General features: G+C 40.7%; 2 protein-coding genes and 1 pseudogene across 3 annotated transcripts; all 3 read right to left on the bottom strand.

Annotated features, from left to right (window-relative positions):
• Nucleotides 1-3,164: 3,164 nt before the first annotated feature.
• On the bottom strand, nucleotides 3,165-87,355 carry LOC108587844 (uncharacterized). Its single transcript, XM_078346864.1, has 18 exons — nucleotides 87,320-87,355; nucleotides 87,123-87,208; nucleotides 86,712-87,006; nucleotides 52,444-52,503; nucleotides 52,003-52,066; nucleotides 51,546-51,605; nucleotides 51,095-51,154; nucleotides 50,644-50,703; nucleotides 49,738-49,797; nucleotides 49,296-49,343; nucleotides 47,682-47,716; nucleotides 41,052-41,152; nucleotides 37,923-37,958; nucleotides 35,052-35,103; nucleotides 34,171-34,284; nucleotides 33,119-33,285; nucleotides 24,537-24,699; nucleotides 3,165-3,932 (listed from the first exon to the last, which is right to left on the bottom strand). The coding sequence occupies exons 1-18, from the start codon at nucleotides 87,353-87,355 to the stop codon at nucleotides 3,738-3,740; spliced, it is 1,692 nt and encodes a 563-aa protein (XP_078202990.1). The 3' UTR covers nucleotides 3,165-3,737.
• Nucleotides 60,785-63,648, bottom strand: LOC100394395 (serine-rich coiled-coil domain-containing protein 2-like; annotated as a pseudogene). The gene is made up of 2 exons (XR_013525154.1): nucleotides 62,208-63,648; nucleotides 60,785-61,021 (listed from the first exon to the last, which is right to left on the bottom strand). The product of XR_013525154.1 is annotated as a serine-rich coiled-coil domain-containing protein 2-like (transcript).
• Nucleotides 87,356-87,837: 482 nt separating the features above from the next.
• Nucleotides 87,838-90,278, bottom strand: LOC108587771 (thioredoxin-like). The gene is made up of 2 exons (XM_017963210.4): nucleotides 88,240-90,278; nucleotides 87,838-87,946 (listed from the first exon to the last, which is right to left on the bottom strand). The coding sequence occupies exons 1-2, from the start codon at nucleotides 88,470-88,472 to the stop codon at nucleotides 87,838-87,840; spliced, it is 342 nt and encodes a 113-aa protein (XP_017818699.2). The 5' UTR covers nucleotides 88,473-90,278.
• Nucleotides 90,279-144,179: the final 53,901 nt, after the last annotated feature.

Raw genomic sequence — 144,179 nt, forward strand, 5'->3', positions numbered from 1 at the left:
ACACAGTCCATTGTGTGAATAATATCTAAGACTATTTCTGGTTTTATGCTATGATGAATAGTGTTGCTGTGAACATTCAATAAAGTATTTATTTTTCCTGAAAATCCTTTGTTATCACGATTGTCTACAGGATAAATCTCAGTGTGACTTATTTGGCTGCATCCTATAGATTGCTAAATATTATTCCATTGTTTAGATAATGTACCACAGTCATTTATTGTTTTCGTTTTTTTGAGACAGGGCCTCGTTCTGTCTCCCAGGCTAGAGTGTGGTGGCGTGATATGGTTCATTGCAGTTTCAACTTCTCCAGCTCAAATGATCCTCCCACTTCAGACTCCTGAGTAACTGGGACCCCAGGCAAGTGCCAACATGCTTGGCTGATTTTTTTTTTTTTCTTTTTCTATAGACACAGGAAAGGGAAGGACCACTTACTAGAACCTGGTGAGCTGTATGGTGATGGCTACGGGGGTTGTGACTTGGGTGCCCTGCCAGCCCACCGTGGCTACCCAGCAGCCAGGAAGCTGGGGGAATACTATCCTCTCTTTTCCCTCCTTCTTGCCAGTACTAGGATTGCCAGATTACATAGAAAATACTTAGGCTAAAAAAAAAAAATGCTTGTTGTTTTTCCAAAATTCAAATTTAACTGGGAGTCCTGTATTTTATCTGGCAAGCTTAGCCAGTTCTCCTCATTGGCTGGACCCAGACAAAAGCCACAGCATGAGAGAACCTATAGGTGCAGCCAAATAAGTCACACTGAGTTTTATTCTACAGGCAATAGGGATAATCAAAGCTTTTCAGGAAAGGGATTAATAAACACTTGATTATATATACTTAATATAACTAACACTCAGGCAACATTATTCATAACAGTATAAAACTGGAAATGGCCAGGTGTGGTGGCTCATGCCTGTAATTCCAGCATTTTGGGAGGCCAAGGCAGGCGGTACATGAGGTGAGGAGTTCAAGAGCAGCCTGACCAATATGGTGAAACTCTGTCTTTACTGAAAATATGAAAATTAGCTGGGCATGGTGGTGTGCACTTGCAGTCCTGGGACTCCCTACTCGGGAGGCCGAGGCAGGAGAATCAACTGAACCTAGAGGCAAAGGTTGTAGTGAGCCAGGATCACACCACAGCACTCCAACCTGGGTGACAGAGTGAGACTCCACCTCAAAAAAACAAAACAAAACAAACAAAAAATTGGAAATAATCCAATGTATTTAGAACCACAGCCAAATGCAGTAACATGTTTTATTTATTTATTTTTATTATTAATCAAGAAGGAAGATACTTTTTTTTTTTTAAAGATGGGATCTTGCTTTGTTGCCTGGTGACATGGCTTGGCTGTTTCCCCACCTAAAATCTCATCTTGAACTGTAATCACATAATCCCCATGTGTCAAGGGTGGGACCAGGCGGAGGTAATGGGGGTGGTTTCCCTCATGCTGTTCTCATGATAGGGAGTGAGTCTTACAAGATCTGAAGGTTTTAGAAGTGTTTCCCATTTCCTTGCTGATTCTTATTCTCTCTGCTGCCACCCTGGGAAGAGGTGCCTTCCACCATGATTGTACGCTTCCCGAGGTCTCCCCAGCCATGCGGAACTGTGAGTCAATTAAACCTCTTTTCTTTATAAATTACAGAGTCTTGGGTATTTCCATATAGCAATGTGAGAATGGACTAATACACCTAGCTAATTTTTAAATTTTTATTTACTTATTTATTTATTTTTGTGATGGAGTCTTGCTCTGTAGTCTCCAGAGCAAGACTACTACTCTGTAGTCTGCAGGCTGAAGTGCAGTAGTGTGATCTTGGCTCACTGCAACATCCACCTCCTAAGTTCAAGTGATTCTTCTGCCTCAGCCTCCCAAGTAGCTGGGATTATAGGCACGTGCCACCACACCTGGCTAATTTTGTATTTTTAGTAGAGACAGTGTTTCACCATGTTGGCCAGGCTGATCTTGAACTCTTGACCTCAGGTGATCTGCCTGCCTTGGCCTCCAAAAGTGCTGGGATTACAAGTGTGAACCACCATGCCCAGCCAAATTTTTAATTTTTTTTTTTTTTTTTTAGAGATGGGGTCTTGCTATGTTGTCCAGGCTGATCTCAAACTTTGGGCCTCAAGTGACCCTCCTGCTTCAGCCTTCCAGTGCTTTGGGATTATAGGCATGAACCTCTATGACTGGCCTTTTTTGTTTTCAATAAGTCTCAGTTTATTGGATTCTTTTAGTATACATTTCTTTTTCTTTTTTTGGAAGGGAGGAAGGCAGGAAGGGAGGAAAGGAGGAAAGGAGAGAGGAAGGAAGGGAGGGAGGGAGGGAGAGAAGGGAAGGAAGAAAATCAGGCAGTGAGAGAGACATTGCCCACCTGGATCTAGAGGTCTATAAGTTGATTTCTTTCTTTCTTTTTTGTTGAGAGAAGGAAAGAAAAAAAGGAGTGAAGGAGAGGAAGAAAGATGAAGAAAAAGAGGGAGAGAGAATGGAAATGTTGCTTTATTCTAAAAAAAATGGGTATTAATGGCCAATCAATATTTCATTTAAACCTATGAGTAGGTGTGATGTGGTATTGACAAGAATGTATATTTTGTGTATTTAAAGTGGAGAGCTCTATAAATATTTATTAAGTTTACTTGTTCCAGATCTGAGTTCGAGTCCTTGATATCCTTATTAATTTTCTGTCTCATTGAGTCTAAGACTCTATGTATCTGGGTGTTAGGATCGTTAGCTCTTATTGTTGCATTTGTCCTTCTACCACTATATCTTTGTTGCTTTAAAATTTATTTTATCAGATACAAGAATTGCAACTCCTGCTTTTTATTTATTTATTTATTTTTGCTCTCCATTTGGTTGGTAAATCTTTCTCCATCCCCTTTGTTTTGAGTCTTTGTGTATCCTTGCATGTGAAACGGGTCTGGATGTAGCATGCCAGTTGGGTTTTGGCTGTATCTTTTGATTGGCGGATTTAGTCGTTTTAAATTTAGGATTACTGCCATTTGATGTTAACTGGCTGTTTTATCCATTCATTGATGTAAATTCTTCTTTATGTTGATGCTCTTTACTTTTTGGTATATTTTTAGAAAGGCTAATACTGGTTGTTTCTTTCTATGTGTAATGCCTCTTTCAGAAGCTCTTGTAAAGCAGGCCTGGTGGTAATAAAATCTCTGAGTACTTGCTTGTTCATAAAACATTTTATTTTTCCTTCAGTTGTGAAACTTAGTTTGGTTGGATATGAAATTCTGGGCTGAAAGTTCTGTTCTTTAAGAATGTTGAATATCGGCCCCCACTCTTTTCTGGCTTGTAGAGTTTCTGCTGAGAGATCTGCTGAAAGTCTGATAGGCTTCCCTTTGTGGGTAACCTGGCCTTTCTCTCTGGCTGCCCTTAGTATTTTCTCCTTTGTTTCAACCTGGTGAATCTAACGATTATGTGCCTTGGGGTTGCTCTTCTTGAGGAATATCTCTGTGGTGTTCTCTGTATTACCTGGGGTTGAATATTGTCCTGCTTTGCTAGTTTAGGAAAATTTTCCTGAAGAATATTTTCCAGCTTGGATTCATTCTCTCCGTTGCATTCAGGTACATCTATCAAACGTAAATTTGGTCTTTTCACATAGTCCCACATTTCTTGGAGACTTTGCTCATTCCTTTTTATCCTTTTTTCTCTAATCTTGTCTTCTTGTTTTATTTCAGTGTGGCTTCCTTCTTGAGTCTGTAATAGGCGACTCTGCCTTCCTGGAGCTCCAAACGTCGGTCAGAAGGGGAACCCGTCCCGTTTACTCTGCACCAAGAGCTGCCACGCCGAGGTGCTGGCAAAACCGCTGCACCGGCCACAAGAGTCACACTGGCGACCTGTGCGGCTCCTCCACTGGGAATCTTCTGCTCCATGAGTGACAAAAATTTGTCTGAAAGTGTGGCGTCCTCTCGTTCTCTGCGCTTTCACTGGGAGCTGCAATCCCAAGATGTTAGCGATCAGCCATTTTGGATCGTTCCTCCTCTTTTTTTTTTGAGACAGTCTTGCTCTGTCTCCAGGCTGGAGTGCTGGAATGCAGTGGTGTGATCTCGGCTCACTGCAACCTCCAGCTGTCGGGTTCAAGCAATTCTCCTGCCTCAGCCTCCTGAGTAGCTGGGACTATAGGCATGCAACACCACGCCCAGCTAGTTTTTGTCTTTTTAGTAGAGACAAGGTTTCACCATGTTGGCCAGGACGGTCTCGAACTCTTGACCTTGTGATCTGACTGCCTCGTCTTCCCTAAGTGCTGGGATTACAGGTGTGAGCCACCGTGCCTGGCCAGCATAAATTTCCTAAGGATTTAAAATTTAAAAATCGGGCCAGGTATAGTAGCTCATGTCTGTAATTCCAGCACTTTGGGAGGCCAAGGTGGTCAGATCATGAGGTCAAGAGATCGAGACTATTCTGGCCAACATGGTGAAACCCTGTCTCTACTAAAAATACAAAAATTAGCTGGGCATGGTGGTGCATGCCTGTAGTACCAGCTACTCAGGAGGCTGAGGCAGAATAATCGCTTGAACCCTGGAGATGGAGGTTGCAGTGAGCTGGGATCACACGGCTGCACTCCAGCCTGGTGACATAGCAAGACTCCATCTCAAAAAAAAATTTTTTTAAAAAAAATCAAATCATATTTCATCTACATAGAGTACATATCCTACAATTCACTGTAAATAACAATTTTAAAGGTAGTTACTATGTTACAGAATTACTCTCAATCTCTATGTATAGATGTATACATGTGTATATATAACATATTTAAGTAGTCAGTTATACTGCTGACTTTTGCGTTTCTTTTCAAATAATCACATAAAATAATCTTCTTTACCTGACTGCATCCTATTCATTTTATAAATGTTTTTCTACACTTTTTAGTACATTCTTATGAAGATGATATACACATACAGTCATATAACCATCACCAAACCAAACTATAGGAGAGTTCAATCACACCTCCAAATCTCCCTAGACCCCTTTGTATTTTATCTTCTCCCCCAGCCCGCAGCCCCTGGCAACCACTGATCCGTTTTCCAACCCTATAGGTTTTCCTTTTTCAGAAAGGAAATGGAATCATAAATATTTATATAAATAGAATCATACAGTAACATAGCCCTTTAATTCTGGCTTCTTGGCATAATTCATTTCAGTCATCCCTGTTGTTGCATGTATCCATATTTCATTTATTTTCATTGCTAAGTATTATTCAGTCGTTCAGATGATGTACCACAGTTGTTTTTCATTTGTTTGTTTGAGACAGAGTCTCAGTCTGTCTCCCAGACTGGAGTGCAGATCATGGCTAATCACAGCCTTAACCTCCTGGGCTCCAGTGATCCTCTTGTCTCAACTTCCTGAGTAGCTGAGACTACAGGCATGCACCACTAGACCTGGCTAATTTGTTGGCAGGGAAGTAGATAGAGACAGGGTCTCACTATGTTGCCCAGGCTGGACTCCCAATTCCTGGGCTCAAGCAACCCTCCTGCCTGGGCCTTCCAAAGTGCTAGGATTACATAGTGTGAGCCACTGCCCCTGGACCACAGTTTGTTTATCCATACAGAAGGTTAAGGGCACTTGGGGTATGTATCAGTCAGGGTTCTCAAGAGACTCTATCTATCCATCTAGAATGAATAAATGAAAGTTTATTTTAAGAAATTGGCTCCTGTAATTGTGGCAGCTAGTAAGTTCACAATTTATAGGGCTGCAGGGCAGGCCAGCAAGCTGGGAATGCAGGGAGGGTTTCTGAGTTCCAGTTTTGAGGCAAATTCCTTCTTTTCTGGGAAACCTGTTTTTGCTCTTAAGACCTGCACCAGCCAGGTGAGGTGGCTCATGCCTGTAATCCTGGCACTTTGGGAGGCTGAAGCAGGAAGATAACTTGAGGTCTGGAGTTCAAGACCAGCCTGGCCAACATGGCAAAACCCTGTCTTTACTAAAAATACACCTTAGCCTACCAAAATGCTGGGAGTATAGGTGTGAGCCACCATGCCAACAGAGATCAGACAGAGCAGTAAGGACCCAATGTGTAAGGAATAAACATGCCTGCCTTTCTTTTGTTCATTGCACTCTCATGGTAAGATAGCTGGTGAGTAGTACTTTCTGCAGAAAGTAAAATTGATTTGCTGAGAAAACTTTTTGTCTAAATGCTGATTTCCTTGCAGTACCTAAGAACATGTATTCTGTCTCTAACACCAGCCTTACACTTTTTATAGCTACAGAAATGAAGAGTAAACAATATATATACACACATATATGCATTAAATTCTATTTTACAAAATAAAAGGATAAGCTAAAAACTCAGAATCTGGGTCTTGGTGGACAGCTGGTAGACAAACAGAAAATAGAAGAAACCTTAAGTAAATGATGATCAATATACTAGTTCCTAAGTTAGATGGTGAGATCATGATTACTGTGGAGACAGAAGTGACTCCATCTATGACGCTAATCCATTATATTGACTTCTGATTAGCCCCAGTTCTGTGAATGCCTTCTGATTCCTATCTATTGTTCTTAGTGTAAGAACATGTCAACCTTGATGTTAGCACACAATTATAGGCTATGATGCCTACAGCATTCTTGCAGATTCTGGAGGTTTGCCTTCAATTGTCTTGCTGGAACACATAGACCCTTTCCCTAGATATTATGAGCCCTGGATTTGGAGGGTAACAGTATGAAGATCTACCTGCCTTGCTGCCACTCAAGACCAGGGTGCTGGCTGGGTGCAGTAGCTCATGCCTGTAATCCCAGTGCTTTGGGAGGCCAGGGCGGGTGGATCACTTGAGGTCAGGAGTTCAAGACCAGCCTGGCCAACATGGTGAAACCCCATCTCCACTAGAAATACAAAAAAAAAAAATTAGCCAGGCAAGGTGGCAGGCACCTGTAATCCCAGCTACTCCAGAGGCTGAGGCAGGAGAATTGCTTGATCTGTGGAGGCAGAGGTTGCAGTGAGCCAAGATCACGCCACTGCACTCATCTGGACAACAGAGTGAGACTCTGTCTCAGAACAAAAAGGCCAGCTGGGTGCGTGGTTCATGCCTGTGATCCCAGCACTTTGGGAGGCCAAGGGGGTGGATCACAAGGGCAGGAGTTCAAGACCAGCCTGGCCAACATGGTGAAACCTCGGCCTCTAGTAAAAATACAAAAATTAGCCAGGCGTGGTAGCGGGTGCCTGTAATTCAAATTATTTGGGAGGCTGAGGCAGGAGAATTGCTTTTGCCCAGCAGGCAGAGGTTGCAGTGAGCTGAGATCATGGCACTGCACTCCAGCCTGGCAACAGAGCAAGACTCCATCTTGGGGGAAAAAAACCAAAAACCAGGGCTCCATCCATAAGTTACACAAACAAATCAACTTTCACTCACAAACTGGATTTGTCTGCCTTATTCTTTGGTTTCTCTGCTCCTTCTGTGTTTGGCTGTCACTTTGAATATACAGTCACTTTCATGGAACAGTTGTTTGTTATTTCATTAAAATATGAAGTTAAAAAAGGGCCATGCATGGACTAATGACAGTATGTTGCAATCCAAGGATTGTAGTAAAACCAATTTTGTGCACTTGCAGTCCATTTTTTTAAAAGAGAAAAATTAGTGGCAATATGGATACTATTTTGGAATGGGAAGAGAATAATGGCATGGCCAAGCATGGTGGCTCATGACTGTAATACCAGCACTTTGGGAGGCTGAGGCTGGTGGATCAGTTGAGGTCAGGAGTTAAAGACCAATTTGACCAACACGGTGAAACTCCATCTCTACTAAAAATACAAAAACTAGCTGGGCATGGCGGCATGTGCCTGTAGTCCTAGCTACTTGGAGGCTGAGGCAGGAGAATCACTTGAACCCAGGAAATGGAGGTTGCAGTCAGCTGAGATCATGCCACTGCACTCCAGCCTGGGCAACAGAGTAAGACCCTGTGTCAAGGAAAAAAAAAATAATAGCATGAAGATCCAGGAAAGAAAGGCATTCCAATAATCAGTGAAAATTATAGACCAGCAGACCAGGGCGGTAAAAGTAAAGATAGAGAATAGACAGATTTAAATGACAAACAAGAGGGGGCATGGGCAGGACTTTGTGATGATATGAATGTAGGGAAGAAGGCAGGTGGTGGAGATGGCTGATATTTCTAGTTTGTGAAAATGATGTCTCATTCATCAATATAGGGAATGCCTGGGCAGAATTTTGAGGGGTCTAAAGACCCTGGGGGACTATTCAAAATTCAAGTATGGAGCTCAAGACATGGAGAGATAAAAACTAGAGAACAATTTGTGTATAATACTGATACCCACTGTCCCTGTGCCAGACCCTGGACCAAGCGTGTTATTTTGCTGAATTTTTACAACAATCACATGATGCCATTATGAGGAGAGGAGAAAACTGATGGACTAAAGAAATGCTGAACAGGGTTTCTTCAACTGAAGCATCCAAGTGAGATGAGAAACTCTTAGGTTTGTAATAGTGACCACTGGTAAGGTTATCCAATTTTTCTCTGTCAGTTCTTGACAGCCAGTGCAAAGAAGTAAAACACACAGACACACAGACACACAAAACCTAAGGTTAGGGATTTGTGGTAAAGGATAAGGAGGTGAGAAACCAAAAACCAAGGTAGCCAGTGAGAGTTTCTTTTTTCTTTTTCTTTTATTTTTTGGGACAGAGTTTTGCTCTGTCGCCCAGGCTGGAGTGCAGTGGCATGATTTTGGCTCAATACAACCTCTGCCTCCCGGGTTCAAGCGATTCTCCTGCCTCAGCTTCCCAAGTAGCTGGGATTACATGTGCAGGCCACCATGCCTGGCTAATTTTTGTATTTTTAGTAGAGACAGGGATTCACCATGTTGGCCAGGCTGGTCTTGAACTCTTGACCTCAGGTGATCCACCCACTTCGGCCTCTCAAAGTGCTGGGATTACAGGCACGAACCACCACGCCCAGCCCAGTGAGAGTTTTTTTAACTGATGATGCTGTTAGGGTCCTGGTCTAATAGACTGAGATCAGGGGGCAGTGGAAGGACCTTAGGAAGGAGCCCATTAAGACCTTCGAAGGATTTAGCAGACTTCCAATCCCCAATCAAAACAGACCACAGATGTGGGGACTCTACTTGTCATGTAGATCATAAACTTGTGATTTTTCTAAACCATTCAAAATGACTTGAATACAACAACCTCTGATAACAGTAGAACCTGAGCTTGCTATGGGCTGTGCTTCTGACATGTCTATGTCCCTCACTTGTCTTATTTCAAATTTAGTCCTGCCTTTTGCCATTTGTTTTTAGTTGCCTGATTTTTTGAAAGGGGGGCCAGGATGAAGCGCAGCACAAGGGGAGGAGATACAGCCATGTCCATACTTTTCCTTTTTTTAGAAATTAATTTTATCAGGTATATGTATATAGAGAATTAAATAGATCTATAGGACTTCGGGGTATAGGGCTTTGTTAGGAAAAACAGAAGTTCCTCTCCTGAAACCTCTTCCATTTCCTGTTCCCTAGAGTTATCTACTCTCAAGTATTTTCTTTTTTTTTTTTTTGAGACGGGGTTCTCACTATGTTGCCCAGACTGGAGTACGGTGGCACAATCACGGCTGCAGCCTAAACCTCTTGGGCTCAAGTGATCCTCTCACCTCAGCCTCCTGAGTAGCTGGGACTACAGGCACATGCCATTGTGCCCAGCTAATTTTTTTTATTTTTCATTATCATCTGGAGAGACAGGGTCTCACTATGTTGCTTAGGCTGGTCTTGAATTCCTGGGCTCATGTAATACTCCTGCCTTCACCTCCCAAAGTGTTGTGGTTACAGGTGTGAGCCATGGTGCCTAGCTACTACTCTCAACTCTAAACTGGATTTTTAGGATACACCTCCCTATATTTAAATAGTTTGACTATATTGCCACAACTTGATTTCTCAACCTTAGGTATTATTGACTTCCCATCATAAAATATAAGAATTTCTCTCTCTCTTATTCCTCATCTACCACATAAAGTCACACTTCCTAATTTTTTATTTTTTGTAGAGATGGGATCTCACTATGTTGCTCTGGCAGATCTCAAACTTCTAACTCAAACAATCCTCCCGCCTCAGCCTCCCGCAGTTCTAGGATTATAGGGGTGAACCACTATGCTGGGCTTTGGGGTCTTTTTAATAAAAGCACTAATCCCATTCGTGAAGGCTCTACCCCCATGACTTAATTACCTCCCAAAGTTCCCACCTTCTAATATCATCACCTTGGTGATTAGGTTTTAATTTAGGAATTTTGGGAGGATACACTCAGATGATAGCAACAAAGGCACAAATGTCTCTTTGAGACCCTGCTCTCTCTCTTTTTTTTTAGATGGGGTTTTGCTCTTGTTGCCCAGGTTGGAGTGCAATGGCAAAATCTTGGCTCGTCGTAATCTCCACCTCCTGAGTTCAAGCGATTCTTCTATCTCAGTCTCCAGAGTAGCTGGGATTACAGGCATGTGCTACCATGCCCAGCTAATTTTGCATTTTCAGTAGAGATGGGGTTTCTCCATATTGGTCAGGCTGGTCCACCTGCCTCCCAAAGTGTTGGGATTACAGGCATGAGCCACCGCGCCTGGCCCCTTTGGTTGTTTCTTATCAAGTTTTTAGATAGTTCCTCTTTTGACTTCTTGTATATTGGCATCCTCCAAGGTTCTCAGTCTACTCCTCTTCTATGCCTTCCTGGGAGAATATTTTCTCTAACACTAAGATTAAACTACGCCTGCAGATTTATGACTCCCCCAAAGCCAGTCTGAGTGAGCTCCGGACTGCTATATCCATTTATACACTGAATGGCTTAAAATATATACCCAACCAGCAAGTACAAAACAAAATAACTTTCCCTATAACCTGTTTCTTCTCCCATATTCCTTAACTCAGTAAAAGGCCCCAGTCTGGGCAGCCATCCAAGCCATTAACATGGGAGTTGGCCTGGAGCAGTAGCTCACGATTGTAATCCCAGCACTTTGGGAGACTGAGGCAGGTGGAGCACTGGAGGTCAGGAGTTTGAGACCAGCCTGGCCAACATGGTGAAACCCCATCTCTACTAAAAAAAAAAAAAAAAAATTAGCTGGCTATGGTGGCTCGTGCCTGTAATCCCAGCTACCTGGGAGGCTGAGGCAGGAGAATTGCTGGAACCTGGGAGGCGGAGGCTGCAGTGAGCTAAGACTGAATTCCAGCCTGGGTGACAGAGCGAGACTCCATCTCAAAAACAAACATGGGAATTATCTCAGTTTCCCCTTTCTCTTCTCTTTCTGCCCTATCCTATTATGTCTATAACCTTCAGTCTCTTCTCACTACTACCGCCCAAATCCACTCAATATATACCTCCTTTTCTCTTGGACTGTTGAAATAATCTCCCAGAAGTTTTTTCAGCCTGCTTTCATTCCTATAATACTGCACACTAATGCTTCAGTTATCCTGCTACTATATAGATGTCATGTTACTCTTCTGCCTAAAACCGCTGAATATATGTGGAAGAGTGAGGGACCAAGAATAGCCAGGATACTTTTAAAGAAGAGCAAGAAGGAGACACACCCTACCAGGATGAGAACTTTTTATGAAGATATAGTTTGGTATTGGCACAGGCATAGATAAGTTGACCAATGGAGTAGAACAGAAAGTCCATAATGATAATAAACTCAGTATATATGAAACTCCCGTATCCTGGTGGCCATGAAGCTGTGCTGTTCAGACCTCCCTCCAAGAGAATCTGCTGCAAGGAGTGTAGCTAGCGGACAGCCTCCAAGTGCTGTGTTTTCCCCTCTATGGCAGTATTCACGTGAATACTCTCCCAAAGCCGACTCCCCCAGAGCTGCTTTCAGCCAGTGAATGAGACGGTGGAGGCACTGGAGCTGGAATCTGTGGGACTCCTCTAGGGGGCAGTCTTTGTTATGGGGCTCCCCACGGGGCTAATCCAGGGCTTTCTCAAAGCTGCAAGTCTGAGATAATCCCCAGCCAGCTCTTCTTCCTTCCTTCTCTTTTCACAGGTGTCCAACCTGAATTGTGGGTATCCTTGACTATTCCATTTCCCTTCTCCCTTCATCCTTTACAAGATTTTCCTTCAGTCCACCTCTTGCACATCTAATTTCCTGACATATTCTTCTTAAAGAACTCAAATTGCACAATAACACAGGGAGCATGTTAGATCAACTTGGCGGAGGGTGTTCAACAGAGATTGAAAATAATGATTATCTGTACAAAAAAATTAAAAATTGGATCCCTAAACATATGTAAAATTTAACTGCAGGAAGATTAATGACTCAAAAGATCAAAGTTTTATTTTTTGAGACAGGGTCTTGTTCTGTCACCCAGGCTGGAGTACAGTGGTGATCTAGGCTCACTGAAACCTCTGCCTCCCAGGTTCAAGCGATTCTTGTGTCTCAGTCCCCTGGGTAGCTGGGATTACAGGCATGCACCACCATGCCTAATATATTTAAATTTATTTATTTTGAGATGGAGTCCCACTCTTGTTGTCCAGGCTGGAGTGTAATGGTGCAATTTTGGCTCACCACAACCGACTCCTGGGTTCAAGCAATTCTCCTGCCTCAGCCTCCCAAGTAGCTGAGATTACAGGCATGTGCCACCATGCCCAGCTAATTTTGTATTTTTTCATTAGAGATGGGGTTTCACCATGTTTGTCATGATGGTCTTGAACTCCTTTGTGATCCACCCGCCTCAGCCTCCCTAAGTGCTAGAATTACAGGCGTAAGCCAATGAACCCACTAATTTTTATATTTTTAATAGAGATGGGGTTTCACCATGCTGGCCAGGCTGGTCTCAAACTCCTGCTCTCAAGTGATCCACCTGTCTCTGCCTCCCAAAGTGCTGGGATTACAGGCATGTGCCACCATGCCCAGCTAATTTTTTGTATTTTTAGTAGAGACGGGGTTTCACCATGTTGACCAGGATGGTCTCAATCTCTTGACTTCATGATCCACCCGCCTTGGCCTCCCAAAGTGCTGGGATTACAGGCGTGAGCCACCGCGCCCAGCCTGCACCATCCGTCTTAACGCCGCTGTTTTGGCCGGTGCAGTGGGTTGCTCATATTTTGGCCCTGGGAATTAACAACTTGGATGTCCACTCAGAGACCTAATTTGAAAGTTGGTAATTACAAAGACGACAGGTGGATAAATTTACAATGATGGGAAGAAACCAGTGTAAAAAGGCTGAGAATACTCAAAATCAGAATGCCTCTCCCTCTAAAGAGGATCACAGTTCCTCATCAACAAGGGAACAAGACTTGATGGAGAACAAGTGCATCCCATTAACAGAATCAGGTTTCAGAAGATGGATAATAAGAAACTTCTGTGAGTTAAAAGAACATGTTGTAGCCCAATGTAAAGAAACTAAGAACTTTGAAAAAAGGTTTGACGAAATCCTAATGAGAATAGACAATTTAGAGAGGAATATAAGTGAATTAATGGAACTGAAGAATACAATGCAGGAACTCCGAGAAGTATGCACAGCTTTAAACATTTGAATTGTTCAAGCAGAAGAAAGGATATCAGAGGTCGAAGTCCAACTTAATGAAATAAAACGAGAAGACAAGATTAGAGAAAAAAGGATAAAAAGGAATGAGCAAAGTCTCCAAGAAATGTGGGACTATGTGAAAAGACCAAATTTATATTTGATAGGTGTACCTGAATGCAACGGAGAGAATGAATCCAAGCTGGAAAATATTCTTCAGGAAAATTTTCCTAAACTAGCAAAGCAGGACAATATTCAACCCCAGGTAATACAGAGAACACCACAGAGATATTCCTCAAGAAGAGCAACCCCAAGGCACATAATCGTTAGATTCACCAGGTTGAAATGAAGGAGAAAATACTAAGGGCAGCCAGAGAGAAAGGCCAGGTTACCCACAAAGGGAAGCCTATCAGACTTTCAGCAGATCTCTCAGTGGAAACTCTACAAGCCAGAAGAGAGTGGGGGCCGATATTCTTAAAGAATATCTGTTCTTTAACATTCTTAAAGAACAGAACTTTCAGCCCAGAATTTCATATCCAGCCAAACTAAGCTTCACAACTAAAGGAAAAATAAAATCTTTTATGAACAAGCAAGTACTCAGAGATTTTATTACCACCAGGCCTGCTTTACAAGAGCTTCTGAAAGAGGCATTACACATAGAAAGAAACAACCAGTATTAGCCTTTCTAAAAATATACCAAAAAGTAAAGAGCATCAACATAAAGAAGAATTTACATCAATGAATGGATAAAACAGCCAGTTAACATCAAATGGCAGTAATCCTAAATTTAAAACGACTAAATCCGCCAATCAAAAGATACAGCCAAAACCCAACTGGCATGCTACATCCAGACCCGTTTCACATGCAAGGATACACAAAGACTCAAAACAAAGGGGATGGAGAAAGATTTACCAACCAAATGGAGAGCAAAAATAAATAAATAAATAAAAAGCAGGAGTTGCAATTCTTGTATCTGATAAAATAGATTTTAAAGCAACAAAGATATAGTGGTAGAAGGATCAATGCAACAATAAGAGCTAACGATCCTAACACCCAGATACATAGAGTCTTAGACTCAATGAGACAGAAAATTAATAAGGATATCAAGGACTCGAACGCAGAACTGGAACAAGTAAACTTAATATTTATAGAGCTCTCAACTTTAAATACACAAAATATACATTCTTGTCAATACCACATCACACCTACTCATAGGTTTAAATGAAATATTGATTGGCCATTATTAATACCCATTTTTTTAAGAATAAAGCAACATTTCTGTTCTCTCTCCTTCTTTTTCTTCCTCTTTCTTCCTCTCCTTTACTCCTTTGTTTTCTTTCCTTCTCTCAAAAAAAGAAAAAAAAGCGATCAACTTGTAGACCTCTAGATCCAGGTTGGCAATGTCTCTCTCATTGCTTGATTTCCTTCCTTCCCTTCTCTCCCTCCCTCCCTCCCTCCCTCCCTCCCTTTCTCCCTTCCTTCCTCCTTTTCTCCCTTCCTGCCTTCCTCCCTTCCTAAAAAAAATAAATAAATTAGAAAAAAACCTCTTAGCTTCTATGAATGAATATCTTTTAGAATCTATAATTTAGACCCTGAGGTAGGGAAATATTCCTTAAACAAAGACACATATACACTGAAGATAAAGAGATTTAACCATTTTAAAATTAAAAGCTTTTGTTTATCAAAACCATTTTAAAAATTTTGTTTATTTTGAGATGGAGTCTTGCTCTGTTACACAGCCTGGAGTACAGTGGTGAGATCTGGGCTCACCACAACCTCTGTCTCTCAGGTTCAAGCATTCTCCCATCTCAGCCCCCCAAGTAGCTATTACAGGCACATGCCACCACTCCTGGCTAATTTTTGTATTTTTGCAGATTCAGGGTTTCACCATATTGGCCAGGCTAGATCAGGACCATTCTGGTCAACATGGTGAAACCCCATCTCTACTAAAAAAAAAACAAAAAACAAAAAACAAGCAAACAAAAAAACTAGCTGGGTGTGACTGTATGCACTACTATCCCAACCACTTGGGAGGCTGAGGCATGAGAATTGCTTGAACCCAGGAGGCAGAGGTTGCAGTGAGCCAAGATTGTGCCACTGCATTCCACACTGGTGACAGAGGAAGACTCCATCTCAACAACAACAACAACAACAACAAAAAAAAAAACAGAGGAGGGACAAGTTATAAAGTAGGAGAAGATATTTGTAATATACATATATAGGCAGGGCGCAATGTTTCCCAGCACTTTGGGAGGTCAAGGCAGGTGGATCACAAGGTCAGGAGTTTGAGACCAGCCTGACCAACATGGTAAAACCCTGTCTCTACTAAAAATACAAAAATTAGCTGGGCATGGTGGCATGCACCTGTAATCTCAGCTACTCGGGAAGCTGAGGCAAGAGAATCGTTTGAACCGGGGAAGCAGAGGTTGCGGTGAGCCAAGATCAAGCCACTGCACTCCAGACTGGGTGACAGAGCAAGACCCTGTCTTTAAAAAATTTTAAAAAATATATACATATATAACAAAGAATTATCATCAAAAATTCCTAAAAATCAAGAAAAGTACATGTAAACTAATGAAAAATAGGCAAAATATATCAGCAAGCATTTTTCAGAAGAGAAAACATGTATAGTTAACAGAATATGAAGAGATGTTCGACTTTATTAGGCAAGTGCAAATTAAGACCACATTGAGCTAATACCTCGACTGTCAGACTACAAAACTAAGTATTGAAGAAAATGTGGATCTGCTCAGAGAGTCTCCTAAACAATGCTGATGCAAGTACATATTCGTGTATTCACTTTGGGAAAAACGTTTGACATTATCCACCAAAATTGAGTGTTCATATATCCTGTTACCTGACAATTTCACTTTTAGGTATAGATTCAAATAGATCAAAGAAAAGCTTTTGTTCTCCCTGGTGGTCTAATGGTTGAGGGGTTGAAAGGCTCTTCTACATTTATCACAGGAGACATGGACAAGAATGTTCATAGCAGCATTATTCACAGTAGTAAAAACCTGGAAGCAACCCAAATATCCATTATGAGAAACCAGACAAATGTAGTATATTTACACACTGGAATATCATATAATAGTCTAAATGAATGAATGACAGCTATAAAATATCGTTGAATACTATGTGTGTTACACTAAGTCTCAAAAGATTACAAGGACATAATTTTTTCCTTTGTAATAGCCTTTACTTTTTTTTTTCTCCCCACAGCCAAGTGTACACTTGAGAGTTGTTTTATTTTTTTTTTTTTTGAGACCGAGTTTTGCTCTGTTGTCCAGGCTGAAGTGCCACTGCAATTTCCTCCTCCTGGGTTCAAGCAGTTCTCCTGCCTCAGCCTCCAGAGTAGCGGATTACAGGTGCTCATCTGTAATGCCATGCCTGGCTAATTTTTGCATTTTTAGTAGAGAAGGGGTTTTGCTATGTTGGTCAGGCTGGTCTTGAACTCCTGACCTTAGGAGAACAGCCCACCTCGGCCTCTCAAAGTGCTGGAAGGCATGAGCCACCATGTCCAGCCAATAGACTTTACTTATTAGAGCAGTTTTAGGTTTATAGAAAAATTGTGCATAAAATACAGAGTTTTCACATACCTCTCCCCCACTACAAACCTAGCTTCCCCTGTTATATTAATATTTTATATTAGTGTTAATAAGTGTATCAATAATTGATACATGGACTTCAATTAATTATAATGTATCAATATTGCTCATCAATTCCAACAAATACACAACTGATGAATTAATATTGATATATTATGATTAACTGAATTCCATAGTTTACATTAGACTCACTTTATGTGGCACAGTTCTATGGCTTTTGGCAAATGCATATCACATATCCACCATTAGCATATCATACTGAATAATTTCACTACCAGTAAAAATGCCCTGTGCTCCACCTATTCATCCCTCTCTCCTTCCCATGAACCTCTGGCAACAACTGAGTTTTGCCTTTCCCCAAATGTCATATAAAGTTGTAGTGTATGCAGCCTTTTCCAAATGGGTTTATTTCACTTAGCGATATACATTTAAGATTCCTACATGTCTTTTTGTAGCTTGATAGCTGTATTAGTCCATTTTCACAATGCTGATAAAGACATACCCGAGACTGGGAAGAAAATGAGGTTTAATTGGACTTACAGTTCTACATGGCTGGGGAGGCCTCATAATAAACCTAATAATAAATTATTAAATTACATAACTTTTATCTCTAGTGACTTCAAAAGAAGCAATTCAGTAAAAATGTTTCAAAAAATCATTTTAAAAATACAATGAAGACATGAAACTTGAAACTTCTATGTTTAAAAAAATGTTCAAGACAACTTTCTTCAGACCAGAATATATACTCGTTTAGTTTTATTTTTATTCTCTCACAATCATGGAGAATCAGGCCAAAAATAGAGTTAGAAATTATTCAAGAATGTCAGATCTGCTTCAAGTTACTTTTATAAGATAGATAGAAACAAATAAAATCTTTGTTTTTGTAAAGGAGTTTACACAGGTTTTCTTTAGACTATAAGAAAACGGGAACCATTTTTTACATATGTTCTAAGTAATAAGTCCTATTAAGTACTCAATCAGTATTTCTTCAATAACAAGCCAGCACTAGTATCAAGTGTTAGAAATAAAAAACATTAAAATTATTTCAATTATTCATCTTGAAATAAAATGTAAAGAACTATCTTTTCTGTCATGGTGATTCTTCATCGGGTAGGGATGAATGATGAGGCATGAATGACCAATGGAAAACATTCCAGAATAAAGACAGGGTCCTTGTCACACCATCATGAAATACTAGGCTCACAGACACTTTGAAAGGTGAGAAAAATAAAATTTATTAAGGAAAAGGATAAAGAGGAACCAGGGACCCTCAGCAGAGTGAGAGCTAGCCTAGGCTTCCCACTTCACAGATTGAATTCCAGGTTCCATACAGGAAGGGAAGAGGCCAGGCTCTCCACACAGAAAATAGTGCGAACTTCCCAAGGCTCCACTCCAGTGCCCACTCCTCCCAATGTGCAGGCCTGTTGGAGGTTCTCTGATGACCCCTTTATACTCAGCCACCTTATTCCTCTCTAAATGAGTACATCCAACTGCTGTTAGAATAAGGATGCTGCTTCCTACTATGAGGAAGTTTTGGGAAAACAGCACTCAGAGTCCCCTCAGAGGCCTAAGGGTTTTTGGCAGAAGGGGTCATTGTCCAAGGCTCCAGCTGCTTGACCATTCAACCTTTGATGGCTGAAGGTGAGACAACACACACCAGATTATTAGAAAACATGTATCAAAACAAATTGAGCCAGGTGCGCTGGCTCATGCCTGTAATCCCAGCACTTTTTAAAGGCTGAGGCAGGTGGGTCACCTGAGGTCAGGAGTTTGAGACCAGCCTGGCCAACAGAGTGAAACCCTGTCTCTACTAAAAATACAAAAAATACAAAACACTACATGGGCATGGTGGCAGGTGCCTAAATCCCAGCTACTAGGGAGCCTGAGACAAGATAATCTCCCAAACGTGGGAAGTGGAGGTTGGTAAGCCAAGATTCACCACTGAACTTCAGCTTGGGCCACAAGAGAGAAATTCTCAAACAAAACAAAACAAATCAAAGTGAATCAAAATAAGGGGAGGGGTAAAGACAGCTTTCAAGGCCTTTTACCAAAGCCTTGGTAAAAGTCCCAAGGCCTTTTACCAGTTTGCACAGGAGAGGGAGGCCACTGGTAAAAAGAAACTTGGCCCTTTGGCCAGCAAGTTGACCTTCTGGGTTCCCTTCCCCTGAGCCCAATCCTAAGCCAACCAGTTTAAGGTTTGAAAATTAACTTTTCTCAGTTTGGAGGATACATCTGAGGAAAGTGTTCCATAGTATAGAGACAAAATTACCTCTCTGTAAGACAGGACAGAAGAGGAGAAAGAAAAAGATGTTTTTTCAAAGGAGTCCCAGGGGTTCAGGATGGATTTCAAAGGGGTACAGATGGAAGATGGATGGGCAGGGGAGCAGGCACACCTGGTTTCCTTCTCTTCCTAGCAGATATATCCTGGGTATGTGAGGAAGAGGTATTCCCTCTTCTGTCCTTGCATCCCTGAGTCCCAGCAACCTTGGCAGGTGCCACCCAGAGGTGCCAAAGCAGCTTGCATTCATAAAGCAGGGAGGGCCTAGAGAATAGCAATTATCCACTCTCACCCATGTCTCTAGCGCACCTACTCTCAGCAGCCTTGGAGTTAACTAGACCTCATTTATGCCACGGATACTACTCACCCATGAAAAGGAACAATATAATGGATGCAACTGGAGACCATTATTCTAAGTGAAGTAACTGAGGAGTAGAAAACCAAACATCTTAGGTTCTCACTCCTAAGTGGGAACTAAGCTATGAGGGTACAAAGGCATAAGAATGATACAATGGGTTCTGGGGCCTTGGGGGAAAGGGCAGGAGGTGGATGACGGATAAAACACTAAACATTGGGTAGTGTACACTGCTCAGGTGATGAGTGCACCAAAATCTCAAAAGTCACCACTGAAAAATGAGAAAGCAGAAACTGTTTTCTACATATGTTCCAAATCATATTAAATGTTCAATTTTTCTTCAAAAACAAGCCAGCACTAGTACCAAGTGTTAGAAATAAAAAACATTAAAATTTCAATTATTCATTTTGAAATAAAGAACTATATATTTTTTTGTGGTGGTGAGTTTGTTGTGGTGTAACCAAACACGTGTTACCCCAAAAACTACTTAAATAAAAAAATATAAAAAAATTTAAAAGTCTACGATAGAGAAAGGTCTCATGAATCTCATGAATCTGTAAGTCATACTTCTGACAGCATGCCAAATAGATTTGTGTATTTGCATGTTGTGTATACAATATTTCTCTACTATAAAGAGCTCTAATTCATGGGCTTAAAGAAAAATACAAGTACATATGTCAACCATTTTATCAATAAAAAGACTAGCCAAATGCTTTTTCACATTTATGTGACTTAAGTAAAACCTTTTATAAATAAGCTGGTTTTCGAATTATTGAGAAAGTGTTAGAAATGCTGTGAAAATTCCTAGCATTGCTCTTTGCATTTGTCGATCACGTGATTTCATGCTTATTCCTGCAGAATACGATGAAGATTTGTTATAAGGGTTATAAAACTATACAACCCGGCCCAAGACAGAATGGTCTTTGCTTGTGTAATTTTTCATAAAAAAGACATAAAATAATTTGGCTTAATGAAAACATCTACATTCTGAGTTATTGGTAAAATACTCTTATATTTAACCTTAAGAAAAGTACTTAAATGGGGTGGGAACAGTGGCTCATGCCTCTAATTTGGGAGTACATCAGGAGGCCAAGGGGGGTCGATCACTTGAAGAGAGAAGTTCAAGACCAGCCTGGCCAACATGGTGAAACCCTGTCTCTCCTAAAAATACAGAAAAAATTAGCCTGTGTGGTGAGCACCTGTAGTCCCAGCTACTTGGGAAGCTGAGGCAAGAGAATTACTTGAACCCAGGAGGTGGAGGTGGCAGTGAACCCAGGTTGCACCACTGCACTCCAGCCTGGGCAATAAAAGCAAAACTGTCTCAAACAAACAGAAAAGAAAATTACTTAAACACCTGAAATTCACAGCTATAAAAATGGTTAACAGGGAATTTACTTTAAATAATGACTATCACAGTTTTCATCAACTAGATAAAACATTAATCTAATAAATGGTTATAAACAGACTTGTCATATGATTTGGTATCTAAGGTTATTAACAGATATAAAGTAGCTGGGTAATTTCCAACTCAAAAAATGTAGAAAAACGTTTTTAAAATGTTCTTATTAGGAGGTCAATATCTTTGTCTAATTCAAAGTTTCATAAAAGTTATGTATAAAATGATGTAATAGGAACCAGGAAATAAGAGAAGAAACTTAAAGATATAAAAAAGTATTTTTGATAAAGGTGAAAAAAAGCAATTTTATATAAGAAGGAATCTTGTGTGGTAAATTTTTTGTTCTAAAATAAAATGACCAGGTTGTTCAAGAAAGAAAATATTTAGGCAAAACAGAAAGTCTAAGCATGTTGTGAATCATCTATGTAAATTGATAATAAGATTAGTTAATGGAAACTTCACTTTTTTTTTTTTTTTTTAGAAAACAGGGTGGTATAATTTAGTTGAATATGAGTAAGAAGAAAATCCTAATAGTCTTTCCAGAGGTGGGTCTTTTATATTAACAAAATTACACAAATACAAACTATAATTCATTAAAACAAGACTTTATTTAAAATATTTAGTTATTTACTAATGAGACAGAGTTTCACTCTGTCACCCTGAACTGCACTGGTGCAATCCTGGTTCACTGCAACCTTTGCCTCCTGGGTTCCAGGAATTCCATCACAACTTTGCTTAAGTTTCTCTCCTTTCCCCAGCTCCCGGACTCTGCTCTGCCTTCAGTCTGAGCCAACATACAGACCCCATTTATGCCCCTCCTAAGAACAGGCTGACTTCTGGCTGAAACATTCCCTCAGCTTGAATCTGATTTTGCCATTCTCCACTCTTCCTCCCACCTTCCTTCTAATCTTGCTTGCTCCTCCATAAAAAACACAGCCCTTTTATGCCTTTTATGAGATGCTTGCAGATCTGATGCCTGGCGATTTCCCCATTGTAATACTCCTTTAGAATAAAATCACGTCTTACCTACATCAGAATTTATTTGACAATATCTGGAAACAGCCTCGGGACAATAACAATTATTCCCTCAAAGAGGACATCACAACCCATCTATTCTCAACTCTGATCATGTCTGCCTGTGCATTCCCAGCTTTCAAGAGCTCTGTAGCTTCTCTCAGTATAAAGACCCCGTCTATGGCTGCTGCAAGCAGGCTGGGACACCCGAAGGGGAGGACCCTCAGGAAGAAGACTGTGCTATTCATGAACTCCTTTGACATATCTGAATACTAATACTGCAATTTGGGAAAAAAAATATTTTTAAAAAACAAAAAAGTTATCTTTTAAAATCTAAAAAATTTAAATCATTGTTTTAAAAGCCTTACACAAGCCGGGTGCCCCTGTAATCCCAGCTACTTAAAACACTTAATTAAGGAGGGAGGCTGAGGCAGGAGAATGGCTTGGACCCAGGAGGTGGAAATTGCATTGAACTGAGATCACACCACTGCCCCCTAGCCTGGCAACAGAGACTCATCTGAAAACAAAACAAAAAAAGCCTGACACCATTCACAGCTATCAGCCGACACACTAAGCAAGCATCTGTGAGTGGGCAGAAGGAGCCTACACTTTGGAGTGATTTCTATAACTCTGTTTACATTAAAAGAAACAGAAGGGTGAAGACTGTGTTGTTGCCCTGACAAGGTCCCATTCTTTATTATAAAGGGCAATCTTAGTTGTCTTTGAGTTAACTTAAATTGAGGTATTTCTTCTTTTGAAAATACAAACATCTCTAGTTATTTAGCAGGAGAGGTGGTATTTTCCTGTCTTTTTTGGTGAGGGATTCAGATGTTACATGACCCCTCATTTCTTCCTTCAGGAGAGGATGGCCTTAGCGCGCTGAAGACTAGTTAAGTCATCAACGCTCAAAGACCCGGTCTTGCGAGCAGTATAGAACACTTTGTCTTGTTCCATCCTTGATAAAGCCTAAGAATGTCAAATAGAAAAGAGGTACAATTTTAAAAAGGGTTCTATCCTTTTAACAATCACCACTGATGGGAAGCCACACATGCAGATCCTTTAGCTAGTTCAGCTACAGCTACTTTGGCTGAGGTTTACACGCCCCCTTCTGGCAGCTTACTTAGGCCATCTCCTTTCAGGGCTAGAATTAGATTGCGGGAGCAAAGGGGAGCTTGCTTTATTAAGTTACTTAAAAATTGGGCTCCCCAGAATGTCACCGTATTGTGACAGGCTTCTAACAGTATTATCTGTTACCTGTGCACTTGTGCCTTAAAAATAATGAAAGCACAGTTTTGCAAAAAGTTAGTTTATTAATCTATTCACATTCTACCCAATCTACAAGTTATTATATACTCACAGAAAATTGTAACCGGGCAGGCATGTACTGGATTGTATTGAAATGTCATCAAAGTCTAATGATTAGGTGTCAAAAGGCACTACTTTTATGCTTATGGTAGAAAATTGTATTATTTTAAAATATTTCCATGATGCCACACACGCCTATTTTAAATGTTCCTCCTTGTCAGTTGTAATTTTGCTGTGTACTTACCAAAAGTCACAAACCATAAATATTACTTTGTTCCATAAAAGTGATCATTTCCAGTAAAATCCCATGTACTTCCTGCAGCCAGTACTTGAGACACGCATGCCTCATACTGTCTAAGTGCATGTCTCTTGGCTTAGGCACTAATGGTTTCTCTAACACGCCCATAGGACTGACTGCACTGTGGAATACACAGTAGAAAATGATAGAAATTTGCAAACCGAGTAACAAAAAGTAGTCAAGAGTGGTAAGTGCATTACGTATGTAGACATCATTAGAAATACAATGGCAGGTCGGGCGCAGTGGCTCAAGCCTGTAATCCGAGCACTTTGGGAGGCTGAGGCGGGTGGATCACGAGGTCAAAAGATCGAGACCATCCTAGTCAACATGGTGAAACCCCGTCTCTACTAAAAATACAAAAAATTAGCCGGGCGTGGGGGTGCATGCCTGTAATCCCAGCTACTCAGGAGGCTGAGGCAGGAGAATTGCCTGAACCCAGGAGGCGGAGGTTGTGGTGAGCCGAGATCGCGCCATTGCACTCCAGCCTGGGTAACAAGAGCGAAACTCCGTCTCAAAAAAAAAAAAAAAAAAAAGAAGTACAATGGCAAGAAATCATTTCTGTATATTATTTACAAGGGCAAAGGTTCAAAGTGTTCAAATTCATTAAGAATAAATTTAATTTGATTAAAACATTCTGAATTATGGCCACAAAAGAGACAACATCTATAATTTTCCAAAAATGTGAATCCTTAGAAAAACCATAAGAGATACAGGAAATAGAATGCCAAAAGGTTAATAAGCTCTTCAGTATGTTAATTTTGAAGCTTTTTCTAATCACTACTTCATATGACATAGTCATAAATGTTGGCACTGGTGTTTGACTCAAAACCCACTTAGTTACTTCATAGCCTTACCTGCAGATCCCATGCTCTTTGTGTGTCAAGAAGGCAAATAGGCAAACCCAGGCCATACATGTATACAAGGTCACGAAGACGGAAGTAGTATACGGTATAAATGCTTTTAGAAACGTTAGTATCATAATTAATTAGCTCCAAGAAGTTCATTTCCAACTTATTCCTGGGGAAGGAGAAACACAACAGAACAAACACAGGACCATGTTAGTTCACTGGGCTATCTTCAAAAACATTATTCTCATGTAAGAAATGTGGTAAGGCCATCATGTGCTCTAGTTTATTAGAATTCATAAAATAACTCACTGGACAGAACCCGATCTAGTGAAGAAATACAAGAAGGAGTGCAACTTTCCCAATTCCCTTTGAAAACTCAGAAAAAAACTTGTACCCGAAATGAAACATGAATGTAAAAAATGTTAATAAACTTGATTTTCCCTATGTTCCTTTTCAAAGACATATTCACATTTAACATGGAGAAAGATGACATAAACTTAAGAAACATGGTAAAGGCTTCAGCTTTTTTACTTCTCTGAAAACATGAAAGGATTCAATGGGAAATTCCTTATAAATAGAAACATGTGGTAAGGTCTTCAGTTGTTCCAGTTCCATAAGAAGATAAGAACTCCTTTCTGAAAAAAACCCTATGAATGTATAGAATGTAGAAATGCCTTCATTTACATGATATTTGCTCCAAGACCCATGATAATACACACTGGAGACAGACCTTATAAACATAAGAAAGCACACTGGATTGGAACCCTGGTAGATTACCAAATACAGAAGTTTACAGTTTTAAGAATTTCTTCAACATTGATGTGAAAACTTTCCCTAGAGGGAAATCCTACTCATGTTCATAAATTGAAAAGCCTGATGCAAATTCATTCTTGTATAATCTTCAAAAAGATACATAAGTAAATGTTACCCTACTTCTATTTTGTTTCTCAGTGATTCTTCATTTGAAAGGTTCTCTGTATTACTTCCACTTCTTTTGCAAAAAATCACTTAAGTTACAATTTTGTAGATACTTTTTAAACAATACTATATGCATTTAATAGCAGTTGTTTTTATTAAGTCAGGTAAACAAACTTTTCTCTAGTTATTTAAAAATATCACACTGAGCTACTAGAATGGCTCCAAATTCTGTTTTGACACACTTGGAAGTGGGTTCCTATGCTAATGTCCAAACAGGGCACAGCTGCTTGCAGTGCATTCTGAATCCAGCACCCCAAGATTGGGATGAGGAGAAAGACCTCCTCTGTACTTGTGCAGCTGACTCGGGATCATTCTTGAGCGTTCTATTGCACAACTCAGACTTCCCGGTCACTCCCAAGACACAATAGTGATCAGATGACAGAAATGATGAATGCCATTTATTAGCTGTCACTATTATGGGGCAGGAATACTCTTTACACTTCCAATGGTAGAAAGATCAGAGAGAGACATCTTGGCTAAACTAAACTCATTTTATGAGATGCCTTCTGGTAGGGTGCCAGCCTTACACAGTTTCTCCTGAGTTGTTAGAAATGAAACCCCAAGGTGCTCAGCATCTGTCACCCCTGGCCACAACAGAATGTGGGGATGAGTTGAATGCACTGAGAGGGAAACAGGCTCGAAGCAGCCCTCTGCAGCATGATTAATCACCTGTCCTGACCAAAGGTTGTTTTTGTTTTTCTGACGGGGTCACCCAGGCTAAAGTGCAGTGACGTGATACTAGCTCACAGCAGACTCAACCTCCCAGGCTCTAGTAACCCACGCACCTAAGCCTTTCAAGGCTTGGAACTACAGGCTTGTGCCACTTAACTGGGCAATTTTTAAAAATTCCTTTTGTAGAGACAGGGTCTCACTTTTTGCCCAGACTGGTGTTAAACTCCTGTGATCAAGTGGATACTCCTACCTTGGCCTCCCAAAGTGCTGGTATTACAGACATGAACCACTGTATCCAGCACTTGGTCAAATGTTTAAATAAATACAAAACGACAGTAATCTTCCCACTCTCATAGTAATCACTGTGAAGACTTAATTGCATAAAACAATACCTCAACAGCACACTTGGTTTCTTGCTTTTAATGTTTCAATGTTTTATCCACTGGCTAAGTCAACAAATGCTTGAAGTTCTCCGGTATGGAAAGCAGTTAGGATATAAGCAGACATGAGGTTTTCTCACTGGTTTCACTGAAACCCAGCTGAAACTACTTCCAACATTAATTTCCTATTCAAATAACCACAAGGCTGTGATGGGAATGTCAGTCAGATACGAATAATCAGCTGACCAGGACTTAATTTACTATAGGAACATATGCACTTCATAATCTCTTTTGTGTATTTCCATAAACATATTTTAACTGTAAAATATGGTATTTCATAGAATGATCGTGTTTACTAATAGTGGTTATTAAAGACAACAATTATCCCTACAGAATATGTATCTCCTTAGTTTTTTTTTTTTTTTTTTGAGATGGAGTTTCGCTCTTGTTACCCAGGCTGGAGTGCAATGGCGCGATCTCGGCTCACCATAACCTCTGCCTCCTGGGTTCAGGCAATTCTCCTGCCTCAGCCTCCTGAGTAGCTGGAATTATAGGCACGTGCCACCATGCCCAGCTAATTTTTTGCATTTTTAGTAGAGACGGGGTTTCACCATGTTGACCAGGATAGTCTTGATCCTTTGACCTCATGATCCACCTGCATCGGCCTCCCATAGTGCTGGCATTACAGGCTTCAGCCAGCGCACCCAGCCCCAATATGCAATCTTTTATCCATCACCCCCCTCCCAACCTTCCCCCTCTAGTCCCCAAAGGCCACTGTATCATTTTATGACTTTGGATTCTCACAGAGAATACATATTTGGTTTTCCATTCCTGAGTTACTTCACTCAGAATAACAACCTCCAGCTCCAACCAGGTTGCTGTAAAGGCCATTATTTCATTGTTTTATGGCTCAGCATTATTCCATGGTATGTATATTTGACATTTTCTTTGCCGATTAATTGATGGGCATTGATGCTGGTTCCACATTTTTACAATTGTAAACTGTGCTGCTATAAACATGCATGTGCATTTGTCTTTTTCATGACTTCTTTTCCTTTGGGTAGATACCCAGTGTGAGATTGCTGGATTGATGGCACTACTGTTTCCACAGTGCTTGTACTAGTTTACATTCCCATCAGCAGTGTTAAGTGTTCCCTTTGACCAAATCCGTACCAGCATACATGATTTTTTGATTTTTTAATTCTTGCAGGAGTAAGGTGATATTACATTGTGGTTTTAATTTGAAATTCCCTGATAATTAGTGATGTTTCTGAAGAAAAATACATCCTAACAAGACTAACAGATGTTGAAAAGTTTGAAAAAAACCTGATAGACACTAATTTTTAAAAGGTTCAATTTACAGTCAAAAAAAGACCATTATAAACAATCAACAGTAGAGGGACAAGATAAATGTGCATTAAACATTTTGTTGTAATGTTTTTCAATCTCCAAAGATCATGAGCATAGCTCCTCTTCAGAGCATAGCTCCCGATGCTTCTGCGTTCACAAATGGCACTATGTAGAACTGGGGCTGGCCTCTGTCATCACTGTCTCTGGAGTGATGGACACCTGCACATTTCTCTGTGTATTCTCTGACCTTGGAACTAGAGCTAGAGCCCCACCAGATTAGCTGCAGGTCTTGAGATAAATTTAACTGCCACTATAGCGGAGCTAAGTGTTTCTCATTACAAATTTTGCTCCCTTCAAGAAACCAGTTTACAAGCTGGGCACAGTGGCTCATGCCTATAATCCCAGCACTCTGGGAGGCTAAGATGGGTGGATCACCTGAGACCAGGAGTTCGAGACCAGCGTGACCCATGGAGAAACAACATGGAGAAACCCGTGAAGAAAGAAATTAAATAATATTAGTAGTCTGTAATTGCTACATAATAAAAGTTTACTGGTTCCGTTCAATATAAGACCTAGCCCCCAGCTCTGCTTGAAATTAACTAACTCCCTATCAAATCTACCTTATCTACTCTCCCTACTTTTTCAGCAAAGTTCCCAGGCATCTCAGGACTCCCGTTTTTCTTGCAGACCAGCTGCAAGGTCATGGGGTAATATAACACCAAAGAATGTGCAATGTGTTTCTGAAAATGCGATTTTCAAACATAACATACATCACAAGACATGTCACAAGTTAACTGTTCCTTCTCTGGCTTCTGTAAACCTGTTAGTTGCTATGTCATCCTGGCTGTATAACAAATCAAGCCCTGTCTTTGTTAGGTTCTCAGCCTGGGGATGCAAATCCGCTGAGCTGGTGGCCACCTCAATAAAATCCTCCTGTTTCACCCATTGGTCTCTCCAGGCTCCTGAATATTATGTAACACCCCATCTCTACTAAAAATAGAAAATTTGCTGGGTGTGGTGGCACATGCCTGTAATCCCAGCTACTCAGGAGGCTGAGGCAGAACTGCTTGAACCCAGGAGGCGGAGGTTGCCATAAGCCAAGATCCCCCCATTGCACATTGTTGCCTAGGCAGCAAAAGCAAAACTCCATCTCTCTCTCTCTCTCACACACACACACACACACACTCACTCACACAAAGAAACCAGTTTACAAATTGATGACAGTAGTGATTAAGAACTTTAGCTTCTGCAACTTTCAAATGACGTTCATTTTCTGTTAAATCCTTTACTAAAATGGCTACTAGCAATATCACCATGACAACTCAGTTTATACTATTGGCAAAGTGGTAACTTAGCAGCCACTTGAACAGCAACCAGCCATCACTAGTCTCTTCTTGGTTACAAGAAGCCTCATTTCAACTGTAAATATACACTGGTAATTCTGAATGAAAGTCTTTAAAAATTTTCGGGGGTACATTGTAGGTGTACATATTTATGGGGTATATATAATTATTTGATACAGGCCTATAATGTGTCATAATCATAGCAGGGTAAATGAAAAATTAATCGCACCTCAAGCATGTGTTTATTTTATTTTTTTTTACAAATAATTCAATTATACTCTTTTAGTTACTCTAAAGTGTAAATTATTCTTGACTGTTGTCACCCTGTTGTGCTTTCAAATACTAGATATTTATTCTTTCCAACCAAATGTGTACACCTATTAACCATCACCCCTTACTCCTCTCATCCTCCATACTACTTTACCAGCAGCTGCAAACAATTCTCCTACTCTATATCTTCATGAGTTAAATTGTTTTAATTTTTAGTTCCCACAAATCAGTGAGAATAGGTGAATTTTGTCTTTTTGTGTCTGGCTTAGTTCACTTAACATTTCCATCCATGTTGTTGCAGATAACAGGATCTCATTCTCCTTTGTGGTTGAAGAGTGCTCCATTGTGTATATGAACCATTTTCTTTAGCCACTCATCTGCTGATGAATGCTCAGAATGCTTCCAAATCGTGGCTCCTGTGAATAATGCTGCAACATACATGAGAGTGCAGGTAACTCTCTGACATACTGATTTCCCTTCTTTTGGGTTTATACCCAGCAGTGAGATTCCTGGATTATATGGTGGCTCTATTTTTAGTTCTGAGGACCTCCAAACTGTTCTCCATAGTGGCTGTATTTAAATTACATTCCCACTTACAGTGTACAAGGGTTACCTTTGCTCTATATCCTCACCAGCATTTGTTATTGCCTTTTATGATAAGAGCCATTTTAAGTACGGTGAGATGATCTCTCATTGTAATTTTGATTCGCATTTCTCTGAACATCAATGATATTGATGTTGAGTATCTTTTCATATACCTGTTTGCCATTGGTATGCCTTTCTTAAGGAGTTTTCAAACACGTCTCACTTTCTCAATCAGGTTGGAGTGCAGTGGCAGAACCACAGCTCACTGCAGCCTTGACCTCCCAGGCTCAGATAATTTTCACACCTAAGTCTCCTAAAATTACAGGCACATGCCACCAAGCCTGCCTAAAGTGTCCTCTTTTCAGAAAGGTCTATTCAGGTATTTTGCCCATTTTAAAAATCAGATTATTTTTTTTCTATGGAGTTATTTGAGCTCCTTAAGTATTCTGGTAATTAATCCCTTGTCAGATAGTTTTCAAATACCTTCCCCCATTCTGTGGGTTGTCACTTCACTTTGTTCACTGTTTCCTTTGTTGCACAGAAGCTTTTTAACTTGATGTGACCTAATTTGCCCATTTTTCCTTTGGTTGCCTGTGTTTATAAAACATTATGCAAGAAGTATTTGCCCAGTCCTATATTGTGGAGAGTTTTCCCAATGTTTTATTTTAGTTTTGTATTTGAGGTCTTAGATTTAAATCTATTTTTAGTTTTCTAAAAGACAGAGATACTGCACTGCCCAGATAGTCTTGAACTCCTGAGCTCAAGCCATTCACCCATCTTGGTCTCCCAAAATGCTGGGATTACAAGTGTGAGCCACCACACCCAACTTAGATTTACATCTTTAATCCATTTTGATTTGATGTTTGTATAAGGTATGAAATAGAGGCCTGGTTTCATTCTTCTGCATGTGGATATCCAGTTTTCCCAGCACCCCTTACCAACAGACTGTCATTAACCCATTGCATGTGCTTGGCACCTTCATAGAGAATGAGGTCACTGCAGATGTATGAATGGGTGTCTGGGTTTCTATTCTGTTTCACTGGGCTACGTGCCTGTTTTTAATCACAGTGCCATGCTGTTCTGGTTACTACAGGTTTAGAGGGTAATTTGAAATTAGATAATGTAATTCCCTCAGGTTTGTCTGTTTATGCTCAGGGTTGACTTTGAATATTCTGAGTCTTTTGTAGTTGCCTGTATGTTTTAGGATTCATTTTTTTTACTTCTATTTCTGTGAAGAATGTCATTGGTTTTTGCAGAATTGTGGAGGTTCCACGTTGGTGGTCTGAGATCAGACCTGAAGGAATTCTCTAGATTAATGGACCCAGACTTGCTTCTTCACTTACTTTCCCACAAATGAAGTCTGTCTCTTTGTGCTAAGCTTCCTGGAGCTGGGAGAGGAGTGATACAAGCACCCCTGTGGCCATGACCTCTGGGACAGCATTAGGTCTGTCCAGATGGCACTAGGAGTTGCAGTTCTTGTGACCTAAACAGTCCTTCAGGTTTATTAAAAACCCCAGACTATTTTATCCCATGGCAGCCAGGCTTTCATCACTCAAGTTCCAACCATGGGGATGAATAACTCCCCTATCGTTGGGGCTAGTCTAAATGTTTTTCCTTTGGGTGCATTCAGCTTTGTTTTGCTTTCTGCTATGACAAGGCAGCACTGAGTTCAGGCAAAGTCCTGCAGCTGCTGTGCTCTCCCTTCCCCACGCATGTAGCCTCTCTCCTTGCCACAGGTTCACAGTGGTGGCATCAACAATTCAAGATGGTCTTTTCTACGCTGTTCAGTCACGTCATATGAACATTTAAATAATTTTCAGTTCTTATGGAGGTGCTTTTTAATTTAGATAGTTGCTAAAGTTGTTATTCCTGTGGGGAGCACAATTGGCAGAGACTTCTATTTGTGACTGCATACATCCTGAATCACAGTCTTATCTGGAGTAATAGGCAAACAAAAAAACAAACAAACAAAAAACCTGAAATACTAAAACCTCTTGCCACAGCCTGAGGATCTTCATCTTCATACGCTTCATATGCTTCCATGTCAAGAGGTGTTCCTTCAGATTTTCCTAAGTGTCACCCACAAAGCCATTTTCGCTGACTAGTGGACACTGTGAGAGCCTGTGCTGGAAATGCCTCCCTGGCGCACCCTACCAACCAGCTCCAAGACCCTTCCCTTTACAGCAGTCATGAGGCCAGACTGAAAGAAAGACCCATGAAGCTCCTGTTTCAGTGTCATGTTGCCATCTGTGAGCAACCCTCATGATTTAGAAAGATTTCTTGCATTCTCACAGATAACTTGGGGCCCTCCAAGTGCTGCTGTGGTTGCATTAATGCCCTGGGAACCTCCTGAGTGTGGTGAGCATTGGGTGATGCCCCAGCAATGTTTCTCAGACTGCCTGAGGGGAACACTGGAACTTCTAACTCATCAGCCCAGTGATGCAATGCTCCTAATGGGGAGAAAATAGGGGCACAGAGAACTGTGGCTATTCCATATCTCAAGGTTTCTATAAAACGGATCTTTAGAGAAAAGTGGGAGAACAACAGCAAACACAAATACACAATGTATGGCTCAGGGTGAAGCTATACTTCACAATGCAGAGGCCCCAGACCTGTCAATGGGCAAACAGTTATTTCAAAGACCAGATGTGCGCTCCTCACAAAGAGAATAGAACTTGCAGGCAGCTTGTAAAAGCCGTAAGAAAACTGACTGTACTATTATGTTTCTCATTGTACACTGGTAAGATATTTGCCAAAAACATTCACCAGAAAAATACTTTTTCATTTACGAGATTATTACAATGGCAATTTACCAAGACCCACCAATGAATAGTGAAAAATATGAACAATTCTTCTAAAACTGGGGAGAAAAAAAGAGTGGTGTTTATGCCCATTCTTATTATCTGCATAATGTAAACTTTAAAAGTATTTCTCAAAGTGTTGAAGTTTATGGGAGCAAATAAAGTATTCAAAAATGGTTAGAAAGTTCACAAAAACCATACAAACTTACAGATTGTCAACTGTAGTTTTCTCAAAGCGCCTGCACAAGTCCTTATTGCACACAGGTACATTGCTCCGAACCTTGATGGCAACAAGAATGGCTCCGAGGATAATCCTCCTCCAGGTGGCTGAACAAATATAGATACGAGAATACCATATAAGTCTTGGGATGTACACCTGCAAAACAGCATTGGCCTTTGATTTAACTCAGTTTAAGTGCTGTGATAAGAACCCTTATGAAAAAGCAGAATACTTCTGGTTTTGACCTTTTATTCTTATGTTCTACAAAGACTTTGTTTCATCAGGTTAAGTAAGGGGCCATATCACAATCATAGCCCAAATATTTCTGCTACCTACTCTGCCCACTGGGGTGGATTAACACATCCAAGGAACAATGAACTGAGGGCAGAAGCTCTCGATCACAACATACATGAGAATTGCCTGGGGATACACCCTGGGACTCAGCTTAGACCTACAATGGCACACATTCCTGCCCATGAACCAGATGGTCTTGTTACTGTTCTTCATTCCAAGCCCTCCACATGCCCTGGATGTGAGCACACTGCATGTGCATGTGTGCACTGAAGTGTGGGGGGAGAAATCAGAAATCCCTCCTGCTGCCTTTAATAGAAATTGTTCTGTAATCATAAATCCAAGGCAACATTTAAGCCATAATGATGATTCAACTCTAATGTGTGTATTTCCTGTCATAAGTTTCTCTTAAAGTTCTGAGATAATTTCAGAAACCTATTTTCACTTAAAATCAGGAACATACTACCCTGTTTACAAGATCAATTTCTTTTTTTTTTTTTTTTTGGAAACAGAGTCCTGCTCTGTTGCCTAGGCTGAAGTACACTGGCTTAATCTCGGGTCACTGCACTCTGCCTCCTGAGTTCAAGCAATTCTCCTGCCTCAGTCTCCGAAGTGGCTGGGACTACAGGGGCATGTCACCATGAGTGGCTAATTTTTGTATTTTTGGGTGAGACAGAGTTTAACCTTGTTGGCCAGGCCGCTCTACAAGACCAATTTCTAAAGATGCTTTATAAATAGAAAATATCTTACCATAATTATGATGGCGACAGCAACCTTTAGACTTTTTACATAAAACAGGGTATGTATAAATTTGTAAATCATTGTCTCTGAAGGATCATACATAATGTATTCTTCTGTTCTGTGCTGAAAGAAAGGATGCAATGTAAGTATCCACTGAAGAGAAAACCTGAAGTGCTCTTAAGACAGCAGTGTTCACATTTGTGCCCATGTACCATTTACAATGATTTTGATGGGTGAGACGTCTTTCAGTTTTTACAATATGAACAGTGGGATCTTAAAATACCATAATTTAATACTCATCAACATTCACTTAAAAATCATGAGCTAAAGGGCAGAAAATTTTTTTTCTTTTTTACCCTTTGCACCACATAATTCTATCCAAATGTAAGCTACCCTTAGGCTTTAATGCCTTACTGATGGCATGTCATTCTCTGCAATAAACTTTGAGAAAATACAGTTTCCTGTAACCATGAGGCTCTAAGCCTATGCTGTTAAATACAATAGTCACTAGCCACATGTGGCTATTATGTACTTGAGGAAGTGCATTTTTAAATTTTTATAACATGTAGGTTGATTTAAACTTAAATTATTTTTAACTCTTCATAAATGTCATGCTTCTGTGTTAAAAGTATTTACATATACTCATATTGCTTGATGCTACTAATAACTGTCTTTTAAAAGATACATTTTGTTATTTTGATAGATTTACTCATACTAGTTCACTCACTAAACAGCTGCAGATCAGTTCTTATTCTAACACATTCTTTTTACAACACCTAAGAGGACTAAATGCAACACGAAATGGGAAAATTTAAAGACAGCTTTGACATCAGCATGAAAGAAATACAAGTCTATGATAAAAATACAACCTCAATAAAAGTGCCACTTACTTTCAATGGGTATACATGTTCATCAAATATTCTGTAAGACAGATATCCTTCTCTATAAAATAAGAATGTGCATTACTTCAGAAACTGTTAATATCTTAGCATAATACCTGTTTGGTATAACAATGCCTCCTATGTGCTTTGGTGTTTACTTCACCAAAGCAAAGTTTTTACAAATTCTTCTCCTGGATCCCGCCCTGCAGAATGTTTCCTGACCTCTTCCTCAGCACATCATATCCTGCACTGTGAAGCCTTTTCCACAATAACCAGTCAGAACTGCCTATAGGTATCGACCCTCCCTAACAGGCAATGGCAATACACCAAACATATTTTCTCTCTTCTTCACCACCTGAAACACAAGAATGTTTTACAAAGTAGTAATGGGCAATAAAGTCTTTAGGACTTTCATAAATGTAAACGTGATTCCGATTTCCTAGCCTCCTTTCTTTTTAGTCCTCTGTAGTATACTTTCATGATCAATTTATTTATTTTCTGTTGTTTGGATTAAAAACTCATCTGCCCTTTTATTTTAAAAGAGGCTAGTCTTTAACTTTAAACTTTGTAAAACTAATGCATTGTGCCTGTGTGATAAACCAGTGGTTCCCCAAATGTACTCTGTGGGCCTCTGGGGATCCTGAAGACCCTTTCTGAGAAGGCCTAAGAGGTCAACACTGTTTTTTGTTTGTTTGTTTTTGTTTTTCTGAGATGGAGTTTCACTCTTGTTGCCCAGGCTGAAGTGCAATGGTGGGATCTTGGCTCACTGCGACCTCCGTCTCCCAGGTTCAGGTTATTCTCCTGCCTCAGCCTCCTGAGTAGCTGGGATTATGGGTGCCTACCACCATGCTCAGCTAACTTTTGTATTTTTAGTAGAAATGGGGTTTCACCATGCTGGCAAGGCTGGTCTTGAACTCCAGACCACAGATGATCCATCTGCTTGGCCTCTCAAAGTGCTGGGATTATAGGCCTAAGCCACCGTGTCTGCTGGACACTTCTGATAATCATACTAATTCAATCTCAGAAAGTTGATACAATTTTTTTTTTACTTGAGAAAGTAATACAAAGACACTGGCTACTTTTTCATAAACACCCGCCATAACTGTATAAAAGCAAAAATGGATAAAACTGCTGGTTTCTCAGCCCAAATCAAGGCAGTGGTACCAATTACATTGATGGTAATTCTGTTCTTTATTGTCCCTTACAGTTAAAAAGCAGTCTAAAGTACTTAAGAATGTCTTTGTTGAGGTGGTAAAAATTAATGGTGTTACTAAATCTTGACATGTCTCTTCAATATTCTGAATCAGTAGAAAGCTAAGAAGAAGCGCTTCTGCTGACTGCAGTATGGTTGTGTTTAAGAAAAATTTATGATTTAATTGTCAGCAGAACAATCACTTTTTTCACAGATCATCATTTTTATTTAAAAGTACCACTGTGCCGGTGCAATGGTTCACACCTCTAAAATCCAAACCCTTTGGGAGACCAAAGCAGGTAGATGGCTTGAGCTCCAACAGAAGTTCGAGAGTAGCCTAGAAAGCATGGTAAAACTCTGTCTCTACCAAAAATACGCAAAAATTAGCCAGATGTGGTGCCACACCTCTGTGGTCCCAGCTACACAGGAGTCTGAGGTGAGAGAATTGCTTGAGCTGAGATCATGCCAATGTACTACAGCCACGTGACAAAGTGAGACTCAGTCTAAAAAAAAAAGGACAATTACCATTATCAAAAATAAATGAACATGTGTTCCCAATGATAAATTAAGCTTTCCTGAGGACTTTGAAAATCTCGCTCCTTCTACTGTAGGCTTGACAGCTTTTCAACACTTAAAGACTTTTAAAAGAATATCGGTGGTTAAAAGTGATTTTTGACACAATAAAACATAAACCAATATATTCCAAATAACTAATGCATGATAGTATAAATGCAAGTATGGAGGAAAAGATCCATTTACCATGCAAGACAGATTAGTGAGAACTGATTTTAAAAAGTAGCACTTGTCAAGTTTTCACTTATTAAACACCCACAGCTGTCTCAAAGCTTTAAAAATGAACCTTTTACCAACTACATATTTGCACGAGATTAGGTCATGTCATTGCTTCCCTTTTTTGACTACAGGCATGCACTATCAAGCCCAGCTGTTTTTTGTATTTTTAGTAGAGATGGGTTTCACCATGGTGGTCAGGCTGGTCTCAACCTTCTGACCTCAAATAAATCTGCCTGCCTTGGCCTCCCCAAAGTGCTGAAATTGCAGGTGCCTCCCACCACCCCTGGCCATCTTATTGCTTCTTAAAGCAAATTGCAAAGAAAGACCTAGAGAATCCAGCTGTCTTCTACTAAGTGTGACATTCGGGGTTTTCAATAATATAAATACATGACACACTTTTTACTCTACTTTTTGTTGTAGAAAATCTATTTTCTCATTTAAAAATCTATGTTAACAATATTGTTCTCAAGGAGTATTTTCTGTTGTCACAACCTGGGTCATGGGTTACTACTGACATCTACTTGGTATAGGCCACCAGTGCCGCTAAACTTTCTGCAACGCACAGAACAGTCCTTGTGACAAAGCGTTATCTAGATCGAGATATTAACAGTGGTAAGGCTGTGAAATCTAAACTAAAAATAGATTTTGAAATAAAATCTCAATTTTATAGTTCTATGACAGTAAATATCAATATCATCAATATAAATACATACTCTTTGAGATTCCCAATCATTTAAGAATTAAAAGTGTTACGGACCAAAGAAAACACAAATAATTTGCTTGGATATTTTAGTAGGCCCGATACAGCTCTCGATGTCCAGAGCTGTGACCTAAAGGGCTTCATAGCTTGCAAAGTAATTAGCCAGAATAACAAGACAGTTTTTTAAAAAGCTCACCTTTCCTTGATAAGAAAATAGAAGTCCAAGGCGACACTGTGGAAGGAAAAACATTCAATATAACAATAGATATTATCAATTGTTAGGTCTGAAGACATTTTTTTTACAAGGGTGTGGTGGAAACTCTCCTAGAGGCCCTGAAATTAAAACCTTGTAGTTCAGAAAAGTATCATAAGGGCACTTTGTTTTCATTTCTTGGGTTTTAGCAAAAATATGAGGATAAAAATGCAAGGCAATACAATACCCTGTTAGAAAACATGTTTCTGTTGATGATTATAATTTATAAATAATAACATATTTCCCTGTTATATGTTCTTCTACCCACAAAACCTTTCATCACATGCAAATTATTTTATGTATTTACTTATTGTGTGACCCAGAGTCTTGCTCTGTTGCCCAGAGCAACCTTGGCTCACCACAAACTCCACCTGCCGAGTTCAAGCAATTATCATGCCTCAGCCTCCCAATTAGCTGAGACTACAGCTTGGTGCCATTATGCCCGGCTAATTTTTGTATTTTTAGTAGGGATGGGGTTTTGCCATGATGGTCAGGTTGATCTCAAACTCCTGGCCTCAAGTGATCTGCCTGCCTCAGCCAAGTTCTGGGATTACAGCTTGAGCCACCACACCCTGACTCATGCAATTTATATCTATGGCTTTTGCATAATTATTAGAAAATATATCAGTAAACATAAGCTCACATGACATCAATAATAGGTACAGCAATCCTAAAATAAGCAGTGCTAACAAGGTAGTGTAGCATGATACAGTGTAATATCAATGGCAGGTATCTTCAGTTAGTTTAACGAAATATTTATGAACACACAAAACTCTTCAGATATATGTAACTGTATTCCTAAGTTACCCACTGATGCTCTGTTTCAGAAAACAAGAGGTTCTCTTACATAAGTTATGTGCTTCCATTTGCCCTCAGTGTCTACAATGAGGGTCAAAATAACTGAGGGAAGGCAAATCTCAATTTTAATAATAGGTCAATACAATATCAGCACTTTTTAGAAAGCCTGTAACATTAGCACTTCAGAGGGATACTTCTATAGTGCATTAAGTAGTTTTCATCACTGAAAAAATTTTAAAATCACAGAATTTGAAGTTATATGCTGGAAAGGACCAATGACCTTACAAGACATTTAATGCAACACTAATTTTACAGGTCAGGGAAACAAATCTTAAAACTGACTTGCCCAAGGTCCAAATAGGAGCAGTTTCTTGCCCTAAACTTAAATTAGGCAGTGGCTCTAAACTTTGCTGCACATTAAAATCACCTGAGAAGCCTTAATAACTGCCTCATTTTCAATTATTAGCATCAGATATAACTTTGGCCATCAGGGTTGCTGCTAAAAGTTTCCCAGGTGATTTCAATGTGCAGCAAAATTTGAAATGATTGAGTTGGGATGAAAATCAGAACCTTCTGGGATGCTTTTCTTCACATAAAGATGCTATGTTTTCCTAAAAGGCTTCTCAGTGCCTGAAGGAAGAGGGAAAGTGGAGATTAGAGAATACATGTATTTACAGACATGTATTTTGAAGACAAATTTTGCAAAAGTGATCCCAATGAGTTCCACCTATCCCACTGATAACAGTGCACTACTAATTTGTGATGAACATTTTTCAAAATCTTCTCCTGAAGCCAATTTGCCCTATTAATTTGCTCAACAAACCTCTATTTCACCAAGAGTGAATACATCAAATGATCATTTCTCAAACTTGCTGATGGCAAATTAAAACTTACTTTGTTTTGAAAGTAGACTTCTAAAAATTAGGAGAATGAGGAAAAAAGCATGAAATTTGTTTGAACAAGACTATCTTCAAAGCTACTTTGGCATGCTATGCTAACACATAAAAATCGCTTGCATTCAAAAGCAGCCAGGGACTTTAGCCAAAGTAGTCTGTTTGTTTTTATGCTCAAAGATTTAAGAGACAGCCAGGTGTGGTGGCTCACGCCTGTAATCCCAGCACTTTTGGAGGCAGAGGTGGGCAGATCACCTAAGATTGAGAGTTCAAGACCAGCCTAACACGAAGAAACCTCAACTCTCCAAAAAAAACAACAAAAAAAACCAAAATCAGCTGGCTGCGGTGGTGCATGACTGTAATCTTAGCTACTTGGGAGGCTGAGGCAGAATTGCTTGAACCTGGGAGGTGGAGGTTGTGGTGAGTCAAGACGGTGCCATTGAACTCCAGTCTGGGCAATAAGACAAGAGGAAAACTCCATATCAAAAAGAAAAAAAAGAAAAGAAAAGAAGAAAAAGAAAAAAATTGAAGAAACTTGGCTGACTACAGACATTTAGTGATTACTCAATAGGTCCCAAAACTGAGCACCTAAGATATAATTTGATTCCAATTTGTGCTGAAACAAAATTTCATCTCAACTATTGTTATAAGGGAAGGAGGAAAGTGACATTATTATGAGTGTAAACCTGCCATTTTTACAGTTATTGAAAACTGAATTTGCTAAAAAGGCTAGTGCATTCAAAACAAAATTGTTTATAAGATAGCTAGTTATATTTCTAGAATGAAAAGAAAATTTAAATATAAGGACATTAATATTCTAAATTAGCACTTTGCAAACTGTGCTCTAAAAATCAACACTCATAACCAAGGAGATGATAATGTACCACGGACAGACCCTGTCCATGATGGTGTTGGTGGTTGTTCCTTTTAAAAAATAAACTTCATCCAGAGTGCTCTCAAAGTGCATCTTTGTGGCCCATGAGGTGCTCATGCACGATGGGAGAAATTCAAATGCAGATACACTGTGGTGCCAGAGGAGAGAAAACTGTTCCTTCTTCTAAGACTAATGTCCAAAGTAGTACACATTGACTGAGGCCTGCAACGCATTGAAAAACTAATTTTTCATAAAAAACATTCAATAAAGACAACCTATTCTTCTCACTGCATTCAATATTCTTTTAAGGCATAAAGAAAAGCAACACTTTTTCTGAAATTGCTTATTTGCTAAGAGATTTTTCCTTCCACCATGATGTAGAAGATGAAAAGAGAAATTGATACTTAATATTTAGAATATGGTATCAACATAGAGTTGACTCCAATTTCTTAAACTGATTGAAGAGGACAATCAAATGGCTGAAATAATTTTAATAGTTGTACTCACGATTTTAGTGTCGTTTCAAAATGAGGGCAGCTGGTTGTGCTGTCTTCAAGGAAAATTGTCGAGCATGAACTGAATTTCAAAGAAAAATGATCCATACATATCTAAAGAAGAAGGGAAGGATAAGGTAAACTTATCAAAGTGTGTTTCTTTTTTCTCAGTTAAAATGTCCAATGACAAAGCATTAAGATATTTCTTACACTCCATGAACTGCCTGAGTGTGATATCATGTGCACTGTATAGAAAAACCAGAGGAGGCTCTTAACTTCCAGAGGTGATATTGAGATATGGGTTAGAAAATGCTGCTCTTAATATGCTACCTGTCATCAAACCTAACAAGGATTTTATGAATTCTCTTTATAGATAATGACAAGAGTTTAAAATACAATTTCATCGTTTTTTCTACCATGATATAAAGCAGCTGAGAATTTCTATTAATTTATTACAATAAAATGTATTGTATTAAATAATACTGGTACAAGAGAAATTTATTGCAATGAATACAAGACTAATGTATTTACAAACTTACTAATCCTACATGTATTATTTCAGGCAATACGGTGACAAAACAGGTGTTTCACATTCAGAGGTTCTGTGTGCCAGGGTTGCTAGGCCACTACCAAGTGAGGGAGCCATAGGTTTCTCTAGTCCTATTTTCTTATGTGGAGGATAAAAAAATTATCACTTAAATATTCTCTCACACCCTGAAAACAAATAACAACTTAAAAAATTTAACTTTCATTTCATGTTTAAATAAGACTGCCAAGACATGACTCAAATGAAACTCTCAGAGAATACTTGCCATTCATTTCAAAAGTTGATTGATTTCATTCTATAAATCATCTGACCTGCACCTAGGCATTTTCCTGCTATACCCTTGCTCTCTGCCTAGAAGACTGTTTTTCTCTCTCCTTGTTTCAGGAAGCTTGATTCCATCTACCTTCTTGGATCTTTCTGCCAGCAACCACACACACAAAAAGTTTTGTTTTTGTTTTTTTATACACTAATTGATCAATTTCACCACTGGTTACAAGATACTAATTCTTGCTGAGTATTTCCCTCATGAGAAAGTATGCCTCTCCATAAGAATAAGGGAGGGCTCTTACTCTTTCTATCTCCAGCTGCTGAGCACAGAATTTTGAATAAATCAAAAACTTAAACAAGTATTTAATAAATTAATTCAGTTATAATTTGGAAAATAAGTCTTACTAAACTTAATTACACCAAAAACACTCCTAATGGTTTACTGTTTATAGGTATTATTTAAGGTAGTGAACCAAAAAAAAAAAAAAAAAAAAAACAACAACAACAACAAATCATCTAACTGCAGTCAGCATGAATAAAGAGTGTGAAATTTTATGATCTTTAACAAGAAGTGTAAGGGGTTACATAGTAGGTTAACAACAAAAACTAGAAAATAATTACACCTAGTAATTTAGTAAGTCAAAACCAAAGGCTTACCATCAAAGGTCCATGTAGAGGTCTTTCACTTCCTTGGTTAAGTCTATTCCTAAGTATGTTATTTTATTTTTTCAACTATTATAAAAAAGGCTGAGTTTTTTATAACTCTGTTATACCCTCAGCATTCGCGGTTAGGGTATAACAGAGTTACTGATTTGTGTACGCTAATTTTGTCTCCTGAAACCTTGCTAAATTCATTTATCAGTTTCTTGGAGTTTTCTCGGAGAGTCTTTAGGGATTTCTAAGTATAAAATCATATCAGCAGCAAACAGTGACAGTTTGAATTCCTATTTACTGATCTGGATGCCCTTTATTTCTTTCTCTTGTGTGATTGCTCTGGCTAGGTCTTCCAGTACTATGCTGAATATAAGTGATGAGACTGGGGCATCCTTGTCTTGTTCCAGTTCTCAAGGGGAATGCTTTTAACTTTTCCCTCTTCAGAATTATGTTGGCTGTGGGTTTGTCATAGATGGCTTTTATTACATTGGGGTATGACCTTTGTATGCCAATTTTGCTGAGGGTTTTCATCATTAAAAAATGCTGGATTTTGTCAAATGCTTTTTCTGTGTCTATTGAGATGATCATGTGTTTTTTTTTCGAATTCTGTTTATGTGGTGTGTCACATTTATTGACCTGTGTTATGTTCAACTATCCCTGGATCCCTGGTATGAAACCCATTTCATCACGGTGATCTTTTTAATATGCAGTTGGGAAGGACAAAACATTGCTGAATGAAATGATGGACACAAACAAAAGGAAAGACATCTTTTGCTCATGAATGAATTGTATGAATATTGTAAAAATGAGCATATTCCCAAAAGCAATCTACAAATTCAATGAAATGTCCATCAAAATACCATAATCCTTCTTCACAGAAGTAGAAAAAAATACTAAAAGTGATATGGGACCAAACAAGACTTCACATAGCAAAATCAAAATTAAGCAAAAACAACAAATCTGGAGGCATCAATCACATTCCCTAATTTCAAACTATACTATAAAGCCGTAGTTACTAAAACAGCACGAAACTGTTATAAACACAGGCACATACACCAATGGAACAGAAGAAAGAACCCAGAAATATACCCAAAAATTTATAGCCAAATGATCTTCAACAAAGCCAACTCAAATATAAAGTGAAGAAAGCAAACCCTATTCAACAAATTATGCTGGGATAATTGGCAAGCCATATGCAGGAAAATGAAACTGGATCCTCAACTATCACCATACACAAAAATCAACTCAAGATAAATCAAGCACATAAATCTATGCCTGAAACCATAAAAATTCTAGAAGACAACCTTGTAAAAACCCTTCTAGACACTGGCTTAGGCAAAGACTTCACGACCAAGAACGCAAAAGCAAATGCAACAAAAACAAACAGGTAAGACTTAACTGAAGAGCTTCTGCACAGGGAAAGGAACGATCGGCAGAGTAAACAGACAACCCACAGAGTGGGAGAAAGTCTTCACACTCTTATATATCTGACAAAGGGCTATTATCCAGAATATACAAGGAACTCAAACAAATTACAATTTACAAATTTCAATTACAGAAATACGCAACAAGCCCAAATGCCCAAAAGTCAATGAAGGGATAAAAAAATGTGACATAAGTGCATATATTTTATATACGTATTATATATATGATAGAATACCACTCAGTTACAATAAGGAATAAATTAATGGCATTCCCAGGAACCTCAATGGAATTGGAGATTATTATTCTAAGTGAAGTAACTCAGGCATGGAAAACTAAACATTGTATATTCTCTTTCATACATGGGAGCTAAGCTACGAAAATGCAAAGGCATAAGAATAATACAACAAACTCTGGAAACTCAGGGGAAAGTGTGAGAAAAGGGTGAGGAATAAAAGACTACAAATCAGGTTTAGTGGACACTGATCAGGTGATGGGTGCACCAAAATCTCACATATCATCACTAAAGAACTTACTCATGTAACCAAATACCACCTGTTCCCCCCAAAACTAACCGAAATAAAAAATAAATAAACTACAGCAATCTTCTCAGCAAACATAAATAAAATAAAATAAAATAAAAACTAAAGTTTATGCTTTTCTCTCTCCTTTTTCGCAGGACAAATTTTAGGCATGTCTTTAAACTATTAATAACTTTTTTCCTTTTTCTGAGACAAGGTCTGACTTTGTCACTCAGGCTGGAGGGCAGTGGTGCAATGATGGTTAACTGCAGCCTCAAACTCCTGTGCTCAAGCAATCCTCTGCCTCAGCTGCCTGAGTAGGTAAAACTAAAGGCATATGCCACTATGCCTGGCTAATTTGTTAGTTCACCATTTTGTAGAGATGAGGTCTTGCTTTGTTGACCAGGCTAAAAATAAATGTATCTTAATTAACTTAAATATTTGTAACACTGTGAGCATTCATGAAAAGAGCTCCATCTATGTTATGAAGTAATAAGATAATATGACAGCATATGAAGTTTGAATGAAAATAACAAACAAGGCCTTAGAAGACAACTGTAACAAGCTTATTATAGATACATCACTAAAAAATTGGGTTAATATCATTAATGATATTAAAATTAAACTTTGATTTGCGCTTTAATATAGGTCCTAAATTTGGATTAAATATAATAGATTGATCACAAACTTATTTCTTCTCCCTCTAGACATCTCATTAGTCACAAGATAAAGGTGAAGAGAGAAGGTTGAAAAGAGATAATTTTTAATAAATGCTGAGACATAAAAAGTAGATAAAAGAGTGGTAAATAACACAGAAGCACAACTATGATGCCTCAAGAAAGTAACTGGAGGCCGGGCAAGGAGGTTCACACCTATAATCCTACCACTTTGGGAGGCCATGGAATTCAAGAACAGCCAGGCCAAGATGGTGAAACCCCATCTCTACTAAAAATACAAAAATCAGCTGGCTGTGATGGCAGTTGCCTACAATCCCAGCTACTCAGGAGGCTGAGCAGAGAATTGCTTGAACCAAGGAGGCAAAGGTTGCAGTGAGCTGAGATGTCACCACTGCACTCCAGCCCAGGTGACAAACCAAGACTGTCTCAAAAAAAAAAAAAAAAAAGAGAAAGTGACTGCAACAGAAGCAAGCAGTCTGTCTTGTAGAACTAAAGGTGGGCTGTGAACTTAGAGGCAAACAGCACTTTAAAAAGTAGTGCAAAATGTAAAACAAAGCCACCAAGGTCAGTTGAAAATCTGTGGTTAGAGACTCACATCCACCTGTTCTCCCATCTGATAAGAAACTTAGATGTGTGCTCCCTGGATATACCAAACCTGAGAATTTCTGGCTCCCAACTACCAAAGATTAAACCTGAGATATAAAGAAAACTATAAACCAAAAATGGAACTCCAACTTGCTTCCCTAACTCTGCTTTTGGAAAGCAAGTAGTCAGGCAGAAACTTAAAAAAATATTCCCAAGAAACTAAACTGTCTTGAATAAAGATCCCCAGGTAATACACTGAGGTCTCCCAAATGAAAAGCTAGTTGCTTCCACAACCTCACACTGAGTGCCATCAGTTAACAGAAGTCCTGCTTCCAAATCAAGTAAGCAAGCCAGAAACCACCACACATTGGAGTAAAGCCTCCAACAAGAGAGACTGAAACAACACACAAAATTCATGGGACCAGTCAAAATCAGAAGAAAAACTTTTTAAAAAATGTTAAAACTCTCCAAAAATATATATATAAAAAATTGAAGGGAAAAAATTGGAAACGAAAGCAGGTCTACTGGTCTAAGCAGTGTAGCGCCTGAGTAACATGACTATCAGAAAAAAGGAACAGAGCAAATAAAAAACATTCTCAAAAACAGAGACTCTGCAGACTTAGTAGCCTCAGTAAAATGAAAAGATCCCCCGCCACGCTGTTATTATGAAATTTCAGAATCTCAGAGATAGAAAAGCTCCAAAAAAGCTTCCAAAAACACATAAAAACGTGGTTATAAATAACGTGTTACACAATGGCAATAGATTCAAGAAAACAGGGTGATAAGAGCACAATTGCAGAATATCTTCAGAACCATAAAATTTAGATTCAACCTAGAAGTTTACTCTCTATCAAGGAAGAAGAATTTTAAGACTGGTCAGATTTCTAAACATCTCTGCCCAGGAACGTGTGCTTAAGTACAACTAGAGAGGATAACAAGACAGAAAAAAAACACAGAATCTAGGACTCACGTGATCCCACACAAAAAGGCAGTTATGTGAGATTCCCAAAAGACTTTAAAAAGATAACACAGATAGACTAAAACATCAAGTATATCTAGGTAAAGCCACTCTATACTAAACTAGGATGACAAAAGGCCAAAGAAAGGTTGCCCACCACCCACCAAAAACAAAGAGGAACAGATATGTTTTAGCAGATGGAAAATATCTTTGAAAGGCATGTGATAAATGCTACAACACTTGAATGTGTGTGAGGGGAATCAGCTGTTAGAAAACAGGCAAATGAATATAGTCAGAAAATCAGCTTCATGCTAAAAAATAAAGGATGTAAAATGTAAATTATATGTAAAATATAATTTAACAATTATTATTTTTCAATAAAGTGACAGACCATCCAGAGGCTACGTATTGCATTTGGCTGGATAAACCAGCAGAGGTCAGGAAAAAAAGATGATCCAGAAGAAGTGCAGAAGTGCTCAGATTTCAGAACTGTTTCAGAGAAAGGATGAAGGAATATGTAATGAAGAGACACAGTGAAAACAACATATAACTCAGCAGTGAATATTTGGATAGTCATAATCATGTCAATATTACTGATTGAATTAAAAAGTGTGCTACAATAGAAAGAAACAGAGGGAGAAAAATAAGGTCATGGTTAGCAAAAAAGATAAGCTTTCACCTGCTGTGACAGAGGGTCAATACACCATACTGACAATTAACTTAGCTCTTTTTGTTGTTTCATTAAAAATAAGATTAAATATTTAAAGCAGATTTGTATACCACAACCAAGTATTGAAATTTAAGTTAAGTGTTAGAAATCCTTAAAAGGTGGGTACACTAAGCTGAAGACTTTTTGGGATAAATTTGATAGGAATGTAGAAGAGATTCAGAAAATCCATGAAACGAGGTCCACTCTATCACCACTGGGTCCCCATTATAATAAAAAGTAATCAAAACAGACATACTTTTACATCAAACTATCAATTCCTCAACTTTTTGACTGTTTACTTACATGGTTTCTACAGCTGTTTTCTCCTATTTCTTGTGCTAAGAATAAAAAAAAAAGGTCACTTCTGACACAAATAATATAAAATAAAAGTAGTTGTGAAAATCTTACTGACTACTCCTATGTACAATCAGAGAAAATTCCATTTAAAAAAATTAATTTCAACAATTTATCATTTAAATTTTCTGGCATGATAAATCTCATAAAGTAAAATACAAAAACTCAGATTTATGTTTTGACCTGGTTTACTTTCTGTTTTGTTACATATGAGTGAAATAATGCTCATGTAAAAAAAGGCACAAAAATTAGGCCAGATAAAAAATTTAGCTAACTAAAAAATTTAATTGTTGCATATATGAGCCATGATCCATTAGTATTCTCCCATTCTGGATTTACATATAGCTTAATTACCAGAATCTAAGAGCTAAAAGCTCTAAGAACTACTTGCTGGCCAGGCACCTATCTCTAGATGCATCAGAATCCCTGTAAGCCTCTCCAACCACAATTAGTGGTCATCTACTAATATGTCGCTACAAAAACAAACAAACGAACAGACAAAAACGGGGTCTTTATACAACTGAAAAGTAACCAATCTTAAATTTAATCTTTTGTTCGTTGTTTTTTTTTTTTGATATAAAGGAGTCTCCCTCTGTCACCCAGGCTAGAGTAAAATGGTATGACCTTGGCTTACTGAAACCTCCGCCTTCAGGGTACAAACGATTCTCCTGCCTCAGCCTCTGAGTAACTGGGATTAGAGGCGCACAATACCATGCCCAGCTAGTTTTTGTTTTAGTAGAAACAAGGTTTCAGCATTTTTGTCAGGCTGGTATTGAACTCCTGACCACATGATCCATCCACCTCCACCTGCCAAAGTGCTGGGATTACAGGCATGAGCCACGACACCCTGCCAAATTTAAATGTTAAAAAAAGTAAACAAATTTGGATATGGTGTCTGCAGCAAAAAAAAAAAAAAAAAAAAAAAAAGGCAGAATCATAAGAGCTTCAAGAGGGATTTGGGCCTTGCTTTGTTTCTTATACTGCCTCCACCTTAAATGCTGGAAGGGCCTTGTAGGAAAACATTCCCATCACTGAAGTGTGAGGGACATGGAATAGCTTTTCTTTTTTCTGCTTTCATGCTCTCCAGGTGTGATAAGCCCATGCCTCTGAAAGTAAGTGGAAAATACACCTCTGATATGGTTTGGATATGTCTCCCTCTCCAAATCTCATGTTAAAATGGGACCCTTAATGCTGAGGACAAGGCCTAGTGAGAAGTGTTTGGATAACAGTGGAGCATTCCTAATAAATGGCTTGGTGCCATTCCCATGGTAAAAAGCAAATTCTCATTTTGGTATTAAACCAAAATGAGTTTTTCTTTTTGTTTATTTAAACAAAATGTTTTATTGAGAGAGAGAGACAGAGAGAGAGAGAAACAGAGAAGAGAGAAAGCTTCCACGAGAGAGTGTGTGAAAGTAAGACCCCAGAGGGAAAATCCAGGAAGGAGAAAAGACCTCCGATTATGTCGGATAATATGAGTTTTTCTAAAAAGTTTTTATAATACATCTGATCAAACAGGATTTTTCACTATTTGTCTTGGCAGAAAAAACAATGTTGTCTCACTACCTGTTTGGGATTTCCTTGTTTCAGAAGGGTTGGACTCCAAAGCCCTATCTGTAAAGAAAAAAAAAGAAAAAATAAATAATCACTTATAATAATTTATCACCTCATTTATTCAAAAAGGAAGCCATCTCACTACCTCTACTTTTATTCTTATCCATTGGGAAAAGGGACAAAGAATTAAACATAAAGATAAATCCAAGACTCCTCCACTACATGACAAATTGTGTCGATAAAAAGATGGAAAAATCAATGAACAAGAAGTTGACATGTTTTCACTAACATGGTAACAAGCAAAGTATATCACATGTTACAAAAAACAAGTGAATATGTAAAAATTTTAGAAATTTAAACAAATATGAGTTTTCCTAAACACTTTCTATTATACACCTCATCAAACAAGAGTTCTCACTCTTTTTCCTAGTGGAAAAAAACAATGCTGTCTCACCATCTGCTGGATATTTCTTTCCTTCTGGATCATCAGAAGGGTCGGACTCCAAAGCTCTATCTATACATACACAGAGAGAAAGGAAAAAGTATGTAATCACTTATAACAATTTATCAACTCACTTATTCGACAAGGAAGCCATTTCTACACGTACTTTTATTTTTATCCACTGAAAAAAGGGACAAAGAATAAAACATAAAGATAAATCTAAGACTCCTCCACTTCATGAAAAATTGTGTTGATAAAAAGATGGGAAAATCTATGAACAATAAGTTGACATGGTTTCACTAACATAACAAGTAAAGTATATCACGTTAAAATAACACAAGTGATTATGTGAAAAACTTTTTAAATTTAAACTTTAAATATATGAGTTCTGCTAAACACCTTCTATTATACACCTCATCAAACAAGAGTTTTCACTCTTCTTCCTGGTAGAAAAAAACAATGTTGTCTCACCATCTGCTGGATATTTCCTTCTGGATCATCAGAAGGGTCAAACTCAAAAGCTCTATCTATACATGTATGGGGAGAGAGGAATAAGTATCTAATCACTTATAACAATTTATCAACTCACTTATTCGACAAGGAAGCCATTTCTACACCTACTTTTATTCTTATCCATTGGGAAAAGGGACAAAGAATTAAACATAAAGATAAATCTAAGACTCCTCCACTACATGACAAATTGTGTTGATAAAAAGATGGGAAAATCTATGAACAATAAGCTGACATGGTTTCACTAACATAACAAGTAAAGTATATCACATTAAAATAACACAAGTGAATATGTGAAAAATTTTAAAAATTTAAACCAATATGAGTTCTGCTAAACACCTTCTATTATACATCTCATCTAACAAAAGTTTTCACTCTTCTTGGTAGAAAAAAACAATGTTGTCTCACCATCTGCTGGATATTTCTTTCCTTCTGGATCATCAGAAGAATCGGACTCCAAAGCTCTATCTATACATGTATGGAGACAAAGAAAAAAGTATGTAATCACTTATAACAATTTATCAACTCACTTATTCGACAAGGAAGCCATTTCTACACCTACTTTTATTCTTATCCATTTGGAAAAGGGACAAAGAAACATAAAGATAAATCTAAGACTCCTCCACTACATGACAAATTGTGTTGATAAAAAGATGGGAAAATCTATGAACAATAAGTTGACATGGTTTCACTAACATAACAAGTAAGGTATATCAGGTTAAAATAACACAAGTGAATTATGTGAAAAATTTTAAAAATTTAAATCAATATGAGTTCTGCTAAACACCTTCTATTATACACCTCATCAAACAAGAGTTTTCACTCTTCTTCTTGGTAGAAAAAAACAATGTTGTCTCACCATCTGCTGGATATTTCTTTCCTTCTGGATCATCAGAAGGGTCGGACTCCAAAGCTCTATCTATACATGTACAAAGAGAAAGGAAAAAGTATGTAATCACTTATAACAATTTATCAACTCACTTATTCGACAAGGAAGCCATTTCTACACCTACTTTATTCTTATCTATTGGGAAAAAAGACAAAGAATTAAACATAAAGATAAATCTAAGACTCCTCCACTACATGACAAATTGTGTTGATAAAAAGATGGGAAAATGTATAAACAAAAAGTGGACATGTTTTCACTAACATAAGTAAAGTATATCACATGTTAACATAACACAAGTGAATATGTGAAAAATTTAAAAATTTAAACCAATATGAGTTCTGCTAAACTCTTTCTATTATACACCTCATCAAACAAGAGTTTTCACTGTTTTTCTTGGTGGAAAAAAACACTGTTGGCTCACCAACTGCTTGAGATTTCTTTGTGTCTGGATGATCAGAAGGGTCAAACACCAAAGCCCCATCTATACAGAGAGAAAAGAAAAAATATGTAAGCATTTATAACAATTGATCAACTCATTTATTGGACATGGAAGCCATCTCACTACCTCTACTTTTATTCTTATCCATTGGGAAAAGGGACAAAGAATTAAACATAAAGATAAATCTAAAACTCTTCCATTACATGACAAATTGTGTTGATAAAAAGATGGGAAAATGTATAAACAAAAAGTGGACATATTTTCACTAACATAAAAACTAAAAAAAAGTATATCACATGTTAAAATAACACAAGTGAGTATGTCAAAATTTTAAAAATTTACACCAATATGAGTTCTGCTAAACACTTTCTATTATACACCTCATCAAACAAGAGTTTTTCACTCTTCTTCTTGGTAGAAAAAAACAATGTTGTCTCACCATCTGCTGGATATTTCTTTGATTCTGGATGATCAGAAGGGTTGGACTCCAAAGCCCTATCTATCTATACAGAGAGAAAAGAAAAATATGTAATGACTTCTAACAATTTATCAACTCATTTATTCAACAAGGAAGCCATCTCACTATCTCTACTTTTATTCTTATCCATTGGGAAAAGGGACAAAGAATTAAACATAAAGATAAATCTAAGACTCCTCCACTACATGACAAATTGTGTTGATAAGAAGATGGAAAAATGTAAACAAAAAGTTGACATGTTTTCACTAACAAGTAAAGTATATTACATGTTAAAATAACACAAGTGAATAAGTGAAAATTTTAAAAATTTAAACCAATGAGTTCTGCTAAACACTTTCTATTATACACCTCATCAAACAAGAGTTTTCTTTCTCCTGGTGGAAAAAAACAATGTTGTCTCACCAACTGCTTGAGATTTCTTTGCTTCTCGATGATCAGAAGGATCGGATTCCAAAGCCCTACCTATACAGAGAGAAAAGAAAAAAGATGTGATCATTATAACAATTTATCAACTCATTTATTCTATAAGGAGGCCATTTTAATACCCCTACTTTTATTCTTATCCATTGAATGTATAGAAATAAGATGAGGGCAGATAAGGTGGCACACGCCTGTATTCCCAGATACTCAGGAGGATAAGAAAAGAAAATCCCTCAAACCCAAGTCTGGAATTTAGGCCAGAGTAACATAGTGAGACTCTTTTTTATTTAAAAAATAGAAAAAAGTAAATGTTCCCTTTGAGTTGTGTAAAATCAACTTTGCATAAAATAAATCAAGATGGCAATACATTTTAAAAGCAAGGCCTATTTTATAGACAAAGTATAAGATGTATTCTGGAGTTTAAAAATTTTTTAAAAAGTAAATTCAGCATATTTGTCACTTCCACGACATTCTGAAGACACAGAATATTAGCTCTGTTGAGCAGCTGTCTTCCATAGTCATGTGAGATCTCTGTCTTCATTTCTTCATTAGGAATAAAGAGGAAGAACATACACAAGTCTTCTTTGTATTGGAAGGGGCCAAGAGACATACATAAACTGTATTGTAATCCTAAAGAATAGCAATAAAGAGCCTTTTTTGTTCACTAATCCAACACCACCCATCTATAAACACCACTCACAGGCTTTCCTTACACCAGCAACCAGAGTATAAGTTTACACAAGTACTTACACATTTTGTGTATAAAGGTATAATCAATTCACATATTTGTTTATTCAAAATTCTTAAACATCTTGAAAGGTGAGTATGGTACTCCAAGTTACAATGTCACATTCATCATGAATGTTAATTATTCTACCTCTGGAAAAAACTAAGAGCCAAACCAATGTTGGTTTTTTGTTTTGTTGCATTTTTTTTTTTTTTTTTACTTTAAGTTCTGAGATACATGTGCAGAATGTGTAGCTTTGTTACATACGTACACATGTGCCCTGGTGGTTTGCTGCATCTATAAACGCATCATTGAGGTTTTAAACCCCACATGCATTAGGTATTTGTCCTGTTTGCCGTCCCCTTACACCCCACCCAACAACGAATGCCCCAGTGTGTGTTCTCCTCCCTGTGTCCATGTGTTCTCATTATTCAACTACCACTTACGAGAGAGAATATGTGAAGTTTAGTTTTTGTTCCTGTGTTAGTTTGCTGAGAAAGATGGCTTCCAGCTTCTTATGCTTTACTTTCTTATCTTTGAACAAGATTCTATTGTCAGGTGGAGGAAGGAGAAAGGGGGAGCCATGGCAGCAAACACTCTTCCAGTTTTAACCTTCAATCTTTATGTTACATGTTAAAAGTCTACATTGACGTTTCATGTCTTTTGAAAGTTTTGACCACGAACCATCCCTACCTCTCTTCTAGAACAAGAAGGTAAATAGTCTGTTAAATCACCAGAATAAATCTAGAGACACATTTTGTGTTAAAGTAAGAATTTTAACGTCATCAGAGCCTCATAGGTAAATTCCTTTGGAGGAAAACAAAAACCCATTTTTCTGCAGCCCTGGCCATGACTTTTCATACCTTTCACGATTATTTAAGCACCCTCCCATTTTCTTTCCTTTTGCATTCAAATTACAGTTAGAAAAAAATAAGCACCTATCAAGGTGACTTAAAGCAACCTATTAAGAATATCCTATCATCTCTCCCATGGCAAACTTCATTCTGATTTCAAAGAAGAAATCGCCAAATATTTCAGTATGAATTGTCCTAAGATTTAGCTACTTTAATGAAGGAAATAATTAGGCACTTACCTGGTTCCTTCACTTAGGTACCATCTGGATAGGTACAAAAAAGAATGAGATGGGTACTGGAAAGTTGGGGTATTTGAGTTTTTATTGACAAAACGAAGAGATATTAAAAAAAAAAAAAGCCTAAACAAAATCCCACAGAATAATAAACAGAGCTACAGACAAGCAGAGACATAAATGGTCCCAGGCCAGCCTGAGAAAATGAGATGAGGGGGCAAGAACTGGGTGTTTGGGAGGGGAGGAGAAAAGTTGACTGGACTCCGTGGAGAAAGACTAAGTGGTTGAAAAAGGAACACAAGGCAGAACCAGCCTTTGTTTCTGACCAGCCCTGGAAAAGCTGGCTACAGGCAAAAAGGAGCCTGGGGTAGGGAATGGCCCCCAGGGGACCTTGAAGACAAGAGCAGCCAGAGGGGTGGCCAGGGCAGATGGCACCATCACCTCCTTACCTTCAGACATCTCCCCATCACAGATGTCATGCACAGGAAGGTCCTCACCAGCTTCAACAGTCAACTCAGCAGGTTCTATGGCAGCAGCAGTGGGTGCTGCTGCTGTGTCCTCAGCTGTTGCTTCACAGATTTTACACTCTGGAGGACACCCTGACACCTCATCATTGTCTGACTTGGGGCACACACAGCAGCACAGTATGTTCCCCATGGGGAACCTCTACTCCTGTCTGCTGCCACCTATGCCTCCGCTCACAGTGTTGGCCAGGCACTCCTGCTGCCCTAGGCCGAGGCTATGCTGCACTTTCAGAGATGGTCTTGCCCGCTGCTCACCTGCCCACCCGGCAGCCCGGCCCCAGCCGGGGCTCAGGCCGAGGCCCGCACCCTGCTGCCTCTCCTAAGTTGACTTGTCTGGGAGGGTCAAAAACAGCTGGCTAATTTAATAGGTTGGGAACCCAACAAGCACTGAGTGATACAACTGCCTGAAGAGTACAAAAGGAGCTACTTACTACTCCTTCTGTAGTCAAATACAGACTGAAGCCCACTGGCCCAGGTGGAAGCCCAGGCATGTGACTCACAGTGCCCTGCCCCACACCTCACAATGCCTTACCCTGGCTACTACCCCTCCCTGTCTGCCCCACCTCACCCTGGCTGCCCCACCCAGGGCTCTCCTGGCCCCTCCTTCAGTGCCAGTGGAACTAAGGTTTTCATTCATCACCCACCAGCTTCCTGAGCTTTTTAGTCCTAAAAACAGGGTGGCTCAATACTGGAAGCCATTTTCCTCTAGGAATTCTATACAAAGTGGCAGTTAGCAGAGTGGGTCCCATTAGCAACCAGTTGAACTTTCATTTGTTGACTCAATGTAAATAAACCTGAAATATTCCTCTCCTGTCTTTCAATGAGTGGTAGTTTTTGTCTGAAACTTCACCAAAGCAATCCCTGGGGCCCTAGCTCTACCCTCACAAAGGAGTTATGACTGTGTGTTTTGAATGACAGCTTAGAACCCATCCTGCCTCCACCTCCTTCTCCAGAAAATAGAAACCTAACTTGTCCCCCCAAGCTCTAAAGTGCTGAAACTTACCAACTTCCTTTTCTCCTGTTTCTTCCTTCCATGGCAGGGACTTTTAGATTTTCTCTCTTTTACTAACAAACTTCTAAGTATGACTTTGTTATACAAAATCAAGAGCCATTAGGTGGGTTACCAACGTCCTAACTCAATAAAAATTAATACTGAACACCTAGCAAGCAGTATGTGCCTGATGGTGTTCCAAGTGGGCTACGCTCATTGAGCCCTCAGAAACAATCTCACCAGTTTTAGAGAAGACACTAAGATGGAGAAGGTAAGTTATCTCCCCAAGGTCACATGACTGCCCAGGCTGGGGCCATTATTTGATCTCAGATAGTATGAATTCCCCAATTCCTCAAGCGTGACTATCAGAAAGTGCATTATTCCATTTTCACCCTGCTATAAAGAAATACTTGAGGTTGGGTAATTTGCAAATGAAAGAAGTTTAATTGACTCACATTCCACATTGCTGTGGAGGCCTAAGGAAACTTAAAATCACAGCAGAAGGGGAAGCAGTTACAAGGCGGCAGGCCAAAGAGTGTAAGCATGTGGAGGAGGAACTGTCAAACACATATAAAACCATCAGATTCATGAAAACTCACTATCACAAGAACAGCATATGGGAAACTGCCCCCATGATCCACTTACCTCCCACTGAGTCCCTCCCTCAACATGCGGGGATTATAAAAATTACAATGCAAGATGAGATTTGGGTGGGGACATGACCAAAGCGTATCAGAAAGTACAGGTAGAAGTCAAGCTTGGAAGGGAAGTGACATTATAGACTGGCATATTTAAAAAATAATAATTTTTTAAATGTAAATTTTAAAATGCCTCCTCTTCACTCAACATTGATGAAGTCCCTTCTACATGCCAGACACCGTATGTGTGAAACAGTCCAAAATTTCAATGAGGGTAGGCAGATACACAAAGGCTTAAGAAGTTCAGTTTTCTGAGATCACACTATTGGACAGTGTAGGAATCTGAGATACAAACCCACCTCTATCTGACCCCAAATTTGACACTGCGGTGGTTTCAATTTTATTCTGAAAAATTGAGTCATTGAACCATACAAAGGTGAGGAGTCTCTGTCAGATGTGTGTGTAATGGTCTGTATAATAAGGAAAAACTGAAGGAAGCAACAGACCAATTAAGAGACTACCTAAAGGAAGACTGATGCAAAAGGCAGTGGCAGTGACAAAAGTGAGGGAAAAAATTTTGTGATTATTGGGGAGACAGAATAGGAAGTACTTAATCATGAGATGTGAAAGCAGAAAAGTAGAGGGAAAAACAGGGCTGCTCGGGCTCTGTTGGGGAAGACCGGGTACAGAGTTGTACCTTTCTCCTGGCAGAGAATGTAGGAAGAGAAATAGATAAGGAGGAAAAGACACTTTTTTACACTGTGTCACATTAAAATGGAACTCTCTGGTCAAAGTTGATTATAAATCTCTGTAGGCTAAGTCCATTTGTGACATCCCAACATATGTTTTAAAAAATAACACACATACTAAATCAAACCATTTAGAGTAATGGGAAATTTCCTAAAATTTACATGCTAAGTATATCACCATTTTTTCTTACTTTCATGGAGCAACTCTGAATCTATGGTTAGAGCAAATGAGGGATCTTACAAAAAATAAAACTAATATTTTAAATTTAAAATTCTATTGTCCTCAGCGAATAGAGAAAGCAACTGAAGCCATGGGTATGGAAGTGATTGCCCTGAGAGGTTGTGTATACTAAGAAGAACTAGAAAGAAAGAAGACCTGGAGAATAGGGGGATATACACATTAAGCAAAGCTCGCAAAAGTGAGCACTTGGAGTCAAGAGACTGGCCTTTGAATCAGGAATGGCTGCTTTTGTGAGACACTGGAAAAAAGATAATGTCTGATTTCATTTCTGTAACAGCAGCACCTAGCTTTTACATTTTTATAGTAAAACACTGAAACATATATTCATGATATTAAGGTGTGAAAAAGCTTCAGAGTTTAAAAAATTGGTAATAAAGGGAAAACCTATATAATTGGACCATATCAAAATTGGTAAGTTCTATCACCAATAGACACTATTAAAAGATTTCAAAAGCAACTCTCAGTAGAAAATATAATCTACATATATAATATGTAAATACACACATGTATACAAACATCTACATATTGACACAAAATATGATTTATATCCAAAAATATCAAGAATTTTTACAAATCATTAAGAAAAAATACAAATAACCAAACAGAAGACATATGGCCCAATAAACATGTCAAGGTGCTCTGCGAGAAGTTATCAAAAAATACAAGACAAAATCTCAATGCAATACCACTATACCCACTCCAGAATATCAAAAATGCAAAAAGGCAGAAAGCACTAAGTATAGAGAAGAAGGTGAAATTTCTGGAACATTCATTTACTGCCAATGAAGAGTGTAAACAGGCACAATCACTTTGAAAAACTGACAGCATCTTTATATATCAGCATAGCCTATAACCCTATAAAATGTGTAGGAATCTCTCTCCTACACATTTTTTCCAACAAAAATGAATAAATGTTCACCAATAAAAGCATACATCAAAATCTTCACAATAGTGCATACTCTAATAGCCAGAAACTGGAACCAACCTAAATGCCCATGAACAGTAAGATAAGTTGTAGAATTTTCACACAAAGGAATATGATACAACAAGCATAAAGAAACAATAACTCACAAATACATAATATTAATGAAAAGAAGCCAGACAAAAACTAGTACATGTTTATGGTTTCATTTATATAAAGTTCTTGCAGAGTAAGAGAATGACTGAAAGGAACAGGAAGGCACTGTTTCTTTTAATAAGGAAGACTTAATATAAAAACAATGTCAGCAGAAATAAATAGTGGATGGAACTAAGCTGTGTCAGAAGTGACACAGTTGATGTACATTCTATCTAGTGAAAGCTCCTTATCTTGACTTGGACTGGAAGAAGCAGTGTTGTAGAGACCAAGAAAAGTGAGAATATGCTAAAGGTCTTTGGGTTAAGTTAGAGATACTATTTTGAACTACTTTGGTGGGGGGGGCGGGAAAAACAATTTAAATAAAAATAATAAGATGGCAGAATAAAGTCCAAGTATATCAAGAAATGCAAAATTAAAAACTTAAACTCACTAGTTAAAAGAAAAAGACAAATTGAAAAGCTTAACAAAATAAACTATTTGCTATAAGTAAAAGGGTTGATAGTAAAAGAAGGGAAAAGTATAAATAAAACTGGTAAGGTTTATTAATATTTGGAAAAAAAGAAGTCTGAAAACAAAAAGCACAATTAGAGAAGATCACTAAATAATGATGGGAAGTCCAATTCACGCCCCCCCCAAAAAAAAAAACAAAACACAAAAATCCTGAACAGGTACACACCTAACAAAATAAGCCTAAAATTTATACAAAACAAAAAATTCACAGAACTTCAAAGCAAAAATGGTAACTCCAATATCACTGTAGGAGAATTCAACACACTGTTCTCAGCTTTTGCCATCAATTCTCTAACCGTTCTCAGACTTTGTCTTCTCTTTAGATCAGAAACACTGTCTTGCTCCAAAGCACAGAATGCATGTTTTTGTTGTTTCCCATACCATATACATAAACCTACTGAACAAGGAGAAAACTCATGGATCTTAAGGACTAAAGGTCAATCCAGAGGCATTCTGAACTCTTTTAGAGATAGCTATTTTGTGATTAAACAATAAACTCAAGATTGTTAGCCCCTAAAAACTGTCAGGTACTAAGTGGTACACTGCTGCCATCTGCTGGACACTGTTCATTTGCACGTCAATTATGTTTGCTTTAAAAGTCCTAGTAGGACGAAGGTCTAAAACTGTCACGTTTTCTGAGCCTCCTTTATCTACTGAGATGAAGATACTCTCTCTAGATTAAATGGTTGTATACAAGGTGTTGATAGAGGTTAAAGAAAGGTTTGTGCTATTTAAGCCTCTGGTAACAATGACTTTTTTAAATAAAACGATTATAGGAGTATAGAAAATTATACTGCCTGAAATCCACTTGGAATTTAACATATCCATAAAGACTACCAATTTGCCATACAACTATTAAAAAATCATATTTCATATACTGAATAATGGCAATGAGTCACTTTAAACATCAATTATACTTTACCTATATGGCATATTATCCACATTACTTGCTGTGTTTCTTAAAATATGCACATATAAATTCAAGGTAGGTCTTCTAACACTTGCCCATACCTGGTTCCCTTGCCTTTCAGGCACACAGGAAGTTTACACTTCCTGTCTTTAGTACTTAGGTGGGACCACATGATTAGTTCTGGTCAACAGATCATGACTGGAAGTGCCAAGCCTTGCTTGCAGGCCAATGCAAGTAATTATATTTGTGAGACCCTCTGGCACTCTCTTCCTCTGCCATAGTAATGAGACCTCAAAAGATGGTCAACCCCCAAAATCAAAGCAGCTTAGATCACTAAAGGCAGCTGCCCTAGAGAGCTGTCCAGACCCACAACAGACTTCCTAAGAGTAAAAAACAAACTTTTACTGTCTTATCCCACTGAGAGTTGGCACTTCAATGTTGCCCCAGTAGAGCACAGGCCAAGGTTTCTCAACAGCAGCACTACTGCCATCTTAGGCTAGATAAATAATTCATTGTGGTCTCTGTCCTATGCACTGTGGGATGTTAAACAACATCCCTGCCATCTACCCAATAGAAACCAAGAAGCCCTCATCAATATGACAATCAAAACCACCTCGTCATTGATCTTCTCCCAACTATCTTTGAGAACCACTGACATAAATTAACCTACTAATATAGTATGTACATATTTATGTATGAATGAATATATATGTAAACATGTTAAGTATATTTAAGTCAAATGTCATATATTCTCATGCTTTATTTCCTACTAGGGTCAGATATTTTATAGGCTCTTAAGAAATGCAAATTCCCATTTCTCAAAGTAGTAAACTCATAAATTTTAAAAAAATCAATTATAGCACAAGTCTCTAATAGGGTACACAAAACATCCCAAGAGTATATAAATCCATACATACTATGCTGTTCATTTCAGAGGACTCATAGCTCCCAACCGGATGGACATTTCCAATGGATTCCAAGCCTTCTTCATCCACATGTATATTCCATCAGAGTTAGCAGACACAGTTCAAATGAAGAACAAGCTCTGTAGTCTGTATCCAGTGAAACCAAATTATTCCCAGAAGTATATTTTGTACATTCACTCCTGTATTCATTTCATTTAAAGAGAGAAAAAAAGATTATTGATTCACAATAATATAATTGTTTTTCATGTCCTAAAAATCTAAGTGCGAATAATTTGATACAGCAGAAAAGATGGCTAAAAAAAAAGCACTAATAACTGTAGCATTTTCTATATCCTAAGCAATGAAGACATCAAGAGGCAAAATCTTAAAAATAACCTACTGAAATATTTTCTAATAGAAAAAAAGAAAATGTACTTAGTCATCACTTCTGTAATATTTCAAAAAATGTAAATAAAGTCTCATATTCCTATGTTTTCCAAGATATTTATTTTTAAACATTAACCAGGAAACTCCTTTTCCTCTGTGTACACCATTTAACTTCATAATGTAGGGTACTCATAATTGCCTCCCTATAAAGAAATAAAGTTGTTCTGGCAGTCACTTTTAGAAAACATACAGACAATCAAGGGTTTGTACATGCATCTCTATGCACTGATCTGATTATACCAGGGGACAAACTGAACAAACTGAAGGGATTGGACATACCACATGTCTATATCCAATCCCTTCAGTTTGTTCTATTTCCAAGCATATGGGCATACAAACACCAAATACATTTTCTCCAGCATTTAGTAACAAAATAATCAAACATAAGAGGAAATGTTTACCAGGTATTGTTTCACTTTCTTCAGTTTAAAAAATAAATAAAGCTCCCTCTGTATGTGTATCTACAAAAATTGTTAAACAAGAAAAATTTTTTAAGATTTAAAAAATCAATCAGATTAGACATAACCTTTATTATCTCATTTTGCCTTTTGGTACAGCTTTACTTGTAACAAATAGCAATGATATGCTACCCTAAAAGAAGAGATGGTTTGATGAATGTCATACCACTGGTTGAGGTAAATAGGGGAAAAGTCATTTAGAAGTACTGTCTATACTAAGCAGGAACAAGCCTGTGTATAACAGGCAAAGAACAACAAAGATTAGGAGTGGTTTTATCAACATTGTTTTAGATACGGTGAAAAATGGGGTATGGAGCAAAAGTCACAAGAAAAATGAATGTTACCCCACTCCAATTTTGTCTAGATCCATCCCTCCGTATAACTTATAGTACCTTGAAATCTATCTGAAGATAATCCTAAATGTAAGTTCAGTTATATTATCTAAAAGAAATCAAAGAGACTTAAGGTTCGTAATATTTACCAGAGACACTTATGTCTATCCATTCATCAGTTTTACTGAGGGCTTTTTCATTTTCCTTGGAAGAATCAAATATATCCTGTGGTGGCACATTTTCACATTTCTCTTCTTTGAGAGACATTTCATCTAAAGCTATTCTAGTTCTGTTAGTCTTCTATATCTATAAAATAATCACTAAAGTCTTCACTTAAATCATTCTTGTCAGAAGATGACAAGGAAGACAAGGGAATGTCATCCACATCATCACTCAGATATCTTGTTTTAACATCATGTTTCATACTCTGGTTGTTTTTCATTCTGTAACTTTCATTTTCAGTCAGTTCTTGGTCCTTATTAGTAGCTCTGTCCTCAGCCAAAACGATAGCATCTTTCTCTACGTATGTGTCAGCAGGTGAATTTTGATTTCCATCAACATTGATCATCCCAGAGAATGGAGATCGTCTAGATTTCAGTAGAGAGAGAGATGAACCATTCTATAGCCTAAAGTAGAAGTTACACCTGGACCATTTGGTAAAGCCAACTTCTTTCCACCAGCAGCACAAGGCCTATTAAACCCATACCCCAAATGTTCACTCCCATTGAGTACTTCTGATTGCCGGGAATTTCTTGTTAGCATACTTGACCGTAGAGGCACTCTAATGGATAGCTGTTGGTTTTGATAAGGCTTTGTAAGATCCACAGCTCTATTAAAGAAATGTGATCAGGTTATAGATGAAGGTGGAAGGAATGAATTCTGAATCAATGTGAAAAACTTTGTGACCTTACCATTTTTTCACAAATAATAGATTTACTACTGTCTAGGGACTGAGCTAAGCTTTCACCAGAACTGCTTCCGGTGGCACAGGAGTTTGCTCTAGGCCTTTGCATGCTACTAGCTGACCGGTTTCCATAAAATCCATTCAACTGTGATTTTGGAGTATTGACCGAAGAATATGAAGCCCTTCCTAATAATGTGCGTTTGGTAAATTTACCCAAATTAGATGGTCCAGAAAAAGACTTTTGGTTTAACTTCATAGATGACACTAACATAGTGGATGGCTTTGCTAACTTTGATGTGAACAAAGCACTTTTTAAAACCTCCCTTTACCCCATTTGTATCAAACATTCTTTGAGTAGTAACATGTTTTTCAGAATCAATTATTTTATCATGTGAATTTTGAGTATTGTTAGGCTCTTCGGCACCTGGTGCACAAAGTTGGCGCTTTTCTCCAATTAAATGAATGAGATGATGAACAATCAGAGCCATTATTTTTGATGTAACTTTGATGTTACTATTCTTGGAAGTTCCTAATAAGTTAGCAGGTGTCCCATTTGGAATTGGCTGCAATGTACTTCCTATAGAGTTTGTTCCATACTTTGGCAACTTGGAACTCAAAGATGTCTTGATTTGTGTTTTTTCTTCCATGAGCTATAAGGTACATTTGTTCTTAAAATTTGACAGAATCTGTGAAGAGAAAAAAGAAGTACATCAAACATTCCTAAAAAAGGATAGTTACTTAAATTATTATACAACATGATACTTATACTTTTGAAAAGCCCAAAAGCTACTCAGAATTTCTATAGAACTCCTAACAAATAATGAATGCACTAAATAAAAACTTTATGTTGGAAGAAAATAAAGAACTTTTTTTTTTAACTTTTACAAACATATGCTATGAAAAATGACTGCAAAATCCAGAAATAATAAAATTAAACTACCAAATTTGACTATGTCAAAAATAATACTCTCAGAGTACTTCTTCCAATTTCCAATCCAATTAATTTTTTCAATTTGGGTAATAGTCTCTCCTTTAAAAATAAGAACATATGGAAAGCCATAGCCAGCACACTCAGGAAAGAGAATGAAATAAAGGGCATTCGGATTGAAAAAGAGGAAGTGAAACTATCTGTTTGCCAATAATATAATTATATCTAGATAATCCTACAGACTCCTTCAAAAGATTCCTAGATTTCATAAATACATTCAGTGAAGTCACAGGTTGCAAAATCGAAGTACACAAATTGGTAGCACACCAACAATGACTAAAAATCAAGAACTCAATCCCTTTGACCATAGCTGAAAAAAAAAAAAATACCTAGGAATACACTTATCCAAGGAAGTAAAAGATCTCTACAAGGAGAAGTACAAAACACTTCTGAAAGAAATCACAGACAATGCAAACGAACGGAAATACATCCCACACTCATGCATTAGTGAAATCAATATCATAAAAACGACCATGCTGCCAAAAGCAGACTACAGATTCAATGCAATTCATATCAAAATACCAACATCATTCTTCACAGAATTAGACAAAACAATCCTAAAATTCACATGGAGCCAAAAAACAGTACAAATAGCCAAAGCAATCTTAAACAAAAAAACAAATCTGGAGCCATCACATTACTCAACTTCAAATTATACTACAAGGCTACTATAGTAACCAAAACAGCATGGTACTGGTATAAAAGTACATACATAGAGCAAAGAAACAGAGTAGAGAACCCAGAAATAAAACCAAATATAACCAACTGAACTTTGACAAACCAGACGTAACAAAAATTGGGAAAAGAACACCTTATTCAATAAATGGTGCCAGGAAAACTGGATAGTCACATGTAGAAGAATGAAATTGAATCTCTATCCCCTGCCATATACAAAAATCAACCCAAGATGAATTTAAGACTTAAATCTATGGCGTGAAACCATAAAAATGCTACAAGAAAACCTAGTGAAAACTCTTCTAAGTATTAGTCTAGGCGGAGAATTTATGACTAAGACACCAAAAGTAACTGCAACAAAAAATAAATGGAAAGTAATTAAACTAAAAAGCTTCTGCTCAGCAAAAAATAATCAGAGTAAACAGACAACCACCAGAATGAAGGAAAATATTTGCAAACTATGCATCTGACAAAAGACTGATATCCAGAATCTACAAGAAACTTCAACTAATCTGCAAGAAAGAAATAAAATAATCCAATTAAAAAGTGAGCAAATTACATCAATAAACATTTCTCAAAAGAAGGTATACGACGGTCAAGAAATATGAAAAAAAAAATGCTTGACATCGCTAATCATCAAGGACATGCAAATTAAAACCACAATGAGATTATTACCTTACCCCAGCCAGAATGGCTATTATTAAAACGTCCAAAAACAATAGATACTGGCATAGATGTGATGAAAAGAAAACATTTATATACTGCTGGTGGAAATATAAATCATTAACACCTCTTTGAGAAAAAGTATGGAGATTTTTAAAGAACTAAATCTACCATTTGGTCCAGCAATCTCACTACTGGTTATCTACCCAAAGGAAAATTGTATTTTTAAAAACTCCTGCATTATGTATGTTTATTGCAGCAAAATTCAAAATTGCCAGATGTAGAACCAACCTAATTACCCATCAACTGATGAGTGAATTAAGAAAATGTGGTGTATGTATACACACACACACACACACACCCACCACCAAGGAATATTACTCAGCCATAAAAAAGAATAAAATAATGTCTTTTGAAGCAGCATAGATAGATGGAGGTCATTATTCAAAGTAAAGTAATTCAGGAATGGAAAACCAAATACCATGTGCTCTTACTTATAGTTGGTAGCTAAGCTATGATTATGCAAAGGCATACAGAGATGTATAATGGACATTGGAGACAGAAGGGGGGTTGGTGGGAGGAGGATGAGAGATTTTTAAAAAACTACATAATGTAGAAAGGTACAATGTACACTATTTGGGTGGCATGTGCACTGAAATCTAACCTCACCACTATACAATTCATTCATGCAACCAAAAATCACCTGTTCCCTTAAAGTCAGTGAAATAAAAGTTAAAGAACATATATATATATATATATATATATATATATATATATTTTTTTTTTTTTTTTTTTTTGAGACGGAGTTTCGCTCTTGTTACCCAGGCTGGAGTGCAATGGCGCGATCTCGGCTCACCGCAACCTCCACCTCCTGGGTTCAGGCAATTCTCCTGCCTCAGCCTCCCGAGTAGCTGGGACTACAGGCACGCACCACCATGCCCAGCTAATTTTTTGTAATTTTAGTAGAGACGGGGTTTCACCATGCTGACCAGGATGGTCTCTATCTCTTGACCTCGTGATCCACCCACCTCGGCCTCCCAAAGTGCTGGGATTACAGGCTTGAGCCACCGCGCCAAACCCCTAGAACATATATTTTTTTAAATGTATATAATTTTATAAAAGCTAGAAGACATTTGAAAACCACTAATTACTAAAGCCATGGGAAGTATATAGCTGAATAATGTAACAGTACAAAAAAAATTCTTTTGGCATTAAGGGTTCAGTAATAAGCTGTCAATTTAGGCAACTATCTCAAAAGAATTTCAATCTAGTAACATAAATACACACTACAGTTAGTGCCAGGTTGAGAATTATAAAAATTTAATAAAGTTGATTTGTCCATTAATCTCAATCTTACACAGTTTATTTTATTTTATTTTTTGAGACAAGGTCTCACTCTGTCACCCAGGCTGAAGTGCAGTGGCATGATCATGGCTCACTGCAGCCTCCACCTCCCTGGCTCAAGTGATCTTCCCACCTTAGCCTCCCAGGTAACTGGGACTAAGGGCACACAGTATCACATCCAGCTAATATTAAAATTTTTTTTTTTGTAGAGACAGAGCTTCACTATATTATCTAGGCTTGTCTTGCACTCCTAACCTCAAGCGATCATCCCACCTTGGCCTCCCAAAGTGCTGGAATTAGAAACATGAGCCACCGCGCACAACATGTATTTATTTTAAATATAACACAAAACTACAAAAACAAAAGGATTCAATGCACACAAAAGAGCATAAACTAGAAACCACTAGTGTTCTCTATTTGAGTAACTTTTAAATAAATTATGATATATCATGTCATAAGATTATAAAGATGAGCTAGAAAAATAAAATGTTTGTCCTAATATTAACAAAAATATATGGTCACCATATGCTCACTGTACTTGTGTAAGAATTCTGTAAAAACACAAACAAGGGAAAAATGGAAATTTAACGATGCCCTAGGGTCACTGATGTTTTTAATGCAGTGTATGACATTGTGTTTAATTTTTTTCTTTTTCTTTTTTTTTTTTTAAGAGGCATAGTCCTCCTCTTTCACCCAGATAGAATGCAGTGGTGCAATCACAGATCACTGTAGTCTCAAACTCCTGGGTGCAAGTGATCTTCCTACCACAGCCTTCTGAGTAGCTAGGACTGACTACAGACACATGCCACCATGGCAAGCAAATTTATTTTTACTTTTTATAGAGGTGGGAGTCTTGCTATATTGTCCAGGCTGGGCTCAGATTCCTGGGTTCAAGCAATCCTCCCACTTTGGCTTCTCAAAGCGGTGGGATTGCAGGCATGAGCCACTGCACTGAGCTCAATTTAAAAAATTTTGTTGTTGTTAAGATGGAGTCTCACTGTGTCGCCTAGGCTGGAGTGCAGTTGCATGACCTCAGCTCACTGCAACCTCTGTCTAGTGGGTTCAAGTGATTCTCCTGCCTCAACCTGCTCAGTAGCTGGGATTACAGGTGCCCACCACCACCACACCCTGCTAATTTTTAATATTTTTTAGTAAAGAAAGGGTTTCACCATGTTGGCCAGGGTGGTCTCAAACTCCTGACCTCAGGTGATCCACCCACCTCAGCTTCACAGAGTGTTGACATTACAGGTGTAAGCCATCATACCTGGCCAAATTTTTTTTTTTCTGTTTCACTTCTTAAAAGATTTTCTTTTTTATTGCATTTTAGGTTTTGAAGTATATGTCAAAAACAGTTACATACATACACACATGGCAGTGTGGTGTGCTGCCTTCCTCCCCATCACCTATATCTGGCATTTCTCCCCATGTTGTTCCTCCCTAACTCCCCACCCACAGCTGTCTCTCCCCTATTTCCCCCCCAACTGACCCCAGTGTGAGATGCTTCCCCCCGCCGTGTCCATGTGTTCTCATTGTTCAACATCCACCTATGAGTGAGAACATGTGGTGTTTGATTTTCTGTTCTTGTGTCAGTTTGCTGAGAATGATGGTTTCCAGGTTCATCCATGTCCCTACAAAGGACACAAACTCACCGTTTTTTATGGCTGCATAGTATTCCATGGTGTATATGTGCCACATTTTCCCTGTCCAGTCTATCATCGATGAGCATTTGGATTGGTTCCAAGTCTTTGCTATTGTAAACACTGCTTCAATGAACATTCATGTGCATGTTTCCTTATAATAGGATGATTTATAATCCTTTGAATATATACCCAGTAATGGGATTGTTGGGTCAAATGGAATTTCTATTTCTAGGTTCTTGAGGAATCACCACACTGTCTTCCACAAAAATTGAACTAATTTACACTCCCACCAACAGTGTAAAAGTGTTCCTATTTCTCCATATCCTCACCAGCATCTGTTGTCTCCAGATTTTTTAATGATCGCCATTCTAACTGGCATGAGATGGTATCCCAATGTAGTTTTGATTTCCATTTCTCTAATGACCAGTGATTATGAGCATTTTTTCATATGTTTGTTAGCCTCATGTATGTCTTCTTTCGTAAAGTGTCTGTTCATAACCTTTGCCCACTTTTGAATGGGCTTGTTTTTTTCTTGTAAATCTGTTTTAATTCTTTGTAGATTCTGGATATCAGCCCTTTGTCACATGGTTAGATTCCAAAAATTTTTTCCCATTCTGTTGGTTGCCAATTCAATCTAATGACTGTTCAACCCTGGCCTAAGAAGTAGAATTCCTATAATACATAAGTGTTATTAGTTATGTCAAAAGTAAATATTTAGAAAATCACACAAATGTTCAAGTAAAGATAGTAGAGTGAAAAAAGACTAAAGAATGTCCTGTTACCCACTAATATGATATAAATGTATATAACTATGTGTACGTGATTTTTTTTTTACCAGAAACCCAACAGCTACATACAATAATACAAAAAGCTATTTAAGCTAAGAACCTACAAACTTTAAAAAAAAGTAGACAGAAAAAAAATTTGTATGGTACAGTATGACTAGTAGCCTGATTACCGCCTGCAAGCAGCAGTAAGAAAGAAAGGTGAACTCAAAAACTTGAAAATTTTAAGAAATACCTCTTGTTTGGACAGGAAAATTTGATTTGTCATGCCCTAGAGAAGTTGAGGAAAATATCTTGAGCACAGAGGCTTCAAAACCTAGGCAGAGGCGTCACCAGGATCTGCCAACTTCTAAGGCCCTATACTGAGTTGAGGGAAAAATCTGAAGAACATAGAAACATACTACACCCTCAGTAGTATAAACTGAGACTGGTATAGGACATTGAACACAATCTAAGGAGATGGGAAAGTGAAGGGCAAAACCAAAGTCTTGACTGAGGTATCCAAATTAAGCCTAAGCAAGACAAATAGAAATGGTCATACAACCATATAAACAGTTTCTTGTAACACAGAACAACCAAATAAGAACATGCATCTAATGAAAGAAAAGCCCAAAGATGAAAAGACAAAACAAGTAAATGAAAAAGAAAGGTTCTGGTTAAGAAAACCATTAAGCTAAGATCAGAGCTGAACTGAAGGAGATTGAGACACAAAAAACCCTCTAAAAAATCAATAAATCCAAGAGCTGGTTTTTTGAAAAGATTAACAAAATAGACAGACCACTAGCCAGACTGATTAAAAAGAAAAGAGAGAACAACCAAATAGATGCAATAAAAAATGATAAAGGGGAAATCACCACAGATTCCACAGAAATTCAAACCATCATCAGAGAATATTACAAACAACTCTACGCACATAAGCTAGCAAACCTGGAAGAAATGGATAAATTCCTGGACTCCTGTGTCCTCCCAAGCCTAAACCAGGAGGAAGCTGAAACTATGAATAGACCAATAACAAGGTCAGAAGTCGAGGCAGCAATTAAAAGCCTACCACTCAAAAAAAGCCCAGGTCCAGATGGGTTCACAGCCGAATTCTACCAGACACACAAAGAGGAGCTGGCACCATTCCTTCTGAAACTATTCCAAATAATCCAAAAAGAAGGAATCCTTCCCAAATCATCCTATGAGACCAATATCATCCTGATACCAAAACCCGGCAGAGACCCAACAAGAAAAGAAAACTTCAGGCCAATATCCATGATGAACATAGATGCAAAAATCTTCAATAAAATATTGGCAAGCCGATTGCAACAGCAAATCAAGAAACTTATTCATCATGATCAAGTAGGATTCATCCCGGGGATGCAAGGCTGGTTCAACATACGCAAGTCTATAAACGTAATTCACCACATAAACAGAACCATAAACAAAAACCACATGATTATCTCAATTGACGCAGAGAAGGCATTTGACAAAATTCAACAGCCCTTTATGCTAAAAACCCTCAATAAACTCGGTATCGATGGAATGTATCTCAAAGTAATAAAAGCTATTTATGACAAACCAACAGCCAATATCATACTGAATGGGCAAAAACTGGAAGCATTCCCTTTGAAATCCGGCACTAGACAAGGATGCCCTCTTTCACCACTTCTATTCAATATAGTACTGGAAGTTCTAGCCAGAGCAATCAGGCAAGAAAAAGAAATAAAGGGTATTCAAATAGGAAAGGAGGAAGCCAAATTGTCTCTATTTGCAGACGACATGATAGTATACCTAGAAGACCCCATCGCCTCAGCCCAAAAACTCCTGATAAGCAACTTCAGCAAAGTCTCAGGATATAAAATCAATGTGCAAAAATCACAAGCCTTCCTCTACACCAGTAACAGACTTAAAGAAAGCCAAATCAAGAACGAACTGCCATTCACAATTGCTACAAAAAGAATAAAATACCTTGGAATACAACTCACAAGGAATGTAAGGGACCTCTTCAAGGAAAACTACAAACCACTGCTCAACGAAATCAGAGAGGACACAAACAGATGGAGAAACATTCCATGTTCATGATTAGGAAGAATTAATATTGTAAAAATGGTTATACTGCCCAAAGTAATTTACAGAATCAATGCTATCCCCATCAAGCTACCATTGACTTTCTTCACAGAACTGGAGAAAACCACCAAGAACTTCATATGGAACCAAAAGAGAGCCCGCATAGCCAAGTCAATTCTAAGCAAAAAGAACACAGCGGGGGGGCATCACACTACCGGATTTCAAACTATACTACAAGGCTACAGTAATCAAAACAGCATGGTACTGGTACCAAAACAGAGATATAGACCAATGGAACAGAACAGAGGCAACAGAGGCAACACAACATATCTACAACCATACAATCTTTGATAAACCTGTCAAAAACAAGCAATGGGGAAAGGATTCCCTGTTCAACAAATGGTGTTGGGAAAACTGGCTAGCCATGTGCAGAAAGCAGAAACTGGACCCCTTCCTGACACCTTACACTAAAATTAACTCCAGATGGATTAAACACTTTTAAGTTTTTAATCCATAAGACCTGGCACAATAAAAACCCTAGAAGGAAATTTAGGCAAAGCTATCCAGGACATAGGAGTAGGCAAGGACTTCATGAACAAAACACCAAAAGCATTGGCAACAAAAGCCAAAATAGACAAATGGGACCTAATGAAACTCCACAGCTTCTGCACGGCAAAAGAAACAGTCAATAGAGTGAATCGGCAACCAACAGAATGGGAAAAAATTTTTGCAGTTTACCCATCTGACAAAGGGCTGATATCCAGAATTTACAAAGAACTCAAACAGATTTACAGGAAAAAAACAAACAAGCCCATTCAAAAGTGGGCAAAGGATATGAACAGACACTTTACGAAAGAAGACATATATGAGGCCAACAATCATATGAAAAAATGCTCATCGTCACTGGTCATCAGAGAGATGCAAATCAAAACCACACTGAGATACCATCTCACGCCAGTTAGAATGGCGATCATTAAAAAATCTGGAGACAACAGATGCTGGAGAGGATGTGGAGAAAAAGGAACACTTTTACACTGTTGGTGGGAGTGTAAATTAGTTCAACCATTGTGGAAGACAGTGTGGCGATTCCTCAAGGCCTTAGAAATAGAAATTCCATTTGACCCAGCAATCCCATTACTGGGTATATATCCAAAAGACTATAAGTTGTTCTACTATAAGGACACATGTACACGAATGTTCATTGCAGCACTGTTTACAATAGCAAAGACCTGGAATCAACCCAAATGCCCATCGATGATAGACTGGATTGGAAAAATGTGGCACATATACACCACATTTTATGCAGCAATCAGAAATGATGAGTTTGTGTCATTTGTAGAGACATGGATGAATCTGGAGAACATCATCCTCAGCAAACTGACAGAAGAACAGAAAACAAAACACTGCATATTCTCACTCATAGGTGGGTGATAAAAAATGAGAACACATGGACACAGAGAGAAGAGTACTAGTCACTGGGGTCTACTGGGGGGAAATGGGGAGGGCCAGTGGGAGGGGGAGGTGGGGAGGGATAGCCTGGGGAGAAATGCCAAATGTAGGTGAAGGGGAGAAAGGAAGCAAAACACACTGCCATGTGTGTACCTATGCAACTGTCTTGCATGTTCTGCACATGTACCCCCAAACCTAAAATGCAATAAAAAACTAAAAAAAAAAAAAAAGAAAACCATTAAGAAGAACAATGAATTGGGGGGGTGGGGACAAAGAAAAGAACTAAAGACTTAAACAAATGGCAAAGAGAAAAATCTCAACATAACAAGAATATTGAGGAGGCCAAATGGTGTATCACTTGAGTCCAAAAGTACAAGACCAGCCTGGACAACTTGGCAAAACCTCAACACAACAAAAAAATACAAGAATTAGCCAGGCATGGTGGCACACACCTGTTGTCCCAGCTACTCAGGAGGCTAAAGTGGGAAGACAGATTGAGCCCACGAGGTCAAGGCTGCAATGAGCCATGATCACACCACTGCTGCATTCCAGCCTGGGTGACAGAGCGAGACCCTGTATCAAAAAAGGAAGGAAGGAAGGAAGGAAAGAAGGAACAGAGGGAGGGAGAAGGGGAGGGAGGGAGAAAGGGAGGGAGGGAGGAATGGAGGGAGGGAAAAAAAAAGGAAGGAAACAAAAAGTTAAAAAAATGTATTGCAGAGAAAAAAATGACAAAGAAATCAAAAGAATAAAAAAAAAAATCTAGGACAAAGGCTGAACAGAAAGATAATTAGTATCCCTCAAGTAGAACAATTAATAAAATGGAAGAGAAAAGGCAGAAGAATATAATAGAAAATATCTCAAAAATAAAGATGAAAAAAACTATACCAGGAAAGAAAAAATATACCAAATCTCAGATGGAAATATATATTCTAGTTAATGAAATACCAAGAATAAAGATATAATTCTCCAAAAATACGAGCAGACAAAAAAAAAAAAACACCTTTAAAATTTTTTTTAACTTGCAATATACAAAGAAAGTTACTAGATATCCTCCCAGAGAAATGCTGGGAATTCTAGGGATAACTTAACCCTATAGGAATCACATTAATTTTACCTTTAAAATTTATTCTAAATTCACCATTTCCATTCCAGAATTTTAGTTCTTATGCTCATCATTTTTTCCTATACTATTACCAAGGATTCCTACATTTATGTCAAGATTCCAACCTTACTTCTATTCAAACTCAAGAGTTATCTTCTTAAAGCACAGATCTGAATCACATCATTCTACTGATTAAAAACCATGTGAGATCAGGAACAACAAAATAAAACCCAAAACCCATTGTACAGGGAGCAAGCTACTCTATTTGCTTCTACCTTACCTTTGTTATGTACTTAAGCCAAGATACAGTATTTGTCATTCCCCAAAATCCATCCTGCACTTTCTATCTTCTATGCCTTTGCTAAAGACCACTTTGAAGATTCTATTAGCCTCAAAGTCCAAAATCACCACATCCACCAATGTTTTCAGTAAAAATTAATCTTAGATCATTCTCTATTCTCTTCACAGCAATAATATAGCAGAGTCTGTCTTCTAATTATGTGCCTGTCTATTTGACCCACACAAATGTAAACCTGCTGAAAACATAAACTGAGTCCTATATACGGTACTTTGAGGCCAGCTACAGGACTACAAATTTAATAGATCCTCAACTTATAGGTAAATTAATAATGTCTTAATGCACATTATTTAAGTAAGTAATATAAGTAAGGAAAGACTAAAAAAGAACTTAGTTTTGTGAACCTGTGATTGACTGGTAATAGCTCCCTTGAGCAGTATATTGAAAAGGATTCTGAGGCCAGGCACAGTGGCTCACACCTGTAATCCCACCACTTTGAGAACCTGAGGTGAGAGGATCACTGGACCTCAGGAGATGAAGATCAGACTGAGCAACACAGTGAGACCTCATCGTGCCACTGCACTCCAGCCTGGATGTCAGAGCAAGACTCCATCACAAAAAACATAAATAAATAAAAATTAATTAATTAACATTAAAAATTTTTAAAAAAGGATTCTGAGGTCAAATCTAGCTTCTGAAGTAGTCACATAATCAAAAAGCAATGTTTGCCAGGAGCAGAACAAGGGACTGTGGCAATATCCATGCCACACAATGGTCTTCTTCATTTTTGATAATGGTCTTTTCTACAAAACATACTCCCATACCCAAAACCACTTTCTGTATAAACATAAGAAAACTGTTAACGACATTACATATTAGGGTCATTTTGCAAATCAATAAATAATACATGTTAAAGATTAAAGAGCCCGTGAGTCAGAAAGGCTTTAACGTTTCCCTGCCTGTCACAAGTAGACCATGGAAAGAAAATTCTATCCTTTCCCTTCTCTATACCTCTATTTTCCTGCCTAAGATGAGGGTAGTACATGTTATCTCCCAAGAGCACCTTAAGTCTTAATAACTTAGAGGCACAAGATGAGCTCAAAAAACAGATAAACTGTTACTAGTGTTTGTGGCTGTACCACTTTGTGGAGGAAAGAAATAATGTTAGAACCTGAATGCGCTATTCTCTAGGAAGAATATTTATTATTTCCAAATGTACAAATAATTTCAACACAAATGATATCAATCATCTTGAACTTTGGTCTTAAGATAAACTAGTCTGACAGCTCCACTATAAAGTTTACATTTATAGTAAAAGTAATACATATATTAAAGTTTACATTTATAGATATTATCGTATCATTTGATGAGGTACCTACTGTCTTAAAATGTTCATGAAACTTTCCCTTACATCTGCTTATACTTTTGAAGTAAAATAAACATTGTAAGTCTGCCTCATTTTGGTAGCCATGCTGTCTTTCATGCACTTTACCTAATTTGTAATCTGTTAGGTGTCTAAAAAATGCATTCATTAACAATTTGAAAAAAACATGTTGCCTATATCATCTAATGATATAATCTTCTATGAGATACTTTAATACCATCTGTGAGCTTTAATTTAATGGTGAACTAAGACTAATATTTGGTACAGTACTTGGAAATGTCTGAGTCTTTTTAGTTTCTGGAAAAATAATTTTTTAAAAGTATAGTACATTGATAGTATTGGTATTTCATATTTTAAAAATTTTTTTCAGGCCAAGCATGGTGTCTCACACCTGTAATCCCAACACTCTGGGAGGCCGAGGCAGTCAGATCACCTGAGGTCAGGAGTTCGAGACCAGCATGGCCAATATGGTGAAACCCCATCTCTATTAAAAATACAAAAATTAGTTAGGCATGGTGGTACACACCTGTAATCCCAGCTACTCAGGAGGCTGAGGCACAAGAATCGCTTGAACATGGAAGACAGAGGTTGCAGTGAGCCGAGATCACACCATTGCACTCCAGACTGGGCAAAAGAGCAATACTCCACATCAAAAAAAAAAAAAAAAAAAAAAAAAAAAAAAAAAAGAAAACTACTAATAAATGCCTTTTTTAAAAACTGTAAATCAGGTTTCTTGCTTTTAAAAAGAATCTACAACTTAATAAGGGAAAAGCAGAAGCAAATATTAAGCACTTACATGACAGGTACCATGCTTACCACTTCATCCTATTGTTCAATCTTCATAACATTATAAGGTAGCAGATTTCATCCCATATTAAATAGCTAAAACCAAGATTCAGAGAGGCTAATATACTTGTCTCAAGTCACAAACTCATACACTGTCAAAGAGAATTCAGGTTCAAGTTTACCTGATTCCAGGGCCAATGAAAACCACCTTCATGACAAAGGAATGAAATACAGTCAATGAGCCACATAATGATGTTACAGTCAATGATAGACTACATTTACAACAATGATCCCATGAGATTACAGTGGAGCTGAAAAATTCCTGTAACATAGTGACATGGTAGCCATTGTAACACTGTAATGCAATTACTTTATTTTTTACATATTTATTGTATCCTGTGTGTACAGTGTTTATAAAACCTACACTAGTGTGCAATGATGTCTTAGGCCTTCACATTCACTCACCACTCACTCACTGACTCACCCAGAGCAACTTTCAGTTCTGCAAACTCCATTCAAGTGCCCTATACAAGTATACCATGTTTTCTCTTTTATATAGTGTTTTTATTGTAACTTTTCTACATTTAGATAAACAATTCTGTATCATCGTGTCACAAGTGCTTGTAGTATTCAGTACAGTAACATGCTGTATAGGTTTACAGCCTATCAGCAAGAGAGTATACTATATAGCCTAGGTGTGTAGTAGGTTATACCATCTGGGTCTATGTAAGTATACTCTATGCTGTTCGCAGGACGACAATGGCCTAAGGAGGCATTTCTCAGAACAGATCCCGTTCATTAAGCAATGCATGCCTGTATTCTGAGAAGCTTACTGACAGCAAAAGACAAGAATGAAGGAAGGGACTGAATAACTAGTGTCAGAGAAGCATAAAGTCTGCAAAGGGCCTAAATATTAATTACAGACATTTTACAGAACAGTAAAAGCCATTACTTTTCACACTCCTTTCATATCCATTACCTCATCATCTGAGGAACCACCCACTCACTTTTCTTTTTTTAGTTTTTCAAATAATTTTTTACAAGGTATAAAGGGTTTGCATTTTAGGGATTTAAACAGACATAATTTTGTTACTAAGTACAAGAGAAATTAACTGAACAACAACACTGATGACTATACATGTATAAGCAGTTACTTCTGAAATCTGCTTTCACATTCAGATAACTAGATCAGAATTTAAAGTGTTTTTTTTTAACCTTATGGTACTCAATTACTTCTTTCTTATTCCCTTTCACATTTTTCCTGGCTGTCATCTGCGGCATAAGTTGATTCAAAGCCTTGATGATAGCAACCAAATAAGCAAAACTGATAACTTTAGCCAAAGTAAAGGTTTAAAACAGTGCACTTACTTCCAGATTCTTCAAGGCTTTAAAGAGGACATGCCATGCTCAACACAAAGCCTCATTATTATATCAATTTGGCCTTTCTGTTCTCCAGCTATGACTTCATTTTCACTCACTTAAATGGAATTCAAAGTAACTTGTAAAAGTTAGGCTCAAAAGGAATTTGTGGTTTAACAACATTAAATAAGGTTATTATACAGATCCAATGTATATTACTTCCTGAAATTTCAATTTAAAAAACAAAAATACTAAGAAATAAAGAGAAACCAGAAGTTCCCCTGACTAAACCATAAAAATCTGTCACTCTAAATTTTACCAGTTGGCACAGGAACACAAACTCAAATACCTGTAGGGCATGCAAATGTCATTAATATGCAGAGGGGGTTAGGAAAAGATGACACATGCCAAACTACATGAATACTAAGCCATATACTGCCTTTTAAAATAGTAGAGAGGTATAACAATTAAGTACAGCATTTTACAAACACTGGGTCAAATCAGAGCAAGCAAACATTTAACATTTCAGTCTATATAAGATCTGCTTGAGCAAAGTTCCCTAAATTAAATTCAATGGGCAGAAAGGACAGGGCTGTAGGAGCTCCAGCATCAGGGAGAAGAGTAACAGGAGTAATATTAACATAAATGGAAGGCCATAAATTCACTAGTGGCACATACTGGGTTTGATTCACCAGAACACATTACTCAACCCCAAGCTTGCTCAGTACATGACAAAATAAATACATAAACATGAAACATTTTGTAAAGAACTACATACATTAGAATTATAGTTTCATAGAAAGATATTAGCGGTAGTTTTTACATAATAGAATATAACATGGCAATGAAGACCTAATTATTGCTATATGTAACAATACAGATAAAACTAACAGGATCCTTTAAACAGGATCCAGAGACTTGAGAGGAAACTGGTGTGGTTCCATTTATATGAAGGTCAGATTTCCATTTTCAGTGTAAAAAGCTGCAATTAATATCACTCTTACCTAAAAACCTGGAAGAGCCAGATAATCTTCAAAATCATAACCTTTCATAAGCCCATCAGAAAGCTGGTATTATAAGGCAGCCAAGTTGATCAAATTCCAAAAGGAGACAAGCCCCTCCAAAAAGAGATGGGACATTTACGGTTTCACTTTTGGCTGAGCATAAGAGACAGAAATGACCACAATAAGGAGAAGTAATAAGCTAACATTTTAATGTCGGCTTAAAAGCCAAATGTGGACTAGCACAACCGCAAGCTGTTCCACATGGACCTCAACTTAGTGTTCAAGAGAAAAATATGGGAAAGCCCCCTCTTAATGGCATACACATGCAGGAGGTGATCAAAGGCTGCACCAGGAAAACATAAAGCCTCTCACTTTCCTGCCTCCTCATGTCCTCTGAAGCAAAAGCCTTATACTACTGGGGAAGAAGAAGCAAGACTTCTCACCCAAAAACAAAAGAAAAAGTCCACTGCATCTGGGGGAAACAGAATGGAATGTGAGATGTTCAGTTATTCATTTATGTGAGTGTAAGATCATAAACTGATTAATTATAATAATGTGTTAGAATAGAGCAGTGGTTCCACAGTGCTTGTGTGTATCAGAATCACCCCGAAGACTTCATTAAAACATGATCTCTGAACTCCACTCCCAGAGTTTCTGAACCAACGTATCTAAGGTAAAGCCTTAGAAATATGTATTTTTAACAAGTGTACAGGTGATGTTGATTCTGCCAATCTGGAGTTCATATGCTGAAAATCCCGGGGATAGAGATTAACTGCAGGGGGTGGCTAACTGAAAAGGTGTTGACTGAGAAGTTGGCAACGTGATCTGGATGGTGTAAAATTCACCAAGACTACATAATTTAAGATGTATGCATTTTATTGTATGTGAGTTATACCTCATTTATTAAAGTTTCCCTAAAATTACTTCATAACAATGTCATCTAATTGAAATATTCAGGAAATTGCCCTTTAAGGGATACAGAATAATTAGTCTGTGGTTTAAGCCCTATTCTAGGGTGGTCAACTCAAAACTATATTTTGTGTTTGGCATTCCTCCTGGCTATAACCAAAATGCATTTCCTGAATATGTGTTACATATAATACCCAGGACCAGGTGAGGACTTAACACTAAAGGAGCTTTTCATAGTTGTGTACTCTACATGTTAGATATAGCCCAAGGAAACAGCAAAGAGAATGAAGAGAGAGGAGATACCTCACCAAGACTTGACAACAAATGGAAAATGAAAGAGAAGTCTGGATTACTCCCAGCTTTATAATTTGGGCAGCTGAACGACTGGCAGTATCATTAAGTAAAATGGGAAAATGAGCTGAATAAATGAACAAGAGACAATAAAGACAGCTGGAAAATAAAAGGTATAAAAGAGAAACAGGGCCAGGCATGGTGGCTTACAGCCATAATGCCACCATTTTGGGAGGCCAAAGTGGGTGGGTCACTTAAGGTCAGGGAGACCAGCCTGGCCAACATGGTGAAACCCCGACTCTACTAAAAATACAGAAATGAGCTGAGTGTAGTGGCAGGGGCCTGTAATCCCAGCTACTTGGGAGGCTGAGGCAAGAGAATCGCTTGAGCCCAGGAGGAAGTTTGCAGTGAGTGGAGATTGCAACACTGCACTGGGTGACAGAGTGAGACTCCACAACAAAAAAGAAAAGAAGGGAAAGAAAGGGAGGAGGGAGAGGGAGAGAGAAAGGGAGGGTGAAGGGGAGGGAGAAAGGGAGAGAAGGAGAAAGAAACAGGAGAGTGATGCTTTGGAAGACAGTGTCAAGAACATGGGCATGATGGTCTAAGGTTTACAGTGGGTTTAACAATTAGGAACTATGTCAACAGATACAGTTTCAGTAATTAGAGGAAGCAAAAGTAAAATGTTGGGAAAGAATTAGTACAAAATCAAGGCAAATAAAGAATATGTGAAATGTGCTTGGAATGGAATACAGAAGAGTTTTGCTGAATGAAAGGTTCATGTAGCAGAAGATAAGAAAAGTCTAAATCAAGGGCTTTGAATTCTAGATTTTATTTTTGGAGTTCATTCTGTGAACAGAAGGAAAGGCATGTAACTTTTTTTCCTTTCTAAGACAATTTTCTGATGACAGGGTGCATGAGGAACTGGAATGACAAGAGTTAAAGTAGGACTAGCTACTAAAAGGTCTTACAATTACCTAGACATAGTAATAAGGACCTGAAAGAGATTGGCAGTAGCCAAAGTAAAAAATAAGGAATATTTGAAAGAGATATTCTTTATTCCCAGGCTGCCTTTGACACTGTGATATGATAATGTATTACATATATATTTGGTCCCTGCCCTGGTTCAGGACACACAGCTTCTAAAACCCGTGGAATCTCCGAAGTGATGAGTGTCTTTTGTATGCTAATGAGGACTGACCACAGGATGGAAGCTGGTCATCAGAAAGACCAGGTCATGAGTACAGGGTTGGCACTTTTCAGCCCCATTCCCCAACCTCCAGGGAGGGGAAGGGGACTGAAGGTTGAGTTCATCACCAATGGCCAGTTATGTAATCAATCATACCTATGTAATAAAAGCCTCCATAAAAGGCCAAAAGGACAGGGTTCAGAAAGCATATGGATGGAGATACCTGGAGAGTGGTACACCCAGAGAAGGCAGAGAATCTCCACGCCCCTTTTCATGCCTTACCCTTTTCATCTCTTCCATCTGGCTGTTCATCTATATTTTTTGGAATATGCTGTTTAATAAATAGGCAAACATAAGTCAAGTGTTTCCCTAAGTTCTATGAGCTGCTCTAGAAAATTAATTGAACCCAAGAAGGGGGTCATGGGAACCCCAATTTATGGCCAGTCACAGGCACAGGTCATCATCTGGAGCATGCATCTGAAGCGGGTAGGGGCAGTCTTGTGTTATCCTTATCCTAAAGGATTTAACACTACAGGAAGACAGTGTCAAATTGGGCTTAAATTATAGGACATCCAGTTGATCTTCACTGGAGACTCTGAGAATTGCTTAGTGTGTGGCAAAATAATCTCCAAACATTTAGTGTAAGTGGAGCTCTGTGACCAGGTGCTGTAGCTCACTCTTATAATCACAGCACTTTCAGAGGTCGAAGTAGGAGGATCATTTGGGGCTAGGTGTTTGAGACCAGCCTATGCAAGACAGCAAGACTCTGCCTCTTAAAAAAAAAAAAAAAAAAAAAAAGGAGTTACAAAGGCCAGGTGTTGTGGCTTATTCCTGTAATTCTAACACTTTGGGAGGCCAAGGTGGGAGGATCTTAGAGGCCAGGAGTTTGACACAAGTCTGGGCAACATGGCAAGACCTCATCTCTACATAAAAATGTTTTAAAAAAAATTAGCTGGGCATGGTGGCACACACTTGTGGACCCAGCTACTTGGGAGGGCACATCAATTAAGTCCAGGAGGTCAAGGCTGTGGTGACCCATAATCAAACCACTGCACCCCAGCCCGGGTGACAGAATAAGACATTGTCTCAAAAAAAAAAAAAAAAAAAAGTACTGAGTGTTATGAGAGAGTAGAAAAAACACTGGATTTTTTTTCCCCCATCTTTTTAAAAATTTATTTATTTTACTTTAGGTGCATACTATATCTGGCATTTCTCCCCATGTTGTCCCTCCCAACCCCCCACTGTCTCTCCCTTATCTCCCTCAACTGCCCTCAGTGTGTGATGCTCCTCTTCCTGAGTCCACGTGTTTTTGTTGTTCAACACCCACCTATGACTGAGAACATACGGTGTTTGGCTTTCTTTTCTTGTGTCAGTTTGCTGAGAATGACGGTTTCTGGATTCATCCAAGTCCCTACAAAGGACACTAACTCATCATTTTTTTATGGATGTGTAGTATTCCAATGTGTATATGTACCACATTTTCTCTGTCCAGTCTATCATTGATGGGCATTTGGGTTGGTTCCAGGTCTTTGCTATTGTACATAGGGCTGCAGTGAACATACGTGTGGATGTGTCTTTATAGTAGAATGAATTGTAGTTCTTTGGGTATATGTCAAAGAGGAAAAAAATAAAAACAGAGGAGAAAAAAAATTCAGACAAAAATTGAGATTTGGGTTAGAAAATAAATAATCAACAAGTCTTATTATTTGCTAATGAAAAGATATATTTAGTAAGTATAAATTTCCTAAGACACTTCAGGATACGACTGTCTTTAAGAACACTTTTTAAATTGCTCTTTGTATATTCTGTACAAACTGAATGATGTAAATTCCCAATCAAATGGGTCAATCAAAACTGGATCAACATTATATAATTATTTGCTTTCCTCATTCATTCAACAAAAAATTTATTGAGTGTCTATAAGTTGGGGGCAAGAGGAACCTGTCATGAAAGCAAACAGTAAAATACAGCAATGACTACAACAAAATAACTATAATGTTAACAGGAACACAGGTAACAGAATATAATGAAGGACAGATGGAAGAGGCATAATGAGCATATGTCTAGCAGCTTTCTAGGAAGAAAAGGCATCTATATTGGGCTTTTAAAAAAAGATAAAGTGATGGCTAGGTGCAGTGGCTTACGCCTCTAATCCCAAAATGTTGGGAGGCTGAGGCGGGTGAATCACCTGAGGTCAGGAGTTCAAGACCAGGCTGGTCAACTGGTCAACATGGTGAAACCCCATCTCTACTAAAAATGCAAAATAAATTAGCCAGGCATGGTGGCATGCACCTGTAATCCCAGCTACTCGGGAGGCTGGGGAGGCAGAGGTTGCAATGAGCCGAGATCTCGCCTTTGCACTACAGCCTGGGCAACAAGAGTGAAACTCCATCTTAAACAAACAAACAAACAAACAAACAAAAGATAAAAGTGATTTAATAAGAAGATGAATGGTATTCTATTAAAAAAAAAAAAAAAAAGGAATAGTGGCCGGGCATGATGGCTCACGCCTGTAATTCCAGCATTTTGGGAGGCCAAAGTGGGCAGATCACCTGAGGTTGGGAGCTCGAGACCAGCCTGACCAACATGGAGAAATACCATCTCTACTAAAAATACAAAATTAGCCGGGCATGGTGGTGCATACCTGTAATCCCAGCTATTCAGGGGGCTGAAGCAGAAGAATCACTTGAACCCGGGAGGCAAATATTGTGGTGAGCTGAGATCACACCATTGCACTCCAGTCTAGGCAACAAGAGCGAAACTCCATCTCAATAAAATAAAATAAAATAAATAATAATCAAGGAATAGCATGTACAAAAGCAGAGAGATGTCTAAGTATTTCTCATGGAACCTCCTCTTGGAGGACCACCTGTATGCTAACAAAAAATCTGGTCTTTATTCTATGGTCCTATGGTAAGAAACATCACGTGTGCATTAGATTCCCTTAGGGAGGCAGGGCCCGGTGGCTCACACCTGTAATCCCAGCACTTTTCCCAAGGTGGGAAAACTGCTTGACACTAGGAGTTCAAGACCAGCTTAGTCAACATAGCAAGATATCCTAGGGAGCATTCCAGATCCCCTGAAGCATGTGCAGACAAAAGGTGGGTAAAGAGGCAAAAAAACAAAACTAACTTCTGCAAAGAATAGGGAGCCACAGCTGATTTTTTTAGCAAAAATAGAACTGGACAGACCTGAGTTTCAGAAATCTAAAAGTCAGGAGCATGGATCACAGTCTAAGGTAAATCTGGAGAAAGAGCAATGAAGAGGGTTAAGAAGCAACTGCAATGATGCTCCAGCACTAAATACTGACTACTACTTACTCAAACATGAATGAACCACTAAAAGAGGCTTATAAAGTGCTATAAGTGTAATATGTGCTTTCTTTAAAAAAAATTTTGTTTTTTTTTTGAAGACGGGTTTCATCATGTTGGTCAGGCTGGTCTTGAACTCCCAATCTCAGGTGATCCGCCCACCTTGGCCTCCAAAGTGCTTGGATTACAGGCATGAGCCACCGCGCCGGGCCCCAATATGTGCTTTCAACATAGTTTCTGAACTCATCTCAAACATCAACTCAATATTCATAAACAATTATGGTAAAATTCAGTCAGGTATATTTAAAAAAAAAAGAAGGGTGGGGCCGGGCGCGGTGGCTCATGCCTGTAATCCCAGCACTTTGAGAGGCCGAGGCGGGTGGATCACAAGGTCAAGAGATTGAGACCATCCAGGTCAACATGGTGAAACCCCGTCTCTACTAAAAATACAAAAAATTAGCTGGGCATGGTGGCGTGTGCCTGTAATCTCAGCTACTCGGGAGGCTGAGGCAGGAGAATTGCCTGGGCCCAGGAGGCGGAGGTTGCGGTGAGCCGAGATTGCGCCATTGCACTCTAGCCTGGGTAACAAGAGCGAAACTCCCTCTAAAAAAAAAAAAAAAGAAGGGTGGTGAAGAAGGGAAGCCATCAAAATTTCCCTGGAAGGCCAGATGTGCTGGTTTAGGCCTGTAATCCCAGCACTTTGGGAGGCTGAGGTGGATTGATCATGAGGTCAGGAGTTCAAGACCAGCCTGGCCAAGATGGTCAAACCCCATCTCCACTAAAAATACAAAAATTAGCTAGATGAAGTGGAAAGCACCTGTAACCCCAGCTATTCAGGAGGCTCAGGCAGAGAATTGCTTGAACCCAGGAGGAGGAGGTTACAGTGACCCAAAATCACGCCACTGCACTGCACTCCAGCCTGGGCAACAGAGTAAGACTCCATCTCAAAAAAAAAAAAAAAAAAAATTCTGTAGAAAAGTTGCTCATTTGTTCTTCAATTTAATATTTATTTATTTGAGACGGAGTTTTGCTCTTGTTACCCAGGCTGGAGTGCAATGGCGCGATCTTGGCTCACCGCAACCTCTGCCTCCTGGGTTCAAGCAATTCTCCTGCCTCAGCCTCCCGAGTAGCTGGGACTACAGATGCGTGCCACGACGCCCAGCTAATTTTTGTATTTTTAGTAGACACGGGGTTTCATCATGTTGACCAAGATGGTCTCGATCTCTTGACCTTGTGAAACAGTAAAGAGTTTTCGTAAATTAAGAGAAGCGAACAGTAATGAAGTCCAAGAGAAAGAACACTGATTTCAGGCAAACACTCAGGAATATTTACATCGTTATCACATACTGATGACGGATAAGATGTTTTGCACCTATCTTTTGCAGGACAGCATCTTAAATTCCTTTTGGAATTGCCTGGGCCCAGGAGGCGGAGGTTGCGGTGAGCCGAGATTAGCTGCCATCTCTAAAGTCTCCAGTCTAAAAGAGGATGCTCTAAAAACACTAGTCAAATTTATAGGCTCTGCTATATTTTAATGCTCGGGGAAAAAAGGAATGCCTTTCTTTTTTTCTATTTTTTTTTTTTTTTTTAGACGGTGTTTCATCCTGTTGGTCAGGTTGGTCTTGAACTCCCGACCTCAGGTGATCCGCCGGCCTTGGCCTTCAAAGTGCCTGGATTACAGGCGTGAGCCACTACGCCCAGCCAAAGGAATGCCTTTCATATGGCCATTTTGAAAAGCTTAAAGCTCAATTTCTCATCTATAGGAGTGAGCAACCAACACTCTAATCTGAGACCACAGAGTCCTTGCATCAGTCATTTCCACCCCGCTAAGGCCTAGTCTGGGAGCAGCCAGCCTCATTGGCTGCGGAGCCCACACACATGAATATGCAATTATTGAAATGAAAACTAAAGCTTTGCCACCAAGGGCCACCACGAAGGAGTCCTTTCATTCCTCCTTTTACTTTCGCAAGAAAATAAAATATATACATAGAGAATACAATTCAGGAAATGCCAACTGGAAAAAATAAAAAAGTAAACTGTATGAAAATACGTGTCTAAAGAGAAGAGAGAAGATCTGAACCTACGCAACGGTGTGCCCCGCCAAAGTTGCACCTCGGGATGTGTTTTAGGGTGTGTCTTTGATTTAGCCCTGTAATTAAAAAAAAAAAAAAAAAATCCCACTCCTTCGGGGAGGCCCGGTACTTTCCTCATCCACCCTCACAAGCTACCAGGCTCTGAAATCACTGAGCACCTCAGTCTCACCCTGATTTCCACTGAAAGCGGCGCCCGCGGACCGAGGCCCCACGCAGTTACAGCCGCAGGGAGGACGTCCTCCGGCCTCCCTGGTCCGCGCCCTCCCCGCGTCCGAGGGGAGCTAGAGAGGCTCACCCTGGAGGTAGGGGGACAGGAGGGCGACACCACCTCGGCCCGGGAGTCCGGGCCTCCGCTCCGGCCGGACTGCGCGCCTGGTCCTGGCCTGCCCCCGGCCACCCCGGGCCCGACTCCGGCCCTGAGACCCGCTCTCACCGTGTAGAGGTCGCGCTGCCTCCTATGCCGAGGCCCGGCAGCAGGTCGCCGTGACCTGCGGGCCCGAAGACGGAAGGAGAAGCTAGGGCCGCCCGTGACACCTCCGCCGTCCCCGCCGCTGGAACCGCAGCTCCCAGCATCTCGTCCGCGGCCTGAGGGAGCGCCAGACTCCCAAAACCGCCGCGCCCCTCCCTCTAACGGCGGCGGCCTGGACTCCGCCCTCCAGGGTCCGCGAAACGCGCTAGCGCAGCCCCGCTCCGCCGCGGACCCGTACGCAGGCGCGAGCCTCTCGGGGCTACGGTGCCCGCCCCACCCCCTGAGCCGGCTTCACCCCGCCTCTGGCCCTGCCCCGCCCTTGCGCCGTGCTTTCCCAAGCTCCGCCCCATTTCGGGCCCCGCCCCCTCCACTGACCTTGCTTGGCTTCCTCCTGACTCAGGTTTTTGCTCGGCCCACGCAGTGACGCCAGTCTTGCGGTCGACCTCACCTCTAGCGGAGCCCTGTACTATATATATATTAAACACACACACATATCCCTACCACACAAGCACTGTATATGTATATTCTGTTTCTCAGGCGAATCTTGACTGATGCATTCTGTTCACACTCACCTGTTCTCCAGCTCCCTCCTCCCAGACCCCAATCATCCTTGGGTCTTTGTTTCTGGTACCCTCTTTATCTTTTTTTAAAGATAGAATTAATATGTTATTGTCATCCAGATGGCAGTTGGGTTTATAATCTCCATACTTTAGGTAAATAAAAAAATTATAAGTTTTATTTTATTTATTTATTTTGAGACGGAGTTTTGCTGTTGTTACCCAGACTGGAGTGCAATGGCACAATTTCAGCTCACCGCAACCTCCGCCTTCTGGGTTCAAGCAATTTTCCTGCCTCCGCCTCCCGAGTAGCTGGGACTACAGGCGTGCACCACCATGCCCACTATTTTTTGTATTTTTAGAAGAGATGGGGTTTCACCTCGTTGACCAGGAATGGTCTCGATCTCTTGACCTTGTGATCCACCTGCCTTGGCCTCCCAAAGTGCTGGGATTATAGGCGTGAGCCACCACGCCCGGCCGAAAATTATAAGTTTTAAATAGCCAATAGCTGGTTATGATTTCAAAAAACATGATTAGACTAATTCATTAATGCTGGCTTCAAGCTTTTCCTTATTAGCTCCAGAAAATTCACCCACCTTTTGTCCCTTCTTAAAAAACTGGAAGGTGGACCGGGCGCGGTGGCTCATGCCTGTAATCCCATCACTTTGGGAGGCCGAGGCAGGTGGATCATGAGGTCAAGAGATCGAGACCATCCTGGTCAACATAGTGAAACCCCGTCTCTACTAAAAATACAAAAAATTAGCTGGGCACGGTGGCGCGTGCCTGTAATCCCAGCTACTCAGGAGGCTGAGGCAGGAGAATTGCCTGAACCCAGGAGGCGGAGGTGGCAGTGAGCCGAGATTGTGCCATTGCACTCCAGCCTGGGTAACAAGAGCGAAAATTCCGTCTCAAAAAAAAAAAAAAAAAAAAAAAACTGGAAGGTTGGCATGCATTTGGCTTCACATTCTGAAGCCAGATCCTGACAGTCATCCACGTGTACTTCAAAGAATACCATGTGGGAATTCTTTTCAGAGAGGGAATGAGAGGAAGGCTTGATCTGTTTGCAAGGCCCATACCACATGGCTGAGAAGTTGACTACTACAAGTTTCTCACTTGCAGCCTCCAAGGCTTCCTGAAAAGCAACCTTACTCTCAATCTGCTTCACCATCTTGACTGCTTGGGTCTGAAGAGCAACTGTAAGAACCGGCTGGGCAACAGAGAGAGACTCCGTCTCAAAAAAAAAGTGTTTATGTCACTTTCCACTCAGGGAAATGAGTGCTTACTTGCCCTACATTTTCATAACTGAAAGAGTGCACACGAAGACTCTGAATGTGACTGTTCTCAACCAGTTCTGTCCACTCTCTGGCATAGAAGCAGCTGACACAATTTAAAAATGTCCCCCAAAAGGTTCCCAGTTTCATTAACATTTTTTGGAGATAATTTTGACTAATTATTGGGTCACAAATTTCTTTCAGACAAAAAAAGACAAAAAGGCTCATTATCTCAAATATATACATTTCAAACCCTTAAGATTTAAAAACACTAAAAACATGGTAACTTCTCCATTTTATTTTATTTTTTCCTTGTATTTCACCCTAATGATCAAGATATCGGAAGATACACAGAGGCAATGGATATCTCGGTTACCCTGATTTGATCCTACACATTGTGTACATATATCAGAATATCACAAGTACTCTCACGATAAGCACAACTATAATATGTCAATAGAAATTTAAAAATTAAAGAAATTAACAAAAGAGACTGGGCATGGCAGCTCACACCTGTAAGCCAAGGCAGGTCAGGAGTTCCAGACCAACCTGGCCAACATGGCAAAACCCTGTCTCTACTAAAAATAAAAATAAATTAGCCGGGCATCATGGCACATGCCTGTAATCGAGGGGACCGAGGCAAGAGAATAGTCTTAACCCAGGAAGCGGAGGTTGCAGTGAGCTCAGCTCACGCCACTGCACTCCAGCCTGGGCAACAGAGTGAGACTGTCTCAAAAAAAAAAAAAGAAAGAAATGAACAAAAGAAAATATATAGTTTAAAAATAAAATTACATTTTATAATCATTGTACAAGGAGATTTAAGGATAAAGTTTCAGGTTAGAATGAAAGAGAGACAGAAGGCATGTGGGTACAAACAAGCATTCGGCTCAAGAATAGCTTATTGATTAGTATAAAATGTTATTGATTAGTATAAAATGTAAACGGTTAATTTTGCACAAATGTGTGGTTTTTGTGTTTGCTTTCGCCATCCATGGGAATGTAAAACTCAAAATCTCTTTTTTTTTTTTTGAGACAGAGTCTTGCTCTGTTGCCTAGGCTGGAGTGCAGTGGCGCAATCTCAGCTCACTGTAACCTCTGCTTCCTGGGTTCAAACAGTTCTCTGCCTCAGCCTCCCAAGTAGCTGGGATTACAGCCACCGGACACCATACCGGGCTCATTTGTGTATTTTTAGTAGAGACAGAGTTTCACCAGCTTGGCCAGGTTTTCACCGTCTTGGCCAGGCTTGTCTTGAACTCCTGACCTTGTGATCCACCTGCCTCGGCCTCCCAAAGTGCTAGGATTATGGGCATGAGCCACTGCGCCCAGCCAGAAACTCAAAATCTTTCTTTAGAGCTAAGGCTGTTTTTTGTTTCTTTGCTTTGAGACAGAGTCTCACTCTGTTGCCCAGGCTGGAGTACAGTGATGCTATCTCGACTCATTGCAACCTCTGCCTCCTGGGTTCAAGCAGTTCTCTGCCTCAGCCTCCCAAGTAGCTGGGATTATAGGCACCCACCACCATGCCCAGCTAATTTTTTATATTTTTAGTGGAGACGGGGTTTTGCCATCTTGGCCAGGCTGGTCTTGAACTCCTGACCTTGTGAACCACCTGCTTTGGCCTCCAAAGTGCTGGAATTATAGGCATGAGCCACCGCGCCTGTCCCCCTGCCCCCTCCACCTTTTTTTTTTCAATCGACTTCCTTAGGTTGAAAGGAGCTAAGGCTTTATTTAGCAAAGCAATATGAAGGTTTGAAATCTCCAGGGAGATTGATTTATGAGTGCAGTACAAGTTAAGGCCACTCTGACCTTGGCAGATTCTGGCTGTTAAATTAGGCCCTGGAGTCCTGAGACAGGGGTTCTCATATCAGCCTCCTCAGTATCTCACTGTGTGTTAGCAGTTCTATGAATCCCAATGGAGTCATGAAATTTCATTGATGGAATTGAATTCCAACTCATGGAATTTAATGAAATTCCACTGGATTCATGGAATTCTGCTTCAGTTCTGTGATTCTAATTTTTTTTTTTTTTTTTTAGACAAGGTCTCTCTGTCACCCAGGCTGGCGTGTAGTGGCACGATTTAGGCTCACTGCAACCTCCGTCAGCCTCCCTGGTTCAAGCAATTCCCCTGCCTGAGACTCCCAAGTAGCTGGGCACCACGTCGCCCGGCTAATTTTTGTGTTATTTGGTAGAGAGAGGAGTTTCGCCATGTTGCCCAGGCTGGTCTCGAACTCCTGACCTCAAGTGAGCTGCCCACCTCAGCCTCCCAAGGTGCTGGGATTGATTACAGGCGTGAGCCACCGCACCGGATCAGTTCTGTGATTCTTCGGAGTGCAATGGCGCAATCTCCGCTCACAGCCGTCTCCACCTCCCAGGTTCAAGCAATTCTCCTGCCTCAGCCTCCTGAGTAGCCGGGATTACAGGTGTTCACCACCAGGCCCAGCTAATTTGTGTTATTTTACTAGAGACGGGGTTTCACCTTATAGGCCAGCTGGTCTCAAACTCCTGGCCTCAAGTGATCTACCCGCCTCGGCTTTCCAAAGTGCTGGGGCTACATGTGTGAGCCACCAGGTCCGGCCTGAGGTCTGAGGTTCATAGTCAAGGACATCCGCACTCATGGAAACCTGAGGTGGGGGATTTCTCCGCACTGACCAGTAGGGGGCGCGTCATGACTGCGCCTTCTGCTTTCATCCCCGCTCAGAGAAATCCTGTCCTGTTCTTTCAGGGAGCGGTTCCTGACTGTGGGCTCCGTTTTATAATAGAATGACTCACCCAAAGAATCACTTCTTTCATGATTTCGTATTCCTTACAATACCAGTGATACACAAAGGCCTCATTTGAAAACCAAGTAAAAACAGCGAGCACAGGATGTCTGTGCTGGTCTGGGCGGCGTTTATCTCAGCGGATGAGAACGCAGCCATGCCTCCATTCACACTATAAGCGGGATAGCCCCGTTTTCTACAGTCGGGGAGATTTCTGAGTCAGAAGTACTCGAATCCACAATCTGATTAGAATTCTCTCCTAATAACGGGCGCTGACCGCATCCGTTTGTAATCCAGCCCAGTCACCGCTCGGTTGGTTTTCCAGCACTGTAAGCCAGACTTTGGGGCAGGGGAAGGTAAATGCTCCCAGCGCTTTATTTAATGCCAGGCTTAGTCTTTCCTAAGGAGCAGGATCAAAATCATGTTAGCAGGAAAAACGTGCTTCCTTGTATGAGCCTGCAGTACTTCACCTTGTATGAGAAAGGAAAAACGAAGGCTGAGACATTTCTTGTTTCTTAGATAACTAGGGAGAAATCCACTACCTCTCTCATCCCATAGATCTTCCTGGTGGCAGGATGATCGGAAAATGGGAGTGCCCATCCTCTTTCCGGCTTGGGAGACTAGAGCTGCCCCCTCCACGCAGAATGGGCAAAATCAGGGCTGAGCAGAGACGCCATCAGCATCACAATAGGCCTACAGGCTGCATTTAAAAGCTTCCAGAAAAGACTGAGAGGCAATCTCTTGCTGTTTCCCCTGAAGGCAGACTGGTCGATCAGCCCTCCTATCCAGAACAGCTAGAAAATCTGGCAAAACAAACGTGTTTGAAGGTGAGCCACCAAGGCGGTGAGGACTTGAGGGTCAAGGTCCTGGAGAGAAGGGTTAGCAGACCTTTGAATTTTGAGGCATTTGCCTATTTCACGAGGCAGAGAAGCTCCCAGCAGTCTCATGCTAAAGAAGGAAGAGCTCAAGTAGCCGCCACCAGCTTTCAACTTCCACAGGGCCTCAGCCCTTTGGAAATAATTGAGGTTGAGTCCACAGAGTCAAGTGAAAGCAAGTTCACTGGGAAAGTAAAGGAACAAAAGAACGTTACCCCATAGACAGAGCAGCCCCGAGGGCGGCTGGGTGACCATTTCTATGGTTATTTCCTGACGGTATGTTAAACAAGGGGTTATTCATGCCTCCCCTTTTTAGACCACATAGGGTCACTTCCTGACATGGCCATGGCATTTGTAAACTGTCATGGTGCTAGAGGAAGTGTAGCAGTGAGGATGGTCACTCTTGCTATCTTGGTGTTGGTGGGTTTTAGCTAGCTTCTTGACTGCAACCTGTTTTATCAGCAAGGTCTTTGTGACCTGTGTCTTGTGCTGACCTATCTCGTTCCCTGACTTAGAATCCCTAACCTTTTGGGAATGCAGCCCAGCAGGTATCAGCCTTATTTTAGGCGCTCCCTATTCAAGATGGAGTTTCTCTGGTTCAAGCGCCTCTGACAATTGGATTAAAGGAAGGTTTCTCAAACTCAGTGCTGTTGACACTGGTATTAACATCAGTGAACCATCTTACGCAATGTTTAGCATTCCTGGCCTTTAACCACTGGGTGCCAGTAGCACCTCCCCTTCCCCAAATTCTGACAACCAAACTGTCTCCAGACATCGCCAAATGTCCCCTGGTGGGGAAAATCACCTGTGGTTGAAAACCACTGAATAAAGAATGTCTGCCCACACCCCAACTGCCTTCTAGAAGCAAAAATAAATCTTACTATCATCTAGAACCTCAAATTATATCTATACTTGTTCGTACATGATATGCAGCACCTAATAAAGAACATAGCTTTAAAATACACAACAAAGTTGACAGAAGTAAAAAGAGAAATAAATTCACAATCATAGTGGGAGATGTTAGGACACCTTTCTCAGGAAATGATGGACTAAGCAGACAAAAAAAAAATCAACCAAGTTCAGTAACAGGGTAAACCGCAAAAAGAAGTATCTGGAGGGGGCTGTTTGCATGAAAAAGGGCTTGGCAGGAAGGGGTATTGAGGGCAGATGGAGAAATGGGGAGAAAAGGAGGGTCTTTGTGGGTCCCCTCTTTCTGGAGGCCTAATTCTATAAGACCTCTTCAGCATGAATGGTACAAGGAAACTATGTCATTCCCTTTGTTCCTCCATCCAGACTATACTGGCTGCTCTGTGAGATCCACCTGTACCTCCAGTCTGTCAGAGGCAGATGAACCAGAGCACCTCCACTTTGAATAGGAGCTGGGTAAAATGAGGCTGAAACCTACTGTGTTCCCAGAAGGTTAGGCATTCTAAGCCACAGGAAGAGACAGGAGGTCAGCACAAGATACAGGTCATAAAGACCTTGCTGATAAAACAGGCTGCAGTAAAGAAGCCAACCAAGACCCACCAAAATCAAGATGGCAATGACAGTGACCTCACTGCTACACTCCCACCAGCACTGTGACAGTTCACAAATGCCTTGGCAACATCAGGAAGTTACCCTATTTGGTCTCAAAACGGGAGGCAAGAATAATCCACCCCTTGTTTAGCTTATCATCAAGAATAACCATTAAAGTGGGTAACCAGCAGCCCTTGGGGCTGCTCTGTCTTTGCAGTAGCCCTTTTTTTTTTTTTTAAGATGTAATCTCGCCCCCTGTCGCCCAGGCTGGAGTGCAGTGGCACAATCTTGGCTCACTGCAACCTCCGCCTCCTGGGTTCAAGCAGTTCTCCTGTCTCAGCCTCCTAAGTAGCTGGGACTACAGGTACTAGCCACCACGCCCAACTATTTTTGGATTTTTTTTTTTTTTTTTGAGACGGAGTTTCGCTGTTGTTACCCAGACTGGAGTGCAATGGCACAATCTCAGCTCACCGCAACCTCCACCTTCTGGGTTCAAGCAATTCTCCTGCCTCAGCCTCCTGAGTAGCTGGGACTACAGGCGCGCACCACTATGCCCAGCTAATTTTTGTATTTTTAGTAGAGACGGGGTTTCACCTTGTTGACCAGGATGGTCTTGATCTCTTGATCTCTTGATCCACCCACCTCGGCCTCCCAGAGTCCTGGGATTATAGGTGTGAGCCACCACGCCCAGCCTATTTTTGGATTTTTAATAGAGACGAAGTTTCACCATTTTGGTCAGGCTGGTCTTGAACTCCCGACCTCAGGTGATCCGCTCACCTCAGCCTACCAAAGTGCTGGGACTACAGGCATGAACCACCATGCCCAGCCTTTTTCTTTTTTCTTTTTTTGGGACAGAGTCTCTCTCTTTTTCCCAGGCTGGAGTGCAGTGGCGCAATCTCAGCTCACTGCAACCTCCGCCTCCCAGGTTCAAGCGATTCTCCTAACTCAGTCTCCTGAGTAGCTGGGATTACAGGCATACACCATCATGCCAGGTTAAGTTTTGTATTTTTGGCAGAGATGGGGCTTCACTATGTTGCTCAGGCTGGTCGTGAACTCCTGACCTCATGATCAGCCCGCCTCAGCCTCTCAAAGTGCTGGGATTACAGGTGTGAGCTACCACTCCCGGCCGCAATAGCCATTCTTCTATTCCTTTACTTTCTTAATAAACTTGCTTTCACCCTGAATTCTTTCTTGTACCAGACCCAAGAAGCCTCTTTTGGAGACCCCTTTTCTGTAACAAGTTCATTGTGGACTCCTTAGCAGTCAGTGGGGTTTGGGTTGGCAAAGACTAGTAAGGCAGGCAAAAGTGTGGTAAGCACCTTCTGATCAACTGGGAGAGTGTCTCCAGCAGAGCTGCAGCCTTCAGCCCTGCCATCGAGGTGCCACCAGGTATCACTAAACTTAGAGAGTCCTATGGTCTGAGGCAGTTTCCAAATTGAGAGACAGTAGGAATGAATATTTAATTCCCGTCCCATCTCTCCCCGCAGTATTTTGGCAAGAAGTACTCCAGGACACAGAAGAGGAGCCTGTCCTGCCTGGATTCCACAGGTATATTGAGACCTACTATATGGCAGACATTATTCTAATTGCTGTTAGGTAACAGAGAGTAGGCTGGGCCCTGTGTCTCATGCCTGTAATCCCAGCACTTTGGGAGGCCAAGACAGGAGGATTTCTTGAGCCTAGGACACCAGTCTGGGAAACATAGTGAGACCTTGTCTCCCCTAAAAATAAAAAATAAAAAAGCTGGGCATGTTGGCACATGCCTGTAGTCCCAGCTACTTGGGAGGCTGAGGAGTTGAGGCCAGGAGTTGGAGGCTGCAGCAGTGAGCCATGATTGTGCCATTGCACTCCAGCCTGGGTGATAGAGTGAGACCCTGTCTCAACTGTCTCAAAAAAAGAAAGCAAGAAAGAAGGAAAGAAAGAAAGAAAGAAACAGTGAGTATAAGACCGGGATATAAAGATGGGTAAAGCTCTAAAAGGGGTTTGGGGGTAAGGGCAGTGAATCAAGTGAACCAGCAGTCTGAGGACAGTATGCCGGGCAACTCAGGACAGAGCACAACAGGCTAAGAAGATGAAGAGTGACAGGTGCTGGAGGGGAGGGAGAGAGAGAGACTCGGATTAGGGGAATCTAGTTAAGACTCTGAAACGGGAAGAGGATCTTCTAGGGAGCAGGAGTAACATGAACAAAAGTCTGCAGGTGGAAAAGCACCACGTGCATTCAGGGAAGATTGTATTCCACTGCTATTATTGAATGCCTGCTTTATACCCGGCACTGTGCTAGGAATTAGATGAAGACTCAGTCCTTCCCTGCAAATTGCTCAGGGATCTTTAGTAGGGCAGATTGAAAAGGAACAGGGAGACGTTCTACAGTGAGCTGTCTGGAGGAACTGTGGCATAGAGTGTTTGCAAAGAAGTAATGAGAAACATGCCTGTCAGGCTATGAGGGGCTGTTTTATGCCTTAACACTTAAGGTGAAGACACAGCCAGAATATAATCAGCTCCACCTTTGAAGCTCTGTTAGAGCTTCAAAGAGTCCTATCACAAGTGATCACACACAGCTGCCAATGCCCCCGAATGTGACTTAGCAAGTCTGGGAGGCATCCAACCCAAGCTGCTAGCAGCCTGATGAGAAAGGCAAGGTTGATGAAAATAGGGCAGGAGTCACTATGGCTCCTTTCTTTCCAGAGGGGGAAGGAAAGAAGAGGCCTCCGAGAGGAGACCCACCTGTCCTGGGAAAGCCGAGGGCTAAATGCGTCAGTGCCAGTGACATGGGACTTACAGTCTTGGTTCGAAGATGATCCCTCCATCCACCTCTTCTTGAGTTTTCAGTGGTCCTAGCTCCCTGTGTGTCCAGCTTCCTCCTCTCTTGATTTATCCCCCGCAACATTAATATATCTTTAAGTTGCTCTCATCACTCTATCCCATTGTTGCCCCATCTCTCTCCTCCCTGCAAAAAAAAAATTTTTTTTTTTTGAGACAGAGTCTTACTCTGTGGTCCAGGCTGGAGTGCAGTGGCATGATCTCAGCTCACTACAACCTCCACCTCCCAGGTTCAAGTGATTCTCCTGCCTCAGCCTCCCGAGTAGCTGGGACTACAGATGCATCCCACCATGCCTGGCTAATTTTTCGTTTTTTTGTTTTTTGAGATGGAGTTTTGCTGTTGTTACCCAGACTGGAGTGCAATGGCACGATCTTGGCTCACCGCAACCTCTGCCTTCTGGGTTCAAGCAATTCTGCCTCAGCCTCCCGAGTAGCTGAGATTACAGGCGCGCACCACCATGCCCAGCTAATTTTTGAATTTTTAGTAGAGACAGGGTTTCACCCTGTTGACCAGGATGGTCTCGATCTTGTGTCCTTGTGATCCACCCGCCTTGGCCTCCCAAAGTGCTGGGATTATAGGCATGAGCCACCGTGTCTGGCCTAATTTTTTGTATTTTTAATAGAGACGGGGTTTCACCATGTTAGCCAGGATGGTCTTGATTCCCTGACCCTGTGATCTGCCCACCTTGGCCTCCCAAAGTACTGGGATTACAGGTGTGAGCCACCGCGTCCGGCCAACTTCTTTTTTTTTTTTTTTTTTTTAAATTTTTTATTGGATTATAGGTTTTGGGGTACATGAGCAGAGCATGCAAGACAGTTGCGTAGGTACACACATGGCAGTGTGCTTTGCTTTTCTTCTCCCCTTCACCCACATTTGGCATTTCTCCCCAGGCTATCCCTCCCCACCTCCCCCTCCCACTGGCCCTCCCCTTTTCCCCCCAATAGACCCCAGTGTTTAGTACTCCCCTTTCTGTGTCCATGTGTTCTCATTTTTCATCACCCACCTATGAGTGAGAATATGCGGTGTTTCATTTTCTGTTCTTGTGTCAGTTTGCTGAGGATGATGTTTTCCAGATTCATCCATGTCCCTACAAACGACACGAACTCATCATTTCTGATTGCTGCATAATATTCCATGGTGTATATGTGCCACATTTTTCCAATCCAGTCTATTATCAATGGGCATTTGGGTTGATTCCAGGTCTTTGCTATTGTAAACAGTGCCGCAATGAACATTCGTGTACATGTGTCCTTATAGTAGAACGATTTATAGTCTTTTGGATATATACCCAGTAATGGGATTGCTGGGTCAAATGGAATTTCTATTTCTAAGGCCTTGAGGAATCGCCACACTGTCTTCCACAATGGTTGAACTAATTTACACTCCCACCAACAGTGTAAAAGTGTTCCTTTTTCTCCACATCCTCTCCAGCATCTGTTGTCTCCAGATTTTTTAATGATCGCCATTCTAACTGGCGTGAGATGGTATCTCACTGTGGTTTTGATTTGCATCTCTCTGATGACCAGTGACGATGAGCATTTTTTCATATGATTGTTGGTCTCATATATGTCTTCTTTCGTAAAGTATCTGTTCATATCCTTTGCCCACTTTTGAATGGGCTTGTTTGTTTTTTTCCTGTAAATCTGCTTGAGTTGTTTGTAAATTCTGGATATCAGCCCTTTGTCAGATGGGTAGACTGCGAAAATTTTTTCCCATTCTGTTGGTTGCCGATCCACTCTAGTGACCGTTTCTTTTGCCGTGCAGAAGCTGTGGAGTTTCATTAGGTCCCATTTGTCTATTTTGGCTTTTGTTGCCAATGCTTTTGGTGTTTTGTTCATGAAGTCCTTGCCTACTCCTATGTCCTGGATAGTTTTGCCTAGATTTCCTTCTAGGGTTTTTATGGTGCCAGGTCTTATGTTTAAGTCTTTAATCCATCTGGAGTTAATTTTAGTGTAAGGTGTCAGGAAGGGGTCCAGTTTCTGCTTTCTGCACATGGCTAGCCAGTTTTCCCAACACCATTTGTTAAACATGGAATCCTTGCCCCATTGCTTGTTTTTGTCAGGTTTATCAAAGATTGTATAGTTGTATGTATGTTGTGTTGCCTCCGGTGACTCTGTTTTGTTCCATTGGTCTATATCTCTGTTTTGATACCAGTACCATGCTGTTTTGATTACTGTAGCCTTGTAGTATAGTTTGAAATCCGGTAGTGTGATGCCCCTCGCTGTGTTCTTTTTGCTTAGAATTGACTTGGCTATGCGGGCTCTCTTTTGGTTCCATATGAAGTTCATGGTGGTTTTTTCCAGTTCTGTGAAGAAAGTCAATGGTAGCTTGATGGGGATAGCGTTGATTCTGTAAATTACTTTGGGCAGTATAGCCATTTTCACGATATTAATTCTTCCTAACCATGAACATGGAATGTTTCTCCATCTGTTTGTGTCCTCTCTGATTTCGTTGAGCAGTGGTTTGTAGTTCTCCTTGAAGAGGTCCCTTACGTTCCTTGTGAGTTGTATTCCAAGGTATTTTATTCTTTTTGTAGCAATTGCGAATGGCAGTTCGCTCTTGATTTGGCTTTCTTTAAGTCTGTTATTGGTGTAGACGAATGCTTGTGATTTTTGCACATTGATTTTATATCCTGAGACTTTGCTGAAGTTGTTTATCAGTTTCAGGAGTTTTTGGGCTGAGGCGATGGGGTCTTCTAGGTATACTATCATGTCGTCTGCAAATAGAGACAATTTGGCTTCCACCTTTCCTATTTGAATACCCTTTATTTCTTTTTCTTGCCTGATTGCTTGGCTCCGGCCAACTTCTTAAAGGAGTTGTCCACACTCACTGCCTCTACTTCCTCACTTCCTGATCTGCTCAAGTTCCTTTGGAATAGAGACCTATCTGGCTGGCTCTAGGAAGTGCTTCTGGTAGGGACACAGTGACAATCATGTGCAAATCTAGCAGTGGAGCCTCTGGATCTGGATTTCCCTTTCTTTTCCAAAGTCCTTTCTAGTTCCTCTCCAGGCTGTATCCCTCTCCCACGTGGCCTCAGCCACCTACTCCACACAAATTCATTCCAACTTTCCGAACTTATGCTCAACCCCACCCCAGACCTACCCAAGATGCTGAAGGATGGCTGGCCTACGGAAAACTGGAACAGAGGCTGCAAACTCATCAAGATGGGCTCCTCCTCCTCTACCCTGCCCTCTCCTCCCTCGTCTTGTGTGTGTGTGTGTGTGTGTGTGTGTGTCTGCTTCTCTCTGACCATCTCTGCCATTCTCCCCCACCCTACTTACCCATCCTGCACCATCCCATAATGACCACTCCAGCTTCAGTCAACTTGTCAACTTCAGTATCTTTAGCCCAGATCCCACTGTCAACAGATAGATGCCCAAGAGAGGTGGAACCTAATTGGTAATTTCTTCAAATGAGGAGACAAGTCATAGGTCACTGACTTCAGATTACAGGATGTGGCTGTTTAAGGCCACAGGACAGTGGACAGGATGGCCTCCCTGAGAAGTGGAGGAGAGCAGACCCCGAGAAGCAGCTTTGTATGCCTCCCATTCACACCTCTGTCCAGGGCATTGGCTTATGTGTTCAGCACTTGGAAACTTCTTTCACTGAGGTCATAAACAGTGTCTTTGCTGTGGAATCCAATGGACAGTATTCCTCTCTTCCTGTGTATGAATGTTCAGTGGCTTCTGGAGCTGTTGACCTTTTCCTGTAAGTCTCATGAGATTTACCCTTTTATAGTTTTCCTCCTATATTTTGACTGTTTCCTTCCAGCCTATGATGTGCGCTCCTCCTTCTCTGCCTCTTCTTTCAAAGTTGACCATCCTCTGGGTCTGGATTTTCCTTTCCTTTCCAGAGTTCTTTCTAGTCCTTCTCCAGGCTGTCTCCCTCTTCCACGTGGCCTCAGTCACCTGCTCTATACCAATCAGTTCTGACTTTCTGTATCTACACATCCTCATCCCAGACTTCACCCAACTGGACAGCTCCACCTGACGTCCCACAGGTACCCCAAAGTCACTGTGCACAGGGGCACTCCATCCCTTCTGCCTTCTTCTCCCCAGTGTTTCCTACTTCAGGAGATGGCACCAGCCACTTGCCCATGCCAGAAACGGCATCATGCTCAATACCTTCTTTCCTTCACTCTAAACCCAACCAAACACCAAGCATGAAAGAATCAACAGGCCAGGCACAGTGGTTCACACCTGTAATCCCAGCACTTTGGGAAGCTGAGGCGAGTGGATCACCTGAGGTCAGGAGACCAGCCTGGCCATCATAGTGAAACCCCATCTCCACAAAAAGCACAAAAAATTAGCTGGATGTGGTGGTATGTGCCTGTAATCCCAGCTACTGGGGAGGCTGAGGCAGGAGAATCTCTTGAATCTGGGAGGCAGAGGTTGCAGCGAGCCAAGATTGTGCCACTGCACTCCAGCCTGGGCAATAAGAGCGAAACTCCATCTCAAAAAAACAAAACAACAAAAGAATCAACAAGAATCTCTTCATGGATCAAGCATCCAGTGCTCTACTTTCAGAGCACCCATCTCTTCTTTCTTCCTCCTTTCACCACCATCATTCTTGGAGTCATTCTCCTAAGCGGACTCTTCACTTTCAGTCTTCCAACCCCCAAATTCAGTAACTCCCACCCCCGTGGCCAGAGGGCGTTTTTCCTGCCTCCTTCCTCCATTTAAAAGAAATGCAGTTTTGTCACAGGATCTTTGGGGTGTCATTTTTCCAGCAGGGAAACCTCTGTGGCCAGCAGCACCTCCTGCCTGAGTATTGCTCCTGCCTACTGGGCTCGTCCCACCACCTTGGCTCAGCAGACTGTGCTCAGCTCACACTTCTGGCCCAGATCCCACACATGCCAAGGACAAACCAGGCGTGGAGTGGTGGGTGTGTGGGTGAGTGAGCATGGGGTCCGGCCACTGTGCACAGCCAGGCATTCCGGCTGCTATGGAGGCATGGGTAACTCCGGATGCCAGCAGAGGTTCTGGTTCCATGAAAATCTGTGGCTGAGCCAGATGTACTGAACGAAGCTTCTGCCACAGGCACCTGTGTCTGGATGAGGGTAATGCAGTGGCACCTGCAAACTTGGAGATGCCGGGAACCACAGAGCCCCAAAGAGAGTGTCACAGCCCTGGCTTGGAGAGCCCCTAGGTCTGAGCTCCCCAAAGGGCCAGAGCTCTCCTCTTCTTCTCGTTACCTGCAATGTGGCAAGCCAGGGGGTTGTGTTTCAGCCCTGTTTGTGTTACAGCTCTTTCAGTCCCACCATTCAGCAGGTCTCGAGTTCTTGTCACGCATCCAGGAAGAATGAGGTACACAGACAACTGGAGGATGAGTGAGGTGGAGAGGAGCTTCACTGAGTGACAGAACAGCTCTCAGGAGACCCAAAGTGGCTAGCTCCTTTCTGCAGGCAGGTCATCCCAACGGGAGGAGCCCTCAGCAGAGAGGAGACTTGGAGTGGCTAGCTCCTATCCACAGGCAGGTCATCCTGATGAGTTGAGGAGACTGAAGCGGGTTGCCCCCTCCTGCAGCTGGTAGTCTTGATGTCTGTATCCCTCAGCAGAGAGGAGCCCCAGAGTGAGTAGCTCCTAACTGCAGGCAGGTCATCCTGATGTCTGCATCCCTCAGTGGAGAAGAGACCCAGAAAGGTTAGCTCCTATCCACAGCAGGTCACCCAACGTCTCTGTGAGTCTGACTGAGCTGAGGGTTTTTATGGGCTTCAGGAGAGAGAAAGTATGTGCTGATCGGTCCATGGGTGGCAATGAGTGGGCCTAGAAAAAGTACCATAAATTCTCATTCCAGGCTGCAGACTCCACCCACAACTGACAACCCAGCTCCCATGATTTAGGCCCTCCCTGGCTTGAAGATGTGGCTTCACTAGGGACCCACCTCTTTTCTCCCAGAAGCCCGTCTGCCTCCTGCCACCATCTACATGTCATCCATCACGCCCAGGCTGTTCATGTTGAGGGGTTATTGAAGATCCATGCCAAGCTGCCCTCACCACCCCCTCGGCCTCCCTCCCATCATCATTGGTGCCCAAAGTCCAGAGGGGGCTGAAGTGGCAGGGGGCTGGTATGTCACCTCCACCCTGAGTGCATCCTGGCTAGATTGCAACAGTGCCTGGGTTCAGCCACAATTTTACTCCAAAATTGGAGTGGGCACCAGGAATGGGGAGAAGCCAGGCAGTGGGAGCAGGCACTTCTGAGCCTTCAGGGGCAGGGGGGCTTCCTGGGCTCCTGAGAGGGCCGGGATTCCTGGGTCTGCAGCTGCAGCTGGGCAGCTGCATCTGTGGCCAGGAGGGCAGGACTCCAACCTATTCTTGGCTCCAGCTCTATGCAGCACACAGCCCTGGCCATGCCTCCCCTGCTGCAGCTGGGTCTTCACAGTGTCCGCTTGAGATGGGCCACCACTGCCATCAGTTTTAGTACTTTTATATATACACAGACTCAAACCACTGTTAAAAAAATAGAGGCAGGACAGCTTCAATATAAATACACACTTTCATTACTTTAAAATTTTTTATTGTGCAGATTTTTTTTTGAGACAGGGTCTCACTCTGTTGCCCAAGCTGGAGGACAGTTGTGTGAACGTAGCTCACTGCAGCTCAACCTCCTGAGCTCAAGCAATCCTCCTACCTCAGCCTCCTGAGCAGCTGTGCCACCATGCCTGGCTAATTTTTTTTTTTTTTTTTTGTAGAGATGGGTTTTTGCCATGTTGCCTGGGCTGGTCTTGAACTCCTGAGCTCAAACCATTCCCCAACCTTGGCCTCCTAAGTGCTGGGATTACAGGCTTGAGCCACTGCAGCTGATCTGTTATGCAGAGTGTTGAACATTCATTAAAAAAGATAGACTATTATAATGTTCTTGGGTTCTCATCCTCCCAATCCCAACAACCAACAAACCTAAGCCAGGCCTGCTTCATCTACTCCCCTTCATATAATATTTTGAAGCAAATCTCATATAGCCTATTATTTCATCCATAAATATTTCAGTGCAGATTTCTAAAAGATAAAAATTTTGGTGGGGCCGTGCGCGGTGGCTCATGCCTGTAATCCCAGCACTTTGGGAGGCCGAGGCGGGTGGATCACGAGGTCAAGAGATCGAGACCATCCTGGTCAACATGGTGAAACCCCGTCTTTACTAAAAATAGAAAAAAAAAAATTAGCTGGGCATAGTGGCGAGTGCCTGTAATCCCAGCTACTTGGGAGGCTGAGGCAGGAGAATTGCCTGAACCCAGGAGGCGGAGGTTGCTGTGAGCCGAGATCGCGCCATTGTACTCCAGCCTGGGTAAACAAAAGCGAAACTCCGTCTCAAAAAAAAAAAATTTTGGCCAAGTGGGTGGCTCATACCTGTAATCCTAGCACTTTGGGAGGCTGAGGCAGGTGGATTGCCTGAGGTCAGGAGTTAAAGCTCAGCCAGGGCAACATGGTGAAACTCCATCTCTACTAAAACTACAAAAAATTAGCTGGACATGATGGTGCACACCTGTAGTCCCAGCTACTTGGGAGACTGAAGCACAAGAATCGCTTGAGCACGGGAGGCAGAGGTTGCAGTAAGCTGAGACTGTGTCACTGCACTCCAGCCTGGGTGATAGAGTGAGACCCTATCTCAAAAAACAAACAAAGATTTCTAAAATACTATTATCATACCTGAAAGAATGAACAATAATTTCTTAATATCATTAAGTATCTTATGTTCAGGTTTCCAATTATCTCATAAATGTAATAAATTTGTGAAAAATTAGAATCTAAATAATGTCTATAGATTGTGGTCAGTTGCTGTGGCTTTAAATATCTTTTAATAATTTATTTCTCTTTCTAGCGCTTTTTTCTTTTCCTTGCAATTTTATCTATTGCATCCCCATGGTATCATTTAACAAGCTCCTCGGTTTTCTGTATTTCCTATAAATTGGTAAAGTGTCTTTTTTTCTGCAGCATCATTGTATCAGGCACGTAACATGAAGACCTTAAGGTTAATTGGTTTGCCTTAGGAGTTTAAGCTGCCTTGCTTGCCCAGAACAGTGACATGAAAAAAATAAAAGAAAATAAACTTCCTATGCAAGTTTCTGAATTGGATCATGTTCTCCTCTACTTAAAGTCCTTTGTCAAGTCCCCCATTTTCCTTAGGCTAGAGCCCAAGGGTGTGATCACGTGATTATTCCTTAAACACTGTGATTGGTCAAGGGTTGAGCATGTGACCAAAGCTCGGCCAATCAGAACCCTTTCCCCTGCTTTTTCTGCTTGGGTAGGGGGGGCTGTGCTGTGGATTGATCCTACGTGAGGTTCAGAGGGATTCCTTTGGGAGTTTTCTTGTTTCTGTGAAAGGACTTCTGTTAGTGGGGATGGTTCTTAACTCTGGTGTACAATCAGATATATTTTTATTTTTAATTTTTTTTGGAGACAGAATCTCACTCTGTCACCCAGGCTGGAGTGCAGCGGTGGGATCTTGGATCACTGCAACTTCTGCCTCCCAGGTTCAAGCAATTCTCCTGCCTCAGCCTCCCAAGTAGCTGGGATTACAGGCGCCTGCCACCACACCCAGCTAATTTTTGTATTTTTAGTACAGATGGGGTTTCGCCATGTTGGCCAGGCTGATCTCCAACTCCTGACCTCAAGTAATTTGCCCACCTTGGCCTCCCAAAGAGCTGGGATTATAGGCGTGAGCCACCATGCCCAGCCCAGACAGATTTTTTTAAAAAATACAGAAACCCATGAAGGAAGCCAGCTACAAAAGGCTACATACTGTATGACTCCAGCCATCTGAAACGCCCATCGGGAGCATCTCCTAGAGAAAGAAAGTAGCTTGGTGGTTGCCAGGAGCTGGGAGTAGGAAGCAATGGGAAGGAATGCTGATGGGTTTCTTTTTGGGGTGATGAAGACGTTCTGGAATTAGGTAGTGGTGATGGTTGCCCAACTTTGTCAATATACTAAAAACCATTCAATTGTACACTTTAAAAAACGTGAACAGAAACAATACAAGCCCACATTTACCCCAGACCAGTTAAAAAACTCAACAGGTGGGGCCCAGGTATTGACAAGTTTGTAAAGCTCCTCCAGGTGAATCTAAAGAGCTGAGTCTGAAGGCCACTGATTGAGTAACATGCCTACTCTGTCTTCAAGAAGTACGAAGACTGGGTAGAGAAGTTTTAGATGCGTGTTGACTCGTGTCTCTGTCTCTGTCTCCGTCCCTCTTTTTCTCTGTCTCCTCCCTCTCTCAGATCAGTTCAGTGGGAAAGGTATCAGGAAGTCCAGTTGTGGCCACAGATCTTAGTCTTTGTTCTGGATTGAATTGCTTCCCCTCCAGATTCATATGTTTAATCCCTAACCACCCAATCTGAGTGTATTATAGCATAGGGTCTTTAAAGAAGTAATTAAGGTAGGGGAGGAAGGGAGTATATGGGAATTGACAGAAGGTACAGTACCTTCCTCTCAATTTTGCTGTGAACTTAAAAGAAAAAAAAGCTGCTCCTGAAAAATAAGGTCTTGGTCAGGTGCAGTGATTCACACCTGTAATCCCAGCACTTTGGGAGGCTAAGGTAGGCGGATCACGAGGTCAGCAGTTCAAGACCAGCCCAGCCAACATGGTGAACCTCCATCTCTACTAAAGATACAAAAAGTTGACTGGATGCAACTCAAAAAAAAAAAAAAAAAGGCCTTTCCCTGGTTGTCCGATGATTAGAAAAAGTAAAATTTAAAAATAAAAATGACTTTAAAAAATAAAGTCTTTTTAATTTAATTTTATTTTATTTTGAGACTGAGTCTTACTCTGTTGCCAGGCTGGAGGCAGTGGTGTGAACTCTGCTCACTGCAACCTCTGTCTCCCTGGTTCAAGCGGTTCTCCTGCCTCAGCCTCCCAATTAGCTGGGATTACAGGCATTTACCACCATGCCCAGCTGATTTTTGTATTTTTAGTAGAGACAGGGTTTCACCATGTTGGCCAGGATGGTCTCCATCTCCTAACCTCATGATCCACCTGCCTTGGCCTCCCAAAGTGCTGTGATTACAGGCATGAGCCACTGCACCCAGCCTCTTTTTAAATTATTTTTAAAAATAGAGACAGATCTCGCTGTATTTTCTAAGCTGGTCTTGAATTCCTGGCCTCCAGTGATCCTCCTACCTCAGTCTTCCAAAGTGCTGGGATTACAGGCACAAGCCACCATGCCTGGCCTATTCTTTTTTAAAAAAGATTACAGGCTCACGCCTGTAATCCCAGCACTTTGGGAGGCCGAGGCAGATGGATCATGAGGTCAAGAGATCGAGACCATCCTGGTCAACATGGTGAAACCCCGTCTCTACTAAAAACACAAAAAATTAGCTGGGCATGGTGGCACACGCCTGTAATCCCAGCTACTCAGGAGGCTGAGGCAGGAGAATTACCTGAACCCAGGAGGTGGAGGTTGTGGTGAGCCGAGATTGCACCATTGCACTCCAGCCTCGGTAACAAGAGCGAAACTCCGTCTCAAAAAAAAAAAGGTAATTAAATTATCATAAGGATGGGGTCCTAACATAACAGAACCAGAGGAATGGACACCAGGAGTGTATCCCACACAGAGAAACGACTGTCTGCAAGCCAAGAAGAGAGGCCTCTAGAGAAACCAAACCTGCTGTACCTTGATCTTGGACTTCCAGGTTCCAGAACTGTGAGTAAATAAATTCCTGTTGTGTAAACCCCCCCGTCTATGACAGTTTGCTGTGGTCACCTTAGTAGACTAAAACAAGTCCCAGTCAACCTGTTTCTGCAAGACAGGAAGAGGTAGACAATCATATCATCTATAATAATGATAAATTAATTTATTATATGTTATGCCTCTTATTCTTTTCTTGTCTTTCTTTCTTTTTTTTTTTTTTTTAAGACAGAGTGCAGTGGTGTGATCTCAGCTCACTGCAACCTCCGTCTCCCAGGTTCAAGCAATTCTGCTTCAGCTGCCTCAGTCTCCCTAGTAGCTGGGATTATAGGTGAATGCCACCATTTCCAGCTAATTTTTGGAGTTTTAGTAGAGACGGGCTTTCTCCATGTTGGTCAGGCTGGTCTTGAACTCCTGACCTCAGGTGATCTGCCCACATCGGCCTCCCAAATTGCTGGGATTACAGGCATAAACGACTACACCTGGCAGTGCACCTCTCTCTCTTCCTTCTCTCTCTCTCTCTTTCTTTTCTCCTTCCTTCCTTTCTGCTTGCTTGCTTGCCACCGTGCCCGGCCAGATTCTTTCTTTCTAACTGGCAATATTCTCGTGCTGCTTTTCAAAATTAGAATTAGAATATTAGCATTAAATGAATCCTGAATCCAGAGTTGAGTCAATCTTCTAATTTAACTTTCTCTAGACCACATATTTATTTCAGTCAACATTTATTAGACAAAGTGCATTGAGCACTTGGGATGCATCAGGAACTGTGGAGACTGTGGGGACACAACATGAATAAAATTTCCTTCCATTCTAATTAGTGAAAAACATCAGATTGTAATTACTTGTTTGACCTATGACCTGAATGTTTTATTATTAGACTGTGCTCATGACTGAAATCTGTGCATATACCATGAGCATATTTTTGAGTTGTAAATTTCACTTCCTTCTTCTTTCTCAGCACTTTTACTATTGGTAATACTGTATCAAAATTTCCCCTTTTCTTCTTTGTACTTCTCTTTTTCATAAAATTAAATAAGGACAGCGCATTTCACAGATTTTATGAAATTGTCTGCTATCTACTCAGAAAAAAGACTCCTTAAAACTTTTTTTTTTTCCTCAAAACTTTTAAGCACCAGAATAACTTTCTAAATCCAAACTTGGCTTGGCGTGGTGGCCTACGCTTGTAATCTCAGCACTTTGGGAGGCCAAGGGGGGCACATCACATGAGGCCAGGAGTTTGAGACCAGCCTGGCCAACATGGGAAAACCCTGTCTGTGCTAACAATACAAAATTAGCTGGGCGTGGTAGCGTGCCTGTGATCCCCAGCTACTCCAGAGGCTGAGGCAGGGGAATCGCTTGAGTCTGGGAGGCGGAGTTTGTAGTGAGCCAAGATCGCACCACTGTACTCCAGCCTGGACAACAGAGACTGTCTCAAAAATAAAAACAAATAAGTAAATCCATACTTGATGGCCCAGAGCCTGTGATTTGACATTAGTACGCAGCACAAGAGATCAGCAGGCATGGTGGGGATATGAAGATGTCTTATATACTGTGGCATTAGATACAAAGAAGGACTTGGAGCTGTGTTCAGGTAATCAGGACATTTGGGTTCCAGTGCCAGGTCCTCCCACAAATTAACTGCAATACTTTGGACAAATTCCCTAAACCTTAGCCCTTCATCTGTAAGATGATGCCGCTAAGCTAACTGAATGTCCCTTTTCATACTAAATTTCTACACTTTTATGATTCTAGAGAGAACCATAAGAAAGAAAGAGTGAAATAGTTGGGACAATTAGGAAACGAGGAATTGGGAAAAATGGGGCAAATGAAAATTCTAAGAACAAAGCAGGCAATAAAAATAATTCAGGACAGCAGAAAGTGAGAGAATAAAGTAAAATATGGTAAAAAGGAGAAAATAAAACACTAAATGTCTTTTTGGAATTGCAAAGATAAATCACATCAGATTTCATTTTTAACCCCAAAGAGAAAGAAGAAATCTGGTTATTTGTATTTCTCTTGCATTACGAGGCAATCTTCAGGAGTTATTTTGACTTGTCTCTCTATGGTTTCTCAATTCTAAAGAAAAAAGAGAGAGCTGATGTCTAATACTACTTTGAGAGATCAGATTGTTAAAACTAGCACACAGCAGTTATTGAGTGAATAAATACTCTTTTCACTCAAGTAGGAGAAGGTGGAGAAAGAATGTTGTGGGGTAAAAGGAGGTAGTTGGGGTCACTCAGGAATGAATGTTGATTGAGGATATTCCTATCAGTTTTAAGTAGAAGAGATTGTTTCTTGATGTTGAATTTCAGGTAAGGAATCTAGCTCCTGCATATCACGGTGGTGGTGCTTGGGCTGAGACAGGTCTAGAGAGGACAGTCTGAAAAGGGGCTCAAGGAAGTAGCTGTGAAAGACCCCTGGGATGTTTTCTGCTCCCCTCTCTGCAAATCCCCTGGAGGGAGATCCCGTTAGTCACTATGGGGTGTGTGTGTGTGTGTGTGTGTGGGGTGTGTGTGTGTGTGTTCATCACTTCTTTTATTTTCATTTTATTTTTCTGCATAAAGTCTGCAGACTTTCCAACAGTACCTTGATGTTTTCTGAAAGCAGAGTCTATGTGCACACTCTAGGGCCTGAGGCCTCAATTTGGTGGTATTTACTTGGGACTGGTGTGTACCTACAAACTGTGTGATGGGGTCAGGGCCAAAGAACACTAGTTTCTGTGTTAAAAAGACATTTCTTTCAACTGGATAACAGGGCAAGCCTAGTATAGAAAAGGTCTACTCTGCCATAGGATGGGGCAGCAGCCTGCAGTTCAGAAGACTGTTGTGTGTCTGGAAATTTCCAGAGCCTCCATTTGCTGGCAGAGGGCCAGAAGGGAGGGCGCATTTGTTTGCAGATCAGAGGAGGGGGTCCGTTCACCCTGACGTGATGTTGGCCATGTGTGGACCCTTGAGTTTTCAGGGTTGGATGTCCTGACTGACACTGCCATAGGAGGGTGTAAGAGGCTGAGAGTGATGCGACTGTAGGCTGTGGGGATGATATTCACAGGAAGCCTCCCTGTTGCCTGTGGCAAGAGCAAAGAGTGAAATGTTTGGGGCTGGGAAGAGGCAACAGAAGCCTACAGAATCTATTCTCAGTTCATCTCCCATCCTAGTCCTATCATGGCCTAACATCCTTAGCTACCAATTGCTGGGGAGATTCTGCACATTTGTGTTCATGTGGCCTTGGTTGTCGGCAGATTAACATTGGTGCCCATGGCATCTGTGCCTGCATCTGCCATTTCAATGGGCTCAGAAGTAGGCTAAAGGGCCTGCAAGCTTCCTCCAGTTTCCTTGTATATGCATGTGGAATATACTCTCTTGGCCTGGGTCTTTCCTGCCTTTTCTTGCCAGTTGGGTGAGATCTAGCTTATTAACCAGTGTTTTTTGAGCTTTAATAGAACTGGCTCAGACCAGTTGGAGACCTGAAAAGGGCTATGTGATAGACATTTTTTTTAGAGTAGTTTCAAATACACAGCAAAATGGAGTACAGACTCCAAAGTTTCCATATGCCCTCAATTGCTGTACACTCTTGGGTCACTCCACTAACAACCTCCTATACCAGAGTAGAATATTTGTCATAGTCATGGACTTATACTGACATGTCATCATCACCCAGAGTGATACCCTTGGTGACGCACATTCTGAGGGTTTGGAGAAATGTATAACAAGTATATGTATAATGAATGTATCATCATAGCTGTCATGATATCCTGCAGTGTATTTTCACTATGGTAATTATCTTGTGCTCTATTTATTTATCCTCTCTTTTCCTAACCACCGCAAACCACTCATCTTTTCAGTCTCCATAGTTTTGCATTTTTCTGAACGTTATGTTCATGGAATCGTAGAGCAGATAGCTTTCCAGATTGGCTTCTTTCAGTTAGTAATATGCATTTAACATTCCTCAGTGTCTTCTGATGGCTCAATAGCTCATTTCTTTTTAGAAGTGATTAATATTTCATTTTCTAAATATACCACAGTGTTATTTATCAGTTAAGCTACCGAAGGACAACTTAGTTCTTCCTATGTTTTGGTAGCTATTTTAGAAACTGCTATTAAACATCTGTGTTCAGGTTTTTGTGTGGACATCAGCTTTCTGGTCATTTGAATAAAGACCTAGGGACTGCAGCTGCTGGATCACACAGTAAGAGTATGTGTAGTTCTGTGAGAAACTGCCCGTAATAGGAGAGTCTTTACAATGGTAGAGGAGAACATGTTAACATACTGAAGAATCAGTCCACTGAAGGAGATAGAACTTGAGGATCTAGAAAGAATGATGTAACCATGAGAGCTGTTAAAAGATATGATTAGGCTGGGTGTGGTGGCTAAAGCCTGTAATCCCAGCACTTTGGGAGGCCGAGGCAGGTGGATCATGAGGTCAAGAGATCAAGACCATCCTGGTCAACATGGTGAAACCCCATCTCTACTAAAAATACAAAAAATTAGCTGGCCATGGTGGCACATGCCTGTAATGCCAGCTACTCGGGAGGCTGAGGCAGGAGAACTGCCTGAACCCAGGAGGCGGAGGTTGTGGTGAGCTGAGATCATGCCATTGCACTCCAGCCTGGGTAACAAGAGCGAAACTCATATAATTAAGGCATTATGAAACGTTAGGAGGTATATTTGAGCATTCAGAAATTTAAAACCAGGCAGCCCCAGGCTAAAAGCAGCTCAGAGCTCCAACATAGAGGATTTGGGAGGGTGGGAGAAGACTTACATTGTGATTGTAGAAGGAAAAGAAAATGCTTGATCTGGTAAAGTGCAGCAGTGGTCTCATTTGGATCATTACAGTGGAAAGTCTCTAGGTAGATGATAGTTGATGGTTTCTGACTGGTTAAGCTTAAGTTTCCTTTTATTTACACTGAGTCAAGTTTTGGTTTGTTTAAGGTGGAACTGAGAGCACTGCACTGGAGCCATCCTGAGCCTCATGGCCCCCTGTTTATTTGATTATTTTTTCACAGAGAAGACCCTTTAAAAAATATCCATTGTCCTGCCTCGAGTGCAGGTATGATCACGGCTCACTGCAGCCTCAACCTTCCAGGCCCAGGTGATTGTCCCACCTCAATGCTCCCCATCTTCAGTAGCTGGTACTATAGGCATGTGCCACCATACCACCATGCTCAGCTAATTATTTATCTGTATTTGTTTTAGAGGTGGGGTTTCTCTCAGTTGCTTAGGCTTGTTTCAAAGTCCTGGACTCAAATAATCTGCCTGCATTGGCCTCCCCAATTGCCAGAATTACAGGCCATCTGACACAAGAAAAGAAAATGAAATACCACATGTTCTCACTCTTAGGCGGGTGTTGAACAATGAGAACACATGGACACAGGGAGGGGAGCACTACACACTGGGGTCTGTTGGGGGGAATAGGGGAGGGACAGTGGGGGTGAAGTTGGGGAGAGATAGCCATCTAAATCTTTTATCTCAGATTTGCCTTGTGAGAAAAGGAGGGATGATTTTTCTGACATGATGAGGGAGAGAAAGATGAGGTGGGTGCATTCTGTGCATATTATTTTCTTAGGTGATGGGAAGATGATCGGCTGTTACCTAATGGGATATCTTTTCTCCTTAATTGATTTGGCAAGATATCAGAAGAGAGAAGTTGAATAAAGGAAGAACACAGAAAAGATTGGTCGAAAAGTTAGAACAGAAAAAATGATGTCGTTGGAGACACAAACCTTTTATTGATTTTTGGAAAATTTAGGGCCAGTGTGTTGTGTAAGAAATTTGAATTTGTGATGATACCTGTGACCATTTTTTGATATTTTTCTGGTTCAGCTGAGTGGTGTCACTGAGCCAACACAAAGTGAGGCTCATCCAGGAATGAGATTTTGCCAGAGAAAGGACGAGCAGCAAGTCAGGGAGCTTAAGGCAATTATTAGAAAGTGACTGTCTAAAATTGCTTAGGTGGAAAGAGACAGACTGGATTTTGGTGTTTGGTATTTGGGGGAAGAGGTATATGGGTATGTACATGAGATGTGTTTTTCATTCTCCTGAGAGAGAAAATGGGGGGATTAATGGACTGTAGTTCTGGACAAGGTGGAAAACTCTTAAAGTGGAAGTATTGGGGCAAGTGCTCTGACAGGCTGGGATGGTGTAGTCAGTCCCTTCACCTGGAAGTCAGTAGAATGTTAGCAGTCCAGACTCAAACTTTGTAAAAAACAGGTGGAGAAAAGGAAGTCCCTCACAGTAACCAGCACCGTAATCAAGACAGAGTGTTTCCAGAATAAATTGAGTTATCTGCTTTCAGCCCCAGGTGGTAGCTCTTCTCTGCCCTGATGATATGTGATAATAATTTGTGATCCTCATGTCTTAAAATGGAGTCACTCATCTCCAGTAGAATTAAGTCTACAGTAAAGTTGTCCCCTCATCCCCAAAGAGATAAACACATGTGAAGGGGCTGAGGTGATAACAATTATTGCTGTCTGAGATCATGAGAGACCTGAAGTGAACTGATAGGAAGTGACAGGTGGCTGAGAACAAGAGAATGGACCCATCTGCAGGGGATCATAAAACCAGCAGAGACAAGATCTTGTCTAAGACATTTTCAGAAGCTTTGCCCATGAGAACTATAAGGACTTCTCCAGACCTGGTGGCTGCTGCTATGATCTCTGCCCCAAAGGAGCATCTGACAAACATCCAAAGGGCTTCTGGACCCACTGGATTCTTCTGGAGGTACATTGGTCTCTTGAGCCATCACTGTGGTCTTTTATTTCTTTTATTCCTGCCTGTGTGTGGAATGATAATTGCCTAATTGATAGTGTGAATGAATACTGTCTCAGTCATTTGTCTTGACAAATGGTAAATCTGAGTGTATATAATTGGCTGCCATGTTACAGTGAAACCTCACAGCTTCAGTCAGTGTCAGCACAGCTAGGCAGCTTGTACCCAATGCTCATGTCAGTGGGCATTGTCTACAGGCACCTAATGACGCAGGTACTTTAACAGTCACTGATGAGTGTATCTCCAAGGAATAGTCCAACAACACGTGGCTGGCCTGACAGACGGTAACTCTATGTCTAATCCAGGGTCATACTGAGTGGACATCTGCCAACCAGAGGTCATTCCCCCTGCCTGCCATTGAGCAGTTCAGAAGTAACTGGTGTAAGCAGACATGAGTGCACTTGCTCAAGTCACTATTTGCCTCTTCCAAGGACATCATACTTGGGATCTAGGTGATTGAGTCCTACACATTTCACTTGCAAATTATATTTGAAAATTAGAGTAAATTACTATTTGCTAGTCATTCACAAAACAGTTTTTAAAATTACAATTCCAGAACCCACATTAACATCCAGTGACCCATAGAAAGCAATAGAGAAATGTATTAAATGTTCTGGCAACTATGTTGCTAGTCATTCACAAAACAGTTTTGAAAATTGCAATTCTAGAACTCATATTAACACCCAGTGATCCATAGAAAGCAATAGAAAAACGTATTAGGAAAAATGTTCTGGCAGAGTCTGGCACTGGCCTGGTTACCCAACCTCAGGCATTGGTCACATTAACTCACAGAGTTAATAAAAATAGAAAGTACCAGCCTTCTTACACAAGACGTTAGGAACTATCAGTCGATTTAGATAGATATAGAATTTTAGCTAGGAAAATATTACAGTGTCATCCTGAAAAATATTACCTCTTCCAGAGAACCCAGGAGGTCATGATGACCCCTGGAAAGCCCAACCAGCAATAACAGTGAAAGTTACATAGGTGCATGAGTGCAGAAATACAGTCTGTATTGAAAATAAATTTTATACTCAGCAAGAATTACAGGATATACATAGAACTTTTGTTCATGAAGTAAAATCAGATGTACAAATTACATATGGTTTAGGGGTTAATGGTGGTGAATTCATTATGCTTACAGGAAGCAAAGGAGGACCAATGACTGGAATAGTAAAGAACTCCAGGATTCATGATGAACTAATTGCTAGAGCAAAAATCTCCAAGATCTTCCTGACTTATGATGGGGAAGGGGTAACTGAAGTTGGATGAGACAGTATACAAACATGATTTCCAGGTTTACCTAAACTGAACAATGGAAGACTGTAGATGACGACATTAAGATTTCTCAAGAATATGGAAGATTATTACTCACTTCTGATGGGACCTTGTAAGTCACCTGAAAACAATTCACATGAAAAACAACTTTTACAAAATGTCAAGTTATGCTACAACATTCACATAATATACAGTACAACCCTGATCTCTTGGCTGTCATAAAGTGTTTCTTACCTCTAAACCAAAGTTTCATTTTATAATTTAATTTTTTTCATTTTTCTTATCTTCTTAGCTTAAGAAAAGCTCATTGCAGGTCGGGCACAGTGGTTCATGCCTGTAATCTCAGAACTTTGTGAGGCTAAGGCAGGTGGATCACCCAAGGTTAAGAGTTTGAGACCAGCCCGACCAACATGGTGGAGCCCTGTCTCTACTAAAAATACCAGAACTAGTTGGGTGTTGGTGGCAGATGCCTGTAATCCCAGCTACTGGGGAGGTTGAGGCAGGAGAATCACTTGAACCCAGGAGGTGGAGGTTGCGGTGAGCCAAGATATGCCATTGCACTCCAGCATGGGTGATAGAGTGGAACTCCATCTCAAAAAAAAAAAAAAAAAAAGAAAAAAAAAAAACAGAAAAGGAAAGATCATTGCAAACTTTTTGTGTGTTTTTCATATATGCTTGCAGAGGGTTGTAAAATTTTATTGCGATTATTTGTGGCAATTATTTGTGGTTTAAGCTGAAACTTTTCTAATATTTCTTTAGCAATTGTGGAAAAGCATGCTATTTCCTTTCCATATTCAATTGTTTCTTCTGTATTTATTACCCTAGCTATAGGATTCTGTCTTTTGAACCTCCCCTGCAGTTAGGTATGGCCACGTCATGAAGTTTTAAGCCAATAATTTGTAAGCAGTGTGCTATGAGTACCTTCTAAAAAACCTTCCTCCTTCTTTTCTTTCTCATTTTCATTACAGTAGTCTGTAGTGAAGATCCAATAGCTGGAGATCAATAGTCATCCTACGTAATGCAGGCAGGGGTGATGGGCAACATGGTCTGTTAACTCCCTTTCTGGAAGACAAATTTCACAAGACTAAGAACCCTACAGTTCAATTTAAAGAGCTGCCATTCTGGGCACTGACATGCTTCCACAGAGATGTTTTGTTGCAAAAAGCAGGCATGCACTCAGAGAAGATTATAGAAACAGGACATTGGTTGTAAGAAGAGGGGCTCATTTTGGACAGTACAGCCAGGTCTCATGGATGTTCCAACTCTTTAGGCTGACTTGATCACCTATCACAGGCTTTCCCTGCTCCTGGGACAACCTGGCCTCTTGCCTCAGTGAAAACTGGCTGCTTCTGCAAAGCTCGTTGTTTCTCCCATGGTTTCTGTGTCCTTGTCCCTACGTCTTTGGCTTACATGTGAGGTGATATCAACCAACCCTGACACTGATCCCAACTCCACATATATTGTGGAACAGAGGTTGTGTTTTTTTGGTTTCACAGGACAAAATATTTTTAAAAATAATAGATTTTTCTTAGGTTGGCCCAGGTCCCATCTACTGTAGGTAGGGGAAACTTACTCAAGGTCAGGATGATGGCATATATTCCATGATGTATTCAGATCTTATTGTATCTCTGGTATCAAAAATAATAATGCATGGTCCAACTTTTTAAAACAAATTGGAATTTTAGAAATGGACTTTTACAATTGCTCTGAATCTTTGAATAAGAACATTAGATTGAATTTAGAAACAGTCACAAAAATGTTCAATAAAGCCTGGAAAAAAGTGCAAAGAAAAGAAAATTCCAAGTTCTCAGCAATAAGGACCAAATGAATGACTGAAAAAATCTGCTTCTAATGTACTTTTATATACATATAGCTATATTTTAATTGATACATAATAGATGTACATATTTTCAGGATATATCTCCTAATTTAATATTTTCCTATAATTTGTGAAGGTCAGATCAATGTAATTGGGATATCCAGCACCTTAAATATCTATCTTTTCTTTATGCTACAAGCATTCCAATAACTCTTTTCTAGCTATTTTGAAATACACAATAGATTATCATAAATATACAAGAGATTATTATATGATGTATTATTTAAGCACTAAATATCTAAGTGTGATGACAATCTTTTAATTTAGTTTAAAAAAGTTAAAAATTGTATATACAGTTGTATAATCATAAATTATAAAACTACACCAAAATACTGACACCTGATAATTTTGGTTGTGAGTCAATATTTTTTTCATTTTTCTGCTCGAATTTTCTGTGTGCTACAAATTTTGTACTGTAAGTATGAATTATTTGACACTAAAAGTAGACCCTAAGTAGACCTGTAATCCTGGTTTTAAAAAAACTTTTAGCTCCTGCGTTGGGATTAGCAATGCAAACTCAGACATACGAACACAGAAGGTGGCAGCAGAGTTATGCTGATATGAGGTTCAAGAAGAAATTGATGTACTCCAGTTTGTGACAGAAATACTCTAAATAGGGCTTTCATTTTGCCAAATATCCATTAACCTCAGGCCCCTTTTAGATATGTTAACACTTTTTTTGTCAGCCTGAGATAAATGATGATCATTGTTTGCATGTTTCCAAACCCTCATTAAGTCCTCTATTGAAGTCCTCACAAATGACAGCATTTGAGAGAGGTATTTTGCCACACAATTAAAATAAACCTTAGAAAATGTCATTGATCACTTTTTTCTTCTTGAGAAGAAAAAAATTAATTCTAACTATTCGAGATCTATCAATATAGTCTAAAACAGCAACTAATCTGGGAGAATTGTAAGCTGGTTTCTGAACAAGTCTGGGAGTTGTCTTGCATTGTAATAATGCTCCCTTCCCCTTCTGTCCTGTAAACATTCCCCTCAAAAGTAAGGCTTCTTCATGAATGAATGTATTCCTCTACTCCAGTTCATCACCTGAACACCCCATTTGCAAACTGGGGGTCAATAAGGTAAATGTTAATATCATTGGGAAGAAAGAAATGCCAACATAGCCTTGTTACATGCCAAGTCGCATTTTTGTCTGTTCCTGAAGCTTCCATATCATCTAGACCACTGTAATTTTCAAAATTTTATTTTAATTTATCCATATATTCATGGATATGTTCATTCACAAATTCATTTGTTTACTCAACAGATATTGGTAGAAAGAACTAAAAGAATTATGAGGAACACCTGAAAAACTATCAGAATATTAGAAGAGCTGTAAGAACAACCTGCAGACTGTTTCTGGTCCTCTAGGTCCTCTACATCCTGGGAGTACAGTAGTTAACCAGGGAAAGCTCATGCCCTCATAGAACTTGCATTTCAGTGAGAGACATACAATCAAGAAGCATACACCATAATGCATATTATATACATTTCATAGATATTAATAAACATGATATATAAATACATATATATACATAATTCATATAATATGTATTGTGTGTGCATGTGTGTACATATATACACACATACATGTATAAATAATATGTAAGTGTGAATGTTCTTCCATTGCGCCCAGTCCTCCTGGGCTGAGTCTGCTTCTGGGTAGGGGCCACAGGACTGGTTGAGTCACGGGTCTAGGTAGGACCAACTAGTTGTCAGAAATGCAAAAGCCCAAAAAAACATCAAAAGGCCAATCTTAAAAACAATTACAAACGACATTTCTCCCAAAGTCAGTTTGCCCTATGTCTAGGAATAACTGAGGATAGTGTAGAGGTAAGAAGCAAGATGGAGTCAATTATGTCACACTTTTCTTCCTGTCATAATTTTGCAAAGGAGATTTCAAAAGGTGCCACTGTCCCACTGTCTTTGGAGCCAAAATAGGGAGTTAGTGCCTAGAGGTGGAATTGGGATTTGCTTATCATTGCTTAGTTTGTATTTTAGGCCCTGGAGAGAATGGTCTGAGCCTGGTTCTGGTGGCAAAGTTGGGTCTCATTTTTTGGCAGGGGCAATTGGGACTCTGTGCATGTTGGGAGTGTGAAATGAAGCTCTAAAGGGACCCCGAGCTCTCCAGAGGAGATGAATGTCTTGTGGCTGAAAGAGACACTCAAATTAAGATGATGGGAGCCAAGTGGCCATGGCGGGGTGAGAGGAAGAGTCATGTGCCCTTCTTTCCAGGAGAGGGCAGCTCCAGGCACACATCCTGTTTGCGCCTCTGAGCTAAAATGGCTCCTGAAATCAGAGCTGAGACACGTGGCTGGAAATCTCCTGCCAGCTGCCTGAAGTGGCACCCTATGGAAACCACTGGCTTTGGGCTTAGAAACTACTCAATTGGGATTCAGTTATTTTCAACCAGTCAGGTCTGAACCAGTTTCAATCCTTCATTTGCATGTAGAGACCATATTGAGGTCTAGGCCAGGACCTTTCTCTAAGCCAGGACCTCTTTTTGTTCTTTGGAGCTCAATTTGTGTCTTATCACTGGACCCTGTGTCTCCTGATTCATAAATTGATTGCTTTATTTATTTTTGTAGGCAATAAATCCTTTAGGCCGGGCATAGTGGCTCATGCCTGTAATCCCAGCACGTTAGAAGGCCAAGGCGGGCAGATCACTTGAGCTCAGGAATTCGAGACCAGCCTGGACAACACAGCAAAACCCTATTTCTACCAAAAATACAAAAATTAGCCAGGTGCAGTGGTTTGTGCTTGTAATGCCAGCTGCTCAGGAGGCTGAGGCTGGAGAATTGCTTGAGCCCAGGAAGCAGAGATTGCAGTGAGCCAAGAACGTGCCCCTGCACTCCAGCCTGGGAATCAAAGAAAGGGGGAAAAAAGGGCTTTTACTTTTTTCTTCACAGACCTCATGGTCTCTTGATAATTTGTATTTGGCTGCAGACAAAGGACTTTGTATCCCACACAGAGTCTTCAGGGCTCCAGGGCTCCACCCTCCAACCAGCTCCAGCTGGACACAGGTTGGAGAGAAATAAGAGGGTGGCAGGTGGCAGTCCAGGTGCAGTGGGGAGCCTGCTGTGGGGATTTGGAAGTTTGGATAGTCTCTGGTGATCTCATGGTGTCTCCTTAAAGGAACTAGCCTGCCCCTCTGCAGCCTCCCCTGTCCAGGTGGAGTCCAGAGTTTTCTTTCAGGTGAATAAAGTATTTGCTGTCTTGAAAAGTGGGTTATAGTTCTTAGCTCAGATATGATGTGGCCAAAAGAAATTCCTATAGGAAATGTAACTGATCTTTCTATCAACTTACAAATGTTCCAGGTGGATCTTAGATCTTCTGTCGCTTCATGCCTTTGGTAGCTCATCACAACAATAGTTGAAATGTCAGCTGTAGATGTGTTGATTTCTGATTTCCTCAAAAATAGGAGAAGCTGAGTCTCAAGGGGGAATATCTGCCTATTTGCATGTCCATTCTACAATTAAAAAAAATATTTTTTGAAATACAATCTTGCTCTGTCGCCAAGCTGGAATGCAGTGGTGTGATCTTGGCTCACAGCAACCTCCACCTCCTGGGTTCAAAGGATTCTCCTGTCTCAGCCTCCTAAGTAGCTCGGACTACAGGCACACACCACCACACCCAGCTAATTTTTGCATTTTTAGTAGAGATGGGGTTTTACGATGTTGGCCAGGATGGTCTCCATCTCTTGATCTTGTGATCTGCCTGCCTGCCTCAGCCTCCCAAAGTGGGCGATTATAGGCATGAGTCACCATGCCTAGACCATTCTACAGTTTTTTTGAAAAGTCAAGCTGAGTTTTATAAATACCTAGACTGATAAATGGAAGAAAAAGAAACAATTATGGTCTCTACAAAAGTTTATTTCTTTGTGCATTATATCCCATAACCAAAATCTAATTGCAAAATCAAACACTCACTGGAAAGATTAAGTAAAATTGTGAAATTCTTACTGAAGTGTAATTGACAAAAATGGTGCTATAATTTGTTTGTCCTCTCTGAGATTCATGCTGAAACTTAATCTGCAATGTAACAGTATTAAGAGCTGGGTCCTTTAAGAGATAACTGGAGCATGAAGCCTCTGCCTTCATGAATGGATTAGTGAATTTCTGAATGAGTGGGTTGATGGGTGAGTAGGAATAATGGGGAGTGAGTTATCATGAGAGTGGGTCTGTTATAAAAGCCTGTTTGGCTCTCTTTCCTGCCTGCCTCTCTCCATGTGACACTGTCTACCATGTTGTGATGCAGGATGAGGCCCTTACCAGAAGCTGACCAGCTGTGGTCCCTTAACTGTGGACTCCCAGCCTCCAGCATGTAAGAAATAAATTTCATTACATGGATGCATTACATGATGAAAAAGGAAAAAAAAAAAAAAAGAGCCAGATGCGTTGGCTCAAGCCTGTAATCTCAGCACTTTGGGAGGCTGAGGTGGGCAGATCACCTTAGGTCAGGAGTTTGAGATCAGCCTGACCAACGTGGTGAAACCCCATCTCGACTAAAAATACAAAATTAGCCAGGCATGGTGACACATGCTTGTAATCCCAGCTACTCAGGAGGCTGAGGCAGGAGAATCACTTGAACCCAGGAGGTGGAGGTTGTAGTGAGCTGAGATTGTGCCATTGCACTCCAGCAGGGGAAATAAGAATGAAATCTGTATCCAAAAAAAAAAAAAAGAAAGCAAAAGAAAAATTAGAAATAAAGAAATGAGTTTCGGAAAACACATGGAGACAAATGGTATGTATTTACGGTTTTCAACATGATGTTTTTATACATGTATATATTGTGAGGTGATGACCACAATGAAGTTAATGAACATATCTATCATCTCACATAGTTATCTTTCATTGTGGTGAAAACATTTAAAATCTACTCTCTTAGCAACTTTCAAGTATATTGTATTATTTTATTTATTTATTTATTTTTGAGACAGGGTCTGGCTCTGTCTCTCAGGCTGCAGTGCAGTGGCATGATCTTGGCTCACTGCAACCTTCTCCTCCCAGGTTCAAGCAATTCTCCTGCCTCAGTCTCCCAAGTAGCTGGGATTACAGGTGCTCACCACCATACTTGGCTAGTTTTTGTATTTTTAGTAGAGACAGGTTTTCGCCATGTTAGCCAGGCTGGTGTCAAACTCCTGACCTCAAGTGATGCACCTGCCTTGGCCTCCCGAAGTGCTGGGATTCCGGGCGTGAGCCACCACGCCCAGTCTGTATTATTTATTATAGTCACTATGCCGTATATTAGATCTCATGACACCCACCCGGCAACTCCAAGTAGGCTGTGATCTTCCATCCTCTAAAACCATGGTGTATGTGTGGCCTCTCCATTGACCCTTGGTATTTTCTTAAGAGATGTTTGAGCTGGGCACAGTGACTCATGCCTGTAATCCCAGCACTTTGGGAGTTTGAGGCAGGTGGGTCACCTGAGGTTTAGGGGTTCGAGACCAGCCTGGCCAACACGGTGAAAACCCATCTCTACTAAAAATACAAAATTAGCTGGGCATGGTGGTGCATGCCTATAATCCCAACTACTTGGGATGCTGAGGGAGGAGAATTGCTTGAACCTGGGAGGTGGAGGTTGCAGCAAGCTGAGATCATGCCACTGCACTCCAGCCTAGGCAACGGAGTAAGACTCTGTCAAAAAACAAAATGAAACAAAACAAAAAAACCATCTGCTTCAGGATGCTGAGGAAAATGACAAAACCAGTGAATCCATGATCCATGAACGTGGGCCCATTGCTTTAACTCATTTGCTAGGAAGTGAGTTCCTTAGTTGGAAGCAATGTTTTATGGAGTACCATGACAGTAGATAAGGTATTCTGTAAATTTACAGGTAGTTATTTTGGCCAAAGGGTTGAGTGCAGGGAAGGCAAAATCATATCCAGCGTGTCTATTCCAGTCCAGGAGGCGGAGGTTGCGGTGAGCTAAGATCGCGCCATCGCACTCCTGCCTGGGCAACAAGAGCAAAACTCTGCCTCAAAAAAAAAAAGAAAAAGAAAAGAAGAAACTTCATTTTTTTTTTTCCATAATGGTAGTGGTCTAATGTAATTATTTTTCCTCTAGCTATATAGCTTATCACCCTGGGTGATGGTGCCATATTAGGGACTCAGTGTTAGCCCCGATGCTTTCTGTAGGCATGATTAGGAGTGTCCAATGATGATGAATTACCACATTTAGTTATGAACCCAGTGCCCTCTCTATTACTGGAACTAGTCATTAGTGCCCTTAAAGTTTATTTCATTAGAGAACCAATTTCAGAAACCCAGAATCAATTCAGAAAACTCATCTCTAAGATTCTTTTTTTTTTGAGATGGAGTTTTGCTCTTGTTGCCCAGGCTGGAGTGCAATGGCGCAATCTCAGCTCACTGCAACCTCCACCTCCCAGGTTCAAGTGATTCTCCTGCCTCAGCTTCCTGAGTAGCTGGGATTACAGGCATTTGCCACAACGCCCAGCTAATTTTTTGTATTTTTAGTAGAGATGGGGTTTCTCTATGTTGGTCAGGCTGGTCTCAAACCCCCGACCTCCAGTGATCCGCCCGCCTCAGCCTCACAAAGTGCTGGGATTATAGGCGTGAGCCACCACTCCCAGACAAGATCTTTTGTTATACAGCCACTAACAGTACTGAAGTCTGTGTCAGTCAAAATTTGACCTGAGAAACAGATCAGTTTTCGAGGAATCGACTTATACAGTTGTGGGGGCTGACTAGGCAAGAAGGATGCCTGGAAAGGTGAGCCGACAGCCTCAGGCAGGAGCTAAAGTTGCTCTCCACTGGTGCGATTCTCTGCCTCAAGAGAGCTTTGCTCTGATTCGATCAGTCCCACTCACATTATATTGAATAACTGGCTTTAGGCAAAGCCCATTGATTTTATATATTAACCACACCTGCAAAATGCATTTGTGGCAACACCTGCATTAATGTTCGATTGATAAACTGCAGCGCTTAGACTAGCCAGCTTGACATAGCCAGACCACCACATTGATGATGGAATAAAATACGTTTCAGGAAAGGCTGAGGAAAATGTGAAAAGTACAAAATAAGGTGATACTCTCCATTTGTTAAATAATATGGCCAAGCCAAAATAATTAAGAAATAAAAGAACCTGAACACAGAGAACAAATGCTTAAATATGTGTAAACTAGAGAGGACAGAACCATAGTCATATTTGGAGAAGTATAATAGATGCAAAATTACCTAGTGGAATCTGTACTTCTACTTAAAATTCAACTTACCCTTCATCTAATTACTTCAAAATCCATTTAAGTGGTGTCAAATATTTAAATAAGGAACTAAGTGGAAAGGTATTTAAGAAATGGGTGCAGCTAGGCTCTGCGCCTCCCGCCTGTAGTTCCGGCATTTTGGGAGGTCAGGTGGGCCTATCACCTGAGGTCAAGAGGTCGAGAAGTGGGTGGGGCACCCCGAGTTTTGTTGTATCTTACGTTCCTGGCAGTTGTTCAGTGAAGCCACTAGACTCTGGAATCCAGGCCACTCTTCCCAGGATGGATTTGGCCAAAAGTTCAAATGGTAAGCTCCTATCAGCCCTTTGGCTGTTCTCTGTGTTGATGCCAAAGGACTTGTTTGTTTTCCAGAGTTCATGAAAGTTTAAATCGCAGCCGGGACCAGGGGCTCACGCCTGTAACCCCAGCACTTTGGGAGGCGGAGGTGGGCAGATCACCTGGGGTCAGGAGTGCAGGGCCAGCCTGCCCAACATGGTGAAACCCCGTCTCTTCTAAAAATACAAAAATTCGCTAGGCGTAGCTAACTGGGATTAAGGGGCGTAGCGGCGGGCCCCTTAATCCCAGTTACCCGGGAGGCTGAGGCAGGATAATTGCTTGAACCCAGGAGGCGGAGATTGCAGTGAGCCGAGATGACGCCACTGCACGCCAGCCTGGGCGACAGAGAGAGACTCTTGTCTCCAAAAAAAAAAAAAAGAAAGTTTAAATCACAATCATGATTCATGATTAGAGGGATATGTTTTAACCTTTTAGTTTTGTACAGGATATTTACTTGTTTTATTAATTTTATGTATTTTTCTAATTCTATTGCATAACACTTCCAGTGTTATGATAATCAGAAACTGTGGAATAATATTAACCAAGATAGTAAATGTTTGTTATTTCAAGCTGCTAAGTTTGGGGTTAATTTATGAAGGCATTGATAACTAACATAAGAAATAAATCACAGAGATTTTTGTAAGTGTTACTATGGCCAATAGTTATTTACCATTATGAGTTTTTGAGAGCTTAAGTAAAGTTATTAGCTATTGTGAAAAATATATATATTTCTAGGCTGGGCACAGTGGCTCATGCCTGTAATCCCAGCACTTTGGGAGGCCAAGGCAGGTGGATCACCTGAGGTCAGGAGTTTGAGACCAGCCTGGCCAACATGGTGAAACCCTATCTCTACTAAAAATACTGAAAATTAGCTGGGCGTGGTGGTAGGCACCTGTAATCTCAGCTACTTGGGAGGCTGAAGCGGGAGACTCACTTGAACCCAGGAGGTGGAGGTTGCAGTGAGCTGAGATTGCGCCACTGCATTCTGAGTGAAACTCCATCTCAAAAAAAAAAATTAAAAAATATATTTCTTATTTTGAAATAATTTTAGATTTACTGAAAGATTGCAAAGATAGTAGAGAGGATTTCTAGATGTCCCTTACCCAATTTCCACCATTGTTAACATCTTACATTACCGTGCCACATTTGTCAAAACAGAGTAACTGACATTAGTCAATTTCATTATCCAAAATATGTAGTTCATTAACCAAACTCCAGACTTTATTTGGATTTACCAGTTTTTCTATTAATATCTTCTTCCTGTTCCAATCCAGGGCACCACATTATATTTAGTTTTCACATCTCCCCAGTCTCCTGGTCTGTGACAATTGCTCAGTCTTTCCTTGTTTTTCATGAACTTGACAGAGATCCGAACCCTACTGACCTTGACAGAGATCTGAACCCTACTGAAATTATTTTTATTTGTTAGATTGTGTTTCTTTGACTGTGACACTGCTAGGAAATTGAGCCACAAAAACCCAGGCTTTATACGAGCTATAACACTTTTCCAATTTGACAATTAGTTTTATATTCATTTGTGCAAATGTTTGGTTGTTTACTTTCCCCACTAGCCTGGAAGATTCCTGAAAGTAGGGGCCATGTTTGTTTTGGAAACAGAATCTGATGTCTAGCACTTAGTACTTGCTCCATAAATATATATTAAATGAATAAATGGATAGTTATTGATCTATGAGTATTTTTAATAAGCCAATGAGTTGCAGTATTCCTCAGTGGACTTAGAATTTTTCCTTATTTATAGTAAGTTTTAAGCCAGTAGTAACTATTTGCCAGACCAGCTGCCAAGTACTTTCCCTGCAATAGCTAAATAAATGTATATTAAATTCAGTTACATAAAATGATGATTGCAAAATTCTTTCTGAGGGACAATGCTTTGTTTCCCCTAGATGGGGAAGGCTTACTGTCTAGGAATTATTCTTTTTTATTAAGAAATTTGCTGCTACCTAGGAATTATTCCTTTTTATTAAGCCCAATGCAGTTGGAGGAAAGAAAGCTGTTGGGCTGGGCACAGCAGCTGTTCTCTGGGAAATAGCACAGTGTGTAAGTGTAGCAGATCTGTGTGCCAAGGAGTAAAAGGAGAAATTAACTCAGGCTTCTCAGGAACAATGAAGTAGAGGAAAACATCACAAGTTAACAACACGGGAGAAGAAAATATAAATTCCCAAGACTCACCTCTGCCTCTTTGAAACCTAAAGTCTAAGTTCTGAAAATCTTATTCTAATTAAATAAAACTTCATTTGAATTCAGTGCAAAACTTTCACCATCTCTTAACATTTGAATTTCAAATATTTATGCTTTAGTATTACTATTCATATTACTATTGGCATTTTAGTTAAAATGCTAAGTGCAAAACATTTGTTGGACTTTTTTTTATGATGGGGAAAGGTGGAGACAGTGATGGCACCATCTGGGAAGATGGTGGAGATAAATATTAATGGAATTTGGGAAATGAGAAGAGCTGAGTTGGTGATGTCTGCCTGACAACAGTGTTGCATTCCAGTGGCAGCTCAACCAACATTATTATTAAAGGCTTTATGTGGTGGTTTATGTAATATTTAGAAATAATAATAAATTAGAATTGGACTTTTGGCTCCTCTCCCAGATGAAATCCCCTGAGTGTTTATCTTACAGAAGACACAGAAGGAATTCAATTTTGGACCCATATATTTGTCTAAATGCAATAAGTGACAATTTGTGTGTTTTGTTTTGTATAGGGAAAAATAAAAATATGTTTCAGAATAAAATACAGAAAAAGTCATCGAAGTAAAAATTCAGGACCGAGACTCTCTAATATATTTTTGCTGGTGGCAGCATAGCCTGATTAATCAGGTTGTTTGTTTACTTTATAATTGATTTTCCATATGTTTCAGCAAGCCACAAAAAATTCAGCTTAAAATATATCTGTTTGTATCTACAACCTTCTATGGGAAGAAATGATTTGTGTCCACATTTTAAGTTATTTGCCCTTATGAAAATCCAGAGACATTACCTCTGGATTTTTTTTTTCTCTCCAGAAAAGGGGCTTATTCATTTATTCATCCATTGTTTATAAATAACTTGCATTGGATCTGAAATATAGTGGCATTTTATTCATCTTTATTGAATGAAGAAATGTTGTCTGCCTGCACATAGCATCATTCTGAATGTATTTCCTAATCATGGCCACTTGAGATGGCTAATTTTCTTTCATTATCTGTTTTCCCTTTCTTTGCTTTCTTTGGTATTAGAATAATAGAACTTTTAACTTGATTCTGTCTTTAAAAGGCAGGGGCTTGCCCTCCCTTTCCACCTTTACCCCTTTTAAGCCATTGAGCCATTGTGGACAGCTGAAGGCTGTCCTCTGGGGATGGCAGAGCCACAGATGGAAGATACTTTGATCCCTGCATAACACTGTGGAGCAGAGCCTCCCTCCAGCCCCACACTTGCAGCTGTATCATTATTTGAGTGAGAAACAAACTTCCACCATATTTAATCTATTGTTATTTGGAGGTGCCTCTTATACAGCACCAAGATTCATCTTTTAACCATACAATTCTCAAGGCATTGGTTCTAGAAGGAGTCAGAAGAGTAGTCCTTCAGTAACCATAATGTAAGTAAGAATACGGAAAATTCCATAAAAAGTCCAATAAATACTCTGAGGGTTTGGAGGAGGGAGAGTTTACACTCATTTAGAGAACAAATTAGAATTGCTTTAGAAACTGCAACATCTGAATTTTGATAGCAGCTTTACTCTAGAGTGTGATGGGCATGGATATTATTATTCATGGAATTCTGAGTGCCTAGCTTATCTTATTTTGTCTGTCTGTCACAGAATTGCTACTACCTACAGGCTTAGGAATAAGGCATAGTCCAGAGAGTCTCAGGGGGTCAGTGTGAACTCGGTTTCCACCAGAACACAGAGGCTGTGTGAGCTTTCTCTAAGTCAATGAATTATGACCCTCAGAAATTATTAATATCAAGGTGGTCAAGAATGGTCAGACATAGTTTCATGTTCTACCTCTACCACTTACCAGCTGTGAGACTGAGCAAAATATTGAAGTAGTTGAGATCTGGCCTCCTTGAGTTCAAATCTCTGTTCCACCATTTAGGAACTATGTGACCAAGGCAATTTGTTTAACCTCTCTGTGATATGATTTTCTCATATGAAAATGTAGATAATAAAAATTCCTTCTTCACGATGGGAGGATTAAGTGAAAACTCCTTATAGTATTAAGTCATTAAGACACATTTAATGCTTAGTATGTGCCAGGCATGCATGTGCCCATGCACATGTACACACACACACACACACACACACAAACAGAATAGTGTATAGCGAATGCTCAATATAACTTCCTGGCATCTCAATTTACTCATGTGTAAAGCAGAGGTGATGCTCTCTGACTCTGTCCTCATTTGTAAAATAATATCCACTCTCAGACTTGTAAGATTATATCTACAAAGCAGGCGCACGATTCCTGGTATCTAGCAGAGTCAATAACTTACTACAAAACTTTTGAAGTAGATCTCTAAAAAACTTTCCTTACATATTTTGTATGTTATTTTTGTTTATTGATCGATCAATTCTGAGACATAGTCTCACTCTGTTGCCCAGGCTGGAGTACAGTAGTGTGATTGTGGCTCACTGTAGCCTTGAACACCAGGGTTCAAAGGACCCTCCCCAGTAGCTGAGAGTACTGGCATGTGCCACCACACCCAGCTAATTTTTGTATTTTTTTGTAGAGATGGGGTCTTGCTGTGTTGCCCAGGCTGGTCTTGAACTCCTGGCCTCGAGCTGTTACTAATGGAGGGTCTTGACTACGAGTCCTCCAGGTATTTGGCATTTTGAACAAAGAATGGGCAAAAAAATGTACAAAGCAGTGAAAGAATGAAGCAACAAAAGCACAGATTTATTGAAACAAAAGTATACTCCACAGAGTGGGAGTGGACTTGTGTAAGTGGCTTAAGAGTGCTGATTACAGAGTTTTCTGGGGTTTAAATGCCCTCAAAAGGTTTCCCATTTGTTACTCGGTTAACACCTATGGAAATGAAGTAGTGGCCTGCAACCAGTCAGATTGGTCTTGGAAGGTGGTCAATCAGAGGCTGAAGTGAAATTACAAAGTCACATATGAAGACTTGGCCTGCAGCCAGTCTGATTGGTTGCAGGAGGGGACCAATCAGAGGTACTTTCATTTTTCATCTGCAAGGCAGAAAAGTGGGGGCGGGTTTGCAAAGGCAGTAGCCTCTGATCCGTTTGTTACTTGGGCGTGCAGAGGTGGAGTTTTCCTTTTGATTCCATTCTAGGAATTCAGCATGCATTGGATGTTGGTTCTCTGCCTCCAAATTCTGTTCTCCTGTCTCACAGCTATCTTCCTGAACTGGCCACTCAAAGTGTGAGGTTATAGGCATGAGCCACCACACCCAGCCCCTATGTCATTTGAAGGGAAATAAACAGTTACGTGCAGTTTTGTTAAACGCAGCCCTGTGGGAGAATGGGCATGTGTAAAATACTAAGTATGTAGCCTTAACGCCCTGCTGCCTTAGCAGTCTTTTTAAGGATGCTATGAAGAAGATATGGAGAGTTACAGCTGGAGCTTGGAAGAGGAAATAGGAACAGCTACCATTTATTGGGGCCACCTATGTGGTTCATCAAAGCCCTAGAAAGTGCCTGTGTCCCTCCGACAGTCAAGGAAAGTGAAGTTCAGAGAAGGTAATTCACCTGTCCTTGGGAACTTAGTATACACCCTCCCTGGGAATCCCATTCTGGCTTACATGCCAGTAACAGAGCCAGGAGCCAGGGTGAGCTTGGAATATCTTCCCCAGGGCCTCCTGCTCCTGCCTCCCACAGTCTAAGAAGGTGCTTACCCAAAGACCCTGGACCCCATGGCAGCCCCTCTAGAGCCCTTTCCTTCTGATCATTTCTAGACCCTTTGGGGAAAAAATACCCCCCTCCCTCTTCAGTGAGAATGGAAGACCTCCTATCACAGCATCTCCCAGCATGGGAGCACCCAGGCCTATGGTGTCATTGTGAGCCTGGAGATAGTGGCAGGGGGCCAGAGTCACCCTGCACATCCGGGAGGCTTCAGAAGCACCGACCCACAGTGGGCCCGCCCCAGATATAAGGGGTTAAAGAAGAGGAGAAATAGCAAAACAGCAGGAGCAGTGCTGGAGGCTGGCTGCCCGAGAGGCTGGAAGAGGGCTCCTGAGGTTAATTCTGTGAGTTTTATGAAGAAAGGGCTGCAAAGGAGCAGCAGGGAGTTGGAGGCTTCCTTCCCCTGAGAGAGTGCAGGCTGAAGGGATGATGGGCCTTGAGGAATGGGGCCAGGGCTCTGCCCAGCCTGGATGAGGAAGGCGGTGACTCAGATCTGGTCCTTTCTGCTCCTGCCAGGACAGTGGCTGCTGCTGGGCCTGACTCACTCTCCTCATGGTTACCTTGTCAGTTTCCAAATCACAGATGGGTGGAACTGCCAGGCTGTGTTCTGCCTGTGGGATGGAAAAAACAATGAGGTCCCGAGAGAGCCAGATAACAGATTAGGGCCCTGCAGACTGAATGGTGGACAGCAATGGTATGTCGTAAGGTCCCAAGTGCCCCAGAACTGTGCGGTGGCACCTGCAAACCCTTGTTGGCTGCTTTGGGTGACTTTGCAACTGATGAGGCAGAGGCAAGATGGGACCCTCGGTGCCCACCCCTCAGGGGCTGTCACACATGGCAGGGCCTTGGGTATTTCCAATGGCAAGGGGAGGACAGTTTTTCATCAATTCTCTCTAGAGTGATAGATTTCTATAGACTTGGACGTACAAGGAATGTAATTTTCTTTGTTTTCTATTTAATTTCTGATCTTTAGCCTTCATCTGTGTGATACAGGAAAATGTCATCTGGTCCCTTCCATTTGAAATAAAATCAATGACTTTAATCACGTTCATCCTGAAGGCCAGGCACTCTCTGGGTGGCTGCTGACCTGGGGCAGAGCTTTCACAACTGCCGCTGAGGCAGCCTTCCTGGCTCTCCTGCGGTCTTGGTCCTACCTTGGCCTCCTGCCCTGGTTATGTCACTGGGTCCTCACTGGCACTGTCTGTGGTCCTCCACAGACAACTAAATGGTCCCCAAATGCTAGGCTCTTGCCCACTGTTCTGCATTGTCCCCTTCCTGGATGCTAGGCATGGGGAAGGCATGGGTGTGGGGAAGATTCATTCTTTTTCTTGTCTTTCTGGGTCTTTGGGAAGGTGGTGACTGGCTGTGAGCACCCACTCAGTTCCAGCAACCCTTGCTGCCAGCTCTGTGTTGTTATTTCCCGGCCTTTATGATGCAAGGGACAAAGTTGAAGCTGCTTTTTCCAGGCTGGGAGAAGACAGAGGTCTCAGCTCAAGCAGGCAGAGAGGCAAACTCTCTCTTTGTCTGCGTTTTGTTTTGTTCAGGCCCTCAATGGATTGAATGGTGCCCACTCACACTGGGGAGAGCCATCTGCTTTCCTCAGTCTCCCCAGATGCTCATCTCTTCCAGAAACACCCTCACAGACACACCCAGAATAACACTGAACCAAATTTCTGGGCATCCCATGGGCTATTCTAGTTGACACACAAAATTAATGATTACACTTGAGTCAGAGGTTTCATGAATGAGGGTAGCACATCTTTCAGCCACATTATCAGCTAATGTTCAGCTAATGTGCCACACATTTTTTTACCCAGAGTATGCCCAGACTAGAAAATAGGTCTTCTTTGGGGGCTTTGCACTTTACCTAAATGTTCTTTTTCTTTTTTTTTTTTTGAGACAGAGTCTTGCTCTGTCACTCAGGCTGGAGTCCAGTGGTGCGATCTCTGCTCGCTGCAACCTCCACCTCCTGACTTCTAGCAATTCTACTGTCTCAGCTTCCCGAGTGGCTGGGACTACAGGCACTCGTAGCTATGACTGGCTAATTTTTGTATTTTTAGTAGAGATGGGGTTTCACCATGTTGGCCAGGCTGGTCTTGAACTCCTGACCTCAGGTGATCTGCCCATCTTGGCCTCCCAAAGTGCTGGGATTACAGGCGTGAGCCACCATGCCCGGCCTACCTTAATATTCTGCAGCTGTTTTCACCAGGACCTTTGCATTGAGTCTCGGGTCTTCTGAACACTGTGGGTGTGGACAATTGGGGCACAAAGGGAGAGTGATAAACGTGACATTTTGGAACCAGCTTCCTGTTTGGTTTACTCCTGAGCCTGTCTTAATGCTGGGATTCTGTCTGACATGTTGTCACTTGCTGGCCACGTCAACAGATGCCGTCATGACAGGGAGATGTGAGGAAATTCTGTAGCGGAAAATGGGATATGGAAATCGGGGCGGGGAAGGCAAATAGGAACGTTCTGTTTCAGTTAAATCTAAGAGTGAGAGGATGAGGGCGAGAGATGATTTAAGATACAAGATTTATCTTAAAATTCTTCATTTGTGTTTATTATTTTTTCCAAAATTATCAAAGTGGAAAATTTGGAGGATATAGACAATTACGAGGAAGAAAAATAATTACCTCGTAGTTGTATGATACAGAAATAAGCTTTTTAATGAAGAAATATATCTCTATGTATAACATTTTTTTTTTTAAATTTTTTATTGGATTTTAGGTTTTGGGGTACATGAGCAGAGCATGCAAGACAGTTGCGTAGGAACACACATGGCAGTGTGTTTTGCTTCCTTTCTCCCCTTCACCCACATTTGGCATTTCTCCCCAGGCTATCCCTCCCCACCTCCCACTGGCCCTCCCCTTTTCCCCCCAATAGACCCCAGTGTTTAGTACTCCCCTTTCTGTGTCCATGTGTTCTCATTTTTCATCACCCGCCTATGAGTGAGAATATGCGGTGTTTCATTTTCTGTTCTTGTGTCAGTTTGCTGAGGATGACGTTCTCCAGATTCATCCATGTCCCTACAAACGACACAAACTCATCATTTCTGATTGCTGCATAATATTCCATGCAGGTGTATATGTGCCACATTTTCCCAGTCCAGTCTATTATCAATGGGCATTTGGGTTGATTCCAGGTCCTTGCTATTGTAAACAGTGCTGCAATGAACATTCATGTACATGTGTCCTTATAGTAGAACGATTTATAGTCTTTTGGATATATACCCAGTAATGGGATTGCTGGGTCAAATGGAATTTCTATTTCTAAGGCCTTGAGGAATCGCCACACTGTCTTACACAATGGTTGAACTAATTTACACTCCCACCAAGAATGTAAAAGTGTTCCTATTTCTCCACATCCTCTCCAGCATCTGTTGTCTCCAGATTTTTTAATGATCGCCATTCTAACTGGCGTGAGATGGTATCTCAATGTGGTTTTGATTTGCATCTCTCTGATGACCAGTGACGATGAGCATTTTTTCATATGATTGTTGGCCTCATATATGTCTTCTTTCGTAAAGTGTCTGTTCATATCCTTTGCCCACTTTTGAATGGGCTTGTTTGTTTTTTTCCTGTAAATCCGTTTGAGTTCTTTGTAAATTCTGGATATCAGCCCTTTGTCAGATGGGTAAACTGCAAAAATTTTTTCCCATTCTGTTGGTTGCCGATCCACTGTAGTGACTGTTTCTTTTGCCGTGCAGAAGCTGTGGAGTTTCATTAGGTCCCATTTGTCTATTTTGGCTTTTGTTGCCAATGCTTTTGGTGTTTTGTTCATGAAGTCCTTGCCTACTCCTATGTCCTGGATAGTTTTGCCTAGATTTCCTTCTAGGGTTTTTATCGTGCCAGGTCTTATGTTTAAGTCTTTAATCCATCTGGAGTTAATTTTAGTGTAAGGTGTCAGGAAGGGGTCCAGTTTCTGCTTTCTGCACATGGCTAGCCAGTTTTCCCAACATCATTTGTTAAACAGGGAATCCTTTCCCCCTTGCTTGTTTTTGTCAGGTTTATCAAAGATTGTATAGTTGTAGATATGTTGTGTTGCCTCCGGTGCCTCTGTTTTGTTCCATTGGTCTATATCTCTGTTTTGGTACCAGTACCATGCTGTTTTGATTACTGTAGCCTTGTAGTATAGTTTGAAATCCGGTAGTGTGATGCCCCCCGCTGTGTTCTTTTTGCTTAGAATTGACTTGGCTATGCCGGCTCTCTTTTGGTTCCATATGAAGTTCATGGTGGTTTTTTCCAGTTTTGTGAAGAAAGTCAATGGTAGCTTGATGGGGATAGCGTTGATTCTGTAAATTACTTTGGGCAGTATAGCCATTTTCACGATGTTAATTCTTCCTAACCATGAACATGGAATGTTTCTCCATCTGTTTGTGTCCTCTCTGATTTCGTTGAGCAGTGGTTTGTAGTTCTCCTTGAAGAGGTCCCTTACGTTCCTTGTGAGTTGTATTCCAAGGTATTTTATTCTTTTTGTAGCAATTGTGAATGGCAGTTCGTTCTTGATTTGGCTTTCTTTAAGTCTGTTATTGGTGTAGACGAATGCATGTGATTTTTGCACATTGATTTTATATCCTGAGACTTTGCTGAAGTTGCTTATCAGGAGTTTTTGGGCTGAGGTGATGGGGTCTTCTAGGTATACTATCATGTCGTCTGCAAATAGAGACAATTTGGCTTCCTCCTTTCCTATTTGAATACCAGTATAACATATTTTATAAGAACATTTTGTATTGACTATTTCATAAATATTCTATTTTGAGAGTTGGTGTAACTATGAAAGCAATCCCTGTTTCCTTTAGAATACTGGAGTAGAGCAGACTGTGTAAACGAACAGTCTGCCATTCTCTGGGAGGGTTGGCGTTGACGTTAGGTGTGCGTCCTTCCAGATATTTTCCTCACACATGTACCTTCCGCAAATTGCCTTTTTTCAATTAACTATTCTTTCCCACAACCACCAGACTATAAGTTTCTGATATCTTCCTTTCATTCTCTGTGCTGGTGCCTGCTGTGGTGAATTAATGAGCTCATGGTGTTCAACAGTCCACAGCCACTGGTTCAGACCCCAAGCAGTGCCCCTTTGAGGCATAGTTCCTGATGGTAACTGTCGGGTGAGTCCCAGCATAGGAGATGAGAGCAGAAGGCCACATTTTCTTCCTGGGAGAAACGACCCCAGGGAAGCGGGTCAGTTCTCTGTATCTTCCCCGAGTGCTGCCACCATGCTCAGTTATTCCCGCCTCGTCACAGCCATCTCCCGTGTGGTGGACGTGGCTTGCTTAGCAGAGTGCTGCCAGCATTGAAGTTGACTGAAAGGAATTAAAGATGGGACATGCCTTGCATCTCAACATTTGTAGCTGCATGTTCACATGTGTTCCAGACTTGAACAGCCTCTCAGAAACTCTGAAAGGTCACTTCTGAGGTGGCTTCTAATTTGTTTGAAAAGTTAGAGTGGTGCCTGGAACCAGGAAAGAGTCAGGCAGTTTAATTGTCACCTCGTTTGCAAACATTACCTGCCTTCTAAGAGGGATGATGGTAAGTATGAACACTGGCTGGGCCACTAACAGAAGAACATGTGACTTCCCAGGGGTGCTCCTACTTCTGTTACCAGCTTGGCTTGTTTCTTTCTCTGTCTCTCTCCTTCTCGCTTATTAAATCGTCAGTGCCCTTCAGGAGGTTTAATTTCAAGTACGTGTAGGACTGGGATGGTGACAGAATCAGTGGAGTGGGTACAGTGGAGCTCTCACGGGGATAGTTGCACCGATTGCTGACATGCTGGAGGGTGGGCATAGTGTTGCCAATGTAATTATCAATCTACATTTTGATGTGAAATCTCCCAATTTTAAATACAGGCAATTAAGTTAATTTTTCAAAACCCTATGCAGGCCAGGAGCATTGGCTTGTGCCTGTAATCCTAGCACTTTGGGAGGTGGAGGCAGGCCGATCACTTGAGGTCAGGAGTTCAAGACCAGCCTGGGCAACATGGTGAAACCCCATCTCTACCGAAAGTACAAAAATTAGCCAGGTATGGTGGTACATGCCTGTAATCCCAGCTACTTGGGAGGCTGAGGCATGAGGATCGCTTGAACCTGGGAGGCAGAGGTTGCAGTGAGCCAAGATTGTGCTGCTGCACTCCAGCCTGGGTGACAGAGCGAGACTCCTTGTAAAAAAAACCAAAAACCCTATGCAGGTGGAAAAAACCCATATCTGGGGTTATATTTGGTGTCTGGAGCAGTGTAGATAAGGGCAATATTCCAATGGCCCATCAGGTTACGTTGTCTTTTCATAGATGTTTTTTATCTGTCTCCGAAATCCCAAAGTCCTTATTTTGCCTGTATCTTGTGATTTATGAGGCGATCAGGTGAGTTCTTACATAGTAAACCTCCTTCAGTTTCCTGTCTTACAGAACTAATGGGTTGACTTAAAAGCTCTTAAAACAAAAAGGGGACTATTCCTCTGGATATATTTTTAATAGGTGCTAATGGGATTTTCGTTTAAGGAATAAATTCTGTAGTCTTATAAAGAGAGGTTGAATGAACATTATATTTACTATATAGAAATATCAGTGGTTATATTTACCTTCCTAACATGAATTCAAGCCTAAATTGATGTGTGTGTTATGATATCATTTATCTCTTTGAACAGAGTAAAATGGTAGTTTAAAGGAACTCCACTAAGAGGTGGTGGAGTTCCTTTCTCCATGATGAGAGTCTACTGCTCCTTCTTAGTGAAATGAAAGATGACGATTACAGAGAAAAGGATCAGATCAGATGCTCACCTTACACTCCCCCAGCCCACACACACATGTAGAATACTCATCTTTCTCCTCCTTCCTCACTACCTTCTAAAACTACCTACAAGGTCAACAGGAAATGTGTGGTGGCCTCATGACTGTCAGCATGGACTGGTGATTCATCTAATTTCTGGTTCATCACTGTTTTCTTTCTTTATTTGTGAAATAGAGTTTCGTTCTGCTGCCCAGGCTGGAGTGCAGTGGCATGATCTCAACTCACTGCAACCTCCGCCTCCTGGGTTCAAATAATTCTCCTGCCTCAGCTTCCTGAGTAGCTGAGATTATAGGTGTGTGCCACCACACCTGGGTAATCTTTTGTGTGTCTTTAGTGGAGATGGGGTTTTACCATGTTGGCCAGGCTGGTCTCGAACTTCTAACCTCAAGTGATCAGCCTGCCTTGGCCTCCTGAAGTACTGGGATTACAGGCATGAGCTACTGCGCCTGGCCCATCACTGTTTTCTTTCATGGGATTAACTGACTTTCAAGGCTCTAAGAAGTATGAATAAGAAAAATGAGTTAATGGAATTCAGCCATAGTTGCTGCCTGCACTGTTTTACGCTCTCGTCACTGGGGTGACACGCTGTAATAAAAGCCGCTCCCTTGATGACAGTTTCTTTCCATCAGAATCCAGAGGCTTCAAGTGTCAGTAACTTATTTCCCAAACCAGTGAAGACCTTAAACCTCTGCCCTCTATTGAGCAGTGCAGAGATGCCCTTCCAAAGCCAACTCAGACGTCCAACAATTGCAAATTTTGAGAGAAGATGGAGTTTAACAGGAGCTAATTCTTACCGATATGCTGTACTACATTTAATGTGAGAACAAATCACATGTTAGAAGGTCACAAGAACTATTCTTGTGACTATATTTATTTCTTCATAGTTCTTCATGACAATTGATTGGGGTTTAAAAGTCACAGATGGGTGGGTTGAACTTTTCTTGCATTTGTCTCTATTGGTAAAGACAGTCTCATACATACTAGACTCTTATTGGCTTCCGCTGAAGACTTTGTGGTTGACACCTCTTCATTCTACCATAGTTCTAGAAGCCACAGGTTTTCAATTTCAACACGTCCCAACTGTGCTATACATTGCCACAAGTATAATAAAAAATAATCTTAGAGAATACGTGAATAGTTTAAAAAATTTAAGTGACTATGTATTTATCGTAAAGGTAGTTTAAAAAGTATAACTAGCACCCCAAACCAGTGAGTTTCAAGATTTTATATATGCCTTGTGAAATAAAGTAGATGATTTAAATCAAACTAGTGAGTAAATAAAAGTTTGGGTGATATATGAATATGGCAAAAATCATGGTGGCTCACGCCTGTAATCCCAGCACTTTGAGAGGCTGAGGTGGGCAGATCACCTGAGGTTGGGAGTTTGAGACCAGCCTGACCAACATGGAAAAACCCTGTCTCTACTAAAAACACAAAATTAGCCAGGTGTGGTGGTGCATGCCTGTTATCCCAGCTACTTGGGAGGCTGAGTCAGGAAAATCGCTTGAATCCAGGAGGTGGAGGTTACAGTGAGCCAAGATCGTGCCTTTGCACTCCAGCCTGGGCAAAAAGAGGGAAACTCCATCTCAAAAAAAAAAAAAAATAAATAAAATAAATAAAAACTTAGTGAGTTCCATTGTGAAGCAAATAATGGCGTTATTCCACGGTAATGAATTACTATGATATGTACTGCTCTTTAAGGTCTGTGGTGTTGAATAGGCTAGGTTTAAGGCGAAGATGTTCTTAGAGACATTTAAGTCTCATAAGGTTTGAAAAGCATTTCTTTTCATGGTTTTCACATTGACTTAGCACAAAGAAAGTCCCTTTGAAAGGTAACATAAACGAGCTCAGCATTCCTGGAGCCAAATATTCCAAACTGTATATGGAAGATTTTAGGATGATGGCCATAGGTCCAGAAAGAGAATTTTTTGGAAATCTTTCAGAAGAACTTGAGGTTAAAGCTCTTGAAAATGAGGTTTTGGTTTTTATTCTCTTTAGCACTGCCTGAAAGAAGAAATTTCATTCTTTGTTTTTTTTGATGTGTCTTTTTTTTATTGCATTTTAGGTTTGGGGGTACATGTGAAGAACATGCAAGATTGTTGCATAGGTACACACATGGCAGTGTGATTTGCTGCCTTCCTCCCCATCACCTATATCTGGCATTTCTCCCCATGCTGTCTCTCTCCAACTCCCCACCCCTCTGCCCCTCCCCTATTTCCCCCCAACAGACCCCAGTGTATGATGCTCCCCTCCCCATGTCTATGTGTTCTCATTGTTTGGCACCCACCTATGAGTGAGAACATGCAGTGTTTGATTTTCTGTTCTTGTGTCAGTTTGCTGAGAATGATGGTTCTTAAAAAGTCTTGTCATTTATCAAGTCTTCTGCTATTAAGAATGTCATATATTCTCACTTGGAAGAATATTTTGACTGCAGCTATTTAGGCAGGGCTGTAGGTAGGAAAATGGCCCAATGTGTGAGAGATTTCCTTTTCATTTTCCAAGCAGGGGCTGCTTTGAACCGAGTTGTCAGGAGCCAGGTCAGAGGCTGGTAAGTGACTGTGGATAGGCCAAGGTGTTTACAGGAGGAGTCCTAGCCTTTAAAATGGACTATGTTAACACAAATAAGTACTCTTTCCAGAAGTACTGTGGTCATGAGCTCTCCCATGAGTTGCAGTTCCTCTTGTCCTTGTACTGGTTGCCTTAACCGGTTGCCTTAACATGATCCCACGAATAACCCTCCACTGTACTTTCTATCTGCAGCACAGACTCCATGACCATATCCTTGCCTGCTTCCCATCCTGGGCCTGGAGAGCCTCCTGTGAATCTACTTTGATTTATGTTTGGTGGTCCTAGTTGCTCAGGCTTTCTGCTGATTGGATAGTGACTATGACAAAGATTTGGGGAGCACTTAAGTTTTCACATGCATTTGTTCACCCAGTCCTTACAACAGGCTTATGAATCAGCCACTGACACTGTTATCCCTGTTTTGCAAATGAGGGAATTGAGGTTCAGAGAAACTCAAGGCCCCACAGCTGGTGAGTTGCAGAGCTGTGATTGGAAGGCAGATACACCTGACTCTAAGGCTTTTTCCCTTGCTCACCTGTTAGACTGTTCGGCTGGCCAGCCTACATCATCCCTACTTAGGGCTGGGGACTCACTGGCTTCTTCCTTCTCAATCAAGGCTGGGTTCTGTCCATGCAGAAGTTGTCCTTCCCCTGTTTAGAAAGCAACCTGGCTTCCTGTTTTGACAGATTACCTTCAGGTGGAGGTAGCAAGGCTGGATGGGCAACTCCACCCTTGGGCTACCTGTGTGCTATGCAGCTAAGTGGAGGGGCCCAGACTGAGCATTGGCTGGGCCTGCAGCTAGAAAGCTTGTGCCAGAGCTTCCATAGCAGCTCCAGAAAGAAGTACCAGGAAAGAGAAGAGCTGGTCTCAGCTGGGCCACTGGAGAAATGTCAGTTTTTCAGGAAGGCCCAGCCTTCTCGCACAATGTGTGTTCCTACCTGCCCACTGCGAAGCCTGGTGTTGGTCAGTGAGCATGCCCACATGGACCCCACACTGCTTGCCTGGGCCATGGAGGACCAAAGCCTGTGATGCATGCAACTGTGGGAAAATGTGAGGACTCAGATGTCCAGGGTGATCTCTGGGTGGGTGAGGCATTATATATATGTATGTAATATATATAACATGTATATAAGTAATATATATTATATATTATGTATGATTAATATAATATATGTTACTTATATATGTAATATATGTAATATATTTAATATATAAATAATATGTGTAATATAACATATACTTATATATGTAATATATATATATATTAATATATATTCCAAGCAGGGGCCGCTTTGAACCGAGTTGTCAGGATATATATTTTGAGACAGGGTCTGGCTTTGTTGCCCAGGCTAGAGTGCAGTGGTGTGCTATTGGCTCACTGCCACCTCCACCTCCCAGGCTCAAGAGATCCTCCCACCTCAGCCTCCTGAGTAGCTGGGACCACAGGTGCATACCACCATACCTGGGTAAGTTTTTTTTTTTGTGAGATGAGTCTTGCTCTGTTGCCAGGCTGGAGCACAGTGGCTCAATCTCGGCTCACTGCAACCTCTGCCTCCTGGGTTCAAGCGATTCTTCCGCCTTAGCCTCCCAAGTAGTGGAGACTACAGGCGCGTGCCAAACGCCCGGCTAATTTTTGTATTTTTAGTAGAGACGGGGTTTCACCATATTGGCCAGGATGATCTCGATCTCTTGACCTCGTGATCCACCCGCCTCGGCCTTCCAAAGTGCTGGGATTACAGGCGTGAGCCACCGCGCCCGGCCCTGGGTAATTTTTTATATTCTTTGTAGAGGTGGGATTTCGCCATGATGCCCAGGATGGTCTCAAACTCCTGGGCTCAAGCAATCCGCCTGCCTCAGCCCTCACAGAGCCTGGGTAGTGGTGGAGAGAGTGAGGGGTGTGGCATCAGAGGCTGTGGGAGGTGTGGGGAGGAGCATGGCATCAGAGGCTATGGTAGGGATGTGTGCAGAAGGGGGTAACATCAGAGGCTATGTGAGGGGTGTGTGTGAGGAGGGGCGGGGCATCAGAAGCTGTGGGAATGGTGTGTGGGATGGGGTGTGGCAATCAGAGGCTGTGGGGGAGGGGATGTAGGGAGGGGCGTGCATCAGAGGCTGTCGGAGATGAGAAGAGCAGGGCATTGTAGGCGGATGTATCTTGTGGACAGAATTCGACATTCCCATAAAGTCTGCACACACCACATTTCTCTGGATTAAAGGTACAACTGGGTGAAGTGTATTGGGTCTGTATTTTCCAGCTGTTGCGGGTGAGTTTAACAAATTTTTTTTATGCATAAGGGCAAGAGTGCTTGAAACCATGGAGACTTCCTAGAGACGAGAGCTAGACAGATGAGGATTTCAGGAATGTTATTTTCCTAAGTGAGGCAGGGTGATGGTGGAAAACTCCCCCATTGAGACTCTCGGGGCAAATAATAAGTATTAGTAAAATTATCCAGGTGCTTCTTTTCATGAAGAAACACCAAGGTTCTAGCATGCTAAAACCCAAACTCCTGATCATTGAAGCAGTTGAATTCTACTTTGCTACCGCAAAGAAGAAAGGATAAAAATATCAGTTTTTGCCCCATTTCTCCTTTTGGCTTTTGCCTGGAGGTTTATGGCCCCAGCAAGCTTAGTTGTTTCATGCTGACCATTTTGTTTATTTATGTTTAGCTCTGTTCTGCAACTCTGGTCTCGTCTTTGATGCATCATAAATACGAATGAGCTAGTTTGCTTTTCTTACTGACAATAATGAAGAGGAGTAAGTGTTTGGGTGGTTTCCCTTCCCCTAAATGTATCCTCCCAAAGAGCCTCAATTCACCAAATAGTTGTTTAGATTAAAACAAGCTCTTCTTTGGACAGTTTTGAGAGAGGAAATAGCAGGCACTCACTTATTAATGTGAAAAAATGACTTAGGCGATCGTTCTTCCAACACCCAGTCGAAAGCTCCATAAAGGAATGGATCCATTTATGAGGGAGAGAAGCAGTGTCGGTGGGGAAGAGGAAGAGCATGGAGGAGAATTCAACTGCTTGTGCCAATTGAGAATGCAAGAGAGAATCGCTGTCGCTGGTGGTGGTGGAGTGCAGGTTGCTGGGAGGTGAAAGAGCTGAGATCAACTTGCTACATTAGTAATTTAGTCCCAAAGAGGTGGGTCATCTCCAATGAAAGAATAATTGTATGGACATTACAATTCCTGCTCCTTCGTATGTATTCATCAGGAAGTGATCTTGGAATAGCTTGGTGGGGGGTTTTGTCCTTTTTTCATTTCAAGAAGTGACATGTTTCTAGTGGGAGACATACATTGCACAGCAAATCTGAGTTTTTGCATAGGAGGGTTTTTCACTGGCCCGCTGTGCAGCTAACTTTTCACCTGATTGCGAATTGCCTGTGGATCTCAGAAGCTGAAAATAATTAGAAATCAAGAAATTAGAAATCTCAGTAAATGGGAAGTTCTGAAGGTCTTTAGAAAACTTGTTTTCCTCTCAAAGCAAGAGTTGTATTTTGCTTACAGATACCTCTAGCTATCAAGAAGGAAAGTAGGATCTTAATGTCCTAACATGAGTAGATCGCCAAAATATATTGAGAACAAAATACATTTCAAGCCTTAAGTATGATACATTTTATGCTGAACACACACCAAGTGCTACAGATCCTTTATAAGTAAATATATGAGTATATTTATGTAAAGTAGCTGTCTTATGGGGTTGTTATGAGGATTTCAAAAAGATGAAAAGCTAGAGGGATGAGGGATGTAGAATGCTTGGAACATCGGTTGTGTGCCGTTACTATGATGTAAAGCATTTAGAAAGATTTGTAATGAACTTGGAGCCAAACCCATAGCAGTGGGGTGGGGTAGACAGATAAGTTGGATTTTAGCCTTATCTTCAATGTTCACATAATTTTGGAATAAAGGAATATATTTACAAATTACTCGTATAATTAAACATTAACTGATCTTAATAAAAAGTGGATATATTCAGACAAAAAAATGTAAGAGAGTTATCACAAGCAGTGTTGCATTTAGACTTTGATATGAGGGTGTCCTGAGGCCTATGCGTTAGAGGATCTTATCTGTCATAAATACACACACACAAACACACGTCAAAGACCAAATGGCCAGCTCTGTCACTTCATGTTGAGAAATGCTGAGTGTATGATTGCTGAGAAATGCTGAGGGTATGATAAAATTATATTGTTTGCAGAGAAGAACGATGGCAGGGAAAACCTAGCACTGCCCCCAGCCGCCCAAGTAGAAAACTACCTGGAGCACTCTTCAAGATAGTATATGAATATCGTACACCAGCTAAAACAGTTCTTTAAGGGTGGGAT

Source organism: Callithrix jacchus, chromosome 12 (assembly GCF_049354715.1).
Source record: "Callithrix jacchus isolate 240 chromosome 12, calJac240_pri, whole genome shotgun sequence".
NCBI lineage: Eukaryota > Metazoa > Chordata > Mammalia > Primates > Cebidae > Callithrix > Callithrix jacchus.

Coding starts and splice junctions, on each gene's coding strand:
- LOC108587844 (XM_078346864.1), bottom strand. CDS start 87,355: ATGATTGGGGTCTGGGAGGAGGGAGCTGGAGAACAG. Junction 35,104..37,922: donor TATTTTCTTATCAAGGAAAG/GTGAGCTTTTTA, acceptor CTTATTTTATAG/AGAAGGATATCTGTCTTACA. Junction 33,286..34,170: donor CTGTCGCCATCATAATTATG/GTAAGATATTTT, acceptor GCTGTTTTGCAG/GTGTACATCCCAAGACTTAT.
- LOC108587771 (XM_017963210.4), bottom strand. CDS start 88,472: ATGGTGAAGCAGATTGAGAGTAAGGTTGCTTTTCAGGAAGCCTTGGAG. Junction 87,947..88,239: donor AAATGCATGCCAACCTTCCA/GTTTTTTTTTTT, acceptor TACAGGCATGAG/CCACCGCGCCCGGTCCACCT.